Genomic DNA, 144,179 nt, shown 5'->3' on the forward strand with positions numbered 1-144,179 from the left:
TAAGTATTCTGGCTACGGGTTCTCTTCCCTATATATATGGGTTGCGTCTTTTTTCCCTTTTGTTTATATGCTTTTTTTTGTAGAAGACTTCTAATGAGCTATCCTCTAAAACCAAAATGGAGCCTGAATATCCGTAAATGTGCAATTTGTGGGAAAAAATTATCTTCTGCTAGCAAAAAATCTCTGTTAGCATTACACAGAGAAGATCATAAGAGTGGAACAACCAACATTAATTGAAGAGATTAGAGGAATTGTTAAGCAGGAATTTCAAACCTCCTTCGCATCCTTTTCCTAAACATTTGTGCCCTTTGTACCATCACCTGCACCAAAAAAAGAGACCGCTTACTGTGGAAATAGATTCCGATGAGAGCGATTCCTATATTCCCTCTATATCTGAAGGATATTTAGAAGAAGGAGAATGGTCAACCCCCCAGATGGAGGAGGTTAAACAATACTTCTTGTCTTCTGAATTTACTAACAAATTAATATCTGCAGTAAGATCAACGATGAACATTGAAGAGGTTCAGGGGTCTCGCTCTGTACAGGAGATGTTTGCAGGGTTTAGGCCCAGAAGAGGATTTGTTTTTCCCATCCATGAAAACCTAAAAGTCGTTATAGAGGAGGAATGGACACCCCCTGAGAAAAGGTTATTCCTTCCACAAGAAATGAGACAGATTCCATCTTGATGAAGAGGACACCAATGGATGGTCAGGGTCAGAGTTGCCCAAGATAGACGTATAGGTGGCTAAAGTGGGTACAAAATACACTTTACCCTTTGAGGACTCCTCCCAACTCATGGATCCCCTGGATAGGAAGGCTGGCAACTTGTTGGGAAAAACCTGGGAAGCCTCAGCAGCTCTTCAACAAATTAATATCGGTGCTACATGTGTAGCAAGAGCAATGTATAGGCGGCTCAACCAACTAGAAGACCGCTTAACTCCTTAATGACCAGCCATCGTCGCGTTCAAAGAGCTATAACTTCTTTATTTTGCATCTACATAGCAGGGTCTTGTTTTTTTGCGGCACAAGTTGAATTTTTAAAAGCACCAATTTGGGGTACAAATAATTTATTGATTAACTTTTATTAACTTTTTTTGGGGGGGGGCGGGAGTAGAAAAAACCCAGCAATTTCGCCACACTTTTTTTCATCCTAAATTTACGCTGTTTACCGCGTTGTATAAATAACATAACTTTATTCAGCGGTTTGTTACGATTGCGGCAATACCAAATGTATATAGATTTTGTATGTTTTACTACTTTTACACAGTAAAAACCTTTTTTTTCCAAAATTATTTGTTTCTGTATCGCCATATTTTAGTAGCCATAACTTTTTTATTTTACTGCCGATGCAGCTGTATGAGGGCTTTTTTTTGTGGAACGACTTGTAGTTTTTATTGGTACCATTTTGGAGTACACGCGACTTTTTGTTCACTTTTTATCAATTTTTTTTTTAAGGCAGGATGAACAGAAAACAGCAATTCTGGCAATGTGTTTTATTTTTATGGTGTTCACTGTTCTGGCTAAATAAATGTAATAGCTTTATAGGTAGGGTTGTTACAGACACAGCGATACCAAATATGTGTAATTTTTGTACTCTTAATTTTTTTTTTATAATAAAGCATTTTGGAAGGGGAAACGGTGGGTTTTTAATTTTTTTTTTACTTCCGATTTTTATTTATTTATTATAAACTTTTTTTTTTACTTTTTTTTAGTCCCACTAGGGGACTTTTCTGTGCGATTTTCCGATCGCTTTTATAATACACTGCAATACTTCTGTATTGCAGTGTATTACTGCCTGTCAGTATAAAACTTACAGGCACCTGTTAAGAAATGCCTCTGGCATGGACTAACAGGCATCAACTAGAGGCAGACATGGGGGCCTTTGTTAGGCCCATGGTTGCCACAGAAGCCACCGGCACCCTGCGATTGCATTGCGGGGTGCCGTTGGGGTGGTAGAGGGAGCCTCCGCCCTCTAAAACCACTCAGATGCGGCGCTCGCTATTGAGCGCCGCATCAGAGGGGTTAAACAAGCGGGATCGATACAGATATCGATTCCAGCCACTCGAGCAGGTCTGCTCCTGGCCCTCAGCTACCTGCGGAAGCTGAGAGCAGGGAGATTTACCTGCGCCCGGTGGTGTTTTTTTTATTCCAATGCAGAGCTGTAAAAAGGCTACTGCATCAGAATAAAGCCCTTAGTGGCCGCCGTAAAAACACCTATGGGCGGTCACTAACAGGTTAAAAGAAGGAACCCCCCAGATAGGATAGCATAGCCTCCTTACCACTCCTACAGAAAGCTACTGGATTTCTAGCCGACACGCCAAAATAATCAGTTAAGGTGGCAGCCAGAAGTGGCATTCTATCAAACACCAACAGAGGCTCTCTATGGCTTAAAATGTGAACCGGTGATCCACACTCCAAACAAAAATTATGTGCTTTGCCCTTCCAGGGGGAATATGTCTTTGGTCCTGTCCTGGACGCTATATTAGGGAAAGCTGCTGACAAGAAGAAATACTTGCCAGAGCTAAAGATAAGAAAAAAACAAATTTTCGTCCCTTTCGTAACTACAGTCAAGACTATAGAGGAAAGGGAAAAACAGGTCGCTGGAGTTCTGCAAAGGGGGGGTAGAGAAAGAAATATTTTCTTCAACCAAAATAGACAACAAGATAGACAATCTGACCTAACTCCTTCCCACTGGAAAATCTTTCTGGCAATTAGTTTGGACTCGCATCAACAGATGTCATTCCTCCCTCCAGAGGAAAAAAATCTATGCTAATCACAAAGATATCTGCATTCCAGAAAAGATCACAGGTATCTATAAGACAAGCAATGTCTATACGGGGTTCCATGACTTTGTGCATCGAAGTAATTTCATAGGCGCAAGCACACTCAAGGATTCTACAGACGTTAGTCCTTTCAAAATGGGACAAATCCCCCTCATCTTTACACAAGAAAATCAATTTGTCCATTGAAGTGAAACACTCACTAAATTGGTGGAGACCTCACAAAAAATGTAATCAGGGAGTAGTTTGGCATTCCTTTCCTGTGACTGCCATCACCACAGATGCCAGCAGAAGAGGCTGGGGAGCAGTTGTCTCTCAGTTATCGTTTCGGGGAATCAGGCCTCAACACATGAAACATCATTCATCCAACTTTCTGAAACGAAGAGCGGTTCTGGAAGTATTAAGAGCATCAGAACAACTCATAAGTGGCTCAAATATAAAAATGTATTCCAACAACATGTCCACTGTAGCCTACTTGAGTCATCAAGGAGGAACAAGGAAGAAAAACCTCCAACTATTGTCAGCTCAGAACTTCAGCTGGGCAGACTGACATGTCAAATCCATCTCTGCCCTTCACCTAAAAGGGTCCCTAAACATACAGGCAGAGTCGAAGTCCACAAGAATTGTGTCTAAATAATAAAATATTCTATCAGATCACACAGTTGTGGGGTAGCTCAGAAGTGGACCTATTTGCAGATCAACAAATCTCCAATACGCAGCAATTTCTCTCTAAATACAAGGGATTCCAGTTTGGGAGTAGACGCCCTGGCCCACAACTGACATTTCTCCCTAGCCTATGCCTTTCCGCAGAGAGAGACTCACAGTAATCCCGGTAGCTCCTCTACGGCCCAAGAGGGCTTGGTATGGTCTTCTCCACAGCCCAACAATAGCAGAACCCTTGAACCTACCACCTTTCCTGGATCTTCTGTACCAGGGACCTGTATCACGAGAACACTCAAAAACTCCAACTAGCAGCCTGGCTTCTGAGGCGCAGTCTTAAAAGCTAGAGGTCTATCTGAGGCAGTGGTTAGAACTCTTCTGACGTTATACACTACCGTACAAAAGTTTAGGGTCACTTAGAAATGTCCTTATTTTTGAAAGAAAAGCACAGTTTTTTTCAATGAAGATAGCATTAAATTAATCAGAAATACACTCTATACATTGTTAATGTTCTAAATGACTATTCTAGCTGCAAACGTCTGGTTTTTAATGCAATATCTACATAGGTGTATAGAGGCCCATTTCCAGCAACCATCACTCCAGTGTTCTAATGGTACATTGTGTTTGCTAACTGTGTTAGAAGGCTAATTGATGAATAGAAAACACTTAAACGCTTGTGCAATTATGTTAGTATCGCTGTAAACAGTTTTGCTGTTTAGAGGAGCTATAAAACTGACCTTCCTTTGAGCTAGTTGAGAATCTGGATCATTACTTTTGTGGGTTCGATTAAACTCTCCAAATGGCTAGAAAAAGAGAGCTTTCATGTGAAACTCGACAGTCTATTCTTGTTCCTAGAAATTAAAATTATTCCATGCGAGAAATTGCCAAGAAACTGAAGATTTCATACAACGGTGTGTACTACTCCCTTCAGAGGACAGCACACACAGGCTCTAACCAGAGTAGAAAGAGAAGTGGGAGGCCCCGCTGCACAATTGAGCAACAAGACAAGTACATTAGAGTCTCTAGTTTGAGAAATAGACGCCTCACAGGTCCTCAACTGGCAGCTTCATTAAATAGTACCCGCAAAACGCCAGTGTCAACGTCTATAGTGAAGAGACGACTCCGGGATGGCAACGAAAAAGCCATATCTGAGACTGGCTAATAAAAGGAAAGGATTAATATGGGCAAAAGCACACAGACATTGGACAGAGGAAGATTGGAAAAAAGTGTTATGGACAGACTAAAGGAAGTTTGAGGTGTTTGGATCACACAGAAGAACATTTGTGAGACGCAGAACTGAAAAGATGCTGGAAGAGTGCCTGACGCCATATGTCAAGCATGGTGGAGGTAATGTGATGGTCTGGGGCTGCTTTGGTGCTGGTAAAGTGGGAGATTTGTACAAGGTAAAAGGGATTTTGAATAAGGAAGGCTATCACTCCATTTTGCAACGCCATGCCATACCCTGTGGACAGCGCTTGATTGGAGACAATTTCATCCTACAACAGGACAATGACCCAAAGCACACCTCCAAATTATGCAAGAACTATTTAGGGAAGAAGCAGGCAGCTGGTATTCTATCTGTAATGGAGTGGCCAGCGCAGTCACCAGATCTCAACCCCATAGAGCTGTTGTGGGAGCAGCTTGACCGTATGGTATGCAATAAGTGCCCATCAAGCCAATCCAACTTGTGGGAGGGCCTTCTGGAAGCATGGGGTGAAATTTCTCCCGATTACCTCAGCAAATTAACAGCTAGAATGCCAAAGGTCTGCAATGCTGTAATTGCTGCAAATGGAGCATTCTTTGACGAAAGCAAAGTTTGAAGGAGAAAATTATTATTTCAAACAAAAATCATTATTTCTAACCTTGTCAATGTCTTGACTATATTTTCTAGTCATTTTGCAACTCATTTGATAAATATAAGTGTGAGTTTTCATGGAAAACACAAAATTGTCTGGGTGACCCCAAACTTTTGAACGGTAGTGTATGTGACAAGATATCATACTTCCATCCTTATTCCAGGACCCAAAGAATAGAGAGGAAGAGAGTTTCCATACATTAGATGTTAGGAGAACCATACTTGCCTACAAAAGACTGGAGGACAGATCATAACTTATTTATCCAGTTTTTTGGAGCATATAAGGGGAAAAAGGCCTCAAACATGACTCTTTCCAACTGGATAAACAAAGCCATCCATTAAGCCTACCAAAATCAAAATGTATCCCCTCCAGATAGCTCATTCAACTAGAGCCATGTCAACATCTTGGGCTGAAAAATCAAATGCCTCAATAGAATAGATTTGTAAAGCAGCTTCTTGGTCCTCTGTCCATACCTTTGTGAGACATTATAGACTAGATCTTTCTCACGGCAGTGATCTTTCCTTTGGAAGGAAAGTCCTGCAAACTGTAGTCCCTCCCTAATAATATTTATTTGGTACTCTCCTGTGTTCTGTCATAGAGGGTGTAATTCAGAAAATAGAATTAGTACTTACTGGTAATTCGGTTTCTAGTAAACCCTCCATGACAGCACCGTTATTACCCTCCCAATGTGTATATTTACCTTACCAATATGTTTATGATGTAATAAATACATTGGATACTATGCCATTCGGTTATTTGAAATATACTGAGGTGGGGTGGGGACGGACTATTTAAATTTTTGTGTGTACCTGACTCTGTTAGGGGTGGAGATTCAACCTCCTGGGCGCTGTCATGGAGGGTTTACTAGAAACCGAATTACCGGTAAGTACTAATTCTATTTTTTTTGCGCAGATGATGAACACTAACTAAACTCGTTCAGGGCATGTGCAGATACAGACAGCAGAATCTCCTGTATCTGCACATACACAGGACGCATGGGCATTATGGAAATCCTCGCCATCTCTGAAGGCAGCGACCAACGGCCGCCTCACCTGGCATACCTTGTGGATATGCCATAAATGCATAAAATGGGAATACCCATTAGATAAGGAAGCAGCATAAACCGCCGAAACACTTCAAGATGGACCTACGCTCTCTACACTGTAGTTCTCATTTTAAGATGTATTTTATTTTATTCAATTTTATGTATATTTGTAGGTTATTAATATTATACTTTATTATTGTATCTCTGCTTTGATAATTCTATATCTTTTTTTTTACATCATGCTTTCATAGTTCTTGCCTCAGAAAGTTGTTTTCTACTTTCAGCCTAATAAGACAATTTGGAAACCTTGAGAACCTTATTAAAAAGTTTCAAGAGCATAAAAATATTCTTTTGTCAGGGGTTGGAGGCCGGAAGAGCAATATGTTGAAAGTGTTTGGAACGGCATGCCTTTTTATCTTTGGTATAAAAATATATTGATCTATCCTTGGTGTACCTTCCAGCTCATAGCTTTTGCTAATTTGGACCTATATTTTACATGCTTTGTGCGTTGAACTTTTAAGTCGCTGGTTCTTTTAGAGGGAAAAACAGGCTTCTCAGTTGTTTTTTTGCAATTTGCACATATTAGGAGAAGGCTGTTTCCCAGGTAACTATTAGCTTCATGGAAAAGCTTTTACTTCATTTGTTAAGATGAATTATCTGTGTTATTCCAAAACACCAAAAGTTCCCAGAATACACTTTTACATCAATATCGCAAATGAAGAGATATTTGTTTTGCAAAACGGTTATGAAGGTATAATATATATATATATATATATATATATACGACCTCCACCAGAACTATGAAAAAAGTTGATTCAAGATACATTAGTGGCATACATCAAGTACGTGGGGACCCATACCAAAATATAAGTTAGCCTCCTGGTCATGGTACATTGCCCCAATTGGCAAAACCAACACCACCCATCATGACCTCCCCGATGCATGTCATCGATCATTTTCCCAAATTATACCCTCCCAGTATTGAAGAGGGCATGGTTCCACACCAGGTCGTGGCATCTTCCGAGCCCATAGCAGTGGTTTGGTCAGTTTCTATGGTAAGTACACACTTCGGGTCCATGCACATAGCAGTGCTGCATGTATGGATCCTGTACAGCAGTACACAGAGTCCCTATGGGTCTTAAGTGTAAATCCAAACACATTTTGTCTGCCGCCCTTTAGTATAAATTATATTATAAATATAAAATTAAAATTGGAAGCACACTGTGATTTAGTATTGGCCCATAGCAGGCAGCTGGCTCTGTAATATGGATCTATACAGATCCATAACATTGTAGAATTCTGGACCAAGGAATATGTGAGTTACTGAGTTACCTTAAAACTCTTCAAAGGCATAATGCTTCAAAAACAAGATAATATAATTATGCTGAGCATTAGATTACTTTACTTATCTTCCACTAGTCCTGAGTTATATCGTGCATTGTAGTTCAGAGCTGCATTCACAATTCTGCAAGTTGTTATTGGAAACCATCAACAGACTTGTATGATGCATCGATAAACGCTTAACTGAGCACCCATAATGCACTGGGACAGTTATGTTTATCTACACCAGATAATTGTACAGTGACTTCTGTAAAAATGTCAATCCCCAGAATGCAAATCGCTGGAGCAAACTCTGGCAAACCTTGAGGTAGCGGGAAAAAAAGCTGGAAGATGTTAGGAGAATTACTCAACATTTTTTATGATTAATTCTCATGTTTTCACAATCTAAACTGTAAAAAGACCATAGACCATATGTGATAATACTATTATTTATATTATAATTACTAAGCATAAGGATCGTGACCAATCATAAATATCTTCCATCAAATAAAGTTTAACTCCTGGCGACCATATGAACATAGAAACTCCAGAATGTCCTGTCTTCTGTTTAGGTCTTCAGGGTCCTTCATGACATGTTCTTCATTTTCTTTTTGCTTACTTTCCACTTTTTGTTTCAATATTTCCAGTTAACAGGATCTCATAATATGTCCAAAATAAGATTTGCTCTACAAGATCATGCATCCGATTAGTTTTACTAAGGGTGAAACCAAACTGCTCAATCCACCCAAGTCACAGCCTGCTCCAGCCAGACCGCTATTTACACTTTCTCTCTTAGATGGGCTCTCCCTTTTGGGGTCATTGAGACTATCTCATCAAAATGTGAAAAGTTGGGAGAGGTCCAGGTAGACCACCAACATATTTTAAATATCTAAATAAGCATAGCCTAGAACATAGCTGGGGTTGGCACCAGGAACAAGAGTAGCATCAGGCTGGAATTGGCAGAAGTCATATTATACTGGCCAAAACTGGGTCTAATAGGGATTGAGTTCTCATGTGTCTTTACAATACGCCCATTAATTGCAGGGAGTTAAGTTAATAGTAGTGAGGTGATCTCAGCCTAATGAGAGCAGCGGTTCACCATTAGACGGTTGCAGACCTGTAAGCTAAACTTAGGTTACAAGTGGTACGTGTCACGTTGGGTTCGTGGATCCACTGGGCCGTACCGCCTTGGCGGTATGGCAGCTGGCCAACAGGGCGCAGGTAATAGTCTATAGTTCGTATAGGGTACCTGTGGCAGCTCTGACAGTAGTAAGACAGGCTCAGCTGGGATTAGGCAGCAGACAGACGTCAAGGGTGGAGTAGTAGGACAGCACAGTGAGACTACTGCACATCACGGAATACAGGAACAGGGAACACTGGGAACTGGAGGACACTAGGAGACCATTTGCTTAGACAAACTAGGATACGACAAACAACGCTCAGGCACGGAAGCAAGGGGCTGGGCCCTTCTTATAGTCCAGGGCACTCATGGGCTGATTACACATTAAAGTCCGGTGCACGTGCTGCCCCTTTAAGAGCGGGCACAAGCGTACATGCGCACCCTACGGGAACCGACCGAGGAGAGTGCTGGCATCTCCTGAGGAGGAGACTGGGGCCAGCGCTCGCAGACACATGGCTGCGGCAGTCAGGAGGTGAGTGAACGGGCATGGACATGACTATTCATTTTGGATGCCAGACAACATAGGAAAATGAGGTGAACCATGACTGGAGGCATCCGGCACATAACTGGATTTGGTACCAGGAACAAGAGTAATGGCAGACAGGGCATGATAAAATTAACAATATAAAAGATCTGAATCTAGAAACTGAACCCGAAACAAGAGTCAGACTTGCACCAAGACAAGGGAATGAGGTATATAGTCTGCGCTGTTTGCCATGGCGTTGTGACCACACTGAAGACCAGACTAAAGCTGAAGTTATGCGAAACGAGTAATGCATTGTCTGATGAGGTCATGAGGAGGCATCAAAAACAGGTGGCAGGTGGTTACAGTAATTTAGGCTAATTGCCATAGAAGCAACTGCTGCAGACCCCGTGGAAAGGGGAGAACAATCTCAAGTTGACTTATCTGCCTCCTATACGGATGCTGGCAACATGTGCTTTTCCTCTCCACAGGCACTGCCAGATAGCCAAGAAAAAAAGGTAAATTAGCCCGATGGTCATGCCACCCTTCTGTTTCATGTTTAACATGGAATACAGAGATTAAATATTTTCGATTAAAGTAAAACTATGAATAGAAAGTCTAGGAATCCTTTATACCGCTCGCTCGGCTTGTCGAGGAGAACCGATCAGAAACAAAGCGGCACAGCACTCAATCGAGTTTCTTTAAGTTTAGTTATCCTTTAAATAATTGTAAGATTTAATGAGAGAGACAGAGAGAGACAGACAGAGAGAGACAGCTCCTGCGGACGGCTATTCCACAGATTCACGGTTCTTATGGTTAGGAAGGCTTGTCTCCTACGGAGATAAAATATTTTTTCTTGTCTTTTGAAGGAATTTTACATGGCACAGGTTTTCATCCTATTTTTGTACGGGTCATTTATATATTTATACAAGTTAATCATGTCGCCCCTAAGGCCCAATGTACACGACCATATATTTCATCTGTAATTACGGACCGTAATTACGGACCCATTCATTTTGTTTGGCCACAGACAACTTTTCGTATTTTTACTGAGGTGTCCATGCTGAAAAAAATTATAGAACCTGTCCTATTCTTGTCCGTAATTACGGCACGGACTCTCCTATAGAAGCCTATGGGCGCTTCTGTAAATATGGACGGCTACGGATGTGCATCCGTAAACTGTCCGCATTTACGGAAACGTTGCTACGCAACATGTTGGTGACATAATTTTCAACCTCCCTCTTTTTTTACGGACAGTATTTACGGATGGATGAAAATATGGTTGCGTGCATGGGGCCAAAGGCCTCATGCATACGATTGCGCCCATAATTACGACGCATAATTACTGGCACAGACGGCTGCGGACAGCTGGACGTATTTACTTTTCAGTGCTCCCTTTATAAAGTATGCGAGTACGGTCCGTAAAATAACCAGTACATGTCCTAATTTTTTCGGCAAGTTTGTACGACACAGACACCTTCCCGTAAATATACGGGAAGGGGTCAGTCGGCCATAGAAATGAATGGGTCCGTAATTACGGATCGTAATTACAGGCGATTTTACGGTCGTGACAATGGGGCTTTAGTCGGCTCTTTTCAAAACGAATTAAATGTAATTCTTTTAATCTTTTCTCATAAAATCCGCCATGCCCTTTATAAGTTTAGTGGATCTAATTTCTATTTTTTCCAACTCCTGAGCATCCTTTCTATGAACTAGAGCCCAGAACCGAACTGCCTATTCTAGATGAAGCTGAAGAAAGGCTTTGTAAAGTGGTAATATTGTGTCCTGCCCCACGAGTTCATGCCGCTTTTAATACATGATAATATCCTGCTGACCTTAAGGTCCTATTACACGGCCCAATATGGGCAGTGAAAACAAGCGCCGAGCAACGAGACAGCTCTTTGTTCAACGCTTGTTTGCTCCTTTCACAAGGAGCAATGGTTGGTTATGTATGGGGACGAGTGATCGTTACTATGATCGTTCGCCCCCATACATTTACATAATGTCGGCAGCACATCTTCCTGTTTACACAAGGAGATATGCTGCCAATAATAACAATATTTAATGCTGCATTAAATAGCAAATCAGGCGATGATCGAGCGTTTGGACAATGACCGGGAACAAGAGTTTATATAAACGATCGTTTGCCCGATCATTGGCCCATGTAAAAGTTCCTTTAGAAGCAGCTGATTGACACTGCATGCTGTTATTTAGTCTATGATCTACAAGTACATTTAGATCAGATAGAAAGTTAGAACAGCAGTACACCTAAACCGGAAGTTGATTGTCTAAGGCCCCACATGTGACCGTTTTACTGACCCATTCGGTTCTATTGGTTGCGGACACCTTTCCGTAGCGCTACGGATGGGTGTCTATGCCGTAGGACCGTGACGGGAATTATGGAGGATGTCCTATTTTTCATATTTTTTACGGGCCGTGCTCCTATACTTTATGGGCTGTGATTACGGGCACGGTCGTGTGCATGGGGCCTTAAAGATATTTTATTATGTATTATACAACACATTTGAAAGATAAACTAAACTCTTCATCAGGAATATACACGTCTTACCTGCATACCGCACTCTGCTGGCTCCCCCAGCTGTTGGTAATCCCTGCTAACATTTGTGGCTCTACGGGTCCGTCTGACTGGGGTGCTGCCAAACAGCTGGTGTCCCCCGCACTCATGAGCAACCCTGCCATCTTACAATAAACATATACTAACTGAGATAACAAGAATTTAGGGCGGAGATTGCTCCACCCTATAAGTGAGTGAACATAACCGCTGTTAACCTCTACTTATGAACCCCATGAAGTATGCCCCCCTCCAATGTTAATGCTTTCATTTCCTGCCATTCTGCTGACTACATACACAATACAAAATTCCTTCAGACAGCCAGTGATTTACCAACCATGTGGTCAGCGCCATTTTCCTAATGATTCGTGCTCCGCTTCATTCCTCTACCCATAATCTGACCTGTTCCTCCCTCCCCCTATGTCTCCTTGCTGGCATTGTAGTATTATCACACTAAATCCTTTCAATAACTACATGAAGTATCTATGTTGAAGGGATACCAATAATTATTAGTTAAGGGGCATGAGGTGGCTATCCAGGTTCAGTAATCACTACCGTGTAGATTCCTTAATCGTCAATATTATCCTGTCTCTCAGAAGTAATGGAGCATTTTCTGTGTCCTTGTTATACCTTTTCTTTTCAGACTCCACTTTTTAGTGTTGTTTTTGTCTCTTAATTGAACCTGTTGCAGATCATTTCTGTAAAATTTATATTACAATCTGTTTGCTAGCATGATGTTCTTTTTCTAAATTGCCATTTGTTTTATTCTATTGTTAGCGTCAACCTGTAGGTAACAGCATCGGATATATCTCAGAATGATAACTATGATATTATGAGCAATGTACGTTCCAATTAAGGGAAATATAGGTAGACATTGCTAAATAAACTGTTATTTAATGTACTCTTACTTGTACATGAGAAGAAAGCCGATCCGTTACTATATTATTTTATATGGGAAACTAAACTAAACTAATACAGTGGATATACAGTGGCGGATTAAGTAGACCATAGGCCCTGGGCTGTTCCACAAACTTGGGCCCCCCTTTCGCACCGCCATGTCTATAGTGAACACCACTTTTTGTGCGAGTATTGACAAATGGATGTTATGATTCCTCTTGTCAAAGGGCTGTGTCCCTACATACTGACAGTCTCCAACCACCGCTGACAGTATAACACTGTGTAGGGACACACCCTCCTGACAATGGGAATGGTAACACGAATTTGTCTATTAGTCCTGGGTGCACAAAGACTTCATGTGGAAAACAAGGATTTCCTACAACAAACATGTCAGGAGAGGGCACATATCCTCTATAGATCCAGTGACTCACAAGTGACGTCTTCTCTGATGGGAGTCGTTCTCTTTTCTTCTCTGTCTGACACAGACCGGTATGGCTTTTCTCCTCGCTTCTGCAACCATTTCCAGCCTCTATAGAAACACAAAAATTCAGACGCCAAGGCTCAGGACCATACATTAAAGGGGTTGTCCTGGCACGGACCGCTTTTTCATACTGATGACCTATCAATGTGCCCGGACTACCCCTTTTACTCAGACTACTAAATTAGAATGCATACAGACCCCAGACCTTCTAAACTATTGCCGTCCCCAGACAAGACCCCCCTAAGCAAGTACAGACCCCAGAATGAGCACCCTAAATACAGACCTCTGACCACACCTCTAAATACAGACCCCAGACCTGACCCCATAAACTAATAATAACCCCATACCTGACTCCCTAAACTAATACAGACCCCAGACCAGGCCCCCTAAATACAGACCCCATAAACTAATGCAGACCCCATACCTGACTCTCTAAACTAATACAGAACCCAACCCCCTAAATACAGACCCCCATAAACTAATAGAGCCCAGACCAGACGCCCTAAATATACAGACCCCTTAAACTAAACAGACCCCTTAAACTAATAAACCCCATAAATACAGACCCCAGAAATCCTAAATACAGACCCCAGAACAGACCCCCTAAACCCAGACCCCTTAAACTAATGCAGACCACAGACCAGACCGCCTAATACGGATGACAATCCAGACCCACTAAACTAATAGACCCCCTAATTACAGACCCAATTAATCCAGACGCCAGACATCCTAAACAGACCCCAAACCAGACCCCCAGACCCCTTAAACTAATGCAGACCACACCCCTAAATACAGACCCCCAGACCCCTTAAACTAACAGACCCATAAATATAGACCCCTTAAAATACAGACACCATAAATACAGACCCCAGACCAGACCCCTTATACTTACCTCGCACCTCACCTCACTGTCTTCTCTCTTGCTTCTGTTCTAGGAGCTGCGGTCAGGTGACCAGCAGGTCTCAAATTATTAACAATCGCAGACATAGGGTCATGCGATCCGCGGCAAAACCGCATTGTACTTGGGGAGGCCATGGGCCCCCGGGAGTCTTGGGCCCCGGGCAGCCGCCCAATAATGATCCGCCATTGTGGATATAAAGCATGTGATTTCTTTAGGCTTGATCCAATAAAAAACATATTCCATGGGTAGTAGGTAAGGGCCTGTTCACATCAGCGTTGGCTTTCCATTGAGGGGTTCCGTCTGAGGTTTCCATAGGGAGAACCCCTCAATGGAAAGGCAAACTGAAATCTTAGCTTCCGTTTGCATCACCAGTGATATCAATGACGGAAACCTCAGACGGAACCCCTCAACGGAAAGCCAATGCTGATGTGAACAGGCCCAAAGATAACAAAAATGTACTTTTTTTTCCGGGACAACTAGCAAAGTTTATTTTATTGATTTGGCTGTATACAGGGAAGATACGAGCCCTCTTGGTTGAGCCCCCCTTCCACAGTGCCACTCTTGTCCATGGGCTTTTCCAGAAAAGAGAAATGGAATCTGTGTTTTTATAAACCAAAACTTTTACCATTATTCCTCCTTAAAAATGTGTTACAAAACACTAACAGACATACAAAAAGTAGATGTGATCATTTTCTTGCAGGGTATTACATAATACAGTTTGTCATCCAAACTGGTTGGATGTGCAATCTAGAACCCAATTTTTGGTGATTTTACAGATTCACACATTTTTAAATGAAAGCTCCACTTATTCATATAGACACATGTCCCTCTTATCTCCTTGCAAAGAGAAGCGTAATTATAGAGACCTGTGGTCAGCTCACCCCTACCCGTTCTGTAATCAGGTGCAGTCAGCTCCTCAAGATCAAGGGGACCAGGAAATCTCTTTTTAAATACATTTCATCCTCCCGACGCGTTTCTTCATGGCCCAAAAAATCATCAGGAGAGATTGGCCATACAGCCGTTACTTTTGTTCCATAGGGGCTGTGCCTGGTATTGCAGCTTAGTCCCATTCACTAAACCTGGAAAACCCTCCAGCCATGGGTTCCCTAGAGGTTTGCCCTACATGGTTTTTCCTCTCCTCAGTGCTGGAGGATGACTATTCATGAGTCGTGGCTGTGCCATTTTTAGATAAAGCTTTGGTGTGTATTTATTGTACGTTCCTTGGTTTAATTTCCTTTGTTTCGGTTCATCACATATCACAAATAGACAGATATCTACTTCTCTGTGGTTGTATTTTTCCCCTAATAATTGCCCCTCTGATATACAGAATAGACAAATGTTAGTACACACTTACAATAGGTGTGCACACGTCCTTGGGTTAACCCACATGTACCAAAATTGGCGTCATTTTATCCAATAGCTAAGTAAACACTACTAATTTATATACATGTCACAAATTTATGATTATAGGCGTGTCCCAAAAGGTAAATCTGTCACAACCTACATCACTGACTAAATTTCACACTGGCTTAAATGACGACACTATTTCTACAATAATTCTGCCCATATAATAATTCTGGTCATGGTGCCCATGTAATGCCTGCCACAGGGTACATTTAACAGTGCCATCCACACTGCCCATAATATAGTGCCTGCCATCAGGAAGACCAATATCAGAAATCTCTGAGCCCCATACAGAAATAGTGAAGCCCCCCTAGGCTCATCTCCTTGAATGGACTGGGGATGTAATATGATCATTATCCAACATAAGTCTATGCTCACAAAAGGCAGATATATTGCGTAAAAGTACACAGTGTATTCTTCCTGGTTTCTGCAGGGAATTCTGGCCGAAAAAAAAAGGCATTCAATTTTGGTGTCGTTTTTTAGCCGGAATGTCCACTGCGAAAAACAGCAGGTATAATAAAAAAAAGCCTGTACTTGGCCGTAGTTATGGCGACTTGTCCCTCTGACATCCTGCAGCCCGGCCTCCTGGGACGACGTTTCATCACATTTATCCGCTACAGCCTGTGATTGGCTGCAGCAGTCACATGGGATGAAACGTCATCTCTGGAGGCCGGGCTGGACGCATAAGCAGAAAGATTTGGGTAAGTATAATTTCTTATTTCTTTTTTTTTTTTAGTTGCAATTTTGGTGGCAGAATCGCAACGTGTGCTATTTGTTGCGTGTTTTACCTCCCCATTGAATAAAATGTCCTTTATATGATATATAATAGACCGTTATGTTTGCTCGGGGTGGCTTCTGCACGGAGGTGGGGAGCTTGCTTGATGTACCACGATATACGTGGACAGGATGGCAATGACCCGGTCTTAATTATCGTTGGACTTGAATAAATGGAAAAAACAAATAAATTGTGTTATTTGTCTCTATTGGAGGTTTGCGCACTTTGCGTATACAACACAGTGTTTTGACAGCGTTGCCTAGGCACCGGCTCACGCTAAGCGAGCATTGGCTGAGTAACATGGATGCCATGACAATAGTTGATGCCTTGATTCCATTGGTTAGCGCTGCTGCCTCTGATAGATGCCTTTCAATTAGTCTGTGAATAGGGATATTATTCCCAATATGTGTCCAGGATTACGCGATTGGTGAGTGGCTCCCGTTTCCTCCTCCTTATGAATATTCATGAGCTTTTCTGACAATTGATGATTTTTTTACGTTTTATATGATGTATTTTCACTGTGCACTTTATTTGATACATGTACGATATATGTATGTAACATATGCACAATTTCAATGTACTTTAAATGCATTTTTTTGCATGCGGTTTACAACTCTGATGTAATGATCACTAATGATGTATTCACAAGTGGAGAGTATAAAACCCTGATTGACACATATCACCATTGCTTGACAAAGGTCCTGCTGAGAGGACTGAAACGTAGCGATTTCTGTACATGGGTGAATAAACCACTATCTTTGCAACTACTTTTGGAGTGCTGCGTCTATTACCTTGTTTGTGTATCCAATTCAGGACCGTGTGGATGACGGTCAAGGACGCATAGCACCGTGATACTTGAATTCTCTGAAGTGAAGTTTTTTTCTTTTTTTTTCTATAATGTAGATTACATTTTATAAACCTTGTCTGGGGATGGCCAAATTTGAAATGCACATTTCCTTCTTGTTTGGTCTCTATAAGATGCAAACTCAGGCCGTATTCACATGAACGGGTGTCAAATCGGCTGTGAAAAACTGTTTTTCACAGCCGATTTGCATCGGTGTGGGACCCATTTTCATGGCTGCCTCATAGACTTGTCGATTGACACATCCGGGAAAACAGGCAAAAATAGGACGTTTTCTGTTTCTTCAAGGGCTGTTAACAGTCCATTAAAAAAAAAAAACACCAAAAAAACGGCTGTGAATTGCCCCATAGGCGTGCATTGATTTTAATGCAGTCGTGTGACAGTCATTAAAAAAACAGCCGTCACATGGGCGATTATTTAAAATGAAGCATTAAAGAGAACCTGTTACCTCGTCTGACAGGTCTGTTTTTAGTAAATAATTGGATTTCCCATGAAATGACAATTCTGGAGAATCTTTTGTTAGAACTCTCTGTTACGCCGTTCCTGTTAATCCTCCTAGAAACGTATGAATAAATTGACCACTGAGTGTTACCAATAGTGGGGTGTCCCTACAAAGACTACTAATATCCAATCAGTGCTTACAGCTGTCAGTTTATTTACAAATTTCTAGGAGGAATAACAGAAGAATGGCACTATGCAGATTTCTTAGAAAATATGTTCTAGAATTGCTATGTCAATTTTAATAAATTCTTGTATTCCCTGTGAAATGTCAGTTGAGGTGACCGGTCCTTCTTAGTGCGAATTACATGTTTACCTGGATAGGAAGAGTCACATATTTATACACAACAGAACATAGAAATAATGTGGTAAATTGGCGAAGTGATCTCAAGCAGATTTTGTACAAAGATTCTCAATTTTTATCTCTGTAAATTCTTTTAACCTCTTCTGGACATTCGCCGTATATGTATGATGGAAGTTGGAAGGGGTGGTGTGGAACGGGCTCACGGACAGAGCTTGTCTTCACACTTATAATTTAAGAAGTTATTAAAGACTAAAATGACCCGCCTGTTCTAGCTAAAAAATGTAACACTTGCTGGGGAATACAGACGTTACCTAACTGGTGCCCTTTGTTCAGCTTGCTGTGGTGCCGATACCTGGGCCCCCCCCCCTTCTGTCATCCAAGATGGCCACAGGGCTTCTTAGACTCCCGGAAGCACAGTGTGCATCGGAAGTCCCAGGCACCGCTCACGTGAATTACATTTTACAACGAGGTGGTCTGAATGGGAATAAGTTTTAAATTGTATTTCTGCTATAATTGTTTTTTGTTTTTAATTGAAAATGTTAAATAAAAAATTGGCAATTTTTTGTCCATATTCAGAATCTAAATGTGAATATAAAATTATGTAATAATTTGTTGTAAGTTTTACAAGCGAATTAATCACATCTTAGAAGAAATAAAACCCCAAAAGGATTAAAGGACGGGTGTCGCGAAAAAAAAATTGCTTTTAGTGTTTTATTAAAATACATTTTATTTATTTATGTGTTTGTGTTTTACTTTTTTTTTTTTTCTAACCTTTACTTCACTATGGGGGCTGGCATTTTTTTTTCCCCATCTCTGTATGTGTCGATTAACGACACATACAGAGATGGAATACGGCACATGCATCCCCATAGAGAATGCGAACGGGAGCCGTTCCATTCACTATGGTGTACACTGTCTGTGTGGGAACGGTGCATGCGCCGCTCCCACACAGTCCAAATGGAAGGTCTTCGGCCGAGCGACATCCGGCGCCATTTTCTTGTGGACCGGAAGCCGCAGCCAGACAGTAAGATGACTACTTCCGGTCGTGGCTTTCAGACATGTGTTCAGAAGCAAGCACTGGGAGCGGACGGACCGGCGGCGGCGGCAGGAGCAGGTAAGTTATTTCTGTGTATGTACGTGTTTTAGTGTGTGATTACCACTGTATGTAAGCCTACTACACTTTGCATTCGCTCAAAAAATGGTGGCACACAGTGTAGGAGGTTTGAACATGCAATCCCCTCCTTTCTACTGGCACTAGCCAGGATAAGGGAGGGGGGATTCTGTGAGCTCACTAGAGCGAGTGTGTCTTCTCAAATTTTGCAGCATAAAGCAATGTGGTTGCTTTACCACATGACAATGCTGCAATTTTGGGAATTGCTCCCTCTAGTGACCAGCAAAGGGAAATGTTATTAGAATCTAATTTATAATATTTCCTGACTTGTGAAAAAATTTTAAAAATTAGAACAATGTTTATTCATTTATACACTAACGGTTTAACGGGAAAAAAATAAAAACATTTTCTAGCGACACATTACCTTTAAGTGGAATTATGTTTCGACTGCATTTTGTAATGCCGGAAGACAAGCCAGCAACACTTATATGCGGTCTAAATAAGGATCTGGATTTCTCAATATGCAAGGACACATTTCTTTATTTTGCAACAACTGGGAAAAGTAGATTCTTCTGCACTATTAGCAATAATTACGGTCTGCCAAAATGCTGGGTACTGCTGAATTCTATCATGACCTTACCTTGACAAGGAAGCCAATGTACTGGAGCCACCTTTAGGGTGACAAGCAGAACGCCAAATGAATGTTATCCTACATTTATAAAGCAGCACATTAAAAAAAAAAAAGGTTCATATCAGGTGAGCAATTAAAAAATTGGAAGGGAGATGTATTAAAAAAGGGGTTTTCCCGAGATCCCTATCCCCAAAAATTATATCAATCCATTTTCCTTACCGTAAACCTGCTGACACTATTCCTCCACAAAAACAAAGAACAACCACTTACCGTTACTCATGTTACATAGGTTGAAAAGAAAAAAAGACCGGTCAATCAAGTTCAACCCTTCTCAACAAATTACCAGTCCTTCATTGCTTGATTAATTATAACCCTCAATGCCATTCGTAAATAAATAATCTAGCCTTTTATTTTTAAACGTCGACATAGTATCTGCCATCACTACCTCTTAGGGGAAGGGCATTCCATAGCTTGACAACTAACTGTAAAGAACCCTTTTCTATATTGATGTCTGAAACGTCTTTCTTCCACGCGCAATGAATGTCCCCTTGTCCTTTGTGGAGCCCTTGGGAGGAACAGATCATGTGCTAGTTCCCTGTATTGACCAAACATATACTTATTAATATGTAGAAGATCAGCTTGGAAAAAAAAAAGACATCTTAGAGGAGAACAAGCCCAATTTTTCTACCCTTTCATTGTAAGCGACACCTCCCATCCCATTTAGTAATCTCGTTGCCCGCCTTTGAACCCCCTCCAGTTCTCCTATGTCCTTTTTACAATGTGGAGCCCAAACATGAATTCCATATTCTAGATGTGGCCTTACAAGGGATTTCTAAAGTGGTAATATTACATTTGAATCACAGGTTTTTCATCTCTTTATCTACACCCTAAAATCCTATTTGCTTTTGCAGCTGCTGCCTGACATTTAGTGCTGCTACTTAGCTTATTCATTACCAGAATCCCCAGGTCCTTCTCTTGTTCCGTTATCACCAGTTTTATTCCATTTAATGTATATGAATTAATGCTATTAATGCATCCTAAGTGCATGCCTTTACATTTATCAACATTAAATTTCATCTGCCATGTTTTTGCCCAGGCTGCCAGCTTATCTAGGTCTTTCTGTAATATTTTAAACTCAAGCGGGAGTTTTAAGTATCCTACAAAGTTCTGTATCGTCAGCAAAAACTGACACCTTGCTATCAATCCCATCCACAAGGTCATTAAAAAAAAAAAAAAAAAAGAGATTAAAAAGAATTGGGCCTAACACCGATCCTTGTGGTCCCCTGCAGACTTCAACCCATTTTGAGTAAGTTCCATTTATAACAACTTTGTTTTCTGTCCCTTAACCAATTCTTCACCCACTTTCATACATGGCCCCACAGTCCCTGCGCCTGTAGCTTCAGAACAAGACACTTGTGTGGAACAGCATCAAATGCGTTTACAAAATCCAAATAAATCACATCAGCCGCATGACCAACATCCAGATTTGCACTTAGCGCCTCATAGAAACAGAGCATGTTGGTTAGGCAAGATCTGTTTTTCATGAATTCATGCTGGTTCTCAGTTATTCGACTTTTCTCTGCTATATACTTTTGTAGTTCATCTCTTAGAATACCCTCAAATACTTTACATACCACAGATGTCAAACTTACAGGATGGTGGTCACTCGGTTCCACCTTTTTACCCTTCTTAAATATTGGTACAACATCAGCCGTCCTCCAATCCTATGGCACTGATCCTATTATAAGAGAGTCTAGGAAGATGAGATACAATGGTCTGTCCATTACTGAGCTCAATTCCCTTAATACCCGTGGATGAATGCCGTCTGGGCCAGGGACTTTATCAATATTTAATTTGCACAGCCGCAGCTGTACTTCCACCTGTGTTAAGCAGGTAATATTGGGTGGAGAATCTTTATCACCGTCCCCCTGAATGTCTGGTACTGGCAGCTCACCAAGGAAAAGCAAGTGTTTAATATCTCAGCCCTCCCTTTGTCATCTACAATTATAGTCCCATGGACATCTCGCATGCCGTTGTAAACGGAAGCCATAATTTTGATTATACTTAAAGGGGGTTGTCTAGGATTAGAGAAACATGGCTGCTTTCTTCTAGAAACAGTGCCACACCTGTCCATGGGTTGCCTGTGGTATTGCAGCAAAGCTTAATTTAAGTGCATGGTGGGTGAGTAGCAATACCACACAACCAGTGAACAGCTATGGCAAGGTTTCTGCCGGAAAGCAGCCATTTTTTTCTATTCCTGGACAAGCATGTATTGCAGCAAATGAGAGGGGCTCAATGTGTGGAAGGATAGCAGGCGGAGTAGTTCCCTTATGCCCAAAACTTACACATTAGAGCATTAAAAAATCCAATTCAAAACACAAAGTAAAATAAGATTGGCCTCATGCACACGACCGTGCCCGTAGTCACAGCCAGTCACCACTGGCCGCAGTTTCAGCCCCTTCTATAAAAAGTACAGGAGCACAGCCCGTAAAACGCAAAAGATAGGACATGTTTTATCTTTTGCAGTGTAGTTCTATGGCACTGACACCTATCCATAGCGATACGGAAAAGGTGTCCACGGCCAATAGAACTGAAAGGGTCCACAATTGCATACCGTATTACAGTCCGCAATTACGGAGATTTTTTCAGTCGCGTGCATGGATCCTTCAAGGGGTTGATTAGAAAAAGTGCCACTCTTCCCCACTGGCAGAATCTGGTATTGCAGCTCAACCACATTCACTTGAATGGGGACTAGGTGCACTACCAGGCCCAGCCCATATACAAGAGTGGCGCAGTATCTGCAAAAATCAAATTAATTTTTGTTTTCAGTTTGGTAGCTTTCCATGCGAACGTTTACAGAGGCATAATGGATGGTTCTGCTATGTGGTGTTATTCACGTGTCACTTACTGTGTTCATTTATCTGCAGTATTGTTTTTTTTTTTTACCTTTGTAAGAGCTATTACAACTATGTTTTGTTTTTTTCTTACTGGAAAAAAAACCCCAAAAACACGATTTAATGATCTGTCAAGCTTTACGCCAATAAAAGGAACAATCCAGGAAAAATACATAAAAATCAATCACAACACAGCCTTTTGCCTAAGTGTTAATTCATAGTATACCAGTCTCTCTAGGAGCTTCCTTCTTGGTCTATATTACTGTAAGTTGTGTAAAAGGATGAAAGTTATAATTATGTTTAAGTGTATATATGGGACGCCAATGACTACTTTAAAGAAGGTAATAGTTGATGCAATACAATAGCAACATACGTTTTTTGCATGATTGGTCCAGAGCGCATGTACATATTTATATACAATAGATTTTTTTTAACCCTATTACTACGTACAAAGTCATGTCCCATTATTATGACCCCCAGCAAATATCCAGAATAATCGCCATGTGCAGCGTTGACAGCAGATAGACGGGCGGAGAGTGACTCAATAAAGGTGCTGGTCGGTTGTCTCCGGTATCTGGAGCCATGCTGACTGCAGTGCATCCCATATTTGCTGGAGGGTGCATGGGGGAGCATCCATAGAGCGAACAAGACGATCAAGGGGGTCCCACAGATGCTCAATTGGGTTCAAGTCTGGCAAATTAGGGGGCCAGGAAGGTACTTGGAAGTCTTGGTCGGGCTCTTCCAATCACTGTCGGACATTTCTAGCCGTGTGACATGTCGCATTGTCTTGCTGTGAGATTCCATCTGCCTCAGGAAAGACAAACAGCAAAACAGCATGTATGGGTGGACGTGATCTGCAACGATGGATTCATACACAAATTGGTTCAGTGCCTTCCACATGTATAAGTGGGCCCAGGGAATGCCATGAAAAAATACCCACGATATAACTCTGCCACCAGCAGCTTGTGTTTTTCCAGCAATTGTTGCAGGGTGTTTGTTCTCGGATGTTTCTCGCCTGAAACAAAAACATCCATTCGTTCGATGAAGCAGAAAACGTGACTCATCGGTGAAGGCAACATTTTGTCAATCGGTGGTCCAATTCCGATACTGCCGTGCAAATTGAAGCCTTTTTTCTGATCCACCTTTTTTACATAGGAGCAGTGACATCCGTCTGCTTCGGAGCCCATACGCAGTAGCATTCGCTGAACTGTTTTAGACACACGGTAGCCCCCTGGTTGATTTTCACGGTGAGCTTCTCCACTGTAGCGTGTCGGTCAGCCCTCACGCACCTTTGTAGCCGACGTTCAGCTCTCACGTCAATGACACGTGGTGCTGTGCAGTTTCTATGTCAGTTATTCCCAATAGTGCCATTTGTCCACTTACGATACACTTACACCACAGAACGCGAACCGTTCACAAACTGCGCTGTTTGAGATATACGGTCACCCTTGTCCAAAAGCCAATAATCATCCCTTTTTGCAACTCTGACAAATCGCCCCTTTTACCCATGGCAACAACGAGTGATGTGTGTTCAGACAGCCCATCGCACGCCTTATATACCCACCAAGCAAGCCCACGACACATCACTTCCTTAATGGGCTACGCGTTGCCAACCTCAAAAAGTAGGTGGTCGTCATAATGTCACTCGTCTGTATCTCTGCCACTACGCTTTTTATTGTGGCGCAATCTAAATATAAAGTAACATACATTTCAGCATTGTTGTGGTGTAGGGTAAACCAGCATCAACATTGTTGCTACTCTTATCACATTCAGCTGATATAGAGACAATGCAATCCAAAATGGCTGATCCTTACCCCCACCCCCCTTTCCATCAGAGAAACATCAGCCTGTCCCATAACCATTACATTTTCAGGCCATTCCTCTGAAATGAGGTTTAGCCACCACTAGAGGGAGCTTACTACATATCCCTCCGTGTGTACCTTGAATTCAATAATCAACCAATATCCAGTAAGCTCCCTCTAGTGGTGACTGTAGGTAGCTAGAATGCCATCTTTTAAAATCTGTCAATAGCGGTTAGACCTCCAAATCCCCTGCATAAAGATATAAGGAATCAGCTCAGAATTTGAGCCAAATACTTCATGATGTTTTAAAGTAGAAGTCTTACAAATAAGGTTACCCTTTGAATCCAAATACCACAAGTCCAAACATTTCGGGTTTTTTGGGCTACATATGTTGCGGTCTTGCAGCTGCTTTGGCATCTTTAAAAAATAAAACTAAAAAACTAAAAAAAGAAAAAAAATATTAATTTAGTGACACAGGCAGTTGAAATTTTTTTCATATATAATATTCTTATTTAATACAGCAAATTAAAAAAAAACTAATTTAGTCTTCAAACATTCTATTTAATTTATACAAATAACTACTAAATACAAAAAGTAGATTAAAACAAAATAGTTATTTTATGGCAAAGTTTACAATGCAACATTATATAGCTTAAAAGGAAGGCCTCTCCTCGCAATCCCCTCCCCCATTCCTACCCACAGAATTTTGCTACGGAAATGTAAACATAACATTGTTTTATTTCCTAGGTCAGTAAAATACGAGCGGGAAAAAGAGAGCGACGGCAGATTATCAACAGTTCTAAACTCAAGACCAGACACTTCTCAGGATGGCGAAATAAGAATAAAGTGAAATTGCAATGTGATCATACAGAAAACAAAGTCTATTCCTCATCATCACGTGATACAAAAGGAGATGTGAAGAGCTGGAACAAAAAAATAAAATAAAAATAGAGCGCTAGCCATGTGCACCGTTCACTGTTTTCTGGAAACTTAAGTGCACAAACAATAAATAAATGTGATTTTTTTTTTTATAGATTACAAAAAAAAAATTCTTATGTTCAGCATCATTGTAAACATCAGTACACGTGTAAAATCCAGCTAATGCTGACAACTTGTATTTCCGGCTTTATAGATCATACCCCAGAACTGAATTGATGGAATTCATTACACAGATCCGTATGCAGCCAACCATATATTTGGCATCTGTCATTAAATTAAACCGTTACAGTGCAAGCAAGGAATGCAAAGAATTTCTAGTGCAATAGAACGGAGATGCACACGAAATATTGCTGATAAAAATCCACTAAGATCCTCGTGAATTCCTTAAGAACGGCTGGGGGGGGGGGGGGGGGGGTCATGATAAAAACAGTTTTCCTCCACTTCCAAAAATCCCACCTTTAATGCCCGATCAGTCCGAAAATTCTCTCCCCCCTCCATGCTCTTTTGCATGGGTCTAAATCTTTGCAAGTGTTCAGTAAACTTTCAGAATAGTCATTAACTCGAAAGACAGGATTCTGCCAGGTCACCGCTAGAGGAATTTTAGACCGAATCCCAGGGTCCCATAGCAGGATTGTCTTCAAGAGGCGGGTTTGTATTAAGAAGTTCGGCTTTGGAAAAAGAAAAAACAGGCAGGCAGGCAGGCAAGCACGCACGCACTGTGTCTGAATCCATTTTTACTTTCCTTTATGAAATACGCACGGATATATTTTGATGTTCAGCAGTCCGATTTCAGTTTATCTAGGGAATTGTCAATTTTGGTTAAAGTTTTTTTGATGCGCAAGGCTGTGAGCCTTGCCGATGGATTGTGATACCAGCATTCCTTCATCAATTTAGCGAGCGATGATAGAGTCTAAAAAAAATAAAAAATAAAAAAGTAAGAATAATTGATAAGTGTTAGTGGAGATAACCCCTTTTTATTTTTGTTTATTATTCACAAGATAGATGCTAAAAGTTAGATTGCTGGTAGAACTAGTACAGGGGACCATAATGTCCTGAGTGAGAAGGTTCTGGCGTATGAAGAGATGGTCAAACATGTGAACTGCCGCTCTATAAAACTCTGCAGGAGATATGGAAACAGCCGAGTGCCATAACTTTGCTGTTTCCATATCTCCCATATAGTTGTATAGAGCAGAGCATACTTCCCACCATTCCATACAATCCCTCCGCACCGTGCCCATGCTGTTGACGAGGAACATGGGACTCTGGTTGATAAATGTGACTCTAGTGCAGGGTACCAGCCTGTAGATAGAAGATATAAATATTGTTGGTGGGGAAAACCCCCTTTAAAATCAGAAAGATGAGTTTACAATCCTACCGGAATGAATTGCGCAGTAGACTACGGTATTGATTGTCAAAACGACAGAACCCTTGCACAACGGCGACAAACTGAAACCATTTGCACCGGATCCGTCACCATTAAAATCAATGGTGATTCAAACTGAAATCTATTGTTTCCGTTTGGATTCCGTTCATGGGTTCACCTGACGGAAAGCTCCGATGGAACCCATGAACGGAATCCCGACGCAGATGTGAACGATGCCTAACCTAGTCAATACTTCGCCTTACTTTGTCCTTCAATTATGTTACAATATGTCTAAGGTCCAAGTTCAAACTTTGCATTTGGATGCAGGATATTTTTTTATTCTTCAGCCAAAACTGGGTAAAAAAAACCTGAAAGGTTTTATATATTTCTATTATAATTCTCCCTCCGTGCACCACTTCTGATTTTGGCTTAGAAAAATTCATTTAAAATCTAGAAATTTATTGAAAATACTGCTGGTTGTTACTTGGAATCCGTCAGCACTGCGTTGACAGACGGAGGTCCTTATATGCACATACTCTGATGCACTGGAAGATGCGTTCTATTCTATATTAGACTGCCGAAAAATGCCTGCAGTAAGACGCCCATACCAAAAAGTAAAACCATGTTCTACACAGAACATGGTTTTACTACCAGCAGGTCGGAAACAAGCAGAAACATAAAAATGTACTAAAGTAGGTAGATGTAAATTTGAATATGAACCTATGCTTTATATGGGTAATATACATAACCCATTGTACATGAGCACTAACGGAGGTAGGATAAATATGTAAAAACGCTGAGAAACTAAAAAAAACTCCTTTAGGCAAGGTTAACATTGCGTCGCCCACAATTCTTGGTAACAGGCAGCATTACCGCAACTCATGGGGAAAAAAAACCAGTTGCAACTATCGACCTTGTAACTTTCTTTCCCATAGTGAAACATTGAAGTTGCCCACAAGTCATAAATCTTGGGTGACTCAATGTGACTGTGGAGCCCTGGTCTATAATACCAAATTAGATTTGTATATGCCAAAATCAGCTAAAATGGTTTTATTCATAAAACGGTGATTTTGAAATGGCAATAAAACGGTGCAAATACTTACTGGGTCTGAAAACCATCTATTGGGAATGTTTGGTCTTTGTTGATCCACACAGACAACTTTCTTCATATCCTCAAAACTAGGATCATTAGGAACAACGTCATAAAATGGAGGCTTATAATCCTCAACGATACCTGGAAACAAAGACATTTTCAATTAGTAAAAGTATTACAGGCGGTTTTTCTGTGGTAAAGAACGTTCAGGTTAAAGAAACACTCCAGTAGAGGAACAGTCCAGTCCCCCCCCCCCCCCCCCCGATGGTGACCCACTAGCCTTTTCTTCATAGGGGGGTGGTCGACGACAACAAAAAAACTAAACAAACCACAGCATGCTCCGACTTTGTATCCCGGCTATGCTCCTGTTATCCCTGAAAGTTGGTATCAGAAGCGCTGGTGGAACATACTACTGTATCAGCACTTTAATTCGTCGTCAGTGACTACTCCAGACCTCAAAAAAAGCATCGAGCACCTGCATGGTCGCCCACTAGTCGCATCTCCGGAGCATATTCAGTCAATTGCTAATCTGGAAAATTGTTCTGAATGTCAAGAGATTTACGAGAGTTCCTTTGAAGAACAGCTCCGGTGCGGGTTCCACGGTGACGTGGAGGCCTCTTGCCCACAATTTAGAATTGATGTTGGAAAACATTGCAGGGCTGTGAGGACAGTGCAGCTGAAAAGGCAGCTCCTGTGCAGGTGAGGCTTTGGCGCCAAACAGTAGCCTCAGCAACTGGCTTTACCTGCAGCGGCTCCTAAATAGAGGAGGACCTGTCACATCTTCTCATGGTGCCCACTGAAATCAATGCGCCGTCTGTATAACGAAGTACTTAAAGGCCATGTAAACATTTGAAAGCGATTCTTTTTTTATTTTAAACAAAAGGTCTGTTATGTGCAACTTTATAATTAGTTTAGTTTATATTAAAAATAATTTTTACTTTGAGATACAGCTGCTTTGTATTCTGTATACAGAGCAGCTGTATCTTATTCTGAATCCTGTACCACAGGACTGACGGCTTAAGCGTCAGCGGGTCCTGCGTGTCCCAGATGATGGATAAAATGGTTGATCCTACATGTCAAAGTTTATAACTTAAATGTGACCGCTAACATGTGGATTTTAAACCCATCAGTCCCGTAGACCTGACTGATTCGGGTCTGAGAGCACGATACAGCTGCTCTATGTACAGATCTATGCAGATTACTGGGGGTTCCAGCAGTGAAACAGTATTTTGGGGGACCCATTAAACAAAAACACTGTGTAAAAGCAGATCACTTCTTTAAAAAAAAAAAAAAAAGTGTTCAACAATACTCTTGCCCGATCTGACATCTGACATGGAAAGCTGCAATTGCATGCTGGGGCAGGGGGAGGGGGGGCAGGGTACAGTTGCGGCTTTTCACGCCCAATGTCAGATTGGGCAGGGGTATCATTGGAGGCACACTAAGAATATAAAAATACTAAGAGCTAGAATTACTACTTACCAAATTAAAATGTGCTTAAACTTAAATGCTAATTTACATCCATTTCAGAGCAGGGTATAAAGTTAATGGGACTTATTATGGTGACTTCTAGATGGATGCAAATTATTTCATCTACCTAGGATATGTACTATGCAGGTACATCCAAAGGGTAGAAAACGATCACGTTCAACAAGTGCGGCTCCAACCACTTTGCAGGCAAGATGTGATAACATCACAGAATTATTTACTTCAGCTGCCACCTTGAATGACCTCGAACTCTGATGTAAAAAATGGACTTCCCAAGGACACGCACAACATGAGAGAGAAGTATGATAACTCCGTGATATGGACGATTCTCATTAAGACGACAGTCCAGGGATTACACGTTGGCTAATAAGTAACAAGTTCACAGAGTCCTTTGAAGTTTCTGGAAATTATACACTTCTAAATAAAATACATGGTGGTTTCACACTGTAAACTTTACAGTAAAAAAAATACCCTATTAGGGAACTTTAATTTAATAGAGGGAGGGATTTCCCATTCAGGACCCTCATCTATTACCCAGAACAGAGAGCAGCTACAAAGAGAGTCTCACACTCTGGAGGACCCAATAAGCACATGCATTACATGAACAGTACATTGATTTCAATGGAAACTGTGTAATGCTTCATGTCCCCTTTGGTGGTGCTGCAGAGAAATTGAGCACTTTCTTCTGGATTCTCCCCTAGATTACTGCTGATTGAAGGAGATTCCAGCAGCAGGGCACCCTGTGAATTTTTTTGGGTGACCCTTCTAACCAAAAAGATATTGTCCAAACAGGACAACATGACCACAAACAGATTGTGCCGATAGACCCTGCTGACAACCTACCATAACAGTGGGGACTGCTAGGGGGCCCCTGACAACCCTCTTAGGAGGGGAGCAAGTATCCAATTGTCTGACCTTTTGTTTGCCACAGAGATAAGCTGTGCCAGTGGTCAAGTAGACCATTGTCCCCACTGCTCTATTAAAATAGGATATGTGGCTGATGTTCGACTGATTGACTAACAGCGATCGGATGTCTATGACCGCCTGTAAAGATATTCTGGTAAAAATAAGGCCCCATGCTGGGGGCTGTACCCAGACACTACTCCCTGCAGTTTTCATACTACAGAGCGGCAGGCCGCCGGATTACAGGGATTTTTTTCCCCAGCCTAGAAGCATTGCTACGGAAAAACTAATACGGCGTGTGATGGAGCACGGCACAACTTTTTGCAGGAAATCAGTGGCATAGGGAGGTACAGTGGACCCTATAGAAGTCTGTGGGTGTCCTACCACTGGGTGTCCCACTACTGAGTGTCCCGACCCAGATACTCTAAATCAGTCGCAAACATTCATCTCCGGTAGGAAAAAGGGGACAAATAGTGCAACACTTTTGGGACAATTTCAATCCACGCTTTTCATCTTTGGGCTAGAGAGTTTGGCATGCTGAACAATTTTACATCATGATATGCCTTTCATATTAGTTTATCCCGCGAGTATGGAATAAAAGCGTAGATTGAAGTTGTCCCAAAGGAGATATAGGTTTGGAGTATCTGGGTCGGGACACCGCTATATCTTGTGGAACTACAAGGTGAAAAATAACTGACAGCAAACCAGCGGGACTTGGAATTATCTATCTGCATACAGGCTGGGGGGAAAGTGAACCCTCCGAAAATATTCTAGACTGCCTTCCGTTTTGCAGGCAGAAAATGGACTCAAAATTCCGTCAGATTTTGGCCTGCCGGCAGAACATTTGCCCTGTATTTTGCTGCATTTTCGCACACGGCCATAGAGCGCCACCGGCAAAAGTCACCGCAAAAGCAGCTTTCTTGGTCTCCCATTCAGGTCAATGGGAGGTCAGAGACAGAAACGGCCAAAGAAAGGGCATGATTTATTATTTTAGAGCGCGCGCCTGGGGATGGGGGAAGAGTATTTTTTGTGCACTTTTTTGCTCTAAGATGTTCATTTTAATTATGTTTTTTCTTCATCTATATATTACATATGTTTTACTTAAAATTATTTTTTTATTCAACCCGAATTTTTTTTTTGCCAAGCAAATTATGCAACTTTTTAATAGGTCTGATTAAAAATTTGCTATCGTTTTGTTTCTACTGTTCTTGTGCCGACAGATTAAAGAGTTAATAAATCAGCCATCTTTCAGTAAAGTACATTCTTACTCGAAGGCCCTGTTCACATCTATCTGTGACGGAGGCTTCGTTGTGAACAGTCTGTGCATGCAGCGCTATTTTGTCTGGCAAAGTGACGGGAAACTTAACAGAACACATTCAAGTCAATGGGTTCTAACAGGCATGGTTGTTTCCGTCATGTGTTGGATAAGGTGCTTCCGTTTTTCTGTTCCTATGGCGGTGCAGAAAACCAGAAAAGTGTGCAGATGTGAACTGGAAAAATCAGTCGTCCAAAAGAAAGGAAAAAAATAAAAAGAAAAAAAAATATCTGCATAAAGTTAAGAAAATATATTTTTCTATGTACACATTTATAGTACATGCCAGATACATCTTTATTATTAAGCACCCGGGCAGGATCAACGCGCCAGACAAGAACTAGACAAAACAAAAACACAATACTGAAAACTGGGCGATAGTTCGACCCCAAATAAAATACAAGGAACATTTTATAAATTCAAAATAGCCGTCTGAGCCAACGCTTCTGAGAATGTCTGCGCCAGCAGAGGGAGGCAGGAAAAAAAAAAAAGTTAACACGTGGTACGAGGCTGAAAACACAAACATCTTACCGTTGCTAACCATGCGTCTGGCAACTTCCCAGAGGACCAGGCCAAAGGCATAAATATCCACTCTTTTGTAAGAGTCAAAACAATCCACTTGGATCGTCTCATCTAGGACTTCAGGAGCCATGTACCTCTTGGTTCCTACACGTGGGTTATTCCCGACATCGAGCTGATTGGTTGATTGTGAGTGCATCACAGCCAATCCTGAAACAGAAAGTCCGGGCGTTAGAGCAGTGAAACTACAAAAGAGCGAATCGTGCGTCTTAGGGGTATGCAAAACAAGCACAGGTAAATTCTTTTAGTGTGGCATCAATGGGCCCTGAGCAGTGCTGGATTAAAAATAACGTGGAGTATTGGATGATCATAGGAAAGTATGTAAGGTTCACATGTAAGAGTAGAGAATATTCAGGGAAAAATAAAATAAAATTATTATTTTTTTTCCTGGAGATTTTACTGATTTTGTTCCAATGCTTTAAAAATGAAAAGTGAAGCAACTTTACAATAGGTCTTAATTAGAAATGTCCTATTGTTTCGTTTCTACAGCTCCAATACAGAAATGCGTCTCCATGGTAACCGACAACAAACACCACGCAGTCTCATTTTGCAGTCATATTGCCTTCAATCAGTTCTCTACTAACATATATTCACAAGACGTAGGCGATAGACGGAAAACTGCGAGACTGCAGAATCAGACTACAAAGTGTTTGATGTTGTCTGTCACCATGGAGATGGTTGCACATGAGCTGTAGAAACCGAACGAATTGAAACTGCAGTAAGTCTTCGTTAGAAAAGTTAATTCATTTTTCATGCAATAAAAATTTGGTTGTGAAGGTGGACAAAGCCTTTAAGTTTTGTGAAATATGAAATGTCACATTGTAACGTATCTCTGAACTGCAGACAAGTGCCAGATTAGAACATCTTCTGGATTAGTATTTGCCAGATCATGAATTAATTGACAAAAGGAATGGTAACACCCAGATGTCACTCGGGCGTGTCCTTACATACTGACACTGTCCAAATCAGTGCTGACCATGTCAGACTGTGCAGGGACACGGCCCATTGACCAGAGGAATAGTAACATCCAGTTGTCGATTTAGTCATACATTTCCAGGAGGAATAGAAGAGGAAAAGCACAACAGTTCTTCGTAAACTTCCTCCTGCTTAAAATTACAATTCTGGAGCATCTTTTCCAAGATACATTTTTCAATTAGTCTTTAGGCTGGATTCACACATACTTTTTTTTTTTTTTTTTCCCCTTTTGTATCCAGTCCTAGATTTGGCTTAAAAAGGAGTCTTCCAGGACCAATACCGATGACCTTATCCGATCCCAACCAAATGTAAAGAATGAATGAGACTGCTAGCTGGAGCGCCCTCCCCCCCATGCAGTTGATCGATAGGAGTGTTGAGTCAGATCCCCATCATTTAGAAATTGATGGCCTATCGATATTATAGCCCCAGAAAACCCCTTTAAATAACTGCATACAAACTGAATGTGTCAATCTACCCGTACTGCATCATCCAATAGTAGGGCTTGGAAGTGCGAGGTATTTCATGACCCAAAAAATCATTAGAAGAAGAAAAACAGTAATAACCAATTAGGCGGCTTGTCAGATTTAAAAAAACAAAAACAAAAACACAAACAAAAAAAAACAGTAATGATTAGCATATCAACAAGGAGTACCACTGTGGTGATGGATTCCTGTTGATTCAACAACCTCACAAGTTTTCTATACTTTATGGTTGTCAAAAGATTCAGAAAAAAAAATAATTTTTTTTTACGAAGCATACAAATGGCAACAAACACTGCCATCTACTGCCCATTTGTGGTAATAGAAGGCAAAGTAAGAAAGTAGATGTTATAAGTAGCCCTGTGCAGTGCTTTCCTGAGGTGCAGGTACGCATAAGTGTACAGAAACACAGATACAACCTCTCCAGGAATGTGGGTGAAATATACTTCACTGTACTTGAACTAGTAAATGTGATGGAGAACATTACCTAGATCAGCTATGCAGCACTGTCCGTTCTTCTTCACTAGAATGTTCTTGCTCTTCAGATCCCGGTGAGCGATGGCAGGTTTCCCCTGCGTACCGAATATCTCAACATGTATATGTGCTAATCCGCTGGCTATGGAAAGGACAATTCTGAGACAGCTCACCGTGTCCAATGTGGTTACTTGCAAGTAATCATACAGGGATCCCATTTCATGGTAGTGCGTAATAAGCCACAACTGTGTGCTGGAGTTTCTGGAAGTCATATCAGAGGCGATGAAACCTGGTAAGAAAAAAAACACAAACAGTTTTGTAAGCAGCGAGAAATCAGATTATCCAGTATGATCGTATAAAACTATATGCTCATCATCAATGGGGTTACCAAGATCTTAAATAAAAAAAAGTGGGTACATTAGTTAACAAAAAAATAAATAAAAAAAAGTCTTGTTAGTGTAGTTAGGAGATGAAAAAGGTCACTATTTATAAAGCATCCGGCTGCTATTTTTGCACTCTATCCTTATGGCCAGTTTGGGGCAACATTTCACACGCCAGATGACTTTTGGCCGTCCCATATAGGGCCAAACCAATTGTACACAATAGAAGGGTTTCTTAAAAAAGCCACACATTTTTGTGATACATGTCCTATACAAACACTGCAATTGTTGCTCATAAATAGTTCTTGACAAGATCACTTACTGCGTACAGTGTTGGTATTGGAGTTGAACTTCGTAACAGTATGCAGTAAGCTCCCATGCTCCATCTAGTGGTGTCTGGAGGTAGCCAATGTGTTATATTTTACCTCTGACTACAAAGCGGATATGGAGCGCTATAGCCGAAAAATTCAGCTCCGACCACAATAAAGATATTAAAAAATTATTCAGCACAGAAATTGAACCCAATTATAAAAAAAAAAAGTGCCCAATAGTGGATACTTTAACGCTAAGTTTATGGTTTCATTTAATTGCATTTTAGTTGATCAAGGCACAAAATATCAGATGCATTGTTAGGTTTAGTAGATTTCCCCTTTATTAAAGGAGCTGTCTAATTTTTGACCACTTCGTTTCAAACGCTGTATCCAATAGGGTATTGAACAGGGAACGAGGGTGGTTACTGCTCATGAAATTACACTATAGCTAAAACTATACTCAAGAATGACATTCAATAAACACTGGAGAGAAGGTGGGACGTTCAATGAAAACAATAGACATCACATACATCGAGAAATTCCAAATAGGCTTATGGGATCCACTTTGTTTTCTTGCAGCTCCCCTGCCACAAACTAGTGGGGCTTCCAGCCGTGACACCTCTCAATCGACAATACAAAACACAGATAAAATGTCTAAACTGGATCTATTCAGCAATCGCAAGCTGCACAAGAGAAGTAGAGTTGGGTCCCTCTCCACAAGGCATAATTTGCACTGGCAGAAAGAGATATTTTCATGATCTGATCCCAGGCCAGGTACACAGAGTAGCAATAGATCCCCTTTGAATACTGCATAAATTCTTACATTGCTTCCATAGGGAGTTCACAGTTCATGTATCGGATCTGTGTCAGAGGGAGGGGAAAATACATACAAGTGCACATAAAACTTGAAAACCCAAAAAGAAGAGTAGGACGGAGATCCTATAGGCAATGTCCCAAATATAAAAATACAATATTACAAGAAAAATGTATCAAGTCGTGGAAGGAAAAAAAAAAAAGACAAAGCATTTTATTCCATAGACAGCTAATCCCAGAGCTAATCTCTGTAACCAAGTGTGGCATATTTCAGAGTCTTGTGTGATGTATCTCAAGTAGAGACTCATTCTGCACCTCGCCTTCTGTTTACTGGTACGCTTGGTGTTAAAAACTAATCCCACTATTAAAAAGCGAGAACCAGCAGCGATAGATGAGCTCGCTCAGACAGTAAGAACCGGCTTGTAAAACAGGCCAACTAAGCGTCGCGGAGATCATACTGAACGCTAGAACTAAGCCCAGGGCACTGGGGATCCACACACAATTGAACATATTTTCTAGGGGAATGTTGGGCATCTGGGGCCTAAGTGCCGGCAATTTCTTGCTTTGCTGCACTGCTGTCTCAACATGCCAGGATATTTATGAAGAAAAGGCAAATCTAATGAGAAGAAAAAAACCCAAAATGTCTGGAATGTAGGGTCTTAAACAAAAGGTTGATGGAAAGTAGAAAAAACTCTGGGAGCGAGATGGTTCAGTACACAGAGCTCAAGCAGAAACCTAACGACGGCAGAGCTGTCAACAGAATATCGGTTATAAAGAACTGCTTCTCTGTTTTTATTAGGCTTTCAAATGGAAATGTTAGAACTGGTATTATTAAAGACTATGTATGTCCACCAAAGAAAACCAAATTTTACTTTGTCCAAACGGAAAGTGAAAAAAATTAAGCAACTTTTCGGTCTTGATTAAAAATTTTCTACCGTTTTGTGTCTACGGCTCGTATACAAACCGGTGTCTCCATGGTTTAAAAAAAATAAATAAAAATAAAAACTCAGGCTGATTCTGCAGTCATACTCTCTTCCATCCGTCCTCTACTGTTTGCTTACATACATTCAGTGGAGTGCAAATGCGGATCAGACTACGCAGGGTTTAACTGTAGTCAGACAATAGAGACACATAGGTCTGCATAGGAGCTATATCCCCAAAAATAGAAAAATTTGTAATTAAACCTACTGCAAAGTTACTTCATTTTTCATTTTAGATGCATTGAAACACACAAAAAAAATAATTTGCAAAAAGGTGTCGGCATTAACCCCTTAAGGACGCAGCCTAGTTTTGGCCTTAAGGCTCAGAGCCCATTTTTCAAATCTGACATATTTCACTTTATGTGGTAATAACGTCGGAATGCTTAAACCTACCCAAGCGATTCTGAGACTGTTTTCTCGTGACACATTGGGCTTCATGTTCGTGGTAAAATTTGGTCGATATATTCAGTGTTTATTGGTGAAAAATTGCAAAATTTAGAGAAAATTTTGAAAAAATTGCATTTTTCAGAATTTAAATGCATCTGCTTGTAAAACAGACGGTTATACCACCCAAAATAGTTACTAGTTCACATTTCCCATATGTCTACTTTAGATTGGCATCGTTTTTTGAACATTCTTTTATTTTTCTTGGACGTTACAAGGCTTAGAACATAAACAGCAATTTCTCATATTTTTAAGAAAATTTCAAAAGCCTTTTTTTTAAGGTACCTCTTGAGTTCTGAAGTGGCTTTGTGGGGCCTATGTATTAGAAACCCTGATAAAACACCCCATTTTAAAAACTAGACCCCTCAAAGTATTCAAAACAGCAGTTATAAAGTTTTTTAACTCTTCAGGCATTTCACAGGAATTAAAGCAAAGTGGAGGTGAAATTTGCAAATTTCATTTTTCTTGCTGAATTTCAATTTTATTCATTTTTTTTTCTGTAACAAAGAAGGTTTTACCAGAGAAACACTACTATATATGTATTGTCCAGATTCTGCCGTTTTTAGAAATGTCCCACATGTGGCCCTACTGCGCTCGTGGACTAAAAGACAAGCCCTAGAAGCGAAGAAGCACCTAGTGCATTTTGAGTCCTCTTTTTTATTAGAATATATTTTAGGCAGCATGCCAGGTTTGAAGAGGTGTTGAGGTGCCAAAACAGTAGGAATCCCCCAATAGTGACCCCATTTTGTAAACTACACCCCTCAAGGAATTCATTTAGGGTTGTTGTTACCATTTTGACCGCACATTTTTTTCACAGCACGTATTTGAATTGGGCTCTGAAATGAAAAAAATGTCATTTTTTCCAATAAAATGTCATTTGTGATCAAAATTTCTTATTTTCACAGGGAACAAAATACCCCATTTTGTTGCCCAATTTGTCCTTAGTGTGGCAGTACCCCATTTGTGGTGATAAACTGCCGTTTGGGCCCATGGGAGGGCTCAGAAGGAAAGGAGCGCTATATGTTTGTTGGAGTCCAGATTTTGTTGGATTGGTTTTCGGGTGCCATGTCGCATTTGCAGAGCCTCAGAGGTATCAAAGCAATGGAAACCCACCAAAAGTGACCCCATTTTGGAAACTACACCCCTCAAGGAATTCATTTATGGTTGTTGTTAGCATTTTGACCGCACAGTTTTTTCACAGCACCTATTTCAATTGGGCTGTGACATTAAAAAAATGTCATTTTTTCCAATAAGATGTAATTTTTTACCTAAATTTCTTATTTTCACAGGGAACAAAATACTCAATTTTGTTGCCCAATTTCTCCTGAGTGCATCAATAGCCCATTTGTGGCAATAAACTGCCGTTTGGGCCCATGGGAGGCCTCAGAAGGGAAGGAGCGCTGTGTGTTCTTTGGAGTACAGATTTTGCTGGTTTGGTTTTCGGGTGCCATGTCGCATTTGCAGAGCCCCAGAGGTATCAAAGCAATGGAAACCCACCAGAAGTGACCCCATTTTGGAAACTACACCCCTCAAGGAATTCATTTATTGGTAATGTGACCATTTAGACCCCATACTTTCTTCACAGAACTTATTTGAATTGGGCTGGGAATGAAAACAAAATTATTTTTGTCAAATAATATGTAGTTTTGGCTGAAAATTTCTTATTTTCACAAGAAACAAAATACCCCATTCTGTTGCACAATTTGTTCTGAGTGCCGCAATACCCCATTTGTTGTGATAAACTGCCGTTTGGGCCCATGGGAGGGCTCAGAAGGAAAGGACCACCATTTGGCCTACTCGGGATTTTCTAGTGCGAAGTCATGTATGCAGAAGCCCCTGAGGTACCAGTACAGTTGAAACCCGCAAGAAGTGACCCCGTTTTAAAAACTACACCCTTAAGGCATTCATCTAGAGGTGTAGTGACCATTTTGACCGGAGACCTACACCCCATAAACTGTAATGTGGGTTCTCCCGGGTATGGCAATACCCTACATGTGGCTGTTATCAGCTGCCTGGACACACAGCAGGGCCCAGAGGGGAAAGATGAGGGGGATAAGCTGTGCGGAGTGCATCAGGGTAAGTAAAATTGGGGTAAATTATAAACCAAGGGATGTATGATAAATTTTAAAACACTTTCATACAGAGCTCTGGTTATTCGGGACACGTGTCACATTGATATATTGTGTCCTCCCTTATCCCCCTCTTATAGCAGACTTTGCACCTCTTTTGACTTTTTCCCTTCTTGCCAGTTTGGGGAACTTCCCCTGGAAAGTGTTGCCCTGGTACGATGCGTGTGGCCCCGCTTCCAGAAGTACTGGGTGCCCCCCCTTCTTGGTCCCTAAAGATTAGGTTCTTGATAATCACCTCTTGAAATTCCAGGAAAGTTCCCGTCTGGCCTGCACATCGACGTAGCACGTACGCATTGTACAAAGCCATCTGTATGATGTGCCCGGCCAGCTTCTTATACCACACCGCATGGCGCTGTAGGGCTTCAGAGCTTGATCTTACAAGTCCATCACTCCCATGTACCTATTGTAGTCCAGGATGCAGTCTGGTTTGGGGGTGGCCTTTCCTTCATATATCCTAAACCTGTAGGTATACCCTGATGCACTCTCACAGCTTATACATCTTCACGCCATACCTTGCCCTCTTACCCGGCAGGTACTCGCGGAATTGAACCCTCCCTTTAAAATGTACCAGGGACTCATCAATGGAAATACACTTCTCGGGGGTGTATGCTTGGGAAAACCGGGCACTGGAACGGTCTAATAGGGGTCTCCGTTTAGACAAACGGTCAAAACTGGGGTAATCTCGGGGTGGGCACGGCTCATTATCAGTATAATGTAAGAAGCGAAGTATTGCCTCATTTATTAATTTTTTTAGGTTCCAGTTCAGTTCTGAAGTTGCTTTGAGGGGCCCATATATTAGAAACTCCTATCAAATACCCCATTTTAGAAACTAGACCCCTCAAAGTATTCACAACAGCATGTAGAAAGTTTATGAACCCTTTAGGTGTTTCACAAAAATTTAGAGCAAAGTAGGAGGTGAAATTTACATTTTTTTTTTGTCAGAAAATCCTCTTTATACCATTTTTTTTATAACACAAAAGGATTTATCAGAGAAACGCAACTCAATACTTATTGCCCAGATTCTGCAGTTTAGAGAAATATCCCACATGTGGCCCTTGGGCGGTAATGGACTGAAGCACCGGCCTCCGAAGCAAAGGAGCACCCAGTGGATTTTGAGGCCTCTTTTTTATTAGGCACTATGTCCGGTTTGAAGAGGTCTTGTGGTGCCAAAACATTGGGAACCCCCCAAAAGTGACCCCAATTTGGAAACTAGACCCCTTGAGGAATCCATTGTAGTTTTCTTGGGGTGCATGCGGCTTTTTGATCAGTTTTTATTCTATTTTTAGGTGGCGTGGTGACTAAAAAACAGCAATTCTACTATTGTTTTTGTATACTTTTTTTTTTTACAGCGTTCACCGTGCGCTATAAATGACATATTCACTTTATTCTGCGGGGCGATACGATTACGGCGATACCCTATGTTTATTGGTTTTTTTTATGTCTTATGGCGTTTGCACAATAAAATACGTTTTGTAAACAATCATTCACTTTTTGTGTTACCTTATTCTAAGAGCCAGAACGTTTTTATTTTTCAATCAATAAAGCCGTGCGAGGACTTATTTTTTGCGTAACGAACTGTAGTTTTGATCAGTACCATTTTTAGGTGCATGCGACTTTTTGATCTCTTTTTATTCCATTTTTTGGGAGGTGAAGTGACCAAAGAATTGTGATTGTGGTTCGGTTTATTATTATTTTATTTTACGGCGTTCACCGTGCGGGATAAATAATGAAATAATTTTGTAGTTCAGGCCGTTACGGACGCGGCGATACCAATTATGTATAGTTTATTTGTTTGTTTATATATTTTTATTAATAATAAAGGACTGATAAGGGATAAGGGGGATTTTTACTTTTATTACTTTTAAATCTTTTATTTTCTAATTTTTACACATCTTTTTTTAACTTTTTTTTCACTTTATTACTTTGTCCCACTAGGGGACATGAGGGCAGGAGGTCCTGATCGCAATTCTAATACACTGCACTACATGCGTAGTGCAGTGTATTAGAACTGTCAGCTACTCACTGACAGCAAGCATAGTGGGTCCTGACGTTGTCAGGACCCACTAGGCTTCCGTCTATGGCATAGCCGGACGCCATTGTTTGGTGTCCGGTTGCCATAGTCACCATCGCCGGCCGCTATCGCGTAGCAGGCCGGCGATGGCAGCTTAACCCCTAAAAAGCCGCGATCTCTATAGAACGCGGCTTTTAAGGGGTTAATCAGCGGGGACACAGCGATCGGTCCCCGCTGTAGGAGCTGTGACAGCTGCTGAACAAGACAGCAGCGTCACAGCTCCTGTATGTGTCGGGAGGACGGCCGAAACGGCCGTTACTCCCGAGACGTACTATTACGGCATGGAGCGCGAACGATACAGCTGCCATGACGTAATAGTACGTCAAGGAGCGGGAAGGGGTTAAAATGCGATCGGTCACACGCTCATATAACAATAAAGTCTGGTAGCTCAGATTTGGGTGCCACTGCTCACATTCTACCTACTGGGTGGATTCAAGGTGACAAAACTTGGATATTTTTGTGGCCTACATGCCAATCATGTCACTACTATAAAGTTGTCAGCATCTGCACTACTGCTGGAGTAGGATATAGGTGTTGTCAGGTTTCCCTCTCATGCGGTCTGCCCCTGCTGTATGTAGAAAGACCAAGATATTCACAGTGTCGTAACTTGCATGTAGCCCACAAAAAAAAACAAAAAAACGATTGTTTATACAGAGTTTTAGGGTATGTGCACACGATAGCAGGCATTTACGTCTGAAAAGACAGACTGTTTTCAGGAGAAAACAGCTGCCTCGTTTCAGACGTAAATGCTCCTCCTCGCGTTTTGCGAGGCTTCTCAGACGGCCGTAAATTTTGAGCTGCTCTTCATTGACTTCAATGAAGAACGGCTCAAATTACGTCTGAAAGAAGTGTCCCGCATATAATGTATATAAGTGTCCTGCATATAATGTATATAAGTGTCCTCCATATAATGTATATAAGTGTCCTGCATATAATGTATATAAGTGTCCTGCATATAATGTATATAAGTGTCCTGCACTTCTTTTGACGAGGCTGTATTTTTACGCGCCGTCGTTTGACAGCTGTCAAACGACGACGTGTAAATGACAGGTCGTCTGCACAGTACGTTGGCAAACCCATTCAAATGAATGGGCAGATGTTTGCCGACGTATTGTAGCCCTATTTTCAGACGTAAAACGAGGCATAATACGCCTCGTTTACGTCTGAAAATAGGTCGTGTGAACCCAGCCTTAGGAAAATGGTACTGCAGTTCTTGTATGATGGTTTTCAGGCTTGTTTGAGAATTACTTCGAAAAGACCAGAGAAACTCCAGGGAAACTGGATGTGTGACAGTCCGGGGGCTGTAGATTTGTACTTTTTCATTAACAGTAGTTGCTATTAAACAGTTACTAAAACAAGTAGCCGCCTCGCATTCCCATCAGCTATAACCATATGGTGAGAATGCAGGACGGACTTCTGCTAATTAAATCCTCACTCTCCTAAACTGAACGTTCGACCGCGGTCCCAAAGGGCAGGCCAAGAATTCTGTGACACTCGCAATAACCCAGCTACAGTCACTGGTAGGATATGGCCAAAATTCCAGATGTCGTGGACTTAAAGGACCAGTGTCACGAAAAAAAAATTTTTTTAGACGAATTTGATTTTAGTGTTTTATTAAACATTTTTTTATTTATTTGTGTGTTTGTGTTTTACTTTTTTTTATTTTTTCACTTTTTCTTGTCCATGGGGGCTGCCATTGTTTTTTTCCATCTCTGTATGTGTCGATTAACGACACATACAGACATGGAATACGGCACATACAGTCCCATAGTGAATGCGAACGGGGCCCGTTCCATCCACTATGCTGTACGCCGTCTGTGTGGGAATGGCGCATGCGCCGCTCCCACACAGTCCAAATAGAACTGTGCGACGTCCGGCGCCATTTTCTTGTGGACCGGAAGTCGCGGCCGGACAGTAAGATTACTACTTCCGGTCGCGGCTTCCGGACTTGTGCACTTGGAGCGGAGGTAGCAGACCGGAGGGAGCGACGGCGGCGGCAGGAGCAGGTAAGTTAGGTCTGTGTATGTACGTGTTTTACTGTGTTTACACTACTGTATGTTAACCTACTACACTGTGTGTTCGCTCAAAAAATGGCGACACACAGTGTAGGAGGTTTGACCGTTCAATCCCCTCGTTTCTCCCGGCACTAGCCAGGATAAAGGAGGGGGGGATTCTGAGAGCTCACTAGAGCGAGTGAGTTCTCAAATTTTGCAGCATAAAGCAAAGTGGTTGCTTTACCACATGCAATGCTGCAATTTTGGGAATTGCTCCATCTAGTGACCAGCACTGGGAAATATTATAAATTAGAATCTAATTTATAATATTTCCTGACTCGTGAAAAAAATAAAAAAAAATTAGAACAATGTTTAATAACCTACACACTAATTGTTTAACTAAAAAAAAAAAAAAAATTTTTCTAGCGACACATTCCCTTTAATGCAGCAAAGCCTTTAGTCTGCAGCAGACGGAGCTGGTGCACAAGAATGTACGCTGCCGCCCCGGGAGTTGCCTACCTAGAACGTTTTCATGTCTTAACAGCACCGTGTTGTATAACTCAGTCTCCCTGAACCAGGACTTCTCATCTCGTGATGAAAAGATCTTTACAGCAACGCTTTCTCCTTGCCAGTGGCCGCGCCATACTTCTCCATAACGACCCTTACCTATCAAATAAAATAAAAAAAGTTAGAATATAAAAATTACACCATTTTTTTATTTCGATTCTTAGATTACATTAGGTTTTTTTTTTTTTTATAAAAAAAATAAATAAATGATTTGTGAACCACAAAGGCATACTGAAATTCATATTTTATACTAAATTAAAAATCGGTTCTGTTTGCTGCTGTGCATTTTTAATATTAAGTATCTATTTTTACCACTTAACCTTTCAAAAAGGAGCAATTACCGCATATAAAGCAATTTCAATAAAAACATTTAATGAAGTGTCAATCATCTCATCAGTCACTTGAGATGCTGCGGATGGTGAGAGTGAGTGTGTCCCAGCACAAATGGTTACAGAATGAAGCCTCATTCAGAAGGGGCGTATTGTTCCAATGTTTGACAGTCCATATTTCAGGTGCCCTATGGTATTTTTCGCTCTGCTCAGTAGAAGCATCATAGGGGGTTGTAGGGTTTCATTTGGAACACGAACGGTTAAACAAGGGTGCAACACGCTTGTCTGAACAGGGCCTTGGTCAGCGCATGCCTAGCTGGCTCTTTACTGAACTTAATGTGTATCACTAAAAACTACAAGTGCTCCAGCCAGCTCTCCATAAAAATCAGCAACGGGACCTGCACTGAACCCCCCAATGAAATTAATCTGACAATTCTGATTGACATATTAAAGGTAAAAGCGGACTTTTCAGTTCTTGCCCAGAGTACATCTGCTCAAGAGCCAGCAGGGGGAGCATTTTCTATGCAGATCCTATCCCAGGCGGCTCAGGAGCGATGGCCTGTCAGCGGCTTTACTGGTGGCCTAGAAGAGAACTGTTAAGGGATTTTGAAATGTCAGCTTTCAAAACTATGCGGGTGGGGGGGGGGGTGCAGAACGTCCAAACACCTGTCAAAAGCTGGATTTGATATTTGTGCCCAGAGTTATACTTTAAAGTAATAAAACGATAGAAGATTTTTTTACTTAACGGTTTTCAAAGTTGCTTGATTTTAGATGCATTAGAACAAGATACAATCTATTGTATATAAACCAGGTTATAATCATTAACAGTAAAAAGGGGTTATGCAGGGACCCAAAATTATTAGCAGTGTAGTCACTGTAGTATGTGAGTACACCCGCTAATATACATTCCGGTCCCCCTTTACGCTGATTGAGATTTTTATAGCGCTGCCAGGGAACGGAAGTTTAGTTGCAGTCTTCTTTGATGACGATACAACGGTCATGTAACCGGCCCCGCTGTATTTTATATACAAGCAGGAGCGGTAATACATGGAGTATAGCGCACCGGAATGTATATAGCGGGTGTACTCACATACTGCATCAACTACACTGCTAATACTTTTTGGTCCCCACATAACCCCTTTAACAATTTGTTACGATTAGGTCTATGCTCAGTGCTCAGCAATTTCAGTCAGTGCTATAGACTTTGATTGATGCGGAACAGTCCGTGTTCAACAGCCGATCCAGTCATACTCCTATCTGCAGTTGTGCGGTTAGTGCGAAGGGGAGACCAGGATCCTCCGTTTTTACACTCTGGAGGTGCCAGTGGTCAGACCTCCACCGATTTAACATTTATCACCTATGAAAAGGATAAGAATACCCCTTTAAGCACAGGGAAGTTAATGGCCGTGTACAGGGGGGGATGGTGTTTAGGAATGGGCCATTGAATGACTGTAATGGAGACTAAGTCGTTTATATTAGGGATAAGTCACAAAATAGGTATATAGTATAGAGAGAGGGATTAGCATTGGGCCAATGGATGGAAGTACAGTGGCGATTGGAGAGGATAGGGGCACTAAGTAGTTGTATAGTGTAGAAGGTGATGATGGGGTTAAGGAGGGCAGCACTAGACAGCTGCATAGTCTACCAGGGGGAGGATGGGGGCGTTAAATGGCCGTACAGCAGACAGGGGAGAGGACGGTGTTAAGAATGTGGCACTAAATGGCCGTACAGTGGCAATAGATGAGGATGGGGTGAAGGGCACAGCCATTTAGTCTCCTTTTATTGAAATAGGCGATACCACAATAACGTGTGTATCTGCCTTGATCCGAAGAGGACACATGAAATAAAAACTCAGCTTAATATGAACAGTTGAAACAAAATCTCCACTAATGGGGCTCCAGCATTGTAATCTGAATCTCTTGGCACTGCCCCAGATTTCTAAAGGCACTGAATGGTAATACGTCTTATATTATCACTCCATGTCAGTAAACTGCGAAACCTTCTGCCAAGAATTTTATAAACTGACACTCATTAAAATGTGGGAGCTTTGCACAATAGGAAAATCCTTGCAGGTATACAGTAGTGAAAGAAACCCGGACCATGCCAGTGCTTTGTTACAGGACTTGGCTGCTGAGCGTGTCCTTCATAAAGCAGTGGAATATAATGCCGCTTTTGTATCAGCGCTTGTTCAGACTTTCACAGTCTAGCAGATAAAAGCACATTAGATCGGCTAAATTTATCTACTTACAACTAGGACCTGCATCATTAATTTTTAGGTGTTGCGTGCAAAAACTCAGCATACGCAAAGTCTTACTTTATTATTAGGTTTCACTTTATTACGATTACGTTTCTTTGTTTTAAAAAAGGCCAAATACTATTTAGATAAATGACCCTTCTATATGTCCCTTGGAAATAGCACCATCTACAGGCAAGAAAGTCAGTAAAATTGTGGTAGAAACGGTGGATATAGTTCTACAACGATTATTATTTTTTTGTATTATATTATATTTCTTGTACATTGTATCCAGTATGAAGATATTCAATGGCCTGGGGGTACTCCGTATTTACAGACATGCTTTTTATAATAAACTATGTCCGCCAAGGGTAACTGCTAGAAAAAGAAAAAGACAGCTATACCTGCTATGACAAAGTACTGGCTTTTAAAGGGGTCTGGTTTAAAATAAAGAGGGGATTCCATTCTATTACCAGAACAGAGCGCGGCCAGAAAGAGCAAGTCTCTCTCTCTCTCTCTCTCTCTCTCCCTCAAAGAGGATCCGCCTGGTCTGCAAAACCCACGGATAGCCAGTTGTTTTTTATGGGCAATGTGTAACACTTCATTTCACCTGTAGAGGCGCTGCAGAGGAATTTAACACTTGTTGCTGGTTTCCCCAGCAGATTATAGAAGATCGCTGGGGTCTCCAGTAACGGGACACACTGATCATATTAATCGCAGGGAAACGCTTCAAGCAAAAACAGTTAGTCAACGGCGGAAAACCCCTATAAAAGGCTTTAATATTTTTTTTATTGGCTACCAATAAACTAATAGTAGTGTACCTTAAGTCCCTTTTACACTGGCCAATTATCAGTCAAACGGGCGTTCACAGAACCCTCGTTCCCAATAATTGCCACGTGTAAACAGGGAGATGCGCTGCTGAAATGATAATGTATGGGGACGAGCGATCAGAGTAATGAGTGACATCCCCATACTAGCTCCTTGTGAAAGAAGCAAACGAGCGCCGATCTGTCTCGTTGATGGGCGCTCGTATAGGCCTCGTGCACACTTCCAACACCGTTTCCACGGCCGTTTATGTCGGATCCGTGTGCCCGTTTTAGCGGCCGTGTGCACTCCGGGTTTGAGCGCCAAGCATGGTACTGTCCAGGGTGCTGAAAGTACCATGCTCGGCGCTCGGAAAATACACTTTTAATGAAACAAAAAAATAAAATAAAAAAGTTCATACTTACTTTCCTCCTGTCCGGCCTCCAGGGATGACGTTTCATCCCATGTCACTGCTGCAGCCAATCACAGGCTGTAGTGGCGGTCACGCACGTCAGAAGGCAGGCCTCCAGGGATGACGCTTCACCCCACGTGACCGCCTCTGCAGCCAATCACAGGCTGCCGCGTCAGAAAGGAAGGTCGGACTGGAGGAAGAAGAGGGACTCGTCACCAAGACAACGATCGGGTACGTATGAACTGCTTTTTATTTTATTTTTAATCAGCAGCCTCTTTTCTCTATCAGTGATTGATAGAGACAAGTGGCTGCCGATTAGTGTAATATATCTGTAATGTACTTCTGCCCGCCCGGCCGTTGCTAGGCAACGGCTCCGTCACACACGGACGGCACACTGATGCCTTCCGCGTGCCTTCAGTTTTTTGACGGCCCCATTGACTTGCATGGGCCTCACGGTCACGGAATCTCGGACCAAAGTAGGACATGCTCTACTTTGGATAGCAACGGAACCGTCAAAAAAACGGAAGTGTGCATGGCCCCATTGAAATGAATGGGTCAGGGTGCTAGCCGTCAGAAAAACGGCTAGCACCCTGAAGAAAAAGACTGAAGTTGGCATGACGCCTTACACGGCCCATTAGCCATGCTTATTATGCAGCACTGCGTACAAACAAAAATATACATCAATACTAACCAACACATTCTGCAAGGGTAATCTGGCGAGCCACTGTTCTCTGCACTAGGAAAGGAAGCCCAGATCCACTGCCAGACGTACACGAGTGATCCAGCAAATCCTGAAAAAAAATGAAGACCAATTTCACTTTCTCCATTCTATTAAACACATACTGTATCAAAATCGGAAAGACACCAATGTACGAAATTAAAAATAATCAGTCTTGCCACTAGGTAGCAGCATTGTACATTCTACAAAAAAAAATTATAAATATAGAAGATTATAAAATATGCTATTTCATTTATTTTATTTTTTTCAACGAAAAGGTTTAAAAAAAAATAAAAAAAATTAAAAAATTAAAAAAAAATTAAAAAACAATGTATGGAACAGACGACTGATTACTCAGTGAAACCAAGCATCCATCTGTTTTTAGTGTGGTTTTTAGGCAGCCGAAATTAAACTTTGAGGAACGGGTGTGTGTGTGCATTAAAAGAAGTTATTTTGCTATGCTCTAAATCAGTAGCATACAATAGAGGAAACCTTAAAGGGGTTTTCCACCTTCCGACAACTGATGACCTACCCACCGGATTACATGATCTGTGGGGGTCTGACAACTGAACCCCGCACAGATCAGCTGGTCCGGTGCCTCAGTGAACCAGACGTACAAGCCGGAAGCACTTAGCTCCGGCCATGGCTGCAGCTCTGCTCCTATTGAACTGCAGCACGGCCGCTATGCTATGTACAGAGTCAACTGCTTCCAGGCTGCGTACATAGCATTATGTGCCATAACATCCGGTGCACGCAGGCCACTGGAGCAGCTTATCGGTGCGGGGTCCGGGAGTTGGACCCGCACCGATGATATACTGATAACCTATCCGGTGGATAGGTCATCAGTTGTCAGACAGTGGACAACCCCTTCTAATTACTTACCACGCATGTTTATAGAGAGGATGTAACTCTTGTTTAACAAGCAAGCCCAGCAGGATACAGATATATTGATACTTATTCAGGCACATAGTTCTGTCCATAGGGGCAGTATTACATCAGTTAGTGCATAGTAAAAATATTGTACTGAAAGGGGATGTCCAGTAGTATAAAAAGCGGCTGCTTCTCCCCCTCTAGAGACAGCGCCTCTTTTGTCCATGGGCTGCGTCTGGTATTGCAACTGGACAAACTCTTATTTTCCAGGCAAATGGCTGAATGAACTTGGAAAGTGACAACTACTTTTTCTAAGCCAGAAATGTGCTCAGAACAGTTTTCACTTCCAATACCCCAGCAGCTTTCTGGATTACCCAGCCGGGGGGACAATAATAAGCACAGAACGCTTATACACACACGCGCACACACACACAATATATACTCACGGCAAGTGTGCTGTCCCCCACGTTGGATGCGATCAGCCCGTCTATAGTTCCATACTCTGCGTCTCGTGTGCTCAATCGTTCCATGTGCCGCTGCTGAATTTTTCGGAAGACCAGCAGGGCCACAACAGAAAGAACTATTAGAACAATCACTGGAGCTAGGACAAAAATGGCTAGAGTTTCCACACTGTAACTTAACGCCTCGCCATGCGTTGAGATCCCTAGAGGAAAGAAGATAGAATATTCAATACCTGTGCATAAAGCCATGCGGCAGCAAGTACAATAACTTATTACATCACACATCTCTATATAGCAGCAACGAGCCCTTGAAAGAGCGCGCTGTCACCTCTGTTCACTATACGTTAAATTGCTGTGACATTGACTTCTGGTCAAATCAAAATCTTCACTGTTCCGCAATTACAGCTAATTCTGCAAAAACAGTCCAGTGCCCCTACCTCAATTTTACCAATACTCAACCCCACAAAAGGAGGGAAACAAACAATTTAAAAAAAAAAAAAGAAAAAAGGAAGTGGTCAAAAGGTCTTTGTTCACATCTGCGTTGGAGGATCAGTTAGGGGCCTCAGTCGCAGATCTGGCAGGGACTACTGGAGACAATAGCGCAGCATGCTGTGCTATTGTGTCTGGTAAAATCACGGACACCCCGATGGAACTCATTGAACCCTGCAGAAAGGGTAGAAGAGACAACCTGTACCGTAGGTCTGCAGTGCTGGTAAAGGGATATTGGAATTAGGCTCCGTTCACATCTGCGTTCGAGGCGCCATCACAGGTCCCGTTGTTTTTGACTGACAATAGCGCAGCATGCAGCGCTATTTCGTTCCACGGAAGGACACCATGACGGACACCTGATAGAGCCCATTAAAGTCAATGGGTTCTGATGAGCGCCCTTGATGGCACAGAATAACGGAAGACCTAGTGCAGGTGTGAACAAAGCCTCACCTATAGATCGGTAGGTTATTACCAAAAATTGCTAAGCAATCAAAAGAAGAGACTGAATTGTTAATAATATGGGAGGAATTACTATTTATGCATTTCCCCCTTTTATTTTATATATTGGGGAATTACTATTCATACTATCCCCCTTATAATGACCTATTACAGCAACAAAACAAAAATCAGACAAAAGACAGGCCGCTACGGAAGAGGGGAAGACTGGCCCATTAATGCGTTCTTACTGATGTGCTGAAGCCGTCCTTTATGAACTGAAATAATATTCTACAGCTACAAGTGAGGTTATCAGAGTATTTATAGGATTATTTTTTCTACTTTGTAGCACATTATAATCGAAGTAACAAGAACTGACAGTTTTATATTGAAGAGTAATTGAAAAAGGTTTTATTCCTCGGAGTAGATTATATATTTGTGCCACCTCCCGGGATGACAAGTCAGACAGCAAATCGTGGAAATATTTTCTTACCGAAGAACGCAAATAGCTATAATCATCATACTAACAAAATATGTAACTGGTGCATTGTAATAGATGACTGACCAACTGCATGGTAATCACAAAAATGACACCATGTGTTATACTGAAAGAAAACCACCATTTGGGACATGGTACGATTAATAGGAGGCTGTCAAATAAAAAGTAAGAGTACTGGAAACATAAACTTCCTAATATAAGTAGAGAACATTATCTTTTAATTATGTATGCTGCATCAGAAAATGTATGATACAAATTTACCGAGAGCACTTTGGCCTCATGCACACTATCGTATAGTCTTAATGTTACACAAAACCATGGGTTTGTTGTGGTCCGTCCCTAGTTGTGCGGCAGTGTCAGTTGGAATCACGGATCCACAATAATTCACCAGTATTTGCAAATCCGGATTGTAAAATGACACATGCGGAGTTTCTGCCTTGTGGAATTGCAGCCCCCGCACAGATCCATGTAAGTTACGGTCGTGTGAACGGAGCCATAGGAAAAAGAGTGGGTCCGCAATATATCCACAAAAATGCAGATAAATTGCGGCCACAAAAATACGGGTCGTGTGCACGAGGCCTTTAGGTTTTATTGCGATAACTTTTACAAAATATATACAATCCTATGAGGTTTTCACAAACTCCACTTTCGGGAAAGGACTCCACGGCCACTAGTTGTGGTAAAATCATGGCTTTTCACATTTCCATATGGGGACAATCACTAGAGTTCTGCTGGGGCTCTCTCTCCAATGGGGTAACACGGAGGTTGAGCGACGGCCACGGTAACTGCGATATTGCCTTGGCCAAAAGGCGCCAAAGAGCACTAGCCACATCCTTAAGACTAGAATGGGACTCCCCAGTCTGCATGTCTTGGTGGCTCATGCATGATTAAGGTAAAACAGATTCCCTTACCACCCAAATGGACAAATTCGGCTCATAAGCTAAGCAGCGTGCAGCCCCCCATTAGACAGCAGCACCCTTTTTTGCAGAAGTTTATGCACAAAACCCAATGCCTAAATAAATCTAATACGTATGGGGGGCAGTGACTGACCCTGGCATCTGTGGTCCGATAAAATGAAGAATCGGTACGTTGGATTTTAACCTGCCTGATCCTCTGCTTTAGTGGGAGATAAGCGGTGCCAGAGAAACCTCGCCGATGCTTACGGTCCGCACAGCAGGTCTGAGCATAAATGTTTATGAGGGAACAGGGCAAGCACTATTTATCAGATAGCCATTTATATTGTATGACAAGCTTAATACATAATATCCATATAGTGAAGAGGAAATATAACCTTTACTTGGCAAGTATGCTGTAATATTCATGTTACAGAGGTCACTCTGACAACACTCCACGGCCTGGTCAGGAGATGGAGGGGTCTTGCAGGTCATTCTACCCTGCTCGTAGACTTGGAAGCAGCCTTTCTGATAAACTAGGAGGCCATCGTTCACACTGAGGGAGGCGAAGCATTGCTGTCCGTAACAGTGGTCTCCCGTGCCGCAGGAGATCCCCTCGCACACACATTTATACTGGCCGGAATTCACTTTTACCTCTTCATCTGTAGACAGAGACCAGTATTAGTACAAGGTATTGTCATACATGATATGGTTATACAGAACACTGAATCCGACCAACAGGATAGTCTTCAGTCACATTTAAAAAAAAAAAAAAAAAAAAAAACAGATTTGAAAGCGCTAGAGCTACAGTCCATAACTTATTATAGGGTGCACAAATATAAAAGAGACGGTAATATTCCCATAACTGGGGAGATACAAGAGATAAAATCGTGACCATAGGTGCAAGGATTTTTCTGGGTCATCTCATTGTAGGACATTGCAGTCAACCTCTCCCCAGACTAAAATAGCGGATAACAGAAAAATAGATTAAGGCAGATTTACTACTGTCTAGAATGTGTTAAAAATGTTAGACAAATTAAGAACAGGATGTTTTCTAGATACTTATAAAAAATTAATTATACATTTTTTTTTTGTTTTTAAAAAGGCTTAAAGGGAACCTGTCACCAGCATTTCACTTGTTGAACTTTACTTATCCCTCACTGGCCGCTGCTATCAAAAGTTCATTGCCGTTATCCCCTCTCCTAAACTCCTCCTCCTCCTGTAAATAACGGACTGCAAACATTTCGCGCCTTTTATCGTAATAATCCGGTGTCCTGTTGTACGTACATACTAGAAGAGGACATCAATGCACAAGCGTGGGATTTTGTGTGCTGGGAGAAGGCGAGGAGCTGTCAATCAAAAGTAAGGAGGCGGAGTAAACTCGGAAAGGCTTGAGGAATGAAGATCTGACTCTTTTCAAACGAAGATTTGATTCTTTTCTGCTCATTTGCATACGGTGCGGGAACACTAAAAAGCGGAATACTAAAGCTACAGAGCCGACTAAGAAGATAATTATAGGTTATATAGAAATGATTTTTCACCCACTACCACCAGGTATTGCTGGTTTAATAGGTGAAATGCTGGTGACAGGTTCCCTTTAAATTGCACCAGACCAAAACAAAGCCTAACAAAAAGGTGGAAGAGAGAAGTATCCAGTAAGATGTGCCAAATTTATCATACAAAACATCCTGGTGTAAAAGCCTTTTTACACGGCCAATGATCGCAGTGAACGAGCGTTTGTAGGAAGCGATCAGACGACGAACAAGCAAACGCTTTTATGTAGTTTGTCGGCAACACATTTCCCTGTGCGAACAGGGGGATGTGCGGTTGATAAGATGCAAATGTATAGGGACGAAAGATCGTATTAATGATAGTTCGTCCCCATACTTGCGATGATTGCTTTGTTTGACTGCAGAAAACTAGCACCGATTGGCAAGCTGTATTATCGATTGGTGCTGGTTTTAGAGGGCAGAACATCTGCCCAGGTAAAACCACGTTTAGTCTGGTTAGAAAGTCTGCCCATTGTATTCAACTGAACAGCATAAGGAGAGACAAGAGACTGATGTTCCTTTAAGAACCGTATAAATATATACCCTGCTGTGCCATAGCGGACATTGAAGGTCCAGAGCCCGAATTGGGAAGATAACAGTAATAAAAATCAGATTTTGAAATCCCTCATTTCTAAGCTGTCAGCAATATTTTATTTTCAATTTTATTTTCCGAGCCGCATTCTGATGCGCATAACAGCAGGAGACCGACTACATCCATCTGGAGAATATTTACAAGGATTTATGAATTATGATTCATCCCTGTGTTCCCCTTGTTTGCAGTGATAATATTAGCAGCCTATAATTTTATTTCTTCTATCCATTTATGCCAGGATATCTATTGCACCTGAGCTACAGTTCTGTAGATCATTGCTATTATACGCACTTTATATTAGTCTTTTTTTCATCCAGAACAATGAACAGATTGATTTCAAGTAAGTGTCGTGTTCGAGACGGAAATTTCAAAGCAGCGCCAAGAGGGTCTGAGGACTAGGCCGAGCACTGCTTTTTTATTTAAGGAAAAGGGAGTTCCAACTTAAAAAGAGGTTGTCCTGGACTACAGAAAAAAAAAAAAACACACAAAAACCGTCTGTTGTGTTTACAGAAACAGCGCCACATCTGCCCTTTGACTGGGTCTGGTATTGCAGTTCAACTCTATTCACTTGTGAGCTGCATCCCCTTCCATTGGACTGCTCATTATGGGCCAGTTATCAGAGCGGTGTCTTATATTCTATATGAAATATCAGTTTGTGTAATTCTCCTTTAAACTCTCACCAAGTGTTAATTATTAAAGACAATAAAAGGGAAACTTACAAGACGTGTTTAAAGAGACTGTCACCACATTATAAGTGGCCTATATTGTACATGATGTGATCGGCGCTGTAATGTAGATTACAACAGTGTTTTTTATTTAGAAAATGAGTTTCTCAATGGACAACTGGGCGTGTTTTACTTTTTGGCCAAGTGGGCGTTGTACAGAGGAGTGTATGACGCTGACCAATCAGTGTCATCATACACTTCTCTCCATTCATTTATACAGCACATAGCGATACAGCTATATCGCTATGTGCAGCCACATAAACACACTAACGTTACTGCAGGTGTCCTGACAATGAATATACATTACCTCCAGCCAGGACGTGATGTGTATTCAGAATCCTGTCACTTCTCTGCGAGTTACAGCATAGCAGGCGTAGTCTCGCGAGATAACCCTGTAAACTGTCAATTACAGCGAGATCTCGCTGTGCTGTGCATCTCAGTGCCGCTACAGTAGCGTCAGGATTCTGAACACACATCACGTCCTGGCTGGAAGTAATGTATATTCATTGTCAGGACACTGCAGTAATGTTATAGTGTGTTTATGTTGCTGCAGATAGTGATATAGCTATATCGCTATCTGCAGAGTAAATGAATGGAGAGAAGTGCATGACGCTGATTGGTCACTGATTGGTCAGCGTCACACACTCCTCTGTACAACGCCCACTTGGTCATATAGTAAAACACGCCCAGTTGTCCATTGAGAAACTCATTAGCATAAAGCTAATATAGGTCATAACTCCGTCAAAAATGAGTTTTTCAAAATGAAAAACCACTGCTGTAATCTACATTACAGCGCCGATCACATCATGTACAAGATAGGCCACTTATAATGTGGTGACAGAGACTCTTTAAGTTCTTATTCACAGTTGATCCAACTGGTGCAGAGGCACCCAAAGAATGGCTACCCGTGAAGTATAAATAAGGGAACCGAAAAAAAACAGCTCGGCACATATGCCTCATATCCTTCACACCCATTTAGCAGACCCTAAAGGAGGCAAGTGGCATTCTTCGCAGCTTAGGAGCAATGCTCTATTTCTAGTTGTCAAGGAGAAAGAGGGAGGGGTCTATTTTATTCCGGGAAATTGTTTGCATGCAATCTTGCAATGGTTCAGAACGGATATGGACTTAAATTATCTTCTTCAATAAACCTTTTTCTCCTGTTCTCACCACAACTTTAGATTGTACTTTGAGAGAAAATGCTTTCAATATACATCACCAAAAATATATTTCCATCAGTTTAAACGGCCCTTATTTTCCCCAGGCAAGTTAGGCCAGACACAACAGTGGCAGCAGAGCGAGCAGTGCGTAACATGCCTCAGGGGAAGGCGGGCGGAGATCTCACACTGCAGATTCCTCACCTTATTATCAATCCTTATTTATAAAAACACCAGCGCGCTCCACCGTCTTGTGCACGGCATTGAAACCTTTAGAACATGGAATTCAAAATATGCAACGCACCAAGAAGAGGCCCAGCGCTTACCAGTCATCAACTGTCTGGGAGGGAGTTCTTAAAAGACAAACGCTTTCAGATGTGCGTTTTTATGAGCTGCAGACGTGTATTAGGGGTTGGCAAAACGCGGTCGTATAACGAGGGTGTGCAAAGTCTTTAGATGTTCAGACTAGTTTCTGGACAAAATGAATGACGTATGAATGATTAAAACGTTGCTTGACAAAAACGGATTAGGAAGCGGACAGAATGTAAGACGTGGCGGCACGCAGGTCGGCAGTGCATATTTGCAGAGCGGAGGCTCCATTTCTGTTTTAATGTCAGGTGATTTGTCTGCATAAACCCTGCTCACAATTACAAACCACATCCTCATAACGACAGCTATTGTGCCTCCATTATCAGTGTCAGCAGAGGGCTCCGACCCATAAACCATGCGAACAAAAGGCATCCAATGATAAACAGCACCAGCAGAGTGCCCCCACAAAACAAGAGTGCCAGCAAAGGGTCACACATAAAACAGCGTCGGCAGGGTGGACCCTGATAACCAGAGCCGGCATAGGGCATCCCTTCACACTGCCATAGAACCAAATAACTCATTGATGAGGGTCCTAAGCTACCAAGCATTTCATGCTTACAGGTTCCGAAGGTAAAAATCTGGTGCTGTATATAGCACTGGTAAGAAAACCCACACCTCTGGATCTAGGCCTTTTTTACCCCAGGAGGAAGCGGGAGTTCCTGAATCGGCACAGGTTGGAACACTTCATTATTAGGTGTAGGTTCCTTTTAGGACAGTTCACCTTAAGGGTACAGTCACATGTGGTAGACGGTTGCAGAAATTCATCTGCATGGGGTTGTTTCTGCAGCAGGTGTATGGATTTCTGTGAGTTCTATTCAGATGAATGGAATGAATTTTCAATTGCAAAAATTTCTGCAACAGAGTCTGCCATATGTGACTGCACCCTAAGGGTATGTCCACACTGGGCAGATTTACGGTGTTAAAGTATGCAGCACATGCGACCTAGAACCCGCAGGGAATTCCGGCCAAAAAACCGCACCAAACTGTAGTGCAGATTTTTGGCCGGAATCTCTGCTGCGGACAGAGTTGGAAAAAGCCTATACTTACCCCCTGGACGTTGCCATAGTGACGTGTCCCACTGTTCTCTGCGCACCCCGACCTCATGTGATGGCGCTGCAGCCCACATGACTGCTACAGCCTCGGGTAGTCTGCAGCAGGCCAATGGCATGAAACATCACCCCAGGAGGCAGGGATGCACAGAAACCAAAAGGGACGCGCCGCAATGGCAATGTCCAGGGGGTAACTAAAGATTTTTTTCATAAACAAAAAATGCGCCAAGTGTGAGCATACCCTAATGCTGAAAATTACCAGCGCAATGAACATGGCTAGACAAACACAGATTCAACCCCAGTTCCAGGGAGAGACATACCATTGGTGCAACATGTGCAGCTGCACAGGGGCCCACTGTCACCTTAAAGCAGCCTCCTTCTGTCTATTAGAGTGCATGTAAATGCCTGAGGTAATACATTTTATGACTAACAACTACTGATGGATTGTTAGGGAGACATAAGGAGGGGATCTATGATAAGATATTGGAAAACAAGGGTATATACTGTTCTTGCACAGGGGCCCCATGCTGTCTGTGTCCACTACTGGCCAGATCAGTGAGTGAGTGAGTGAGTGAGTGAGTGAGTGAGTGAGTGAGTGAGTGAGTGAGTGAGTGAGTGAGTGAGTGAGTGAGTGAGTGAGTGAGTAACTGTCCCCTCTTTAACACCATGTCCTTTTGGATCCAACATCCTGTGCCAATCTTTATAGGGGGTCAAATCCTAATCCATTGCTTAGACTTGGTGCCAGTAGCCACCACTAGAGGGAGCGTATGGCATGCTGTTTTATTATGGAGTTAAATGTATAAACAGTATGCAAACGCCCCCCTATTGGTGGCTACAGGGGGTCAGAATTAACCTCTGTATCTGCAGGGAAATTGGAGCTCTGTATCCGAAAAACAGAACGTCAACAAATATAAATATGTATTAAGACCCCATGCGTGCGACCGTAAAATTCGTCCATAATTACGGGCCCATTAATTTCTATGGCCGACGGGCACCTTCCCCTATGTCTACGAGAGGGTGTCCGTATCTTAGAAACCTGCCGAATAAATAGGACATGTCTTTTTTCTTTTACGGACTGTACTCCTATACTTTATAAATGGGAGCATGGCCAGTAAAACCGTCCGGCTGTCCGCGGCCAGCCGTGCCCCTAATTACAGTCATTAAGCCGAAATAATTAAGCAGAGCAGAATACTTTTACCGACAGCAAAGCTCTTTGTAAGAATACCAGTTGTTATACTCACCTTCCATGCTAGGAGACGAAAAGGCCACCATTATAAGTATGGGAATAATTATACCACCATCCACCATTGTACAGCTCTAGAAAAAATAAAAGAAATGAATATATGTAAGAAACGCTGTGAAAGACTTTACAGCTGCAAAACAAAAAAAATACAAAACCTTATATTCATGCGTAGAAATGTTGGACATAATGAAGCTGAAGCTTCCAGACTTACAAAAGCGAAGCGACTTCTCTTTAAAACAAAATTATTGCAAAAATCAAAAAACAGATCTTGGTTTCTCATGAATATTTCAAGTCTTTTAAAACTCGTTGGCATCACGTTACATATTTTTTTTTATAGATTCTATACCCGATTGTTACAATAGTTTTTAGATCAATTCTTCGAAAAATGAGGAATTACACAATGTCAAAATAAACTTTACCCTTCCCACTCTCCTAGGATATATTACACCCCATATGCTGTATAATGTTATTGTAACCGAAGCATCAACTGGGAAAAGCAGGGGCCCAGTCCTTCACATTACAGAATGTAAGCCAAGATTCTTGAAAACTGAACAAGCATTCATGCAAAAGCTTAAAAACTCTAAATCGTAGTGGAGAAGAGCATAAAGATCTCATGTGCGGATCAGGAAAGCTTCAAACGTTCAAAACCACCTACTTTACAGCATACGCCAAGTAATAGAAACAGTTTGCTTAGTAAAAAAAAAAAAAAGGGCATATGCCGCACCAAGGATAAATCCCCTAAAAAAAGATTTTGGGTGTGAATTAAAAGGGGTTATCCATCTTGGACCTCCAGCGTTTAACTGTAAACTGCAGAACCAGTGCCACCACAGGGGAAATAAAGAATTACATGGTGCCAACTAAAATCAATCGACCATCTGTGTAACTCGTGAACATGGAGACAGACACGTTCTTCCATCTTTCCTTTGTTCTATACTCTTATGGTCATCTCCTAGGCATCAGGGCCGACCTTTGGTGTGTTCGACCTGTGCCATTTCACAGGGCACATCACTCCAGCAAGTGGAAGAGGGCGCTGCACTGACTCCCCCTCCCCGTCTTTCTGGACCACCCAGGCAACACTGCAGCTGCCTTTCCGAGTGCTCCTTCTCTGCTCTTGCACAAACGATGCACCGTTACGGGCATGACGTGTCACGTAACAATGCAACTTGTGTGTCACAGTGCAGCTCCAGAGCATAGAAGGACTCTGGAGCGCCCGGATGCCACGAGTGGTGAGAAAAATCAAACAACGCTCAGTTCCCCAACCTCCAGGCAGCCATTATTTATACACAGCAATTCCAAACATTAAGGCCCCATGCACACAAACTTATTTTTTTCCTCCCGTAAATAAGGGTCCTTTGTCACACGTATTCGACCTGTATTACCCCAGTATTTACGGACCCGTACGTAAATACGGGTCTGTTGTCACCAGTATTCCACCCGTATTTACAGACCCATTTTCTCTGGACTAAATCGGCAGCCCCTTCTCTCCATCAGTGCTGGATGGAGAGTAGGGGCAGCCCTTTCGGGCAGAGTTTCCGCAGCGATTGAAAAGTAAAAGTTCATATGTACCCCGGCAGTTGTCTTGGTGACGCATCCCTCTTTTGACATCCAGTCCGACCTCCCTGGATGATGCGGCAGTCCACGTGACCGCTGCAGCCAGCCAATCAAAAGCTGCAGCGGTCACATGGACGTCATCCCGGGAGGTCAAACTGGAGGAAGAAGCAGGGAGTTCGGGGTAAGTTAACTTATAATACTATTAACTCCAGCGGTAGTCACTGTCCCGGGTGATGAGAGAGTTACTGCCGATCAGTTAACTCTTTCAGCACCCTGGACAGTGACTATCCCGACGTCGCCTAGCAACGCTCCCGTAGTTACGGGTGCACACACGTAGCCACCCGTAATTACGGGTGCCCCATAGACTTCTATGGGTCTGCCCGTGCGGTAACTACGGCCTGAAATAGGACGTTACATATTTTGCGACGGCCCGGGCACCTTCCCATAAGCAAACGGGAAGGTACCAGTGGCCAATAGAAGTCTACGGGCCCGTAATTACGGGCGTTTTTTACGTTCGTGTGCATGAGGCCTAATAATGTAAAAATAATAATGTGGCACAGTGGGGGGCATTAGGGGGCTGTATACTGTGTGGGGTGGCACAAAGGGAGCACCATACTGTGTGGGGACCCTAAAGGGGATCTTATACCGTGGAGAAGGGAAATAAGGGGCATTACACTGTGTGGGGGCAGTAAAGGAGGCATTATACTTTATGGGGCATTTTTTTGTTTGATGGGCGTAGGGCACCGAAAGAAAATTGCTATCTATCCCAAGGCCGTCCCTGCCAGGCATAGTACATGACCAATTCAATCACCCTTTTTTTTTTATTTGTGTCTGACTGCAAGCTCTGCTGCCTACAGTTTAGTTTCCCCCTACTCTACACACAAAACAGTGTGTACCGTTTCCAGAAATCTCCCTCCCCTGGTATCATTTTCCCAATACCACCCGTCTCCTCCACGATTGCCTATCTCATTGAAAAACACAAGACAAGCAAAGCGCCAACATCCTTCCCCTATAGAGCCTCCAATAAAGAGGACATTGCTAAGTAACGCTCCTACACAAACCGACTTCTGAAAACTCATCTGAGTAAGAGCTCAATAAAACACCAGGTGCTCAGCAATAGCACAACACAACCACAAAAAAGCAGTGCCAAAAGACCGCAACGTCACAAGAAGTTGTGAAGAAACCGATAATATTCAGGAAAGCAGCAACTTACAGATGCCAGCTCATCCCATGATATAATATATAGAGAAAGATTTATTTAGAATATGCAAAAAGGAAAACAAATAGAGGATGTATTTGTAATAGAAACCTACAGTGCTGGTATGTTAAAAAATACATTAAAAAAATTACACTATATGGACAGTTTAGGACATCTCATTCTAAATCCATAGGCATTAATATGGAGTTGGTCCCTCTATTGCAGCTAAGACAGTTCCCCACGCTTCTGGGAAGCCTTTCTACAAGATTTGAGTGTGTCTGATTTTTTGCCCATTCATCGAGAAGAGCATTTGCGAGGTCAGACACCGATGTTGGAAGAGAGGCGCTGGGCCCGCAATCTCAGTTGTGGTTCATCCCAAAGGTGTTGGATGGGGTTGAGGTCAGAGCTCTGTGCGGGCCAGACAAGTTCTTCCACACCAAACTGGCCCAACCATGTCTTTATGGACCTTATGCACTGGGGTACAGTCATGCTGGAAGGGAGCCCTCTTCAAACGGTTCCCACAAATTTGGAAGCTACAATTGTCGAAAATGTCTTGGTATGTTGAAGTATTAAAGAGTAACTGCTTTTTCGCAAACTGGATATGTCACAGTGACAAATCAAAAGTTTTGATCAGTGAGGTTCGGGGTGCCGAGACTCCCAGTGATTCGAAAACGAAGGTGAAAAAGTGCTCAGCTGAGCGCTCTGCACCTTTGGCTCTGGTCGGCACTCTGTCAGCCTTTAGACTGGATCAGACATTCTATTCGAGTGCGTCGTTAGCATAACGAGGGGCGCTGACCAGGGCCGAAGGGACAGAATACTCAGCTGATCACTTCTGCCCTTTCGTATCAGCGATGGTGGGGGTTTCAGCAACTTGACCGGCACCGATCCAAACGTTTGATGTGTTTCTATGACAACAAAAGTTTTGCAAAAGTGCGGTTACTTTAGGTTTCCCTTCAATGAAACTAAGGGGCCTAGGCCACCCCTGAAAAACAACCCCATAGCATTATCCCTCCTCCAAACTTTACAGTTGGCACAACGTAGTCAGGCAGGTAACATTCTCCTGGCATTCACCAAACCCAGACTCGTCCATCAGACTGCCAGAGAGGGAAGCGTGATTCAGTCCAGTGGCGGCGTGCTTTACACCACTCCATTGGATGCTTGGCATGGTGCTGTAATGCTTGCATGCAGCTGCTTGGCCATAGAAACACATGCCATGAAGTTCCGGCACAGTTTTGGATTATGTTAATGCAAGATGAGGCTTATACTCTGCAGTTATTGAGTCAGCAGAGCGTTGGTGGCTTTTATGCACTATGCGCCTCAGCACTCGGCAACCCAGCTCTGTAATTGTACATGGTCCCCACTTTGTGGCGGAGTTGCTGTGGTTCCTAAATGCTTCCACTTTGCAATAATATCACTCACAGTTGATCATAGAATAACTAGGAGGGAAGACATTTCATGGTGGACTTGTTGCAACTGTGACATCCTATTACAGGACCACGCTGGAATTTAGTTCGCTCTTTAGAATGACTCGATCTTTCACACGTTTGTAAAGACTACTGAATGGCTAGTGCTGGATTTTATACACCTGTGGCAATGGGGCTGAGTGAGACACCTGAATTCAGTGATTAAGACATGTGTCCCAATACCCTAGTCCATATAGCATATCATGGCGGCTTTGGCACCAGCTCTTATTTTACAAACTCCAATGTGAAAGTGAAAGGTGCACTCTGATTGGCTGCTATGCCTCGGGCAACAAGGCACTTAAGGAACTCATATTGGCCATAACAAATTACAATTCAGCTTTTATTTCGATGCTGCCCGTATACTTAACACATTTTTGGGCATGGAGCTTGTACAGGTGAAACACACCGAAACCATATGCTTCACCTGTACATGCCAGGCGGCCAAAAACCGCAACTTCCATGGTACGCAGTTTTACAGCGCAGCACACTACCATCGTGTACGGGCACCCTTAAAGTGCACTTTAGCAAACAAGCAAATTAATTACATAATGAGGTCAAGGCAAAGGCCTCTCCTCCAGATCCAGAAGAAGTGCATGCTGGGCGTCATGGGAAAGGCAGTAAAAATGTGTTAAGCAAAACACAAAAATATTATTTCCCCAATGTTCCCGTCGTGCTCATATCCTGCCCTTCTCATTCAGGAATCGGCTAACCTGGTCAGAGACACTGAATAAATGAACCGTTTGTTTGTGGTTTCCCTTTGAAGGAAGCTTGGCACACGTTACAAAGGGGCCCTTTTTTTGTGCAGCAGACGCAAACACTCACAGACAGACCACACTTCCAGTGAAGATGACAAAGGCTCAGGCTGTACTTAATCTCATGGCACTAAAGTATGCTCCATAGACAAAACATAACATCCCTCGTCTGCATAATATAAAGGATCTCTCTCTCTCGCACTGTCCTGCAGGCTTCTCCAGTTACAAAACCGTCCAACATGTCTTGGCTTTCATAAATACTGAGAAATACCATCCTGGAGTTCTCGTACATTGAAAGCAAAGATGCTAGTGCCTAATGTAAAGGAGGAAATGTGCATATGGGGAACGGTTTTTGGGGGGGGGGGTTCTCAACATTGCTCTGTCACAGACAGCCATAACGATAGCTAAAGAAACTTTCCAAACACTGGTCAAAAGGAGACTTTCTTGCCCTAATAAAATAGCAGCTCTGCGGGTTTGAAGAAGCGCTACCGCCAAATTTTTTTTATCTGTAGCCCGTTTATAATGAGCATCGGGTCCATAATCGTTCCACTAAAAATCCTACCGATCACTTTGTTCCCAATTTATCAGCCTCCATTCTGGTTCTTCTGTTGCTCCATGTGACTGTACTGACCCTCTCCATCAAACAGGCTCTTATGTGTGGACTGGATGTCTGTATCTCTATGTAAGCCTAGGAGACTCCGATCAAGGCTGTTATAGGATTGCATAGAGAGATGGACATTCGGTCCACATAGAAGAGCTTGTATGATTTAGAGAATCGGTGAGGTCACGTGGTGCAAGTCAAGGACCAAAACGGAGGCTAATAAATTGGGAACAGAGTTTAGTAGAATTTTTAACTCAACTATGTACCCAATGCCCATTACAAACAGGGCGAAAAAAAAAAAAAAGTTTCTTTAAGCTGCGAATACACATAAAATAGCTTGTTCATTCGGCTGACAGACATTTCACCCGAATAGGTTTATTTCAATGGGTAGAGGGGGGTAAGCCCCTCTGGCAGCAGGTTATCCCCAAGGGTACAAAGGGTCAAGTATGTTGGATTACCTCCTTTCCCTCAACTTCTGCCACGGGGGGGGGGGGGGTTAGATCTAAGGTGCATGGCCGACTTTAGGTAAAGAGAACCACCAGTGACCACAGTATTTCCCTGCAAGCACTTTATAGGTTTTGGGCAGAGTGATGCTTTAACCAACATAAAGAAGCCACTGACAACATACAGATGTGCTCCTTCCTAGAACTACGCTGTGATTCCGGGAGGAAACAATTATCCTTCCCAAGTGTACTATCCGCCCCTAGTTCAAAGGTCATTGGCTCATAAATACTACATGTAGGTACTCCGTACGTTTGAATTTCTTGAAGGCATGGTGGAGCTTTGGAATTTTGGATAGGCTGCTTTCCTAAAATGTAAAGCGTGACATTCAGTGATAGTGAAGATTTGTATGATACCACATTAAAATAAAAATTCATACATATGTAAGAAAAGGTTTCTAGAGGTCCTCAAATCTGCAGAAACCAGAGACCAATGGGGTGATCACCGTGTCAAGGATTTTTTTTGGGAAAAACCTTCAGTAATCCCATTAAGAAACAAAACTCGAATACAGAAAGAATCCCCTCTAGCCGGAAAACGACTGATAACAGCGAACAAGATATCGTATTCATGGCACAGCAAATGGCTATAAAGATCAAAGGATTTATTGGAAAAATACCCAACATGGTTGTACGGTCAGTCGGAACAGCCAATATACGTTAAAACGGTTGTCTGATCCCACCCAAAAAAATACAGAACTTTTGTAAGGATGGGCAGCTCCAATCCAGAATCAAACACTTAATTTGTAAAGAATGACTGAATCCCAGAATCAAATTATTAGCTATTATGTATTGGAAAATTGTGAAGTACAAGGCTGCATCTGCTTTTCTGGTGAACATAATAAATCAAATTTTATCAAGGTCGCTATGAATAGATTAAAAAAATTTTCACAGCTTTCCCTATTGACCCCAACAAAAGACCAGAGAGACGTCGACCAAACTACTACTCCATTCTGAGACCATCATCCATTGAGGTTATTAGTCAAACAAATGCCGTCTGAATGTTATGAAATGGTTTCAACTCACGGCATCTCTGCAAATACAGGGTACATACAACCACCGAGAGATGCGTTAGGGCCTGTAGATGTAGTAATGTGTTAATAATGACATAGATTCAAAGCTAAAGGTAGTTTAACATCAATCAAAACAAATATACATTAATGGAGATAAGGAAATTAAGTTGTGTAAGCGTGTGCGATATTATATGAGAGAATTAGGTTTAAAGAAGGACTCTAAGAACAATTGGTGTAGAAAAAAAACCATTATTCTTTCCAAGTAGTTACACTCCTATAGTCCAGAATCTACATTCCCAATCTTTTCCATACAATATAAAACTACCTTATAGCACAGAATATCCTCTGGTTCCCAAATACTGGACTCTTACCATATCCCTTCTTTATGAATATATATATATAAAAAAGGAAGAACACCCTTCACCCCCTACTGCTCACTATTTCAAGAAGTCATGTGGATGAATGTTGGATTTTGCAGCAGATAAAAGGTCTATACAAGCCAATGGCACTATTTGACCAAACATATTCTACCTCGGTTTTGTACGGAGTCGTAACAGGACTGCCGTATTGGCGCATATTGCCCTTCTGTACCTCCATACATGTGTCAGCTTTCATAGGAAGACATACAAAAGGTCCATGCTCCATTGCATGCTGTATTACGTAGCTATTCTTCTCTAGAAACATTGCTTCTAGGGGAGAATACCTCCTACATAAGGCACCCAACAGAGCATGGTACAGTGGCACATGGAGTCCAAGTGGCTCTGTAGTATAAAGCTGCAGGGGACTGTATGTGGCCCTACAGCCCCCTGAACATGGCTCTGCCACTGACCATCTAGATTAGATTAATGTTGGCCAAACTATTTCAGAGGGATTCTGTCGGATTAAGGGTAGTGGTGGCACCTAAGAAAAAACTTCGGCGGGGCTCCCATTTCACCTCTGGAACCTAGACAACTGGAACGGGGGATGGAAACCCTAGTAACCCATTTAGTGGAGGCCCAGGGCACAAGTCACAATCCGGTGACGGTGAAGTCGGCCAATGGGTTCGTGACTCATTCACTCATGTTTGTGGTCAGGGAGAAAAGTAGTATTGGGTGGGTATTCTTGAATTCCACATTTCTGATAATTTGTTCCCCTGATCATGTGTTCAGAGCTGTCTTGCAGCTGCTTTTCTCACAATCTAATAAAATGTTGGGAGACATAGCGGTTGGCCGAAGAGCATGTCCAATGAACTTGCCGTGCCCTATCACTCTTTGGCATTTCTACCAATGCTGTAGCCTCCTGCACCAAAACCACCCTGGGTGACCCTGCCCTTAGTATTCCTTTAAGGAGTTCATTTAAACCTGTTAAGTAGAGAAGCCAAATATTGCTTGAGACAATAAAATGGCTGCCTCCGGTGTGTGCAAGAAACAGATCAACTTTATTTGTTAGGATTAATCATCATGTATAGCAGCGCTGTCATCTGGCCAAACTGTCCTGGAGATAAGTAGTCTGGGTAGAATCCAGACACTGGTATTTTTGCCTATAATAAATTATGTATGTAGATAAAAGAATCACAAAGGGGATACACATACATACATACATACATAACCTTATATTGACTTAAACTCCAGAGAATCACAAGACCTGCTCTAAATCTTTTTATTTACGTGCAGGAAATACCGGCATTAATCAGTCACCCCCACCTAAAAAAAACAAAAAAACAGAAAAAAACAAAAACGAGTAAAAAAAATTAAAAAAAAAATAATTTAGTAAACGTAAGCTCAACGTTTATACCTTCATCCTGTATTGCAAGAAAGAAAACAAGAACATACAAAGCTATTTCTCCCTCCAGCTCTGCGGTTCTAGGCGTATACCAAACGGCTCAGATCACTGAATCCCTGCCAAGAAAGCTCTAAGTGATGTCTGCCGTCGCAGACGGACTCCATTTTCCCCCAAGCCTCTGCTGTAATTCAAGAGGTAAAAATAAACCTTAATCATTTTAGTGTGCAAATAACCGTAGTCCACAAAACGCCGCTGTCTACTGCGATAACGGACATCCCACTTATCAGCTTAGTACAATCCTGACAGTTCAGAGAAGCATTTCTGATGAGGTTTTTGATTAGTCAGAATTAACAAAAATTATCCCTTTGCAGTGTTTTTGCAGTCATTGCCTTGTGCTATGGGATGAATTTACAGCGTCAGAGGTGGATTGCCATCTTAAAATTTGATTATATGTTTGACGTATATCCTGGAGTCTTCAGGAAAAAAAAATCTCATGTTCTGGGAAACTCATTCTATATTGATATATGGAAGGTAGATTATTGCGAATGTATCCCAAAAAAAAAAAATCCTGAATATTCGGGCTGTGAAGTCCCGGGAGATCAGTATTATGCACCCGCAGGCACTCCATGAGGCATCAGATTCTCCTCTAGAAGAATACCTCCTCATTACACCATGCAATGGGGCACGCTACATTTTTATTTTGTAGGTTCTCACAAAATGTGCGAGAAGAAAAAAAAAAAAAAAGTTACAAAAAAATTGGTCGCTTCATATAACATCGGGGGCACACAGATATAGTATGTGTCCATAGAATTCTATAGGAACCCTAAAGATTGCAAGCAGTCCAGCAAAGCATAGCGGCCATCTAACATCATTTTAACTTATAATTTACGTTTCTTGCGACACCAACTTAAAAAGCCCCGGCATGCCGTCATTCTTTTAACAGCTGCAGGACACGTGCAGGCAGGTCTATGAGGGACAGGTGCTAGACTATCACAACAGTAGACAAGTCAGAATAGCGAGAATTGTCTAAATCTATTAATACCAGGTGGGGCCATTCAGACATGGTGTTTTTTTCACGCAGCGTGTTTCTGTTGCGTGAAACTCACTGCAGGTCTTATTCTTGTGCGTTTATTTGCGCATCACGCACCCATTGAAGTCAATGGGTGCGTGAAAATCACGGACAGCGCGCTGACACATCAGTGTGCGGTCTGTGATTCACGCACACGGATGCCATACAGAACTGCAACGCATGACAAAACGTGTACGTTTTTTTTGCAGACGCTAAATGGACACGTTCGTGTGACTCAGGCCCAAGGTTGAGTTCCCCCCAGTGTAGATTTTGCATGTGTTTTTTTACCCAAAACCAGAATTAAATCTAGGAGAGCAGACATATAAAGCCTTAGGCCCTGTTCACACTGAGTTTTTTGCAGGCACGCCGTTTGCCGCATTTTTCGCTCATGCCTATTGAGCGCCATGGGCAAAAACACAGCGAAATACGCTTGCTCTCTGAAATCAATGGGCGGCATTTTCTGACTTTTTTGGCGCGTTTTCTGATGCGGTTTCCGCGTCCAAAAAAACTCAGCGTGAACCTTAAGCCTCATGCCCACTTCAGGTTTTTTTCTCGTCAGGGTGCGATACGTTTTTTTTAACGGATAGCACCCTGACACATTAATTTCAATGGGGCTATACACACTTCTGTTTTAACAGAACTGTGCAGCCGTTGGTCAAAAATTGGACAGACCGGACCTTCCCCCACCCGACTATGTTGCTAAATGGGAGTTGGATCTAGGCATCTCCTTTACCGCGAGCCAACGCTCTCTCATCCTCACTTTAGCTCATAAAACATCGATTAGCTCGCGCTATTAGGAAGCCAGTTTTAAATTGCTCTCCCGGTGGTATAGGACCCCGGTCCGCCTACACCGTATTTTCCCGACAGTATCTCCCCTTTGTTGGAGTTGCGGTTTGGATAATGGTACCCTCCTCCATACCTTCTGGTCCTGTCCGCTTCTCGCAGAATTCTGGGAAGGGGTTAAGAGGGTGATCTGTGAGGTAACAGATACCAGTCTTGACATGGATGCGGCCTTCTTCCTCCTTCATCACTGCGACATTCCAGCAAATAGGTACAAACGCTACTTGCTTCACTTTTTAGTGATGGCCGCTCGACATTGCATTCCGCTACGATGGAAAAGTTCCTCCCCTCCCACTTTGTCCCTTTGGGTTTCACGGGTTAACAACATCATGCACATGGAGGACCTGACCTCTTGCATTCATGACTCCCACGCTAGGTTCTGCCTCACGTGGTCCCCGTGGATTGGTTTCCAGGACTTGGACTCCTACAAAGACCTTCTTGGAGGGATGGACACTGGTCAGTAGCCCGTGGTGGCCTCTCTCTGGAGATGCAGGGGATCTCCTCGGTGGGAAGGGACGTCCTTCCCCCTCCCTCCATCCTTCTTTTCTCTATCTTTTACTGCTGTCTTCTTTCCCTTCACATATCGGGGAGTGTTAATCAGTCAATATGGCTTTGAACGATAATGTCCTACTATTGCATTGGTTCACAAAGCACTGTTCAATGCCATCCATCTACATATCTGTATATTTGTTACTCCTGCCCTTATGTACTTGCTGAATTTGTTTCTTCTTTCTCGGTTATCATGTGAAAATGTGGCTGTTGGCCACGAAAATAAAGAATTAAAAAAAAAAAAAAAATTGGACAGGTCCTACCGCTGCCCGTTTTGATGGAACAGTCTCTGCCTTTTCATTAATTAAATTGGTCCGTGAAACAACAGACTGCAATCAGTGTGCGGGCCGTGTTTCACAGAACCGTCATTAGCAGCCATACAACGGCCGACGGATGTGTGCATGAGGCCTTACATTACATAGTTCTTCTGTTTAGGTTCAATTCCTGGTTTTGGCTTAAAAAAAAAAAACACAAGCCAAAACACCATGCAAGAAAAACCTGCACTGTCGGAACCCAGCCTTACAGTTAATTTCTCGGGAAGCTAAAAACAATCTCGGCTTGACCCTGGCGAGAGAAGACAACACCATCATTGCTTGACTTAAAATTGCACCAACGCTAACGCACACAAGCACACACATTCCCATTTAGAAATGCATTAGGCTCTGCAATTATTATTTCATTTTTTTTCAATTCTTAATAGGTTGGGTTCATAAAGAGCAACACTAGTGCAGTTTTATAGGAGCTACAGCCCCTTGAGTGTATTTTCAAATTGCAATCTAGAAAAGGAAAAAACAAGTTTGGGTTTTTTTGAGAGCTTGAAGTAACAGACCTCATGCTTCTCTACCCGTTGAAACCCAACAAGTTCAATCCCTCTTTTGTCCGACATCTGCAGTCAGAAAATAGTGGAGAGGACCAGAGGAGTAACTTGAAGCTCCTAGGCCCCACCCACATGCAAAATCTATAAGACACGGCCCATGTTATGTTTCATGTCTGTTGGTTCCTTATGTAGCAGAGGAACCTCTTGGCCCCCACCAAAGGCACCAGGGCCACACGGTTAGCAATCCCACCAAAATCTGTGGGTGTTCCATCTAATATGTAATTCATATGGCCAGCTTAAGGAAAAATTAAAAAAAATTGTAGACGTATATAAAAAACACATGCACTTGGTTGCACATACTGCCCCCCCCCCCTAAAACATTCATGGTCTACAGACATCCATGCACAATTTCCAGAAACTTGCACATAAATCTGCGTCATCGCCAAAATTATATTAATCTAAAAATAATTAAAAACCCTTGGATTGCATAAGTTTTCTCTGCGCCCGATACTTAACGCATTATCAGAGTTGCTCGTGAACTGCTGCACTGAAATGAGCGCCTCTTCCAGGGCAGGAGTCAGACTTGTAAATGCCGGACATTCTGCCCAGGAATGAAAATGTGCGTGTAAATATTTCAGATGACCGTAGTGTCTTTTCATCTAACAACTTAAAGTTTTGGTGTAATTTCCTGTGTCTTCAGGTAATAAAATGTAGAGACAAACCTTTGGTTACATAAGTGACTGGAACGTTCAAAGCATGTTCCGAATTCCTTACATTTATTTTCCAGACACAAAACAACAAAGATAACCATTGTAAAAATTACAACCGTTCAGGAATGGACAGGTTGTAGGACAGATGTGGACAACATAGGCCTCGCTAAGCCCTGTTCACACAGTTACTTGACACACATTAACCTGCGTCGGTAGGAACGCCAAAAACTGCCGAAATCGCCCCCACCCATTGACTTCAAAGGGAGGTAGGGCAGTTTATTTTCCACGGTAGTCTTTAGCCTCTGTCGGAGAAAAAAAGTGGCTTGTCCTTTCTTGCATCTCTCTGACCTCCCATTGAAGTCAATGGGAGGCAGAAAAAAAACCTGTGGCACTCGTTTGGGCGTTTTTTTGCAGTGTCTTTCACCCGCTCAGTTTTATTGAAGTGAATGTGGCTTTGCTGCAATACCATACACAAACTGTGGACAGGTGTGGCACTATTTCTGGAAGAAAGCACTTTTATTCTAACCATAGACTATTCCGGAACCACAAGCCCCATCGTATCCTCTCAGACATGCCGGCCTCCGCGACAGCTTGTATATATTGGCTCACTAGTTAAGAGCAACATGGGGCACAGTTCCAAAAATGAGGCCAAGCAAAAGTTAGCCCCTTGTAATTTTCCATTGAAATGATCTTTGACGTCAGGCCTATTGACTGATAAGCACCTCTTGCAGGCCGCTGTCTATTCTTCACTAAAGTTTCCAAGTGACGTCTTTCTCCTGGAGATTACACATCGCCTGCTGCTAGATAGCGGTCACAAAAACACCGCTGTTTAAAGTTAGCAAGTATCTGGCACCACAAGAGGGAAAGCATACGGGGAGGGGGGGGGCGCAGCAGAAGCACTTTAGTTTTCTCACCTGGAAGGATTAGACATTTTTGTGGTTTAACTCCACATCTGCGGTTCTAGCTAACACAACTACACCCTCCAAATGAATGAATCACAGCTCAATCCCACGGCTGTACATCTGCAGAGGGATTACATGTCAACCTATTGTCTTTTTTTGTATGTACGGTAAATACAAACAGAGGACCATTCAAAACATGTCTAGGACGTGGCGTCAATGCCGCCCAAGCGTCACATGAAAGAAAAATAAAAAGAAAGAAAGAAAGAAAGAAAGAAAGAGAAAAAGAAAAGAAAGAAAAAGGAGAAAAGAGAAGGAGAAAAAAAGAGAAAAAAAAGAAAAAAAAAAAAGAGAAAAAGAAAAACGCTGCCACAATCTGAAAAGGTACAGAACTAGCTAAAAATATTTCTGCAACAAGTAGGAGGCTTAGCTCCGAAAATTTCATATAAGAAAAAAAAAAAATGTATTCGGAAAACTCTGCAGTCCTGTTAAACTCATTGTTAAAAAGATACTCCAATAGGGAGACAACATATCCCCTCTGCACCCCACATCAGAAAAAAAACAAAACAGGAAAATTGAATTTGTCCCCAAACATAGCTCCTTGTGAAAGGAGCATCAATCAACGAGCGGTCATTGATCGGCCCTTGTTTACATGGCCACGTCGGCCTGTGTAAGAGGACCCTTACTGCCAAGTGCCCCAACAGATTACAGCCAATCACTGTGGGGGAGGGGGTCCCAGCAGGGGGGACACTTTGTGATTGGCTTATTGTCAAGGGACCCATCTAACAAGTAGGAATTATCCAAAGCGGAAATCCCCTTTAAAGCCTCATTCAAAACGCAAGTTCCAGCCTCACCGCTAGTCTAATGGCCCAAACTCTCATAAAATCCTATGATGCTCCTCAATCGGGTCGGCACTTCTGCCCAGAACGTGGATGTTAAATTCACTGAATGAAGCCCAAGGCAGATTAACGTACTCTAAATGTTCCTCATCTTGGTTTTGATTTACATTTTGGACTAAAACTGGTATATATTCATTAATCCTGTGTAGATTTCCAATCCAGACTGGGAGAACGTGATTACTATCCTGAGTCACTGCTGTGTAGAAAATGGAAGTGGCGACTACTCTGTAAAATTTTAGTCCCATGTGTACCATAAAACACAACATCTGAGCCACACTGCAACTGCATTAAGCAACATATTACAAAGCGGTAAACAGAGTCACCATCACGTCCCTTTCCCCAATGGGGCTCACAATTAGGGAGGATTACAAGGTTTTGTTTACCAATAGAATATGCCACTCTCTGCACAAGTCTATGGGGTGAAATCTATTGTAGATTCACCAAGATCACAACGCAAAACTTACCAAAAAATGTCACAGAATGGCAATATTTGACTATTTATAAACAATTTGTGCAAAAACATTATATTTTGATAACAAATCTTAACGGAACTGGGCAACTGATTTCTTACACTTTCTTTCCATTTATTAAAGTGCTTTCTCCAAAAGGCAGAGGAGGAGGTAGTCATCTCTTAAACTTACAGCAAAGGTAATTTATTATTAGGCTCCAAGACAATTTTTAGTCTGTCCTAGCAAGATCTGTAAAGTCACGGGACAAGTTCTCATGGGCTGTTCATCTGCCTAGATCAGGAGGAGTTTGATGCTTTTATAAAAAATAAATAAAGTTCCAGTGGTAGTCACAAAGTGTGGAGGTGAAACAAGATTGCAAAAAAGGAACAGTAAAGATTTACACCGCATTGTTTTCGTAGCTGCAAGGATCGGGAATGGAAGGTCTTGACATTTTTGGTGTCCTGATATGGAGGAGTCATCACAAAAATGTTTCTTTTCCCCATGAATCCACTTTGTGGACAAATAATAGTATTAAACTTTAGTCAAACACATGGTCTGCTTTCCTGACCAAATACTTAACTTGGATCTGGCTTCTGAATCAATATTTTAACTTCCCCCCTGACACAAACAGGCATCTTTAAAATCAACGGAAGAGAAATTAAGACAAATTTGCGTAATTCTGGTTATAATTAGAACCAGGGAGGACAGAGGGTTTTATCCTAAAAATATACAAATAGGTTATTAATATTCATTATACTCAACTTTACTTGGTTGAAGACAGCTACCTTTTTTTGAGTATTTTTTTTTTCTTTTGTCGAGGGATTTTACCAGGACCTTTGTTTATAAAAACAGGAACAATATTTCTCCACCCCAAAAATTTTTCAAGCAAAACATACAATTGCTTGGTAGTACTCTATAGTCAGCTGGATCCGAACTATTATATAATTTGGGAAGAACAGGACTAGTGTAAATATCTGGGCTTGGGGCCATGGTGATCTGGATAAACATGCTCTACTCTTGTTAAGCCAGTGGGGATTTAGACTGGTGGGCCCTCTGTGACTACAGTGTATAATAAAACTATATATATAGTACTTCTATATTCATATTAGTTCATGCTCAATACAAGACCTACAATTAACCTACCAGCAGAACTCTTCTCTTGGTGACAGTTCCTATAAACATTCGACTACTACAGTTTACAGATAGTAGGTTTACAAGTGGCAGCCAATTACCTCTAAACTTAAATGCGATTAACAAGAGCCTGTCGAAGAACCGCTCATATCAAGCCTGCCTATATCTAGTATCGCTCGTCTATTCCTCCTTCCCTTTGAAATGAGCTTGGATCAATGTGTCTAGTCATGCATAGCACCTGAGTTGTCATGAAACTATTTCCTAGCGACTAGATATGTGTTGTCCTGTTTCACAATCTGCAGACACACCAACGACAACACAAGAGTTATGGTCAGGTCTAAATTAGAAGATGTCGCGGTCTATTTATAGAATGGAGATTTTCAGCTTGCTCGTTGCAGTCATAGACCGGGAGACAGCAAGAACTATGAATGTCTCCTCAGACATAGTGTTACCATCACAATACGGGGCTTAACTGTTACACCGTGGCAATAAACCGTGTTGGGCCTCCAAACTTTATTCTGTACAAATATTTTAAATCTTTCATGGGAATATATCGACATCCGTGGACAAGTGCGGGGGACGTTACAAAAAAAAAAAAATACTAAAAAAATTCACATAAAAGAAATTAAATCTCAAACTTCTCGTCATTCAGACCAGTCCATCAGGGCTTTGGCCAGAGATTCAGCTCCTAGTGGCAGCTACAGTGGCGCGATCTACAAGGAAGTGGGGGGGGGTTGCGATCTACAAGGGCACTGCGGCACTATACGTTGGCGCTGTGGCACTATACAGAAACATTGCGGCACTTGAAATATTTTTTTATTTATTTTTTTTTATTTATTTTTTTGAAGGCCATGAAAAAGGACAGATGGACTGGAAATGGATGAGAATTTGGAGACTGATGCAAAATGGACATGAAAGACGGACAATTGATCAGTTTTTAATGGCCATCTTTTTTCAGTGTCGTGTGACTGCAGCCTAAATAACTGATGCTAGGAGTCCCGTTCACACGTACACACGGATCGTTAATTACGACCCTGTGAATCGAGCCTTAATGTCATTTAAAACCCCATGGTGGGGCCGATACAGCACAGGGTCCTGCTCGGACTTCAGACCCTATAATGTAATCTCGCCCCAGAGCGCCCGCTCAGCGCTATCTGCCTGGCCCTGCTGCAATTTACACGGCTCTCGTCTGCAATGTCGGAGACCGGCTGAGGGGCAGAGGTTGGCTGTTCGTGCATACAGAAAAAAAAAAAAAAAAAAAATGGAGATTCAAATCGAAAATCGTCCAAAGTGTCGAAAAAAAAATAAAATATCTAGATTGTTTTTTTTGGGCAAAGTCGCCCAGCCCTAGCTGAACCCCGACACTTACATGGTTTTCTAGTACTATAGAAAGCAGAATTCTATCAGGCTCCGTGTGTGCCTCTCTCCCCTGATATCTTGAATCCATTCAATTGGAAAGAACTATTACTCAGCTTAAAACATGTTTTTCTTGTGTGTTTTGTTGAAGCAGAATCAAAAAGTAATCACGCCTTGGCGAAGAAACAAATGCACAGCTGCTCATTTAAATAAAATCGGGCCAAAAAACATTGATACAAGAGGCTGAGGCACCCAGCACCAGAAGCCAATGCAACTCTGCGAGTCTAAAATTGGGGATATTTGTAGCAACACAAACGTTTGAGACATAGATAGCTTTTTTACCCTCTGTGGTTTATATACTCTGATTAACTTTCCAATTCCTGGGGACAGCTGTGATGGACTTCAAAATAGGAACTTGTTCGGTCACTACATTTAATAATTCAAGACAGAAAAATAAATCTTAATATGGCAACAAATATTATTCTGAGCGGAGCAGATTTAAACGTAGCCGCAAATAAACTGTTTATTTGTTTGTTACCATTGCGCCAGCCAGGATTCACCAAATTTAAGGGCCCATGCGCAGGACCCATACAGCCCATAAGGGCACAAGGAGTTTTTTTTCCCACAATCAATGAGGGGGGAGGAAAAAAAAAAAAAAAAAATGGTGCCAATTTTCAACATTTGCTGTATTAAAGTGGTATCCTCCACTAGAAGGGGGTATGCTCCACACAGCTCTGTAGGGACTCCATATGCCAAGGCTTTGTCTTGTGCATGAGGTCTAAAGGTCCATTTACACAGGCAGATTTCCTGCCCGTAAGGAGTGCCGCTCAACGATATAGCACGTCAACCGACGCTTGTTTAGCTCACTTTACAGGGAGCCATCATGGATACTGTATGTGACCGAACAATATTTCGGACACATGCAGTTTCATTATGGTTAGCCGGACATATCTGTTTGCAAAGGAAGATGTGCAGCAAACAGAGGATACTCCGTCCCACATAAAAGATGCGAGCAGCAGACAAATTAGCATTTGCCCGTTTGTCTGCTTAGAATGTCTACACAGAGGAATGATCGGGAGCAAGCGTTCGAAAGTGAACTCATTCGTCCGATCGGCCTGTGTAAAAGGGCATTGAAATCACTTAGTACAAATAGAAATAGTGCTATTAGTTAGTAAATTACCGGTTATCAAAGAGTAATTATTACCGGGGGAGCTGAGGCTGTGGTTTACCCCCAGCCTTGGGCCCAAAAGGTCTCTGACTGATTTGAGACCAGTACTGTAAAAGTGGAATAGTAATTGGGGGGCATTTTACAGACTTTACTAAAGGTGACATCAGACTCATAACTTGAAGCTTCTGCTCCCAAAAGCAAACATTGGAAGGCAAAGATCTGATTTGCTGCCTCTTTTTTAAACGGATTCTAGGGTTACACAGAATTAGCCCCATTGTTGCTCCAAAGGAGGACAGACTGTCATTGCTTGAGAAAGATGCATCTGTGTGATCCCACAGGTTCTCCCTTGTCCACACTACACTATTCTGGGATAGCTATAGGATAAGGGTATGTTCACATGCTAGACTAAAAACGTCTGAAAATCAGGAGCTCTTTTCCCTTGAAAACAGCTCTGTATTTTCAGACGTTTTTTTAAGCCACTCGCGTTTTTGGAGCGGTTTTCAATAGAGTCTATGAAATACGGCTCCAAAAACATCCCAAGAAGTGACCTGCACGTCTTTTCGCGGCCGTTTTTCAAAACGGCCACGTAAACAAACGGCCCGTCGGAACAGAACGCCGTTTTTCTCATTGCAATCAATGAGCAGATGTTCTGCTTCCGGTTTTTCGGGCGTTTACGGCCCGAAAAATGTCCGAAAATAGGCCATGTGAACATACCCTTACAGTCTTGGCTATTGCAGGCACCAATGCAAAAACATCAGTTCATGTTGCGGACCAAACAGTGTTCAGGCCGCCCAATAAACATAATTTCGCTTTCGAGAATCATATCTGAATGAAAATTTACTAAATTTAGAAATGACTTTATCATCTTTCTTATTTTGTACCAATTCTGAGTTCTAGTCTTAAAGGCCATTCTCATCCTGAGCAGAGTAATTCTATAGGATGTATTTTATGAGCTTAGCCGTTAGGGGTGTCTGTCAACAAGTTGTTAACGGTCTCCAACAGCAACCAGCAGATAAAGAAATCCATCTCTAGGCCACAATAGAGGCTCAAAATGTATTAAAGATTTAGATATAAACCGATGATCGAGGGCAAACGTTAAACGATTCTAAAAACAGTCACGTCCCACTTTTCAACTACTATTCAGTATTTCTACCGTACGTGTTTCTTGGAAGAAAACCATAACAAATTATTGTAGCGAAGGACAAAATACTGTGGACTTTAGAAACCAGTTTGACCACTCCAAGGAGCCGAGTTCTCTTTTTTTAGTACCTAAATCAGTAAAAGTTTCATAGACAAACATAAAAAAAATAAAAGAAATAAAAACACACAAATTTTTTGCTTTAGTTGTGTGTTTTTTGGGAGTGTGACATTTTTTCAAAATTGCAGCAAGGCTGGCTTTAGACTGGGTTCCCACAGTGCAGATTTTGCATGGTTTTTTTAAAACCAAAACCAGGAACAGAACCTAAACAGAAGAAATATATTTAGTAAGGCTCTATAGGTCTGCTCTCCTGGATCCAAATCTCGTTTTGGCAAAAAAAATAAAAAAAAAAAAATAAAAAAAAAATGAAAAAGGCAATTTCAGACTTTTTTTTTGGCATGGTTTCCATGTCAAAACCAGCGCCAGAAAACTGAACTAGCCTTTACAGGTTTTTTTTAAAGAATTTTGTGGCCTTTCTACTATAGAGCTCCATAGCTTTTTTCTTTTGTTACTTATTCTTTAAAATACAAAAACGTGAACGTGTGTTTCGTTTCTTTATGGCGTTCACATTCTCAGAATGTGTCATGTGTTGCAAAGAGGAATCTTTGGATCACAAGATCTATAAACCACCTAATTACCAATTTGAAAAACACCAGGTAGGTAAAAAAAAATAATGCAGGCAGTAAAAACACTCCATGAGGTCTAATTCACACACACCACGATTTGTCAGTATTTTGGATTTGTAAGTCAAAACCAGGAGTGGAATCTAAACAGTTAAAGAGTATAATGGAAAGATTTGCACCTATTTTGGACCTACTCCTATTTCTGGTTTACAAATACTGATGCAAAATAGTGTCGCGTGAAAGTGGCCTTAGCCAAAAAGTGCCACATGTATCATTTTCCCAGTTCTGCACTATCGTTTCTACCCAAAAAAAAACAGAAGCCTTACGGACTGGAGACAAACGGAAACCATTAGCAACGGAAGAATTACCATAAATGGTAATGTAAAGGGAAGCTATGTTTTCCGTTTGCCTTTCCGTTGATGGGTTCCTTCGACGGAAAGGTCTGACGGAATCGAACGCCGAGGTGAACACACCCTTAAAAGCTGAATTTACATACCTATGTTGTTGTGATCATAGATTGGGGAGTGGGAGAAAACCCACAACTGTAAAGACATAATGACAACTTAAAGAGGCTCATACATTTACACCATATTGTATCGCAAGTAGCGTTTTTGGGGACACTACATAACTGGGGAATAATACAAACTTCTGGGCACCATAGCAAACTTTCTGATGGGCACCCCCCACCCCCGAGTATTTAGCAGATCCATGTGAAAGGGTATGGGCATACTTGCCAGCCGAGTCTCGGTAAAAATCAATTCCCAGCAAGACCTGATAAATGATAGGAGAATGCTGGGACAATGGTTCGACGCACACCCCTTAAAGAGACTCTGTCACCACATTATACGTGCCCTGTCTCCTACATAAGAGATGGGCGCTGTAATGTAGGTGACAGCAGTGCTTTTTATTTAAAAAAACGATTTTTTTTTTCACAACGTTAGGAGCGATTTAAGTTTATGCTAATGAGCTTTCTTAATGCCCAAGTGGGCGTACTTTTACTTTCGACCAAGTGGGTGTTGTACAGAGGAGTGCATGACGCTGACCAATCGGCATCATGCACTCCTCTCCATTCATTTACACTGCACTAGCGATATAGTTATATCACTATGTGCAGCCTCATACACAAGCCCTAATATTACTACAGTGTCCTGATAATGAATACACATGAAATCCAGCCTGGACGTCATGTGTACTCAGAATCCTGACACTTCTGACTCTTTTTTGTGAGATTCCAGCAACGGATACGAAATCTCGCGAGATCTCGGAGCTAAACGAGATTTGGTTTCACTTGCCGGAATCTCACAAAAAAAAAAAAAAAAAAAGGAGTTAGAAGTGTCAGGATTCTGAGTACACATGACGTCCAGGCTGGATTTCATGTGTATTCATTATCAGGACACTAGTAATGTTAGGGCTTGTGTATGAGGCTGCACATAGTGATATATCTATATCGCTAGTGCAGTGTAAATGAATGGAGGAGTGCATGATGCCGATTGGTCAGCGTCATGCACTCCTCTGTACAACGCCCACTTGGTCGAAAGTAAAAGTACGCCCACTTGGGCATTAAGAAAGCTCATTAGCATAAACTTAAAGAGGCTCTGTCACCAGATTTTGCAACCCCTATCTGCTATTGCAGCAGATAGGCGCTGCAATTTAGATTACAGTAACGTTTTTATTTTTAAAAAAACGAGCATTTTTGGCCAAGTTATGGCCATTTTTGTATTTATGCAAATGAGGCTTGCAAAAGTACAACTGGGCGTGTATTATGTGCGTACATCGGGGCGTGTTTACTACTTTTACTAGCTGGGCGTTCTGATGAGAAGTATCATCCACTTCTCTTCACAACGCCCAGCTTCTGGCAGTGCAGATCTGTGACGTCACTCACAGGTCCTGCATCGTGTCGGCCACATCGGCACCAGAGGCTACAGTTGATTCTCCAGCAGCATCAGCGTTTGCAGGTAAGTAGCTACATCGATTTACCTGCAAACGCCAATGCTGCTGCAGAATCATCTGTAGCCTCTGGTGCCGATGTGTCCTCGCTCGTCTGACACGATGCAGGAGCTGTGAGTGACGTCACAGCATGATCTCTGGAGAACACGGCTGTGTCTGCACTGCCAGAAGCTGGGCGTTCTGAAGAGAAGTGGATGATACTTCTATACACAACGCCCAGCTAGTAAAAGTAGTAAAAACGCCCCGATGTACGCACATAATACACGCCCAGTTGTACTTTTGCAAGCCTCATTTGCATAAATACAAAAATGGTCATAACTTGGCCAAAAATGCTCGTTTTTTTAAAATAAAAACGTTACTGTAATCTACATTGCAGCGCCGATCTGCTGCAATAGCAGATAGGGGTTGCAAAATCTGGTGACAGAGCCTCTTTAAATCGCTCCTAACTTTGTGAAAAAAGATCGTTTTTTTAAATAAAAAGCATTACTGTCACCTACATTACAGCGCCCATCTCCTTATGTAGGAGACAGGGCACTTATAATGTGGTGACAGAGTCTCTTTAAGTAGGAAATGTAGGATGAGGGCTTGGGAGGCATCAGACCCCAACATTAATTCAGACATCAGAAGCAATAAAGACCCCCAAACTGGACCCCTAATTTATTTAAAGAGGCTCTGTCACCAGATGATAAGTGCCCTATATTGTACATAATGTGATTGGCACTGTAATGTAGATAAAAGTGGTTTTTATTTAGAAAAACTATAAATTTTGACCAAGTTATGACCTATTTTAGATTTATGCTAAGGACTTTAATAGACAACTGGGCGTTTAGCTTTTGACCAAGTGGGTGTTGTAAAGAGGAGTGTATGACGCTGACCAATCAGCGTCATACACTTCTCTCCATTCATGTACTCAGCACATAGTGATCTTCCTAGATCATTATGTGCAGTCACATACTCACACATTAACGTTACTGAAGTGTCTTGAGAGTGAATAGACATCGCTTCCAGCCAGGACGCGATGTCTATTCACAATCCCGACACTTCGGTAACGTTTGTTTGGGACTTAATGACAGCAAGCATGATCTCGCGAGATCACGCTGTAAATGACAGCACAGCCTGCTCTCGATGTGCTGTAAGTCCCACACAAACGTGACCGAAGTGTTGGGATTGTGAATAGACATCGCGTCCTGGCTGTAGGTGGTCTATTCACTCAAGGGAGAAAAAAAAAACAAAAAAAAAAAAAACACTGTTGCGCTCATTGGAGCGTTTTTCGCTTGCGGTCCTTGCATTAGATTCAATAGGCGCGGGCCAAAAAAAAAAAAAAAAATTTAAAAAAAAAAACCGAAGGCAGTTCAAAATCTTCCTCAAAATTCTGGAATGAATTCTGAAGCAATCTTTTTCTGACTGCAAAAACGCTGCGTGGACAGGGCCTAAGGCTCCGTGCACAGGGCCGTGTGCAAAGTATGGCAGCACAGCCCGTAAAAAGCATAAGATAGAACATGTCCTATCTTTTGCGGTACACTTCTACGGCTTGGATACCTTCCCGTAAATAAAGGGTAAGGTGTCCGTGGACAATAGAAGGGAATGGGTCTGTAATTGCGGTCCGCAATTAGGGCCAATTTTTACGGTCGTGTGCATGGGGCCTTTGAGACACTTCGGCCTAAACTGCTTAAAACAGCAATGAGCGGAACTACGCGTCAGTGGCGGCTCCCCATAGGTTCGCTTAGGGCAGCCGACCAGGGTCCAAACCACATTGCTGCGATTTGCTGCAAAAATGTGACAAAAGGGCAAAACACAGCAAGAAAATTGCTTTGAGTAAGGCCCTGGACTCCAATATATACACGTCGTTTGGACGCGAATACAATTCGCAGTGCTGGCAAGGGAAACATCTGTTCCTTTCCCCGCCATTCAGCGTTTTTTGTCTGACAAACTAGAACATATCTAATGTACACTGCATTGTTATACGGAGTGTCAATAACAATCTTTATCTCCTCGCTAAGAAAAGCAGTCAGTCTGTCAGACTCTACCCTTATCTTCAGGGAGGCTACAGTTTCCATACACTAAAAGTCTTCAGCCTGGATAAAAATAAATTAGCCAAATTAAAGTCAGATTGAAAAAAACAACAAAAATAAAAAATCATCCGACAGTAGGTTTAGCAAAAGGGGGGGGGGGGCATATGTAAAACAAAAATCGGTGTAAAGGGGGAAAAAAAAAAAAAAAATCTATATCATATCTATAGTGGGTATACAAGTACCAAAAAAATAAAAATTAAAAATAAAAGGAAGGGCCAAAATGCACATAGGGAGGGGAAAGCCACTACAAGGGAAAGGTCGTCAATTCATTATTCTTAGCCACATAGGGTGCTCCACAAGTCTCCATACACACTTGATCATCGATATCTATGCGCAGCTTATCTTCATCATAAGGGTATGTTCACACGCTTACTATAAAACGTCTGAAAATACGGAGCTGTTTTCAAGGGAAAACAGCTCCTGATTATCAGATGTTTTTTGAGCCACTTGCAATTTTCACTGCGTTTTTGGAGCTTTTTTCAATAGAGTCTATGGAAACCGGCTCCAAAAACATCCCAAGAAGTGTCCAGTTTTCGCGGCCATTTTTTTACGCGTAACAAAACGCAGTGAAAAACGCTCCGTCGGATTTAAATCAATGGGCAGATGTTTGGAGGCGTTCTGCTTCTGCTTTGTCGGACGTTTTTCAGGCGTTTACAGCCGTGTGAACATACCCCTAGATTACGTTCACACGCAGTGACCAAAAATGTCTGAAAATACAGAGCAGCTTTCAGGCGAACAGCTCCTGATTTTCAGACGTTTTTGTAGCAACTCGCGTTTTTTGCAACTTTTTTACGGACGTTATTGGAGCAGTTTTTCAATGTGGTCAATGAAAAACGGCTCCAAAAACGTCCCAAGAAGTGACTTTTTATACGCCGTATTTTGACAGCGACGCGTAAAGTTACACCTCGTGGGAACAGAACACCGTAAAACCCATTGAAAGCAATGGGCAGAGGTTTGTAGGCATTCAGCTTCAGATTTTTCAGTCGTTTTTAAGGACGTTTACGCCCCAAAATACGCCTGAAAACACTGTGATCATACCCTAAACCTGAAGATTCAGGTTTGTCTGCACTTAACCCAAGTCTCCCCCTCAGCTCAGCCTCCAACCCAGAAAGCCAATATATGGGGAGTTGGCTATGGTTCTGACAGTGGAGAGCTTGGGGGGGGGGGGGTCTACATTATTTTCTTTTTCTGACCAAGGAATCAAAAGCCGTGTGTGCAGAACTTGTATAGTGGCGCACTATATCCCGTATCATAAACCCATATAATCACTGTGTGTTACCATAGCGTGGCCTCTGTATGGCACAGTATTCTTCCCTAGAAGATATGAAATCAGAGGAACAGTATGGAAACAGAACATTTTTATGGGTGGTGTATTATGGACACACACACACACACACACACACTAAGGCGAATGTTACAGGGCAGACTTGGTCAGTTCACACTGCATGTTTTGGAGCGGATTTGGATGCAGAAACCACATCAGAATTAAACGCCCAAAAAAATAAATAAAAACACCTCCCTAAAAAACGCCCCTATTGATTTCAATGGGAGGGAGAGGCGTTTTTTCCCCCCACCCCCAGACGGCATGCTCATTCTTTGAGTGGTTTCTGCCTTTGACTTCCCATTGAAATCAACGGAAAGCAGAAGAAACCTGTGGTGCTTGATTTTAGCCTTTTTTTGACCACAGTTTTTGCATCAATGCCACTGGCAATTCAAAATCTGCCTCAAAATTCATGAAGGAATTTGAGGCAGATCTGCCTACAAAAATAAAAAGTAGGCCAAGAATTGTGGCAAAAAAATTGGAATTACAATGTACAACAGTGAGAATTTTTGCAATAGTCAAAGTGCTTTGCAGCTTTCTTTTTTCCCCACAAGGAATTATTGGAGTTGCATTGCGGCTGTGATTTTCCACGGTTACATGTTGCCATGTAGCCCCAGGCTTGAAAATAATCTAACAATAGACGGAATGATTTTACTTGCTGCACCACCCATAGGAAGTTCTAAATTGCATCTTAAAATTGCAAATGAAAAGAAAGATTCGGACTCCAGCTGCAAGACAATAGAATTTATAGGGATAAATTGCCCTTTATTGATTTCCTGTAACACAGATTAGTATTGAGGATGTATGGGGGAGGGAGAAGGATCCTGGCACCATTAACCAGGCACAGATATGTTCTGGCGCGATACACAGCCGTCTCCGGTGTCATTTAAGTAAGCTTTTTATCATACGCCACAGATCATGAGAATCAATAGGAGGAAAAGCTCACCCCAGACATCCAGATAAAGACCACGGCTTTCTAATAGTCCACCTCCCATATGAGCAAATAATTACACTGTACAATTCACCTGAACAAACACTGCATGCGCTTAATCACCGACGACTACTTCTGTCTAGACCGCTCCATCCGCGGCCATCGTCCTGAATGCCATGCAAATTAAAACCAATTTCATATTGACCGTGCGCATGTCCAATCACAAACTGAAATATACTTTAACTCAAGCCACATTAAACAATTGCTTTAAAAATATATATAGTAGAGAAGGTTATAAAAAAAGGTACAGTTCATTTTTTTTTTCTGCCAACAATCTATGCAGCATCAGACCAATGTCTATGAGCGCAGGCAGATCCTTAAAACGGGTAGTCCACAGGATAGGTAGTCAGTACATGATCGGCGAGAGTCCGACAGCTGTTACAGTTTCAACCAGGCCCCGATAGTTATGCAGTGGACGGTGCTGGGAGCAGAAGGCGCCGTACACTGTATAGTGGCCATGCTGCAGTACTGCAACTCTGCCGCTATACAGTTTACGGAGCTAAATGCTTCCAGTACCAAACCTGCAGAAAAAGTCATATTAAAAGGGTAAGCCGAAAGTCACTGGAGGGAGAGTAGTGTTGGGTTTACAAGCTACAATTTTGCAAAGATGAAACCTGCAATTCGTAGCGTTACTGATACATTTCATATGTGATAAAAATAAATATTGTCAATTGAAAAATGGTTACTTCTGGTGGATGAGTCAGATAATTGCTACATGCAGTTGGAGGTACTCTGATCACAGTGAAAATTTCAAAACGCGTAAACCAAGCCGTATACATAATCGTTACTGGCATACAATACGCAATGACCTCTGTGCTACTACAATTCCTGCAGATCTATGAACTACTGCAATTTGCAAGAAAGTAATTAAAATATGCAAATTTATCAAAGTATAAAATTACAATAAACTTTCATGGAAAAGTTACGTTCCCAAAAAAACAAAAAAAAAAACAATGGAATGAAATGGAAACTGCATTTATTTTAATCAGCCTTTCCTGCCATTCGATTTGGAATCTATTTTCATATAATGACAATCCAGACATTCTAAGAAACCACTGAAGATATTATAGCATCTAATTCCACTTTCCAGTGGGAGATTTTCTTGCCTTCCAAGCATCATATGACAGCAATTACTGCCATCCCCCCACAGAGTTTAGGGTGGAAAAAAAGGCATAAAATAAATATTTGCGTAAAGCAATTTTGATACAAATAAACACGACCTCGGCACACAAGTTATGAATGTCGCGTTCATGGAAGTTGACCAACCCAGATGGATTCCTGGATCTCAAGAAAATGTAATTTTTGGCTTTCTTATTGCCTAGTTTACATACAGCACTATTTACATTATTTCACGATCAGTACTACGTGCACAATAAGGGTCTGTGCACACGAGAAGTGGCTTTTAGGTCTGAAATGACAGCCTGTTTTCAGGAGAAACCAACTGCGTCGTTTCAGACGTAAAAGCTCCTCCTCGCATTATGCGAGAGGCGTCTTTGATGCCCGTAATCTTGAGCTGCTCTTCATTGACTTCAATGAAGAACGGCTCAAATTACGTTGCAAAGAAGTGTCCTGCACTTCTTTGCCGAGGCAGTCAATTTACGCGTCATCATTTGACAGCTGTCAAATGACGACGCGTAAATGACAGGTCGTCGGCAAACCCATTCAAATGAATGGGCAGATGTTTGCCGACGTATTGTAGCCGTATTTTCAGACGTAAAACGAGGCATAATACGCCTCATTTACGTCTGAAAATAGGTTGTGTGAACCCAGCCTTAGGCCTCATGCACACGACCGTAAAAACACCCGTTATTGCGGGTCGTTATTACGACCCGCAATAACGGGCTCATAGGCTTCTGTTAGCCACGGGTACCTTCCCGTTTGCTCACGGGAAGGTACCCGTGCCGTTAAAAAAGATAGAACATGCCCTATTTCATGCTGTAATAACGGCACGGGCATCCCATAGAAGTCTATGGGGCTCCCGTAATCATGGGTGGCTGCGTGTGTTCACCCGTGATTACGGGAGCGTTGCGAGGTGAGGCGAGGTCAGGGGACTACCCGGTCTGCAGGCCACAGCCCAGTGGCGTAACTACCGCCGGGACTACAATGAAAACTATGGCAGAGCGGGGAGGTATCTCCCCGCTCTGCCATAAACAAGACATGTATCCCCTATCCTGTAAAAAATAAAAATAAAAGACGTTCATACTTACCGACAACTTCCTGCTTCCTCCAGTCCGGTCTCCCGCCCGTTGCCTTGGTGACGCGTCCCTCTCGACATCCGGGCCGACGTCCTGGATGACGTTTCAGGCCCTGTGACCGCTGCAGCCAATCACAGGTCAATCACAGGCTGCAGCGGTCACATGGACTGCCGCGTCATCCAGGGATGTCGGGCTGGATGTGAAGAGAGGGACGCGTCACCAAGACAACGGACGGGTAAGTATGAATTTCTTTAACTTTTATTACCGAAAAGGCTGTCCCTTCTCTCTATCCTGCACTGATAGAGAGAAGGGGCTGCCGATTAGTGCAGTGCTATTTTGCCGCCAAAAACGTGCTCGTAAATACGGGTGGAATACGTGTGACACCGGACCCATATTTACGAGCACGGGATCGTAAATACTGGTGCAAAACGGGTGGAATACGTGTGACACCGGACCCGTATTTACGCCAGTATTTACGGGTGGGAAAAAATACGGTCGTGTGCATGAGGCCTAAGGGTATGTTCACACGCTTACTAAAAAACTTCTGAAAATACGGCGCTGCTTTAAAGGGAAAGCAACTCCTGATTTCCAGCCATTTTTTAAGCAAACTCGCGTTTTTCGCTGCGAATTTGGAGTGTTTTTTTTTATAGAGACAATGAAAAACAGCTCTAGAAGTGACATGCACTTTTTACGCGCCGTTTTTTCAAAACTGCTGCGTAAAAAAAAAATGCCCCATCGGAACAGAAGGCCGTTTTTCCCATTCAGATCAATGGGCAGATGTTTGAAGGTGTTCTACTTCCGATTTTTCGGCCCAAAAATAAGCCATGTGAACAAACCCTAATTCTGCATTCAAAAATCACACCCATACCAATGGGAATGGCCAGTGGTCAAGTTTATGTCCACAATTTCAACATTAGCAGGACACTTATAAAAATTATATTACCTCAAACCTATGTCAGTCCATATAATGTTCTACACATTTTTGAAACCAGTAGAAATTTGTAAAAACATCAGGGGGTCTATTAGCTCCTAATTCCCTGCATTTAAGCAGGGTACTAAAAAGGGACAGGGCTTACCTGAATGGATGTGGCTGAACTAATTTGTTACTGTAAAATTTACTGTAAAACCTGTTGGCCCGTAAAGCTGAAGTTGGGAAAAAAAAAAAAAGTAGAAACATTTTACCATTCCCACCTTTAAAAGGGGGTTATAGAGGGAGTGCCACGATAAAGACCCTCAGATTTCAAATCTCCGTTTTAGTTATCCAGCATTGCTCTCAACTCTGTACCTACCCTTACATTCCCTGGTCCACGCTTTGAGGGTACGGTCACACGGCCTATTTCCGGAAGCAGAACGCCTCCAAACATCTGCCCATTGATTGCAATGGAAAAAACGGCGCTCTGTTCTGATGGGCCGTTTTTGTTTACACAGCCGTTTTGAAAAACGGCCGCGAGAAAGAAGTGCAGGTCACTTCTTGGGACGTTTTTCATTGACTATTGAAAAAAGCTCCAAAAACGCCCGTAAAAAAAAAACAAAAAAACGTAGTGAAAATCGCGAGTGGCTTTAACAAAAAAGTCTGAAAATCAGGAGCTGTTTTCCCTTGAAAACAACTCCCGATTTTCAGCAGTTTTGTAATCAAACTCGCGTTTTTTTACGGCCGTTTTTGGAGCGGTTTTTCTATAGAGTCAATGAAAAACTGCTCCAAAAACAGTTCAAGAAGTTACATCACTCTTTTTTTGTGGGCGTTTTTTAATGTGGCCGTTTTTCAAAAGGGCTGCGTAAAAAAAAAAAAAAAAAAAAAAAAAAACGCCTCGTCTGATCAGAATGCCGTTTTTCCCATTGAAATCAACGGGCAGATGTTTGGAGGCGTTCGGCTTCCGATTTTTCGCCCGTCTACGGCCCGAAAATAAGCCGTGTGAACATACCGTAACGCTTTTAGCCTGAAAAGAAAGCAGTGGTACATAGGCTCCAATGTTAGATTATTGTGGGGACTCCCAGCAGTATCCTGGGTTCAAACCCAACAAAGGACATCTGCATGGAGTTTGTACTCCAAAAATATATAGATTGGGCATCTAGATTGTGAGCCCTACTGAGGCTAGTGAGTGAAGACAACTTCTGTACAGTTCTGAAGAATATGTTGGCGCAATATAAAAGGGGTTAAGACATGGATCCATGAAATGCAGACAATAGAAGCAGCCATTTATTACTTCACGACAATTACAACTGGAGTATATTCTTAAGAGTACATTGTGCCCAGGCAATGGACATGCTTGAGTCGGTCTTCTCTGGGTGAACCTTAACCTCTTTCCTTACTAGAAATCCTTTATGTGCTGCCTTTCTCCACTTTCTATGTAACAACTTTAATATCTCGGCCAAGACAAAGAAATCGAAAAATCATCCGGTTTACCTCTTCGTACACCAGACTTTCTAAGCCAACAAATTAATACGAGAATGTTGCACTTCAAACACCTCCAGCTCCTCTCCTACCCTAGAAACGGAGGAGAAGGGGGACACAAAACTCCATTTGTAATACTTTCCAGGCACTTTTCCAAAATGCTGACATGTTCGGATATAGAAATCCTGGAGCTTTCTATGCACTTTTATGAGCGGAGAGGGTTCACACATCTTTTCCTGTTGCGGAATGAACCCATTTCTTACTGCCTTTTTTTTCAGAGTGCTAAAAGGTATTTCGTAGATGAAGTGCCACAAAGGGTAATAAAGAAAACATAACATCACTCCAACCAGGACTGGTGAACGAAGCTCTCATATGAGGCAAGTCAGAAACACAGCGCTATCACAGCAGTGCCGACCATGACCAAGTCATGAAATAAATTGATAGAGTATGTGAAACAAGAAGTCAAGTGCATTTCTACCCAAAAACGGGCAGGCAGCAGTTTGTTGTTGACTGCTAAAGCATGCCGATACAATGACAGCGGAGACCAAAAGTTCCTCAGAGGTGGTATTTATACCCACCCACAGTTAAGCTGGTCGTACACATTAGAGCCAATTTGGCCGTACTCATGCAATCTAAATGATCTAATGTATATGGAGGCCTCCCAGCTGTTCCCTGGTGGCAGATGTCGGGAGAAAGATAGATTAGGCATGTTGGATTTCAACACACCCGATAATTTAATGTGCAGGAGAGATGCTGCTGCTTGTAGTGTGCAGCAGCGGCTTATTCTCCTCTCTATGCAAATCCGAGGGTATGCGTTTATGGGTTACGAGTCCGGAGCGACAGCTGACTGACGAGAACATAGCTGTCAATGTGTATGGCCAGCCTTCGATCACCTCCAGAGGCCTATTTGGAAATATTTCCATAGACATCAATGTTAAGATCAACACATGCACAAGTGGGAATTTGATATGAACAAAAAAAATTCTCTATTGACCAACGTTGTAAGGTGTTGATTTGGTCAGCTTGTACTTCACGCCGTGTCAACCATTAAGAACAAATCCAAAATATGCATGAGGTGGTATCTCACTCCTGATCGGCTCTCTCGCACATTTATTCTGATCATTCTCCGCTCTGTTGGGGAGGCGGTGGAGAAAGAGGCACTATTAGGGCTGGGTAATTAATCGAAAACGAATCAAAATTCAGTGCAATTACGTTTAGGTCATTTTGCGAATTTTGGTTTTATCAATTATCTTCTCCTGGTTTAAACTTGACAGAGATACAGATGAATCCAGTGGTAGAGCAGGGGACCATAAGGTTCCTGCTCTACCATTCACTACGTATGGCTGGATGTGAGGCAGTGACGTCATCACGCCTGTCTGCGCCGAGCTGCACAGACCAGAGGGATCTCCTCCACTTGTCATTGGAACGGAGTATCTATATTATTATTTATATCAGGCACTATTGGGGGCAGCTGTGGGAGCATTATACTGTGTGAGGGCAGCTATAGGGGTATTATACTGCGTGGAAGTCAGTTACGGGGGCATTATACCATGTAGAGGCAGCTAGGGGATATTTATTCAATGGCGTAGCATGAAAAAGGGGGTGTGGCCTAAATAATCGAGGTTACATGATCAATTAATCTGGATTTTGATTTAGGTCATAACTGCCCAGACCTAGACTATAAGGGCCTGTTCACATCAGCGTTGGCTTTCCGTTCCGGGGTTCCGTCGGAGGTTTCTGTTCGCTGACCTATTAGTGACATATGTCTGTTCGGGCACGTTCACACTACGGGTATGTTCACATGCAAATTCAAAAACATCTGAAAATATGGAGCTGTTTTAAAGGGAAAGCCGCTCCAGATTTTCAGACTTCTCTAACCCCTTAATGACCAAGCCATTTTTTACGTTTTTCCATCGTCGCATTCCAAGAGCTATAACCTTTTTATTTTTGTGTCGACATAGCTGTATAAGGTCTTGTTTTTTGCGGGACAAGTTGTATTTAATAGTACTATTTCGGGGGACATATTTATTGATTAACTTTTATTAATTTTTTTTTGGGGGGGGTGGAAATAGAAAAAACCCTGAAATTTCGCCACTTTTTCGCGTCTTAAATCTACGCCATTTACCGTGTGATATAAATAACACAATAACTTTATTCAGCAGGTTGTTACGATTGCAACGATACCAAATTTGTATAGTTTTTGTATGTTTTACTACTTTTACACAGTAAAAACGCTTTTTTTTCAAAATTATTTGTTTTTGTGTCTCCATATTTGAAGAGCCGTAACTTTTTTATTTTTTTGCCGATGCGGTTGTGTGAGGGCTTTTTTTTGCGGGGAGACTTGTAGTTTTTATTGGTACCATTTTGGAGTAGATACGACTTTTTGATCACTTTTTATCAAATTTTTTTTAAGTCAGGATTCACAGAAAACAGCAATTTTTCCATAGTTTATTACATTTTTTACGGCGTTCACCGTGCGGGTTAAATAATGTAATAGCTTTATAGTCGGGGTTGTTACGGACGCGGCGATACCAAATGTGTAACTTTTTTACTTTAGTTTTTTTAATAGTAAAGCATTTTTTAAGGGGAAAGGCTGTGTTTTTCATTTTTTTCACATTTTTTTTTAAATTAACTTTATTAAACTTTTTTTTTACTTTACTAGTCCCACTAGGGGACTTTAATATGCGATTCTCCGATCGCTATTATAATACACTGCAATACTTTTGGATTGCAGTGTATTACTGCCTGTCCGTTTAAAACGGACAGGCATCTGCTAGGTCATGCCTCCGGCATGATCTAGCAGGCATTCGCTCCAGGCATTAGAGACACAGACACTCGGCGATCTTATCGCCGGGTGTCGGTGGGGGAGAGAGGGAGCTCGCTCCCTCTCTCCAAAACCACTCAGATGCGGTGCTCGCTATTGTGCACCGCATCGGAGGGGTTAAACGGGTGAGATCGATACTAATATCGATCTCACCCGGCAGAGCAGGGACGCTCCCAGCCCTCAGCTGCCTCTAGCAGCTGAGAGCAGGGAGATTTGACGCTCCCTGCTCTGTTTACTTTATCCAGATGCAGCGCCGTAAAAAGGCATATGCATCAGAATAAAGCCCGTTAGTGGCCGCCGTTAAAAAGGCGTATTAGCGGTCACTAACGGGTTAAGCCACTCGTGATTTTCGCTGTGTTTTTTACGGCCGTTTTTGGAGATGTTTTCAATAGAGTCTACGAAAAACTTCTCAAAAACTTCTCCAAAAACGGCACTTTTTTCGCGGCCGTTTTTTTACACGACCGTTTTGAAAAACAGCCGCGCAAAATGACGGCCCGTTGGAACAGAACGCCGTTTTCCCATTGAAATCAATGGGCAGATGTTTGGAGGCGTTCTGCTTGCGATTTTTCGGTCCGAAAATATTTTCAGCCGTGTGAAAATACCCTTACTGGGAATAGTGGGGCAAGAAGGCCAGAACAAACAATAAAACCATGGTCAAAATGTGTTGAATAGTTCCACTTCCATGGAAAACCAATGTAAAAATGGAATAGAGGTTCTACATGCTGCAGTTTCCCCCATTAAGGTCAACAGCACAAAAATGCAACTGATGGTGTATTCATGTCCGTGCCACTGGGGAACTTGGCCAGGCATTGAAATCACGGAGTATTTAGTGTGGGACTATACTGCACAAGTTTCATATCAGGCATATAAAGGACCAGACATAGGGATCAATGCTCCCAATGCCTGTGCATTACTACCTTGTGTAGCACTGTCAGGAATATGGCGCATTACCGCTTTACTTTGCAGGCAGCAGAACTTTCCGACTACAAACAGAAGGAATCGAACATAGAAAAAAGTAGATGCGGAGAATTTGAATATTCTGCAGTGCGTTTTTTACCTGTCAGCAGACACAGGATGTTCTAGCACAATCTGCTTCCTGCTATAAATAGACGTCCTGGCTGTCCGGCAGTAATTTCAGGTCACTCCAGGAGCAATTCCATTGATAACATCAAAATTAGGTTGTTGCAAGGGCTAAATCCATAAAAAGTCACCCCCACCCCACATGGTAAATAGAACACAGGATCGCACCTGCACAATACGGCCATAATCCTGAATCAGTACATTCTGTACCATTTCTTGGTGTGAAGGATCTGAGGAGAACTTCATCCGTCTTTATCCTGTCCATACAGGATCTAGGCTGTCCACATCATGGAGTAAGGAGGTCACCACAATCCACCCATTGTGAGTTGTTCTAGTAGCAAAATCACAATCAAAACTAAAAATTCACTTCAATCCAAAATAAGCCACAATGCCGCTAACTGCGGCCAAGCTTGCTGTAAACGAACAGGAGGAGGTAGAACACACGCGCATAGATATATATATATATATATATATTTATTTTTAAACGGACACCTCCCCTACAATAAAGAGGAGACTAAATCAGCAACAAATTTTCCTCAAGTTATTTTTCAGTTATTAAAAATGTATTCTTGAAGGGGAATTCTCTGTACAGTATTATAATGTTGCAATGTCTCATTTCTCCAGTTGGGGCGCTGCAGAGGAATTAAACATTTAAAAAAAGAGGACCCGTCACCTCCCCGGACATCTCTTTTATAGTAAATACTTGTATTCCCCATGAAAGAAATCCTTATTTTCTTAGAACTTTGCGCTGTGCCGTTTCTCGGTTATTCCTCCTAGAAACCTATAAAATAGACAAACGAGTGTTTCCATTCCCCTTGTCAAAGGGACGCATTCCTACAAAGTCAGCAATGATTGGAAATAGTCAGTCTGTGTAGGGACAAACCCCCAACTGCTAACACCCAGTAGTCAAAACTTTCGCTAGGATATGTCATCACTTTATGAACGGTGGAAACCTGACTGTCAAGACCCAAACGCAATCCTAAGCTGTTTCAGTGCTGCATACGGTCTTTCCCTGCACAGCAGCGCTTCCTGCCACCGGCAGTGCAGGGAAAACTGAGGAGGGCACAGCACTAAGGCAGCGATGCTGCCACTTTAAATCTCAGGATCTCTGGAATCCAGGCAGGATCTGTGTGTGGGGGGGGGGGGGGTGGTGTTATGTTGTGAATCCACGGTTCGTTGTACTGGGACCGCTTGACGCGTGGCACCAGGGTATATTTTATGAAATGTGCTGCCACTTTAGTCTATTGGATTAAAAGAAAAGATGAGCATTTTCACTATAATCGACAATTCTTATTTCCCATCCTCCTCTTCTCAGTGGCTTTCCTCATGCGTGCTAAGACTGGAATTTATTTATTTTCTTCACTAAATATATTTAATGTTTCTTCCACTATTAATAATAAGCACCAAAAAACTAGAGATACATGACCGAGCAACGGAGGCCGCCATTACAGGGGTCAAATACTCAATTTTTTGTTCTTTTTAGCTCCTGGGCCCGATGAAACATCTTGGGGGGGGGGGATCTTTAAGCTTATGGTCACTGTCATTTCAAAAAAACATTGCGGAATAAGTGGACGCAAAATTTAATTTGTACAATTTTTTTCTTCATTATTAATAAGGAGGCGACGGCAGAGCGAAATTAAATACGTCTGCAAAAACAATAAAAGTTGTCTGTGCTGTGACCTTCCAATGGCTGCGTTCTCAACTTCACAATGCAAAGCGCGAGCCAAAACTTTATCTGAAATCAATTAATGCCCTGGTTTCAGACCAGTTAGCGGTGGGTTACTTCAAAGGGGGAGTGAAGAGCCCCAGACACACTGTCTATTGTACCGCGCTTATCTCCAAGCATGTCTGAGCTCAAATCAACAGGAAAGTGCAAGTCACGTTCACAGCCCATTCTGCATGACAAAGATGTTTCGCACACTGAGCACCTCCGCGCGGAGCACCCCTCAGACACCTTTCATGGGAAACCAATCTGCTTCGGAAAGGATAGGCTTAGCCACATGAAATGGCTGCAAGAGTAATTAAAATGTAAATGTCTAATGCTCATCATCAGAGGATATGGGGGGGCTCTGTCAGACAGCAAGCTGCTGAGTACTCTTCCCATCCCTATTAGTATGTACATTAATTGATTTAACCCCTTTGTGTCTTATGGATAACAAACCAAGACATCTGCAAGGTAATCAAGTCTACAGAAGCCGGCTGTAAACTTGCCAGTTATGTGCCTCTTAAAGTGCCAGCAGACAAAGGCAATGCCCAAAATACAGCTCTGCAAGTGGATGCGGACACCTCCTGCAGCGACTTATCTCAAGCCAGAACAACGGACTGGGTATGTGGAAATACAACAGGACCGATCCTTCAAATTTTGACGGGTTCAACCGACTCACCTACAGCTTATAGGTACCTTAAAGGACTATAGGAAATTATTGATAATGCCATTGCACTACCAAATTTGCCCATGAGCAAGAAAGAAATCAATCTATGCGACACATGCGATCGCGGATCAGTTTGGAGCATTGTGCTACTTTAGGGTAAGGCCCCAGGGAGCAGCATCGAGGCAGACGACGCCGTTCGGCGCAGTTATCAAAATGCTTGATAATGGGCACACGTTTTTGCGGGTAATACCGTTATTTACCTGCAAACTTGAGCAGCCATTAATACTATTACTGAATTCATTCATGAATAATGAATTAATGACTAAGTATGGCCACATGATTTTGCAGGTAAACAGCGGTTATACCCACAGCAGCGTGCCACCAGTAACCAAAAACAATTCACAACCACGTCAATGCCGCTCCACAGGGTCTTACCCTAATGGTTTCAGTGGTTTCCCACAGATTAGAATTAGGTTCGTGGAGCCTGTACATTGGCACACTGTCCTTACAGGACCTACTACAAAGCAGTAGGCACTCCATGTGCGACCGTATAGTGCCTCCGTGTTGTACTATATTTTCTCATACAACGCTTCAAGGGCAGAATATCTCCCTAATTGGGCATTAAATATAATTCTCACCAGAGGGCATGCGACTGAACGGCAATTTTTTTTTTTTTTATAGGTGTATTATAGATTTCAGCAGAAGTTCGATGCTTTATACAAAAAGAGTGAATTTGTGGTTCGGTAGTTTCAGTGGAACTTCAAATCCCAGCAGGCTTTACTAGAACTCGTAGTTGCACAAATGAGACCCTAAAAGTTCCCAGCGTCTGATGAGGACAGGCCTACTGCCCTGCGAAGAGAAGAGTCACATTCCTGTCTTATTGGAGTAGACTGACATTTGAAGAGTAGAATATACGAGGTCTGGGAAGCATCACATTTCATGGATGTTTGTCTCCAGTGTTTCCACCCTCCATCACATCTCCCCAGCTCTTTAAATAAAAAGACAGCAACAGAAATATATTTGCCTAGTAGTTCATAGACCTCCATCCACCCACACAGATAAACATAGCAAGCAGCAGACGAAGAAATTCCCGGGAGGAACGCTGGCCCTCTTCCCACAATATGTTTGTATAGTATTCCAGCTAGCTGGGGCTTTTGCTGTGCTGCAAGATACCATGTGCAGAGTCTTGCTCTGTCCCTAGCACTGTAAGACAGTCCCTTAACCTGAAAAGACCCCCCCCCCCCCCCCCTACACTACACATAAAACAGGAGGCTATTAGGGTCTAACTTCTTACCAGGCTCCACATTGTGGTCTAACCTCCTGGAAAGACCCCCAAACAAGATGTAAGAGACTATGTGCAATGTCAGTTTCTGCCCCAGGCCCCATAGACTCCATGTCACCACCACCTGAGGGTCCTAAAGATGTCACAGGGTCCAGCATGCTGTAAGAGACAAGATATAATGTCTAGAAAGGTCCTAGAGAAAGCATTTACGTGATCCACCACCAGGAGAGAAGACCTAGAGATCTCAGGAGGCCACTCAGAGAAGCTGTGCAATAACGCCCTAGGCCTCATAGACAACACATATGACCCCACCACTTAGAAAGCCCCCTATTGTACACCAGCCCATATATAAACCAACTATATTAAATATCATATACAGAAATACATATCTCTGACCAGAAGACCATTACAGTGAGGTAGGAGACCATCTTTAATGTTAGCTCAGACCCAGGCCCATAAACACTTAAAAGCCCCCCACCACTGGGAAAGACCTCCTAAACATGTAACAAGAGACACGCAGTAATTGGGGAAACCCTCCTAAGAGGTCTTTTAAAGGTCCACCCTATCTACACGCCATAGAGCTCAGTGCATATAGTGCAATGCCTCCCTCAGCTGCTGCAGAACCTCAGTGCACAGCACTACAGAAGATTCTTCCAGGAGGGCAGGACTCCCAGCTATGTCTAACCCCTCCTATTGCGTATACACACTGGATACAATGTTGCAGCCGGCGCTTATCGCTTACCTCGGATTGCAACAATGTTGCGTCCTTCGTGTCGATGCCGATTCTGCAGATGATAAACCGCACTGTCCTCCTAGAAATCCCATAGACTGGCCATGGATGGTGCTGAGCAATCACAGCGGATAGGAAGGAGGTTTTCCCCCTGCAGCAATCCTCATCTTCCAGGCAGGACACCTCCCCCTGCACCCAGGACAAGGAGAAGACCTCCCGCCCCCAACCCCAGCACTCACCGGGGCGCAGATACAATCACACGGGAATACAAGGACTGTGCAAAAGTTGTGCGCAAACAGTCCGAGCCCGGGACACCGTGTCTGGGAGAGGAGGAAGTGGCTGGCTGCTCCAATGGGTGTCTGGAGCTGTAATTAACCAGGCATTACACATCATTTCCTCCACAGAGGAGAGGGAGGGACAAGGCAGGGGGGAGGGAATTGGCTCCATGAATGAGGGAGGGCAGGTGAGAGGAGGGAAGGGGGACAGGTTCAGTCATCCTCACTGGACATTCATTATAATACTAATAGGGGTGTTGATTGGGTGTTGTGGTGTAATGGGATAAAGTCATGTTAATGGGGAACATTTCCCCTCAATGTAAAAAAAAAAGTCTAAATAAGTCATTAAAACTGGTGCAAAGGAAAAGTGGAGTAATTACCTCTGGCAACCAATTAGGTTGCTGATTTAATTTTTCAAAAGGACTCTGAAAAATAAAAGGTGGAATCTGATTGGTTGCTATTGTCCACTACTCCACTTTTCTTTCTGTTCTGCTGTTTTTTATGACTATCATTTACCACAGGAATTGGCACCCAGCGTTCCCTGGGTCCTAGTTAGGCTTGTCCACACATAATGTAATTGATAAAAAAAAAAATTTGCAGCAATCACGCAGAAACTAGCAGAAATTCCGCTGCAGAAAAAAAACCGCACCACTTCCTACGTTTTTTTACTGCTGAAAATGTGCATATTTTGCGCCGTTTTTCTCAATGCTGAGAGATGGTGATATCGCCTCTGAAAAACGCAGCAATTCAGTCACTTTCCGCAGCAGGAATTGACATGCGGTACAACAAATATGCCCCGCAGGTGAATTTCTGCTCGGAATTTTACAGCGTGTGGATGATATTTGTTAAATCTCACCCACATTGCTGCTACTGTATTCTACATATTTTCCGTCTGCAATTCCGGATGGAAAATACGCAGCAATTCCGTTACGTCTGGACAAGCCCTTATACAGCAATATGTTCCTAAAAATGATGCATAACTAGGCAAATTTTTCTTTCAGGACTCTGGGAAAGCTGGGTGAGTTGTAAACGGGGTTATATTGGTTGTCTCCTAACTTTATGGCATTCACACAATCGTTCGTTCTCTGTCCATTTTAATGACCCTGACTGACTCATACAAGTAATTTCGGGGAAATTTTTGAAGCTCTCTACTCCAGTTTTCTAGCGTAAAAAAAAACGCAATTTGCCCGAAACTACAAATAAACAAATTTTTGCGCAAAAATGTTGAGACTCTTCTATTTTTACATCACCTGCAACACTTTTTAAAGAAGTAAGTGGGGCTTAGCAATAGGGTGGGGGCCACCACAGTCCGATAAACTTACTATAATTTACACCAAAAAACTCGAATAAAATATAGCGCAAATCTAGATTTGTTTTACTTATGCAAAGGACGGCTTGAGATGCACCTTATTTTTTAAGAGACTCGCGTCTCTTAATAAATTGGGTCAGGTGCATCTTACTCGAACTTTCTTAAGATTAAGCCCCCATGTACACGGCCGTGCCTGTAATCACGGCCCGTGATTGCGAGCACGGCCGGCCACCTATGGCGGAGGGCCGCATTTTTGTGCCGTGCTCCCGTACAAATTATGGGAGCACGGCCCGTAAAAATAAAAAAGTAGGACATGCTCCATAATTCCCGTCACGGTTCTACGGCACGGACACCTATCCGTAGCGGCCAATAGAACCGAGTGGGTCCGTAATTGCTAACCATATTGCGGTTCGCAATTACGGAGTTTTTTACGGTCATGTGCATCGGGCCTAAGGCCTCATGCACAAGAACATGTTTTTGCGGCCGCAATTCACCCGCAAATCTGCGGGTGAATTGCGGCCCCTTTCATTTCAAAGGGCCTATGCACACGACCGTGGTTTCCGCGGTCCGTTCATTGTCCAGGAGCCCGGACCGCAAAAAGATAGGACGTCTTATTACGGCCATATTTTGCAGTTCAGGCTCATAGAAATGAATGTACGTGGCGAGATTTGCGGGTGGCTCGCGTGTCACACTCCGCGGCCGTCCGAGCCGCAAATTACGGCCGTGCACACGCGTTTTTCGCTGCGTTTTCGCAGCATTTTTTACGTCCGTTTTTGGAGCTGTTTTCATTGGAGTCTATGAGAAAACGGCTCCAAAAACATCCAAAGAAGTGTCCTGCACTTCTTTGACGAGGCAGTGATTTTACGCGTCGTCGTTTGACAGCTGTCAAACGACGACGCGTAAATTACAGGTCGTCGGCACAGTACGTCTGCAAACCCATTCAAATGAATGGGCAGATGTTTGCCGACGTATTGGAGCCGTATTTTCAGGCGTAAATCGAGGCATAATACGCCTCGTTTACGCCTGAAATAGGTCGTGTGAACCCAGCCTAAGTGTATGTTCACACGGCAGCGTCCGTAACGGCTGAAATTACAGGGCTGTTTTCAGGAGAAAACAGCTCCGTAATTTCAGCCGTAATGGCATGTTGAGGCGCTTTTTGCTGCGTCCATTACAGACGTTAAATGGAGCTGTTTTTCCATGGAGTCCATGGAAAACAGCTCTATTTACGTCTGAAGAAGTGACAGGCACTTCTTTGACGCGGGCGTCTTTTTTACGCCCCGCCTTTTGACAGCGGGGCATAAAAAATTGACCGTGTGCACAGAACATCGTAAGACCGATTATAATGAATGGGCAGATGTTTGCCAACGCTATCGAGCCGCATTTTCGGACGTAAATCGAGGCGTAAAACGCCCGAATTACGTCCGTAAATAAGCCGTGTGAACATACCCTAAGACTGTCGACCTGAACTAGTCTAAATTCCCCCAAATGGGGCTATTTACATATCCTATTTTTTTTCATGAAGAGTGTGTATCTGTTGCGAAAAACTCCCAGAATACCTTAGGCTGGATTCACACGCTAGGAGTTCCTGCCTCCTGCGGGAAAACTGTCCCATACTGAAAACATGATTAAAGTACGGGACAGTTGTCCCGCAGCGAGGAAGTGACTCCCAGCATCATAGATCACTATGACGCTAGGATTCCATCTCCCTGCAGTGTGTTCGGTCCGGGAAATACTGCCAACATACGGTCCGTATATCACAGACCGAACACGCTCCTGTGAATCCGGCCTTATTCTGGTCCATTTTTGCAAACCAGACAGGTGTGTGAAATAAAAACAGACAGCACACTGACGACATTCGTGTGCTGTTCGTTTTTCACCGATCGCTTGTAAGATAGAAATAGGTCTCTGTTCACATAACAGAAGCCATGACAGGTATGCCGAATCGTTTTTTTTACAGATCCCATCCCGGTTTCCATTGATCTATAATGGGATTCATTTGGTTTCCTTCGGGGCTCAGGTATTTTTGATGGCAAGGAAAGTTCTGCAGACTACGCTTCAACCAAAAATACCGGAGCCCCTAAGCAAACCTAATTATGCAAATGTAGACAAAAGATACTGAAGAACTTTTCTCCTGGATATATCCCCTGCTCTGGATTTGCCGTTTAGGGTTATGGTAAAGCTGGGTAACAACCTTGCAGATGCTACAACGTTGTCTATATTAGTTGTCATATAGGTTTTAAAGAAACAGATAAAAATGGTTAAGACTTGATAGAAGAGCAGAAATCTATGGGCCATATTGTACCTCTGTACCCCTGTGATTACATACAGAGACTTCTGGAGGTGATTGTATGGAATATCTATGTTGTTTTTTGGACATTTCTTATTCCTAAGGCCTTATTTACACGAGCGTGTTAAACGTTCGTGTGACGGACATTGAAACAACGGCCGTCCCACGGACCTTTGTAATTCAATGTGGCCGTTCACACAGCCGTTGTTTCAACGGACCGTGTGAAGGGTCCGTGAGAAAATAGGACATGTCCTATTTTTTCACGCTTCACGCGTCCCTCGATAGACTCTCATCTAAGTAGGATTCGAGACATCGCGTTCTGCATTGCAGAGCACGGATGCACCTCGGAGGTGAAAAACGACCGTTTTTCACGTCCGAGATGCGCAGCGCTCGTGTAAATAATGCCTAATTCACACGACCCTGTGTACCGCCCGAGTCCTGTCTGAGATCCGTGGAAAGAAAGGACATGTTCTATTTTCCCACGGATCGGAGAGTTGGGTCCCTTTTCACGGACCCGATTCATCCGCTAAAGTGAATAGAACCGTGAAAACTATCAGGTTCCACTTGGATGCTGTGAAAAACGGCCCGAGTGGCACTCGGTCATGTCCAAATAGCGTAAGTTATATCTGTTTACTGGGAAAGTTATGTGACAACTAATATGGCCACCATTATGATTACAGCTTCCACAGAGATTGTTATCCAGTTTTCCTAGAGTGCTGAATGGAAAATCTGCCAAGTTAAGTAGTATTTTTGGCGATATATTGCTATATAACAAGATCTTCCGTAAATTACTGTGGGATTGCTGGGTGACAACTACTGAGAGCGCTGTGATAATAGCCATACTGGTATATTTGTGTGTATATATTTATTGTCACCCAGCTTTCCGAGACTGATAAATATAATTTTAGCTTGTCAGATAAGGAAAAATCAATTACTTATATTTACTAATTACTTTGTTTTTTGTAGAGGGAAATACTACGGCTATTTATGGCATTTGATGTCTTACAATGTGATCCCGAAATTAAATGTAAGTGGCATACAGTTTCCTGTGATTTATAAAATCAAATATGTAAATAAAGTCCTGTACTGTCCTATCTATCCCCCATTACAATTCTGTCCGCACTTTCCGCTGTCCATCCGGTGTAAATATGAGCCAGATAGCCATGTCATTTCATTGTCCTTTGCTCAGCGGATTGTTCACACCGCCATTTGGAACACCCTTCAGTCTTGACAGAAAAAATAGCGCACGCTCGTTCTCAATTATTGGCACGTGATCTGTATAGCCGGGGGATGGGCCCCTATAATCATTTCCTCTTGTGGGCCCCAGGAACCCCAGTCCGACGCTAAGTGTAGGGTGAGCAATCTTTTAATTTGACAAAGAGTAAATCTCAATGTCAGTCAGAAAACTTGCCTTACATTGTAGAGATTCTGAAATCATACACTCCAGTTATATATAACTTTAGAAGTTATCATGGTGATATTTTCCCATCAAGTTTTGATAGCTGGTGAAACCTTTTATATACAGAAGGATATAAAAAACTGTCAGTTGATCTATTGTATGCCATAAATCATCCATAAATCCCGCTTGTCTTCTGCATAGGTTATTAAATGATATCTGGTGAACATTGTCATATTTTAGTCATATGATATTTGAAATGCCTGAAAACCTAAACCAATGAACTGCACCCTAAAACTCCCCAGCAGCATTCCATGATCGACCCATAAATAATCCATAATAATCCATGAATATATTTCTCAAGATTCACTACTATCCTAATAGGTTTATAAAATTTCAATTTCTGTTAGTTGAGGGTTACTAGGAAGCTACTAATGCTTTCTCACTGAATCTTTTACTCTTAGGGATAATTTATTTTGTTACAATGTAACCATGGATATTTGATTCGTTTAATGTATTAGCATAAACGAAATTGTGATACCAATGTATCACTTATGATTTTACTAGTGCCTTCGAACTTTACATTGACACTTATTATTTGAAGTAGTTAGGTAGACCAACCAGTGTGTTACAAACCAGAAATTATTACATTTCCATATATATTGCTTATTTTAATTGTTTGTTATTTTTATAATTTATGTTTATGTTTTATTATTGCTTTTTATATTTTAATATTTGTATATATATTTTTTATATTTTAAAACGATATTAGCACAGATGGGGACCGGTAACCTCACTTGTAAAAACGTCTGCACTGGGCTATCCCTGTATGTGATCCTGTCCTAATCACGTACACCAGGTTCAGAAGGTCTGGCTCCAGTGCTATTTGAACACACTTGCAATATGGCTACCAACTTCTAGCCCTACGTGTTTCTTTGCTATGTTGTTCATCTTCCGTAAATATTCAGGGACCTGCAGAGTTAATATAGTAGATCTTGTAGCATTCTAGAAGTCTACAATGTACTAGTATCGGCTCTGCTCCGAGACTCTGGAATTCCCTGACATCGCTGTCCACATATGAATAGCGATGTCTGGGGCTTCCCTAGAGCGGAGTCCCGTGCAGAGCGCTAGTACAGGCTCTGCTCCGGGACTCTGTGAAATTCCCTGACATCGCTGTCCATATATGGACAGTGTGTCAGGGTCTTCCCCAGAGCGAAGTCCCGGGCAGAGCGCTAGTATCGGCTCTGCTCCGGGACTCTGTGGAATTCCCTGACATCGGTGTCCATGTTTGGACACACGATGTCTGGAGTTTCCCCAGAGCCGGAGTCCCGGGCAGAGCGCTAGTATAGGCTCTGCTCTGGGGAAGCCTCTGACATCGCTGTCCATACATCGACAATGATGTCAGAGGCTTCCCCTGAGCAGAAGTCCCAGTGATGTCAGGAGCACAGCTGGAGTACCAGGAAGAGCCTACTAGCGCTCTGCCCGGGACTCCAGCTCTGGGGTTGCCCCTAACATCTCTGTCCATATATGGACAGTGATGTCAGGAGCAGAGCTGGAATCCCAGGCAGAGTGCTAGAAGCGGCTCTGCTCCGGGACTCCAGCTCTGGGCAAGCCCCTGACATCACTGTGACAGCATCTGCGAAGGGCACTGTGGCAGCATCTGCGGAGGGCACTGTGGCAGCATCTGCGGAGGGCACTGTGGCAGCATCTGCGAAGGGCACTGTGGCAGCATCTGCAGAGGGCACTGTGGCAGCATCTACAGAGGGCACTGTGGCAGTATGTACAGAGGACACTGTGGCATTATCTAGGGGTGTGCTGCATTATCTACAGAGGGCACTGTGGCATTATCTAGGGGTGTGTTGCATTATCTACAGAGGGCACTGTGGCATTATCTACAGAGGGCACTGTGGCATTATCTAGGGGTGTGTTGCATTATCTACAGAGGACTCTGCGGCAGCATCCACAGAGGGCACTGCGGCAACATCCACAGAGGGCACAGCGGCAGCATCCACAGAAGGCACAGCGGCAGCATCCACAGAAGGCACAGCGGCAGCATCCACAGAGGGCACTGCGGCAGCATCCACAGAGGGCACTGCGGCAGCATCCACCAGGGGCACTGTGGCACTATCTAAAAAGGGGCTGCCCAATCTTGACACGTGTGTCTGCCAAACGCTGCTAACTGAGCTGGTTAAACTGGAAAACTTGATTGTTGAAATAAGCATGTGGAGAAAACGCGCAAATTTGAAACCTAGCGGTATTATTATAGTAATGTAGTATTATTATTATAGTAATATAGTGTTATAGTAGTTCAAATAACTAATTGATTAACAATAATTTTGGATTGTATCAAATTTGAAAGTAATGCGGCCCGTCAACTTCCCATTTTTTCTATATGTGGCCCACTTACCTGGCCGACTTTGAGACCCCTGTACTAGAGCATAGATTCATGCATGGCGTGGATATAAATGGTAGCCTCTGTTAGCGTCAAGAAGCTCCGTCTTGTTAAACTTTATTTAATTTTTTTTTTACATTTTTTTTAATCCCACTAGGGGACTTTACTGTGCGATCTTTTGATCGCTTTTATAATACACTGCAATACTTCTATATTGCAGTTTATTATGCCTGTCAGTGTATTATGCCTCTGGCATAGCCTAACAGGCAATCACTAAAGGCAGTCCTGGGGGCCTTTGTTAGGGGCCCAGGCTGCCATAGAAACCATCGGCACCCCACGATGCATGCGGGGTGCCAGTGGGGTGAGAGAGGGAGCCCCCTCCCTCTAAAACCACTCAGATGCGGCGCTCGCTATTGAGCGCCGCATCTGAGGGGTTAAATATGATTGGAGACCACTGCTAGTTTTACTTTTTGCTATATATTTACATGCTTTGCAGGATCAACATCTAAATGTTTCCGTTGGTATGTCGGGGAGCCATGGCACTCGGTAAAGTGGCTATGGACTAAGCGATCCTGGAGGGTCTTTCCCCTTCTAAAGGTGATCAATGGGTTTGGAGCAACTGCTTTGTTAAGGTCTTTGTCAGCAGTTAAAATCCCTTAAAACGTATGAAAAATATTTCTGATTTCACTATATCTGGTATCATTGGTTCCCACTATTCTTATCGGGGCAGATGTCTCCGTAGTCATAATTTTTTTGGGGACCAATAAACTGGTTCTATCTTTAGAATGTTTTAAATTTTTTATCTGGATAACCTCTTGTTTCTAATCTTTGGCGCAATTACTTAGATTTATCCATAAATTCCCCCAGGTTCGACCAATTTCTTCTCAATCTGAGATATTGCCCTTTGGGGATCCCCATTTTTAAACTAGCTGGATAATGACTATCCCATGCTAGGAGGCTGTTTGGTTGCTGTCGTTTTGCGAAATAGGGTTGTTGTCAAATTACCCCTTTCCGTTTTGGTAATAGTTATGTCCAAAAAGTTAATTGATGTCTCATGTATCTCCAAGGTAAAGAATAAACCTAGTCCATTTATATTTAATATGTTGACAAATTGATTAAATCTGTCAACAGAGTCATCCCATACAATAAAAATTTCATCTATATATCTCGCCCATAAAATTATAAGCGAGGTATGTGATGCACAGCTGTCCGAGAAGACCACCAGCCCAGATAGAGGTTGGCATAACTGGGGGCACAGGGACTGCCCATGGCAGTTCCTCTGAGCTGATGAAAAAGTTGTCCCCCAAATAGAAAGATGTTTTTGGTAAGAATGAAATTCAACAATGTTAGGACTAGCTCATTGTGTACCTTAAATTGTGTGCCCCGTGTTTCAAGAAAGCTCCGCACCGCCTCACATCCTTGGTCATGGGGTATGGAGCTATATAGAGCCTCCACGTCCAGGCTTGTCAACAATGTTCCAGGGGAATCTCTATCCCCTCTAATCACTTTAGGATGTCTGTAGTATCTCTTAAGGGGGTTTTACACAGGACGATTATCGGGCAGATGAGCGTTAATATAACACTCATTGCAGATAATTGCCATGTGTAAATGGGAACGATCAGCAGATGAACGAGCAAACGCTCGATTATCTGCTGGTCGTATCGTTTAAAAAAAGTAAAATATTATCGTTGTCGGCAGCACATCTCCCTGTGTAAACAGGAAGATGCGCTGCCAACATGATAATATTGGATGGGGACGAGCGATCAGAGTAACGACCGCTCGTCCCCATCCATAGCTCCGTCCAACAGGAGCAAACAAGCGCCAATCAACGATATCTCGTTTATCAGAGTTCGCTGCACCGGCCGCTTATCGGCCGGTATAAAAGGGCCTTTACATAGCAGGGGAGAGCATGAACAAAGTCCCATAAGATATTATCTACATAGACACTGATGTTCTGTGATAGGCCATCTATACCAGACACTATTGGCCGAACTTTCAAGGAGTTTTTGCCCTTGTGTATTTTGGGTACACTATAGAAAGTGGGAATCTGAAGATATTTTGGATACATGAACTCAAATTCATGTGTACTAATAAGTCTCCCTTTCAAGGTTTAACATAGGATGGGTTTAATCTCATCTGTGTCATCATGTATAGGATTATTTGAAAGTTTTTAATAGTTGTCTCTATCATGTAATATACGTTGGCACATCATCTTATATTTTGATATGTCCATGACTACTAGATTCCCCCCCCCCCCTTGTCAGCCGGCTTTATAACGATAGATGTATTATTTTCTAACTTCAGTAATGTAGCAATCTCCTGTGATGTGAGGTTGCTTTGATACTGGTGTGGACACTTAGCCCTAAGTTGTTCTATCTCCTTCGTTACCAGTTCCACGGACTGATCAATATTGTACGTTTCTCCAAGTGGTGCAGATTTTGTACTTTTATTCTTAGATTTAGTAAAAGGGCCTTCCCCCAAAACTCCCTCATTTTCTTTCAAGCGGTCCATCAGGTTTAGAAAATCTGGGTAATCTGTCTCCTCTATTCCCAGTTCCCTGCAATGTTTAAGGTCATGATTCTTATAGAACTTAACCCACTTTCATTTTCGCACATTGCCTTTGTCAATGGCATGATGTCTGCTTCTGTTAGGATTTTTTGGGAAATATTAATGAATATTAATCATTTGCATCTTGTCGGTATTGCTTTCTTGTTCCCATTTATTCTCTAAGTAAGTACCTGTTTGATTCACATGATGTGTTCTCTTATTGATATGCTGTTTCTTCATTATTGTGTGGACCTGGTCTGTAGTGTGTAACTGGTTATTGGTCCCTAAAAAATCCCTATTGCTAATATTCCCTTTAATTGGGCGGCTACCCCTTCCACGTTGTGGTCCCCTACAGGAAGACCCAATTCTAGGGTTGTTGTAACTAGGACCTGGATGTTGTTTAACATTGCCTTTCGAAGCTACTAATGCTTTGTTAACATTTGCTTCATGGTTTCCATTTATAACGGACACCAAGAAGCAATGCCGGATCTGTCTTATAATGGATAAAATTGGTGCCCGATAACCCCATTGACTTATTATAGGACCTGTCAGGTTCTGTCGTGATGTCTATCGTTTTTATGGGAAGAATAGCTCCGCATGCAGTGCTATTCTTCTCGTCAAATCTTACTTAATCTGTAACGCAGGCTCCGAAAAAAGCCTCCGACGCAGAGGTGAACTGAGCCTAATAAAGCATAATGATCCTTTGTGTTTTACCATTAGATCACAATCCTGCTCGTTGTCCCGTGTGAATGCCATACAGACAGGATCTTGCATAAGTTTTCTGTTCCAAAGTCACAAAAAGTTCTATGAAAGGCTCATATACTATTAAATAACATAGCGATATTTATACAGGACACTCCCTCACCCCTACAAAAAGTAATTTCCTTTATTACCAGACAAGGAAACACAGCAAAGGTATGAACACTCAAAATTGGGAGGTTGTTTCTTCTGTAGTTTCAAACAGTATGTTGCATTTTTCCATACATGGCCAGATGTCTCTTGGTCAAGGAGACATCTGCCCATTGCCAGATCCTCTATTTACCACCAGTGGGGGTCCAATTCTTCCATTTACTATAAGAAAAGAAAATAACTTGATATATTGGATGTCTTTTTAAGAACGTATCATGTATTCAATTAATTTTCAATAACTAAAAGTAAATACGTAGAAGGGGATTTTTAGGGGAGATTTATCAATTACTGCATTGTCTGTATAGACAGTACAGCAGGTTGTTTGTGCTTTATGGCCGCTGCGATGAATGGAAGTTAATGGACAGGAACTTGTCCATAGACATATACAGTCTCCAGAAAGAGATGAAGGGAACCTGCATATAGAGCCTTAGCTGTGTGTATATAATGTATATTGTTAGTTTCCAGCTTTATCTAGGCTAGAGCTGTAATCTGTAATTAAATCCCACTCTGCCTAAAATAAAAAATGCAGCGTTCTAAGGATTTGTGCGGTAGAGGTCGTACCCCCACCGATCATAAAGCGATGGCATATCCTAGATATATGGCATCACTTCAAAAGATAGAAATAACCCTTTAATGTCTTGTGTATGGTATTGGACTAATCATGGTCCACATATTCTTAAAGCACTAGACCTACATGGCAATATCTGATGAAACGACTTGATGAACATCATGAAATGACTTTGCATTGCACTATTGCATATAGTAGCAACCGCCGGTATAGGAACTCACCTATCTGTCTGTCATGCTACTCAATGTACATGTGACACTGTAGCCACAATGCAATGGGTCCCCCCCCCTCAAAAAATACCTTTCTAACAAGTGATTACAATGACATCAATGGGAATCCAGCCGCTGCGACCCCTATCATCCTGAGAACAGGCCGGTTTTGTACCTATTTTCAGGGGAGAAGTGACCTCATATATGCGGTTCCTCTTCATTGAAGTGAATTGGAGTTATGGAAGGTACACGTGCTCCCACCTTCCCATAACTCCCATTGCTATCAATGAAGAGTATGCACCAGCACATGTCCACTGAAAACAGTGACCTGGTCACAACCGGGACTGGTTTGTTCTTGGGATAAGGAGGGGTTTGAACAGTTTTTTTTTTTTTTTTACTTAAAGAGGCTCTGTCACCAGATTTTGCAACCCCTATCTGCTATTGCAGCAGATAGGCGCTGCAATGTAGATTACAGTAACGTTTTTATTTTTAAAAAACGAGCATTTTTGGCCAAGTTATGACCATTTTCGTATTTATGCAAATGAGGCTTGCAAAAGTACAACTGGGCGTGTTTAAAAGTAAAAGTCCAAGTGGGCGTGTATTATGTGCGTACATCGGGGCGTGTTTACTACTTTTACTAGCTGGGCTTTCTGATGAGAAGTATCATCCACTTCTCTTCAGAACGCCCAGCTTCTGGCAGTGCAGATCTGTGACGTCACTCACAGGTCCTGCATCGTGTCGGCACCAGAGGCTACAGTTGATTCTGCAGCAGCATCAGCATTTGCAGGTAAGTAGCTACATCGACTTACCTGCAAACGCCGATGCTGCTGCAGAATCATCTGTAGCCTCTGGTGCCGATGTGTCCTCGCTCGTCTGACACGATGCAGGACCTGTGAGTGACGTCACAGCGTGATCTCTCGAGAACACGCTGTGTCTGCACTGCCAGAAGCTGGGCGTTGTGAAGAGAAGTGGATGATACTTCTCATCAGAATGCCCAGCTAGTAAAAGTAGTAAACACGCCCCGATGTACTCACATAATACACGCCCAGTTGTACTTTTCCACAGGATATGTCATAAATGTCAGATAGATGCGAGGTCCCACATCTGGGACCCGCACCTATCTCTAGAACGGGGTCCCCTAAACCCCGTTCTACCTTTTTCTACTATCGCTGCCTCCTGGCCACTTCCTGGTTGCATGATCAGGAGTTACGAAAACAGCGTAACTCCCATAGTAGTGAATGGCAGTTACGGAAGTAGCGTAGCATGCGAGCTACGCTGTTTCCATAACTACTATTCTGTTATATAGGACTTACGGAAACAGCGTAGCTCAGCGAGCTACGCTGCTTCCTAATTCGTGGTCGAAATTCACCTGCTTCTGCCACAACACAGAGCGGTAGAACAGGGGGACCCCGTTCTAGAGAAGGGTGCGAGTCCCAGAGTTGGGACCCGCATCTATTTGACATTTATGACATATCCTGTGAAAACCCTTTTAATCTTTAAAGGCAGGGTGCGACATTATAAACCTGTGTATTGTTGAAATGCAAATCAACTGAGTCAAAAACCAAATAAAATAAGAAAAAGTATTTGCACTGCCTTTCTATTTGCACTTAGTAAATGAGAACCTATGAGTTTGGGTGGTTTAGCTCCGATATGTAATCAGCAGCAGCAAGAGATGGCAATCCCTTTAGCCTTCTTTCTTGAAGACTTTTAAAATACAACCGCATAATGCAAAGCTGCATATATAAATTGTATTTGCATAAAAAGCAATGATTCATGTTTCAGCAGCAGACATGAAATGAAGTAGAAGTGGAATTTATATGACATCTAATGGATTAAAGTTTTTGGAGAACTATCAAGTCATAAGTCAATTGAGTTTGTTCTTACTGCAATTAATGTATCTTTGCTTTATAGGTCACAAATCATTGTTATTTCCAGGAAGGGGTCAATGAACGTTAAGGTTTTTTTTGTGTGTCCTTTTGTCTTCAATATATCTGTAGGGATTCAGGGGCAGGAAGTTAAAGTAACAGACTGAAGTCAGTTAAACCAAGCCAACAATCCTAATTCTTGCCAGAATAAACAAATAACATCCTTTATATACAACTCTGGTGTGCATAAAATAAAAAGGCACCAAGGGAATTGAGTCCTGTAAACCTCGTCTTGATTCAATACAATCTATGCCTATGTATCCACATGTATAATGGTTTGGATACTTTTCTTCAAAATTGGTAATTGATTTTAGAACATGAGGACTCTTTAAACAATCCTTTTTGTTAGAAGAGTCACCCAAAACTAAGATGATCAAGGCCGTCCCACTGCAATCAGCTGTAGTGTGTTTGGGAACTGGACAGCAAGTGTTCATTTCCTCTGCAGCTCCACCAGAGGCAAAATTAAGTATTACACAGTTCCCATTGAAATGAATAGGCAGACTGTGTAATGCATGTACATGCCGGGTCCTCCAGACCTGGAGAAACTTTTTGTCGCTCTCAACTTAGGTTAGTAGATAAGAGTCCTGAACAGGGGACTCAGAATTCCCTAATACTGTATTTGAAAACAGGTTTCCTAAACCAGACAACCCCTTTAAATGCTACCTTCCCAGAGAAAAAGATGGTGTGATCCTAGATTTCTTGTTTAATAATGCTGCCGAGCCTGGGAAGACACAAACTCTGAGCAGGCTCCCTAGTAAAAAAAAGCCAACCTTAGAAAGGGCCAGTGGTATAGCAGTAGGGGATTCAAAGGTTGCAATTGGGTCTCTACTGCAGGGGGACTCATAGGCCTCAAATGCTACATAAGCAGCGCTATTCTTACTGTCAACACAACGGAAACCATGTTGGAAACCCAACGGATCTATTGCAAGTCAATCATATCTAGCAGAGCGTTATAAATGGAAGCCAGCTTACAGATATGACCAGAGGATAACATTTTGTTTTTTTCTTTTTATAAATCTAAATAGATCTAAAGTGAAATAGAGTATAAATAGAGTTGAATGGTAAATTACTGTGTGCACTACTATGAATGGTACATAAAACTCAATAATAAGCAGTAAGCTCCTAAGCTCCCCCTAGTGGTGGCTGTATACAGTCAAAATGTTATCATGTAACTCTAATGCCTATGCAGGGGATTTGGAGATGTAATCAGAAAAATGGATCTCTGACTGTTATAAAGATATATTAAGAAATATTCAGCACCGAAGGTTAAACTAAAATGTTAATAAGCAGACATTCACTTTAAGTGAAACTGCATGTGAAACAATGTGTCCGCAAGGGGCATTTAGGTTACTTTAATTCATTTATGATGCTTGTCCCAAGGCTGGTACCCAGGTGGTGCTTTTAGTGAACATATACAGGACCCCAGAGGCAAAGACAGTTGTGCTGTACCTTACCGGGCTTGCAGCAGTTTTTGTCAAATCCAGTACCCCCCTTTCTAGTAATGCCTTCACTTTGCCCAGTGTGCAACTGGTTCCCTGCACCCACTGGAACCATACTGTTAATATACTTGCTCCATTTACCCTTTCCCGACCGCCCATTGTCTTTTGACGGCAGGCGGTGCAGATCCCCAGTCTACAGCGAGGTCTTTTGGTGTAGTTGTAGAAGAAGCTGATGAGCGCTCAAGTGAGTTCTCTTCCTCGAAGCAGGAAGCCTTTTGAGTACAGCTGGGATAATAAAAAAAACATTACAAACCCAGCTGTTTAACCCTTTGATCGCCGCAGTCCATGACCGGAGCATGATCCTCGGGGACTCCCGTCTTTGATCGCGTCACTAGAAACCCAATTGGAGACTGGGGGAACCCTCTTCTGTCAACCTTGTGTCCCTAGAAAGGACCCCAGGGATGTCTGTTCAGTTTGCCTGCTGTTAGGGCAAACTATTTGTTGCCCTAACAGCAGCCTGTGTCAAATTGACACAGTGTAAGGTATTAGTATACAGGAGTATACTAATACATTATAAGTAAAAAAATAAAGTTGTAAATAAAGTTATCCGTTCATGGGATAAAAAAAAATTATGTATGAATTATGTTGTGTAAATCTCACACAAACGTTACCGAAGTGTCAGGATTCTGAATAGACATCACGTCCTGTCTGGAAGTGATGCCTATTCATTGTCAGGACACTTCAGTAACGTTAATGTGTGTGTGTATGTGGCTGCACATGGTGATCTAGCAAGATTACTATGTATTGTGTAAATAAATGGAGAGAAGTGTATGACGCTGATTGGTCACTGATTGGTCAGCGTCATACACTTCTCTCCACAACGCCCACTTGGTCAAAAAGTAAAAACTCGCCCAGTTGTCCATTAACCTCTTCCCGCGCTGCGCCGCAATAGTACGTCCTGCAGCGGGGTTAGTTCCCGCATCCAGACGTACTATTGCAGAGTAGTTCCCGGCGCACACTGTCCTAACGGACATGTCCGGGAACCGGGAGGTCAGCTGTCCCTGATAGCTGACACTCCAGCCTTGACGGTCAGTGGACCATCGCCGCTGATTTCGGCAATTAACCCCATAAATGCGGCGACGGATTGCCGTCGCCGCATTTAAGGGGTTTGAAGCACATCGGCAGCCCCCACAAAGTGATCGTGGGGGCTACCGATGCTTGTCACGGCAATCGGAGGTCAGACAATGACCTCCGGGTTGCCATGTACGGAAGCCTCGGAGGAGCAGCCTCCACCGGTCCTCCGAGGCTTCCTGTCAGTGTGACTGTCACGTCACAATGACAGTTGGAGTACATTACACTACGTGTGTAGTGTAATGTACTCTAGCAGCGATCAAAGCTGCAAGTCTAAGTGTCCCCTAGTGGGACAAGTGAAAAAAGTAAAAAAAAGAATAAAAATGTTTTAAAAAAAGTGTAAAAATAAAAGTTATAAGTTATATAAACAAGCACTGCATTTTTTTCCTATAATAAGTCTTTCATTCTAGGAAAAAAATGAACACGTTAAAAAAAAGTACACATATTTGGTATCCCCGCGTTCGTAACGACCCCAACTATAATGTTATTTTTCCCGCACGATGAACACCCCAAAAAAAATCAATAAAAAACTACACCAGAATCGCTATTTTTTGGTCACCACCCCTCCCAAAATAGAGAATAAAAAGTGATCAAAAAGTCGCATGTACCCGAAAATAATACCGATAAAAACTACAACCCGTCCCGCAAAAAACAAGCTCTTACACAGCTTTTTTGACTGAAAAATAAAAAAGTTACGGCTCTCAGAATATGGTGACAGAAAATAAATTATTTTATAAAAAAGAGATTTTATTGCGCAAACGCTGCCAAACTTAAAAAAACCCTATATACATATGGTATCGCCGTAATCGTACCGACCCGCAGAATAAAATATAATGGTCATTTATAGTGCACGATGAACGCCGCAAAAAAATAAACTAAAAAACATTGTCAGAATTGCTTGTTTTTGGTCACCCGGCTTGCACCCGGTGGTGAAAAAATAAAGACGTTCTGGCTCCCAGGAATATGGCGATGCAAAATGTGCAGTGTTTTCTAAAAGCGGGTAACATCCGACACCATTTATCAGTGCGACACCAGCCACACATCTATGAATTATTATTTATTTACCGCATTTTTATACCCTCTTCTTATGCCCTGATGTACTCCGCACAGATTACATATGCCCCCACATTATAAACTGAAATACCAGCAAAACCCCAAACAGAAAAACTACCAAGCAAAATCTGCGCTCCAAAAGCAAAATGGCGTCCCTCCCTTCTAAGGCCTGCAGCGTGCCCAAACAGCTGTTTGCGTCCACATATATGGCATCGCCATACCCGGGAGAACCCGCTTAAAGCTTTATGAGGTATTTGTCTTCAGGGGCACAAACTGGGCACGACATATGCACTAAAATGGCATATCAGTGGAAGATTGCAATATTCACACCATCCGCTGTGCATTAACCCCTTTGAGCACTATGACTTAATAGCACGTCATGGTGCGGGGGTTGATGTATGGAGCGGGCTCACGTGCTGAGCCCGCTCCATACGCTGCGGGTGTCGGCTGTGTATTACAGCTGACACCCGGGACTAACGGACAGGAACAGCGATCGCGCTGTTACAGGAGTCTGTAAAAATAACAATATACTGCAATACATTAGTATTGCAGCATATTGTACCCGCGGATCCAATGATCGCTGGTACAAGTCCCCTAAAGGGACTAAAAAAATGTGTAGAAGAATTAAAGTTATTAGTAGTGAGAAAGAAAAAAGTTTAGTTAAAAAAAAAACCTTTTCCCATTTTTCTTCAAAAGTAATGTAAAAAAATAAACAGAATTGTTATCGCTACGTCCGTAAAAGGCCGAACTATTACAATATACCATTATTTAACTCGCACAGTGAACACCGTAAAAAACGTAAATAATTTAAACCACCAAAATCGCTGTAGTTTTCGTTTTTACCGCTCGGCGAAAGCTTTAAAAACGAAAACCCCAAAAAATGGAATCAGATTTTCTTCCTATATTCCTATATTTTCCTATTTTTTTTCCGTTTCCCAGTACTTTTTATGGCACTTTAAATGGTACCAATAGAAACTACAATTCCTCCCGCAAGAAATAAGCCCTCACATCACTCTACTGATGGAAAAAGAAAAAAGTTATGGCTCTTGGAAGGCGGGTAGTGAAAAACGAAAATAAGAAAGCAAAAAATGGATCAGTCCTGAAAGGGTTAATTCATTTCTAATGAAAAAAATGTATGACCCCATGTGGGGTATTTCCGTACCCGGGAGAAATAGCTTTACAAAAATTGGTTGTTTATTTCTCCTTTATCCCTTGTGAAAATTAGAAAATGCAACATTTTAGTGGAAAAAAATTGTGATATTAATTCTCTCCGCCTAATTCTAATAAATTCTGCAAAAGACCCGTGGAGTCTAAATGCTCACTATACCCCTAGAAAAATTCCTTGAGGGGTGTTTCCAAAATGGGGAAACTTGGGGGGCTTCCACTATTTTGGTCCCTCCAGGGCGTTGCAAAGGCGGCATGGCACCGAAAGACAATCCAGCAAAATCCGTGCTCCAAAATCCAAATGGCGCTACTTCCCTTCTGAGCGCTGCCGTGGGTCCAATCAGCAGTTTATTACCACATATGGGGTATTGCCGTAATCAGGAGAAAATGCTTTACAAATGTTGTGGTTCTTTTTTCCTTTATTCCTTGTAAAAATTTAACATTTCTATGCTTTATCAGAAAAAAAGTTGATTTTCATTTTCACTGCCTAATTCCACTAAATTCTGCAAAAAACCTGTGCGGTCAAAATGCTAACTATACCCCTAGATAAATTCCTTGATAGGTGTAGTTTCCAAAATGGGGTCACTTTTGGAGGGTTTCCCCTGTTTTGGTCTCTCCAGGGTGTTGTAAACGCGACATGGAACCGAAAACCAATCCAGCAAAATCTGTGCTCCAAAATCCAAGTGGCGCTCCTTCCCTTCTGAGCCTTGCTGTGGGTCCAATCAGCAGTTTATTACCACATATGGGATATTGCCGTAATTGGGAGACATTGCTTTACATATGTTGGGGTGTATTTTCTATATTATCTCTTGTAAATATTAAAAATTTCTATGTTTTTTCAGTATTTTCATTTTTACAGACTAATTCTGATAAATTGAGCGAAAAACCTGTGCGGTCAAAATGCTAACTATACACCTAGATAAATTCCTTGAGGGGTGTAGTTTCCAAAATGGGGTAACTTTTGGGGTGTTTCCACTGTTTTGGCACCACAAGACCTCTTAAAACCTGACAAGGTGCCTAAAATATATTCTAAAAAAAAGGAGGCCCAAAATCCACTGGGTGCTCCTTTGCTTCTGAGGCTGGTGCTTCAGTCCATTATCACACTAAGGCCACATGTGGGATATTTCTAAAAACTGCAGAATCTGGGCAATAAAATATTGAGTTGCATTTCTCTGGTAAAACCTTCTGTGTTACAAATTTTTTTTTATTAGAAATGAATTTCGGCAAAAAAAATTTAATTTGTAAATTTCACCTCTACTTTGCTTTAATTCCTGTGAAACGCCTAAAGGGTTAAAACACTTTGTGAATGCTGATTCGAATACCTTGAAGGGTGCAGTTTTCAAAATGGGGTGACTTCTGGCGATTTTCTTATATATAAGGCCCTCAAAGCCACATCAGAACTGGTCCCTGAAAAAATAGCCTTTTCAAATTTTCTTGAAAATATGAGAAATTGCTGCTAAAGTTCTAAGCCTTGTAACGTCCTAGAAAAATAAAAGGATGTTCAAAAAACAATGCAAACATAAAGTGGACATATGGGAAATGTTAACTAGTAACTATTTTGTGTGGTATTACTATCTGTTTTACAAGCAGATACGTTTAAATGTAGAAAAATGCAAATTTTTGAAAAAATTTTCTAAATTGTGGTGTTTTTCAGAAATAAATACCAAAATTATCGACAACATTTTTTCACTAACATAAAGTACAACATGTCACGAGAAAACATTCTCAGAATCACTTGGATAGGTAAAAGCATTCCAACGTTATTACCACATAAAGTAACACATGTCAGATTTGAAAAAAGGCCAAAACAGGCTGGGTCTTGAAGGGGTTAAGAAACTCATTAGCATAAAGCTAAAATAGGTCATTACTCCGTCAAAAATGATCGTTTTTCTAAATAAAAAAACACTGCTGTGATCTACATTACAGCGCCGATCACATTATGTACAAGATAGGCCACTTATAATGTGGTGACAGAGACGCTTTAAGGATTTAAGTTTCTTCTAGCATTGGTCAGTATTATAGTACTATTTGTATCAAAGTAGTCACACTCACATTGGTTTTTTCCTCTAGATATAGGTTTTGGCAAAAGTAAAATAAAGATTACATAGACATTTAAACAAATAAAATGTTTCCATAAGAAGATAAGGGGTATATGAGATGACTGGGTTAGCCACAACATAAGGCTCCTTCCTCAGACGAAGACACAACTAAGACAAGACTGAAAATATTAATCAAGTTAAGAGTTTTATCAGAAACAGAAGGGAGATGTCGTAATGCAGTTGGCAGAGAGGATTAGAAAAGGATGGAGCTTATCTTCCAGGAGGCATTATATTTCAATAATTGTTAGTCACCCAAAATATTCAGCTTTCCTGTACTGATAATTGTCTGGGGTAGTAGTCTTTAGCTGCTGGAAAACTACAACTCCCAGCATGCCTGGACAGCCAAAGGCTGTTCAAGCATATTAGGAGTTACAGTTCCCCCAACAGCTGCGGAGCCACAGCTTAAAGACCACTGGTCCAAGTTGAGTCGAGGGGTGCACAACATTTTTTGGTCCATGTCCACATTGTCACATTATATTACTTAAAGGGACATCAATAAATAGAACCTTATATTAATACGACTTTAAGGGGATTTCAAGTCTTATGTGGTGGCCATGTGACATCAGTATGGAGGAGATGCCATTGCAGTCTGGGCAAATGTTAGTATTTAGGAGACCTTCACAGGATTGTACAATTGTCACTGCATTGCAAAGGTTATTCACCTGGAAGTGTAAAAAACTCACTAATAATTAATTACAGTCCCTTTGGTTTCCACTAGAGTTTTCATTTAAACGGGTTGTCTCACCAATGCAAAAACCTTTCATATGCACTATGGATATCATAGAGTGAGGTTCCCTTTCTTCTCTATTAACCAGAAGCAAGAGGCTCTGCAAACTACGTCTCTTGCGCTGGTGGACACATGGATTACGTGGACGGCAATTCATTTGAATGACGGCCATGTAATCAGAGGTATAGCAATAGGGGGTGCAGAGGTAGCAGTCACACCCGGGCCACGAGGGGTCCCTCAGCCACAAAGAAGACACCAGCATTGTAAATGACACATGGTAGGTGGGGCCCGACTTTGAATGTTGCATTGGGGCCCAAGAGCTTTAAAGGGGTTTTCCCACAAACCACATATATCCCCTATCCATATTCCATAGGGAATATATGTGTGGTCGCTGGGGGTCTGACCGCTGGGACCCTGATTAATGGGGAGAAAGGGAAATCGAACATCCCCCAAAGTACACCGTGAGAATGGAGCATGCTCGACCAGCGCTCCATTCATTTATATGGGACTTCTAGAACCGCTGTCTCGAGCACACACACCAGAGCTTCATACTCATGGAGCACTTTGGGGCATTTTCAATCCGCCGTTTTCCTCATCGATGGGGTTCCCAGCAGTCAGAACCCCAGCTATCACACATGTTTTTTTCCCTTTCCTGTGGATGGGGGACATGTGTTTGTGGGATAACTCCTTTAAGATACATCTAATAATAATGTAATACAACATTTCCCCTGCAGTGGCCTTTGCAGGGAAAATGTATGGGCAGCTGAAGTTTCTCATGGCGATCAGCTGATCCGGGTTCAGACTATAAAGCGGTTGTCATGATGAGACAACCCAGTTTATCATTTTATATTTCTATTTGATAATATTATCAGTATTTCTTTACTCTTTGTTTCTCATTTTGGACATACTTAGACTTATAAGAAAACATGTCTAGAAAAGAAAAGGAATATTTAAAAACGTCTTTAGAATAATCATATTTTATGTAGACGACTACTGTATGCCTTAACTTGAAAGGAAAAAACATTGGTGACAACATGTTTGTGCGTGTCGAAGCAAAGTTTCTATAACATTATGACTTGGAGACATTAGGCGCCCATAAAAACATTAACATAAAATACCAGAGGTTGTAGCATTGCACAACATGGCTAAAAGTGTGAGAAAAACAAGTGAGACATACAATAAAATACTAAAATTGTGTCTCTCAGCACATTTTATGCGCCTTTCGTAATCACATTGTACATCCTGAAGTTAAAACGCAGTCCTAAAATTAAAGAATTATACCAGGAGGCCCACACTTATTACATCCAAAATTGCATCATTGCTTACCTATGATTATTATATACATACCGCCCAACATTTTCATCCCTATTCACAGGACACTTTTAAGCCCCACCCCCCAAACTACCCAGAATGCCCACTTAACATCCCAGGAATGCTTTTATGCAAATTTACATAAGCTCTTATTACTTTATAACACGTTCGCGGGGCAATCCCGTGAAAAACGGGACGTTAAGAGGTTATATGTGTTATTTGAAATAAATAAAAATAAGGGTATGTTCACACGCAGTGACCAAAAACATCTGAAAATACTGAGCTGTTTTCAGGCGAAAACAGCTCCTGATTTTCAGACGTTTTTGTAGCAATCCGCATTTTTCACTGCGTATTTTACGTCCGTTATTGGAGCTGTTTTTCAATGGAGTCAATGAAAAACGCCACCAAAAACGTCCTAAGAAGTGACATGCACTTCTTTTTTGCGGGCGTCTTTTTACGCGCCGTATTTTGACAGCAACGCATAAAATTAAACCTCGTGGGAACAGAACACCGTAAATCCTATTGCAAGCAATGGGCGGATGTTTGTAGGCGTATTAGGGGCGTTTTTTCAGGCATAATTCGAGGTGTAAAACGCCCGAATTACGTCTGAAACCACTGCGTGTGAACATACCCTAAGGGTGGACCTATCTGTCTGTTCATCCAGATCTTTTTAGTTGAATAATAGAATGCCAAAATTAAAGGGCTTGCCTGCTTTGGAAAATCACTTTTTGTTTGAAGAGCCCCCAAAAAATAGGATGATCACAGGGTGTTTCGTTGCTGTATGTGTTGTACAGTGTGTAACGGCCATGGCCGCGGACCGTCGTTCCTACTCACTCCTCGACGGCCGCGGCCATGACTCTGTGAGTGCTGGCCGGCATCTCCTTCCTAGGAGACGCCAGCACTCACTTCCACCTTGCTTTACTGGGTCCGGTAGGGTGCGCGTGTGCCCGTACCGGGCCTTAAAGGGCCAGTGCGTGCACATGAAACGAATCTCTAATTAGCCCATGATCACAATAAAATGATAGTCCTGCCCTGCCCTTTCACTCATTGCCTGAGCATTGTTGTGTTTACCCGTGTTAATCTTGCAAGTGGTCCCTTAGTGTTCCCGTACCTGCTACCTGTATCCTGTATCCCGTGCTACCTTGTTCCTGTGCCTTGGAAAGTTGGAGTCGTGTTGTGCCACCGGTCACGCCTGCTATGTTACACCACGCCTGGTGTCTGCCCCATCTGAGCCTAGTATGTAACAGCCAACACTTTAGTGTAACGAGCGGGATCCTGCTGGAATAACCCCTTAGATGTTGTTGTCAATAGCGACCGTGGCATCTAAGCCATTAGCATGAGGGGGCGGCCCCCTCTGACATGCCATCGCCCCCCCCCCCTCCACGATCAAGCTGTTACCAATCAAATCTAAGTTCACAACTTCGATGTGATCGATAACAGGTAGATCCTGTGTGTAAGAGACACGCAGGACCCGCTGACACTAAACCCGTCAGTCCCGCTGACCTGACAGATTCAGGTCTCAGCGCAAGATCCAGCTGCTCTGTATACAGAGTACAAAACAGCCGTCTCTCAAAAAGTAAAAAAAAAAAGAATCGCCAGAATCGCTGATTTTTGGTCACCTCATCTCCCGCAAAAAAAATTAAAAAAAAGTTGGCAAAAAGACTAATTTACCCCAAAATGGTACCAATGAAAACTACAGCTCGCTCTGCAAAAAATAAGCCCTCATACCGCTCAATCAACGGAAAAATAAAACAGTTCTCTCAGGCCCTCACAATATGGCGGCACAAAACTGATTTTATTTTTAACAATTCGATTTTCCTTGTAAAAGTAGTAAAACATAAAAAAAAACATATAAATTTGGTATCGCCTTAATAGTACTGACCTGTAGAATAAAGGTAACATGTCATTTTTACCGCACGGTGAACGCTGTAAAAACATAACCCACAAAAAATGAAGGAATTGCTGTTTTTTTGCTCATTCCACCGCACAAATAATTTTTTCCCAGTTTCCTAGTATATTATGTGGTACAATAAATGATGCCATGAAAAACGGCAACTCGTCCCTCAAAAATCAAGCCGTCATACTCCTTTATTGACGGAAAAAATAAAAAGTTATGGCTTTTGGAACATGGGGAGGAACATGGAACGAAAATTAAAATCTGAAAACGGCGGGAAGGAGTCAAGGCCAAAACTGTCTGCGTTCTTAAGGGTTTAAGAGTAGAGGAACATTCATGGGCGCACGTACATTTTATTATTGTACTGAGATTAGCTTTTACTTTATCGGAAAATAAATCAAGCCAGATTGTTCTTTTTCCAACTTCATTATTTCTAGGAACCTATGTTTATCGTCTTGTCTGATCCTATGATGCTGAAGAACACCGCGCTCGGCCGGGACATTCTCTTTGTTCCCCTCATTAAAGATCTTGGCCCATTCATCCTTATTCCCGCACAAAGTTAATTAAATGGATGCTTTCTTTGGACACTGAGTCCATCACCTGGCATTTCATAAAACAGAATTCCTCAATAGGGGTATTTATAATAGGGCAAAAGCTTTGATGTCGAGGCCATTGACTTAATCTATCATTCAGCTATCACTGAGCTGCTGTGACAGATTCACTCGTGTTCCATTTGTGTATAAGATCTTGTCAGCGGAAACTCGCCCCACCTAATAGTCCTCGCCTGAGTCCCTTCTGTGTCTATCTGCATTCTTCTATTCATATTTAGAAAATAATGGAAGATTTGGGTGTGTTCAAAATGCAGTCAATCATCTCTGTTCTGAAGATAGGGATTTACAGTGTTAACCAGAGCTGCAAACAGAGCCGAGTGGAGGGTTTCCAGCCAACGACTAAATATACATATTATTTCTGTAACTCAGTCCATTTAGTCACCGCAAAACAATGTCTACTTTCAGGGCCACTTGTGTCTCTTTTTATACATTGTGTTTATAAAGGATTGAAGGTAATACCAAGTTTATACTCTTAAAGGAAACCTATCATCGATATAATTACTGTGTGTACTTTACATATACTGGGGCACTGTAATGTATTTCATCCATATATTGCATTTTGCTTCATTTATAGAAAAAGCTAATCTGTTTATTTTAGTATTTTTGTCTGATCGGACCGGTTTTTAACTAAACAGTTTTCATTTATCATTTTTTTTAAATTGTGCATTGATTTTTTTTTATGTATCGTACATGTAATCTTAAAGCTAAGGATATGCCACTGTTGCAACCATGTTATATTTGCTCCACTGAATGTAAAATAAATGAAGCAACTTTAAAATTTCCTACTGTTTAGTGTATACAGCTACTATACCAGGGGTACTCAACCAGTGTACTGCAGTCTGAACTCGAACCATGAACGCCAGTTGTCCAGCACAGGAGGGACGTTTCTACTCTATAAGTAAAAGTGAGATCTGGCCAGTTCTCCATAGGATGCGGATACAAGTGAACAGTCTCACTTAGCACTGGCATCATTACCCTGCCCCACCATTTAATTAGGCTATGTTCACACGGAGTATTTTGGGGGAGGAATATCTGCCTCAAAATTCTGTTTGGAACTTTGAGGCAGATATTCCTCTCCCTGCACGCCGATTTTCGCGGCGATTATCGCGCCGTTTTTCGCCTGCGGGCATAAAACAGCGAGAAATACGCTTTCTCCTGCCTCCCATTGAAGTCAATGGGAGGTCAGAGGCGGAAGCGCCCGAAGATAGGGCATGTCGCTTCTTTTTCCCGCGAGGCAGTTTTACTGCTCGCGGGAAAAAGACGCCGACGCCTCCCATTGAAATCAATGGGAGGCGTTCTCGGGCCGTTTTTGCCGAGTTTTGCGACGCGGTTTCCCCGTCAAAAAACTCGGCAAAATACCCCGTGTGAACATAGCCTAAGGGTCAGTTCAGCCTAAGGCTTTTCCTGTGATTCCCGCGTCGTTCCGCTAGAGCAGGCATGGTCAGAAAAATCCAGGCCCGCATTGCTGGATGACAACGTGGGAATGGGGACAGGTGATTATATTTCTGGGTGTGTGACACTTTCTACAGGGAATACAGTGTGGCACTATCTACTGGTGTCACTGGGTAGCACTATCTACAGGGGAAACTGGCACTATATACAGGAAGCACTATGGCCCTATTTACAGGGGGCAGTATGTGGCACTATCTACAGGGGATCCTGAGTGTGACACTATCTACTCTTGTTTTTACGATACGAGTAGTGTTCAGCACATATCCACTAGCCAAGCCCTTTATTAGAGCTTGTAATATAAAGGGCTAGGCTGGTGGGATACTTCAGGAGCTCGTAAAAGCGAAGGCCGTAGTAAAGACAGTGTTTGATTGCCAGAAGTTTTCTTTAATGCCCCTTGAAACTGGATGACAAGTCTTCTTTCTATATCCATTCTTTGTCTTTGGAGAACAACTAATCAAATAATGAATCATTATAGGAGACGAATTCCTATTCCTACTGACTTCCAACAATCCACTTCATCATCCTAAAATACAAGGAATATTAGGTGTTACCTCTAACACAGTCTAACCCTCCAGGGATATTATGTAATAACTCAGAATAACTATAGAGCACCACACATTTTACCATTAATCCCCTTCACTAACCTAGAGTGCCAAAGATACTAGGTCATAACCTACGAACCACTCTAGCCCACTAGGAATATTACCAGTAATAGTATTACAAACCCCTAAACCACCCTATGTAAGACTATGTGATGTAGCACATGTAGGATGTTTGCAAAGGTAATATAATGGAGGGGTGCATCATGTCTTCTCTGTCACGGGCCCCAACAAATTCGGACCCTCCCCCTATAAAAACACTGTGGTCACTTTGCTGTCTCGCTCCACTAGCGGGGTTCTGGGGGTTCTTGTGCATATGATCTGATATATGACACCACTATCCATCCATCCTTTGGTTGCTAATCATATACAAGAATTTATATTTCTGTTTGCAGTTCAGTTTGCTGTTAACAAAGTGGTGGGACCCATTCTTCAATTTTCTTTGCGGTCCCATGACTTCTTGTAGTTCCCCTACCTATGTTGTACAAATAACACTATTGATACATGACCACAGAGACTATGTCGTAACTAGGTTTTTCTTCACCTGGGCAAAGATTCAGTTTGTTGTCCTAGCCCTGTATCTAAATAACTGATTACAAGCACACAGGCCAAATGCCCTGCCGGCCCACACCCTAGCTAGACCCCTGCACAGGGATGTTTTAAATTACTCATATAGTGTTCAAGAGATAAGAGAAAATTAAAGGGAATGTGTTGCGAATTAAAGCTTTTTTTTTTCAGTAAGTTACTTATTTCTATTATATTTTTAAGTTTTTTGCTGTATTTTTTTTTTCTTCCACATGGTGGAAAGTATTAAAAATTAAATAATAATTTGACATGTTTTCCTATGTTGGCCACCAAAGGGAATTCTTCCCAGAATTACAGCAAGGTAACTAAGGCAAAGCAACCTGACTCACAGCTGCCGTAAATGTGGGAGGGAATCTCACCCCCCTCCTACAAGCCAGCTGTCCGGCTGCCATTTTGGGTTTGATTCTGCAGCTGGCAGAAGCTATAGGACACACCAAAAGGCTAAGGGTATGTTCACACGCTTACTAAACAAAGGGAAAACAGCTCCTGATTTTCAGCCATTTTTTAATCAAATTCGCGTTTTTGGCGTCGTTATTTACGGCCGTTTTTGGAGCTGTTTTTCTATAGAGTCAATGAAAAACGGCTCAAAAAACATCCCAAGAAGTGGTATGCACTTATTTTTGGTGGGAGTCTTTTTACGTGCTGTTTTTGGAAAACGGGTGCGTAAAAAACGCCCCGTCGGAACAGAACGCCGTATCTCCCAATGAAACCAATGGGCAGATGTTTGTAGGCATTCTGCTTCCGATTTTTCAGCCATTTTTCGGGACATTTACGGCCCGAAAAACGGTTGAAAACACTGCGTGTGAACATACCCTTAGAACGATGAAAGTGAAGTGAACTACACAGACACACACTCAGCTCTACTACACAGACACACACACTCAGCTCTGCTACATCTGACACACAGTCAGCACTGCTACATACATACACAGTCAGCACTACTACATACACACACTCAGCGTTACTACACAGACACACACTCAGCTCTACTACATCTGACACACAGTCAGCGCTGCTACATACACACACTCAGCTCTACTACACAGACACACACACAAACTCAGCTCTACTACATCTGACACAGTCAGCACTGCTACATACATACACAGTCAGCACTGCTACATACACACACTCAGCTCTACTACACAGACACACACACACACACACACACACTCAGCTCTACTACATCTGACACACAGTCAGCACTGCTACATACACACACTCAGCTCTACTACACAGACACACACACTCAGCTCTACTACACAGACACAGACACTCAGCTCTACTACATCTGACACACAGTCAGCACTGCTACATACATACACAGTCAGCACTGCTACATACACACTCAGCTCTACTACACAGACACACACACTCAGCTCTACTACACAGACACCCATAGTCAGCACTGTTACATACAGACACTGGCAGAGATTTTACAAGGAACACAAAGAAGCAACAGCCCTTAGAAGATCAGAATAAGCACGATATGCTATCAGCAGAAGCTGCACTGATAACAAACCGGCAGGGGATGACAGACTCCACGGCTGCACTGCAGGTATCGTCAGCAGAATACATGGGCCGTTTATGTCAGCTTGTAGTCTGCAATGCAATGCATGGGCGGCCCGTCGTGGGTCACGTGAGCGGGGGTCTGTGAGAGAGAGAGAGGGACAGACAGAGACACACACCTTACCTGCAGTGCAGCTGGTCTTCATAATGGCGCCTGCTATCTCCCTACAAACCGGCTTCTCTGCTGTGTGACTCTGACCTGCGTCTGCGCAGTACATAGCCAGATAGCACAGGCAATGGACGGCTGCCGTTCATTGTGCCCTATGCATTGTAGCTGCCGTATTCCATCTCTGTATGTGTTTTTAATCGACACATACAGAGATGAAAAAAAAATGGCAACCCCCCTAGAGAAGTAAAATTATGGATGCACTAAAAAGTAGAAAGTGACAACACAAATAAATACAATTTTTGTTTACATTATATTAAAAGCAATATAATAAAAAAAAATAGAGAAATCATGACACCTTACCTTTAAATGAAAAGAATAAGAACAGGACTGTACATGTTTCCTTAGGCCTCATGCACACTTCCTTCGGCCATTGAACGGCCGTTATTGATTGTCCCGTCACACACGGGCTGCACACGGATGGCTTCCGTGTGCAGCCCGTTGTTTCACGGACCAAATTCAATGAGAAGGCCGAGACTGTTCTGTCAAAAATGGACAGGAGTAGGACCTGCCCTACTTTTGATAGAACGGCCGCACGGTTCCGTTAAAACAACAGAAGTGTGCATGGCTCCATTGAAATCAATGGGTTCAGGGTGCTATCCGTGACAACAACGGATAGCTCCCTGATGGAAAAAACTGAAGTGGGTATGGGGCCTTTAGTTGTGACTTTTTTATTCTGATGAATTTTTTTCTTCCTTTAGTTCCTTTATTGTTTTCTATTTCTCTCGCTCTATATGTATCTGACTATTTGGAAGTTATACTGCACTTACTGTAGCTATTCATACAAAGTATACGGAATAAATGGGGATCCGACGCATATTAACCAAGTTGTAATATCTCCTTATAGGCTGCAGAGCTAATTTTGTTGTTTTAGTTATCCACCAGTAGATGTCAGACTTTCAGTAGGTATCTGTCTAGGGGTCAGCAACCTGCAGCTATTGTGAAACTACAACCCCCAGCATGCTTTGACCAAAGGCTTTATTATTCCAGCCAACGCCTGTCAGGGCATCCTGGGAATTGTTGTTTCCTAACAGCTGGAATGCCGAAGGCTGGTGATCCAGATGTCAAGTGACGGACTACTGCAGCTGTAAAGCAATGTTTGCCAAGCAATAGGTTGTACAAATAGAACAAAAAGCGTTCCATAGTGCAGTATGAAAAGAAGAACAATAAATAATCCACTGCACGGACCGAGCAGCACTCACCAGAGTTGTGCAAACCGGCAAGCACAACTCTGGGATGCGTGTGTGGGTGTACGCTCAGCCATCCGATCAGTGTGGCTGCTTCGCCTGCAGGTTTCATATCGTGACCAATAGAAATATACCAACAAAGCAAGAAAAGAAAATGCAGGATCCACCGAGTCCCACCAAGTCAGGAGAGGATAAAATCAATCACTAAAAAGGATGATTTATTTGATGTACTACGCGTTTCAAGTTCGTTCTGACCTCAGGTACATACAGGTGTTCACATAAACTCAGTATTTAACCACCATCCCCTCCCACAAACAGAAGTGACGTGACGATGTTTAACCAAAAAAAAAGAAAACATCATTAAATAAAAGGAATTAAAAATATCACAAAATTTAAAAATATCTATACAATGATGATTTGGTCCACAGACCATCACGTGAATAATGCAGACAAACATTGAAGACAGAATGTAATAAAAAAACGTGTGTGTATATTCATGTAAGCACATGCACACACGCATATATACCTAAAATAATCAAAAGTGATCTAGGTGACCATGATCTCCAATGTAATATTTACAAATATATGTTCATTATTTTTATGCTCTGAAGTCACGTCACTTCCGTTTGGGGGGGGGGGGGCTTAAATACTGAGTTTATGTGGACAACTGTATTTACATGATCAAGGGGTTGGATCGATCTCAAAACGCGTAGTACGACAAATGTATCATCCTTTTTAGAGATTGATTTTATCCTCCCTTGTATTGGTGGCACCCGGTAGATCCTGCATTTTCTTTTCTCGCTTTGTTGGCATTTTGAGCAATAAGTTGTCACATTGTTTAATGTCTACATTGCATCCCTCTGAAGCGCATAGCCAACGCATCATATCACAAGATCTTTGCTAAAACAATGTAATATAATGATGCATCGTCCCAATACTGAAGCAATGTTGCATGATGACAACTAGCAGGACAAGCCTAAGGCCCTGTTCACACAGAGTTTTTTGCAGGCGGAAAAATCTGCCTAAAAAATTTTGACCTGCATGGGGCATGTCGCTTTTTTCTCCCACGTTTTTTACCACTCGCAGGAGAAAAGCGCCTTTGATTTCAATGGGAGGCGATCTGTGGCATTCTTTGGCGCTGTTTCCGACGCGGTTTCCGCATCAAAAACCGCCAAAATACTCAGTGTGAACTACCCTTTAGAACGATTTCTAGCCTCATTTATTACAGGGCATAGAAATCATAAAGCCGCATAGCAAAACTCAGATTTGTACCCAATTCTTCTCTGAGAACTCCACTGAATGAATTACGCCTGTATTAAAGTTAGTTCATTTCTATGTCCAACATTTTGTGCTGATCAATTTCATAATATATTTATAGGGGAGCTCTGTTTTTTTTTAAATAGATAAATTATATGATTCTGTCGTGCAGTGATAAGTAGGGGATGTTAAATGTATATGGATTTGTAGAGCTAGTATTGAACTCTATGGGCACTGTATAACTCTATATACAATGAGCTCCCCCTAGTGGAGACTGCATGCAGACAGAGCTCTATCATTTATCACTTCACTGCCATTGTGTGATACTACCGCTATAGAAATGTCACAGAAAACAGTTCAGTGACTGGCAAAATTCCCCCATTGGCCCCGTAGCAGTTGCGTGCCGTTCCTCTATCATAAGTACATGGTTGGTGTTTCAATTTTGGCAATTTAGTATATTTTATTCACTCTGGAAGTTATATATGTTTTGTATTTATTCAGTGTTAGTGTAAAGGATCTGCCAGGCACTACGTCTGTGGATACTCCCAGGATTAATCAGTCGACACCTGAGGCCAGACCTCTTAGACTGACACCGGCTCCCACCAATCAGGGTGGCAGGCTCAGGAGTGGGAGAGCCTATCGCGGCCTGGTCAGTCGGAGTTAGCTCCGCCCCCTGTCCATTTATACCTGCCGTTTTCTCTTCCTCATTGCTTGTGATTCTTCTTGGTTTCCTGGCCCCACTGCTGCCTTGCTCCAGCCTGCTTCTGCCGTGCTTCTGCCTTGCTTCAGTTCCCGCTTATCCTGCTTCGCTCTGCCCCTGGCTTGCTTCCTGCTCCGTGCTCTGCGTTTGTATACTCCATTACATCCTGATCCTGACTGGCTCGTTCACCACTCCGTTTCCTCACGGTGTTCCGTGGGCTACTGCCCCTTCCCTTGCTTGTTCCCTGTTTGTATCCCCTTGCACTTAGTCAGCGTAGGGACCGCCGCCAAGTTGTACCCCGTCACCGAGGGTGGGTCGTTGCAAGTAGGCAGGTGGGTAGATTAGGGCTCACTTGTTCCCTTCACCTCCTTCCTGCCATAACAGTTAGAATGTTGTAGGGTGTTATTGAAATTCAAGAAATGTACAAATGGACCTGACAACTCGAACACTGTTTTATATATACAAGGAGAAGGAAAGGGGCTGGCACAGTCAATTCAGACACATAAAATTGAATAGACTTCCAAACCGGCAGTCTTAATGACTGTGGATTCTCGGCAGTATGCATGCCCACAGGGTGCGAATCGACCAGCACAGCACAACAAAACTTGATTCAAGTATAGAAGAAATCGAGGCACTCAGTGACTTGGAAAAAAAAGTTTTCTTTTTATTCGATCTTACGGGCTGTTAGATGTGGAGTAAACCTACGGCCGTTTCACGTACACACACGCTTTTTTAAGGCCCTGACATCACTTCCTTCTCTGCTTATTTTATATCCATCTCGCAGTGAGTGTTTATATAACAAGCAATTGTATCAAAAAGCAGAAAGTGCACAACATGTAATATCAACTTGTACAAAATAGTCAATACATAACATACAATAACAATATAATAGTTCTTTTAAAAACAATGTCTATGTTAGAAAGGCACTTAGATTGTTCTGGTCGTTAAGACCGAGCGGCCCCAGTGCCTCCGTCTTCAGGATAATATCAGCTTCTTATATGTAAAGTTCATGTTCATATTGTTATCATCACACAAACTCAATTCATCTGATGCCCCAGACGACGCACAATAAATATGTCGTCAATGTAACGTAAAACTAACTGTAAATGTCCAATATAAGGGTACATAAAATCGTCTTTTCCTCCAAATCGGCTAGGAATAAATTGGCGAAAGTTGGTCCATTTTTCTGATACAGTACTCCAAATCCCCTGTAGAGACAGATCATAAAAATCTGCCTACCTGTAGCCACCGCTAGGTGGAGTTTTGATAATTACTGCTTTATTATTGAGTTCAATGTATAAACAGAATGTAGTAAGATCCTACTCTCTATGCAGGTGATTCGGAGCTCTGTATTTTAAAAAAAAATTAAAAAAACTGAAATCGCCATAAAGATATATTAAGAAATTAATCATCAAAACATACTTTCCCCATTTTCCTTCAGGGCAGCATTCAAAATGCTGCCATATCAGTTGGAAACAGACCGCAGTTTGCAGTTTATCAATCGTTAACTGTCAGACATGCTTGGCTCTAATTTTGTAACTGTTCTGAGCTCCCCTATTGCATTGCTCCCTGATGACAGGAAACCAATAGAATTCATCATTGAACTCAAAATCAACAAAGCAAAATATTTGCAAAGTTACTGCACAACAGATCAACAACATGAAATGTAAAAATGCTGAGATTTTCTTTAAACCCTTCTGGACTTCTGCTGTGCACTTATGGCACTAGAAGCAAGTTGTAAGTGACCAGTGCCATAAATTTACATATAAACTGTGACTGACAGCCGACCATCTGCAACAGAGGAGGGGGAATTGGAGATAATTTAGGCATCCCTTTAACCCATACCTACCAAGTCCTGTTCTCAGCTGAGAGCTATATACAAATGTATCCAATCAAGTCAAAGCTCTGTGAGCTAAATAGCCTGGACTGATACATTGTAGCAGACTATCAGTGACATTTGTACAGCTCAAAGCGATTTGCATAGACTAAATACAAATCAATCCATTTCACAGGTAAGGACAGGACTAGGTATGTGTAGGTTTGCTGCCTCTAAATGTAAACAAGAGCTTTCTTATTCACTGAAAGCAAACAGATATCTTGAAAAGGGTGAGGAATTGAAACACAAAGTATATTAGAAAGTTGTAAAACTTTTAATTTATACAGTGAATACGCTTTATTTACATATAAACAGAAAATCCCTTTAAGGGGTTCAAGGTCACATTAAGAAGTATCATAAGTAAAATGATCAATCTTGTAGAATCACTGAACAGATGTAGGTGTTTTCGTATGTGACACGCTCAGCACTTTCTCTAATTGTGTTTTATCTGTGCTTAGTGGTCAGGGAATGTAAATAGCCGTAGGCTCCATACTGGGACAGATAACATTGTACATCCATTGCAGACATCTACTGAGTGATTTCTCCATGCTGCCTCTCTTTGTTCACCAATACAGAAATAGACTTGAGGTTTTATGAGCTTCACGCAGACAAAGCTTTTATTTCCTGTGCCCTTTTCAAGCAGTCTGCCATTATGTTGTTTAGGAATCATTATGTATAACATTTCAGCAGCGGAAAACATATTAAAGCTCATTTACATTAATGCTAAGAAAGTTTATTTCTCCTGGGAATTATAAAAGTTGCTCAATGGCACCCGTAGTATTTGGAAAGTGCGTGAATGTTTTGACAATTATAGCCGTATTTCCAGGTAGTAGAATGATGCTGCATCTCGTAATAAGAAGATTTCCTCAGTTCAGTCTTTCTTATTTTCTGTGGATAGACCAATTATCAGTTAAGTAAATACATATAGTGGAATAAGAACATCCATCCATTACTTTATAAATTGAATGTAGGATCACAAAGCAGAGATGGTACAAGAAATTCCATGGGGCATTATGATATTTATGGATGAAGTAGTGGGTTGTGGCCTATTGTGTTATTATATTAAAGGTTAGGATTACATGTGCGTATGCAGGCGTATATCACTTTAATCAAGGTGAAAAATACAAATAAAATGTAACCTATAAGAAAGACATTTGGATGTCTAAGGGTATGAGGTGTCTAATCTAGAATTGAAAAACAAGTGCTCTATGCTGTTTATTAGCTTTATTCTGTCTAATAATTCTCATAGCAGGAGGAGTACTTGAATTACTGCAGCCCTTTACTTTCTCCCTGCTGAGAGAGAGAATGATAAAAAGCAAGATAGAGAGACAAATAGATAGATAGATAGATAGATAGATAGATAGATAGATAGATAGATAGATAGATAGATAGATAGATAGATAGATAGATAGCGAGGTATAGTTAAAGAGGCTCTGTCACCAGATTATAAATGCCCTATCTCCTACATAATCTGATTGGCGCTGTAATGTAGAGAACAGCAGTGGTGTTTATTTTGAAAAACGATCATTTTTGAGCAAGTTATGAGCAATTTTGAACTTTATGCTAATAACTTTCTTAATAGACAACTGGGCGCATTTTTACTTTTGACCAAGTGGGTGTTGTACAGAGGAGTGTATGAGGCTGACCAATCAGTGACCAATCATCGTCATACACTTCTCATTGTTCCAGCCCAGTGTGATTGTGCAGTGAAAGAAGCTGGGCTGGAACAATGTGAAGTGTATGAGGCTGATTGGTCACTGATTGGTCAGCCTCATACACTCCTCTGTACAACGCCCACTTGGTCAAAAGTAAAAATACGCCCAGTTGTCTATTAAGAAAGTCATTAGCATAAAGCTAAAATTGCTCATAACTTGCTCAAAAATGATAGTTTTTCAAAATAAAAACCACTGTTGTTATCTACATTACAGTGCCGATCAGATTATGTAGGAGATAGGGCACTTATAATGTGGTGACAGAGCCTCTTTAAAATAACTTGAATATTTTAAGGCCCTTTGACACAGGCCAATAATCAGGGAACAAGTGTTTATACTGGTTCCCGATCATCGCTCTCTGTAAAAATGGCAGCAATCAGCCGACTGATCAGCTGATTTCATCTTCTTTGCTGCCCTGAAAATCATTGTAGTCAGCAGCACATCTCCCCATGTAAACAGCAAATGTGCTGCCGATAAATTGTAAACTGTATGTGGACCGAACGTTCGTATTAACAATTTCTCGTCCCCATACGGTTGATTGGCCTGTGTAAAGGGCCTTTAAATGATCAACCTGTAATTATCAGTGATCGGTGCTCGTTATGGGGACATATTTGCCCATATAAACCCACCTTTACCCAAAAATGAATTGCAAACTGTGTGTCTGTAAAGTCCTGTGATCACAGCAGCATCAGCACTGATCCGAGCAAGCTGTCCCCGCAGTGTGAGCATAAAAGGGAGAGGGCTGGAAAGTGTAATGTGATCTATCAGACTTGTAGCGGTAGTGACTGTACTTGAGGATCTAACAGCACTGGACAGGTCTGTTTTTTTTCACTGGAGGTACACTTTTATGTGACACTTTATTTTTTTTAATTACAAAAAGTTAAATGAGCAGTCTTGATCTTCAGGCTCATTCCTGGATAGATTATAAGTTTTCCGATTTAGGGCTCATGCACACAACAGCACATGGAGTCCCTAGGTGCCTGAATAGTGCCTCCATGAAGCAATGCTCTTTCCTGATGCTTCAGTGTTAATGTAGAGGAAACAGACAGCAACGTTCACCTTTGTCCGCAAGAACTTTTTACCCGATTTTTGCTAAATGTCTGGCGTCACCCACTATAGCATGCGGAAAAACTAATTATTTGCAAAGTTTGTGAAAGTGGTTGGACTTTGTGTGCATTCTGTCCATATTGGTTTTCTCCAGGAACATACTGTATGTACACGAGATAAGGTCCTACAGCAAAATTCCTAATACTCCCTCTATTTCTATGAAAAAGGGCTTACCACTTGTATTTGTTAATACACCTGACCATATCTTGTAGATCAGAAGTGTGACCCATAGGACGACCCCTTCATGCCTTGTGTTATAGAGAAGCTTATGAATCTGGAAAGGCCTGCACACCAATCATGGGTAAGGGACTTGGGCCCCACAGCAACTGCAGAGACTGACGTCCGCAACTTTCGTCTTTCCAATAAACATACAGAATATTATTGCCAAATCTAAATCTAAGCGTAAGCTCAGCCCTTCCACCCCCCCCCCAGCTTATTTATGTTATGGTAGATTTACAATGAAATGATATAATGACAGATTGGTAGCTATTAGATATTGTACCTGTCCCTCTGCAAGAATATCATGAAATCTTGATTTGTTGCTGACTTGCATAGACTTGCTTCTATCTTCAATGTGGGATGGGTGGTGGGTGCATGTTGTGGGTTGCACTTTGAATTTGTGTTCCTCCTGTATTTAAGATGCTGGCTGCCTCCCAAGTATCTTTCATTTGTCTTGTAATCCTATGTTAGGTCTTTCCTGATGATGATGATGGTGATGATGATGATGATGATGATGATGATGATGATGATGATGATGATGATGATGATGATGATGATGATGATGATGATGAAGAAAAGAAGGAGTCTTAAAAATTCACCTAGCAGAGCTGTGAAAATGCATACCAACAATTTGGAGCCTAAATGACTCATTATATTGCGTAGCGCTGAGTGACGGTAATTTCTAACTGAGTAAGTTATTACAATTCAAATGATGCAGAAATAATACTTATAATGCAGCCGACAAGCTTGAATGTTTATGTATTTGATAGGGAAAGAAAACACTCATAAAAGAAAGGATTAAACTCTTTAGGAGTCACTAAAAAGTCCCTGATGGAAGAACTTACAATTATAGAAAGGCACGGAGGACGGCAAATTGCCAGTCCAAGCCTAACGGAACAATGTAAAACTTGGGTCTGTATGGATACAAAAGCAGTTGCTGATGCTGAATTAAAAAAAAATTGGTTTACATTACAACCCATCGGAAGATATTGCTGGATCAGCAGACAATTGAATGTGTATGGGGTAAGCTGGCAGTCCATGACAGCAGATTTCGGGGGGAATAAGCATTTTGACTTTCAACTCCAATCCTTTCATTTGTTCCCACAGGAGATAAGCCACTGTCAGAGGCAGGATGTACAAGCTCTCTTGGTGCCAAATAGGGGTTTCAAAATATGCCCTCACCACCCTGGGGCCCTAAAATTAAAGAGGTTTTCTCATCATTATTACACTATCCATAAGATAAGTGATAAATATCTGATAGGTGGGGTCCGACCGCTGGGACCTCCACCGATCACGAGAACGGGCTTACCTTGTCGTTCCTAGGAACCCCATAGGAATAGAGCGATACTGCGCATGCTCGGCCACTGCTCCATTCATTTATAGGGGACAGAGGAGCTTTAGACTGTTCTGTATTGATGGGGGTCCCAGCAATCCGACCCCCACCAATCAGATGTTTTTCACGTATCCTGCGGATAGGTGATAAATATTGATTATGGGAAAGCCCCTTTAAACATAATGGCTGTCAATTAAGCCAAGACTATTATTTGGCACTATATAGCATTATTATGTGAGCACTATATAGCATTATTATGTGAGCACTATATAGCATTATTATGTGAGCACTATATAGCATTATTATGTGAGCACTATATAGCATTATTATGTGAGCACTATATAGCATTATTATGTGAGCACTATATAGCATTATTATGTGAGCACTATATAGCATTATTATGTGAGCACTATATAGCATTATTATGTGAGCACTATATAGCATTATTATGTGAGCACTATATAGCATTATTATGTGAGCACTATATAGCATTATTATGTGAGCACTATATAGCATTATTATGTGAGCACTATATAGCATTATTATGTGAGCACTATATAGCATTATTATGTGAGCACTATATAGCATTATTATGTGAGCACTATATAGCATTATTATGTGAGCACTATATAGCAATATTATGTGAGCACTATATGTTATTGCTACTTAGCACTGTATTGCGGCATTATTTAGGCACTAGAATGTTATTCAGGCAGTATAGTAGAAGTATTTCACACCATAATAATACTAACAATATATATAATACATTGTTATCAACCCCCAAGTGCTGATTGCGAATCTGCTCTTGCGTAAGATTTGTTTTGTTCCCTCCCCCACCTGACTACAAAGCTGGGCATGACCCGCCTCTGATATTCTAATAATTGGAAGGGAAACAATGTATTGGAAATAACCTGTGTAAATAAACGTCCAATTGTCCAGCAACTTTAATAATTAGGCAACTTGTCAGTGCCAATTCTGCCGGATTATTGGTGTTCTACCAAAATAAGCAGAAGCTGTGACTTTGAATTGGTATTGAACATAATAAGATCCCAGGGTTTGACAGTCTAAAGCAAGCATGGCTAAGGGCACGTGGAGGAAATCCTCCGCTGCGAATTTTTCCGCTAATTTGCGGCAATTACGCAATGAATCTGCTGCAAAATTTGCATATTTGAGAGTTCGCCCAGACATGGCGGATATCACCGCGGACTTGCTGCAGATTTAAGCCTTTGCGTTGGAAAGGCTGAAATCCACAGTGAAAATCGACTGCTCCTCCGTAACAGACTGAGCATGCTGCGGAATGTAAACTAATTTCCGCACCGTTGTTTTCTAAACTAAAAATTTATAGAACCAAAAGAAAAAAAAAAGAGTCTGCTGCTGCCTGTCCGCAGAAAATCCGCCGCGTGAACGTGCCTTGGAAAGTACCTTGTAACCCACCTGTATGTGCAGTCATACGCAGCAGATTTTGTTTCTGAAATTTTCTGGATGGGGTTGTTTCTGCCTCGGGTGCATGGATTTCTGTAAGTTCCTTTCAGATGAATGGAACTGACTTTCAGTCGCAGAAAATTTCTGCAACAAAATCTGCCGTGTGTGACTGCACCCTTAATATCCCATCACAGCAGGAGACATATTATTATGAAGTCTGACTAGGGCTTTTGTATGAACATCCTCGCAGCCATATGTGTCACATTCAGTGTCACGGTGACATGAGTCATCTGCATTAGAAAAGCTGTTCATGTATTACTACAGAGAAGGAGACAGGTGACATTAGTCTGTTGTGTATTATTATGTTTGCAGTATTTTCCCCTCTGGATGAATGCAGGTACAGCATGATTATCACACACAGGTTTTACATTCTCCACTAAAAAGTTTAGAGGGAAGCTCTACCTTAAAGGCTTCAAAAAGTTTTGTTTGTTTTTAATAAAAATGTGTATCAGTTTGTTTTGTGCAACTTTCTCATTACTTATTATTAAAACGTATTTTTACTTTTTGAGATACAGCTTCTTTATATCCTGTGTACAGAGCAGCTGTATCTAGCGCTCAGATCTGAATCCGTCACGTCAGCAGGACTGACTGGCTCAGTAACAGCGGGTTCTGCGTGTCACCTGTTATCAATCACATCTACGTTTTGAACTTAGATGTGATCGATAACAGCTCGATCCTGCATGTGAGTTAAACGCAGGACCCACTGACACTGAACCCGTCGGTTCCGCTGACATACATGACGGATTCAGGTCTGTATACAGGATATAAAGCAGCTGTATCTCAAAAAGTAAAATACATTTTTAATAAAAAGTAATTACAAAGTTGCACCAAACACACTGATACACACTTTTATTGGGGAAAAAAAATGCAACCCGTGCAGCTGCATGGGGGCCTAGTGGGCAAGGGGAACCACTGCCACCCAGAAAGCAGCTTTCTACTATCTATTAGATTGCACGTAAGCGACTGAACAAATTAATTTCATGGCTCCCAATTACTGATGGACTGGTAGAGAAACATAAGAAGATGCTCTATGATGAGCTACTCGATAATAAGGGTCCCATATACTGTTCTTGGCTCTGTCGTCTGTCCGCTTCTGATTGTATTGACTTCTCAGCTGAGAGCAAGACTAGGTATGTGCAGGTTTGCTGTCTCTGAATATAAACAACAGTGTTCTCATTCACTGACAGCAAGTAAAACTAGAAAACCTCTTCATTCCTTCATTCTCACTCCCTTTTTATAGGAGGTTACTGTAATCAACTGTTGTGTTTAGTAACCACCACCTCAGGACTCATCAGATAACATAAGTCCCACCATTTACTGATCCCTATCCAGCTGACTTCTGTTGTGGTCTGGGCTACTCAGGACCCTCACACAAGCTGCAGGCGGCCCATGAAACATCAGATGGGCACCATTGGTATAGGGTAAAAATTGCATAGAATTACTTTAATTTACATTGAGAACTCAGCCTACAATTGCACTGCACAGTATTCATAGGTTTGTTAGGGTTTGCACAAAGTGCGTCCTTTTTACATATCTCTGGCAGCTTTATTTCTGATAACTTATAAAATATATGTGCATTTATAATAGAAGTCAATGGCAGACATGCATATTTTCGGGGACTTTGTTGACATATTGAATTAAAATGTATACTGTTAGGTTTTGGGACCAAACGTAGTATGATTCTAGCCTTATAAGTTTTGCTTTACTTGGAAAACTTCATACATTGTCTAAAATTCTCCTTTACATTGCTGTGGAATCTCAAAGACTAGTAGCAGAGTGTGCCCTCTGGTGGCACATCAGTGTATTGCTGACACACTATTTCTATTATTTTTATATATTCCCCTTTTAGTGCCTAACTTGGCCCTAGGCCACCAGAATAAATCGAGGGTTTGTACTCCAGTTATACAGAATAAATCCATCTCGACTTAAAAGCGGTATGATCCATCTCCTCAGTAAGAACTGATTTGCAAAAAAGTGGGAAATAAATGAACTTCTCTTGCAGATGGCATTATCTGCCGTTGAACCTTAGGAGCCCCGTTGTGATTAAGAGGCTCTGTCACCAGATTTTGCAACCCCTATCTCCTATTGCAGTAGATCGGCGCTGCAATGTAGATAAGAGTAATGTTTTGTTTTTTTAAAAACTAGCATTTTTGGCCAAGTTATGACCATTTTTATATTTATGTAAATGAGGCTTGCAAAAGTACAACTGGGCGTGTTTAAAGTTATGTACAACTGGGCGTGTATTATGTGCGTACATCTGGGCGTTTTTACTTCTTTTACTAGCTGGGCGTTGTGAATGGAAGTGTATGATGCTGACGAATCAGCATCATCCACTTCTCTTCGTTACCACCCAGCTTCTGGCAGTGCACAGACACAGCGTGTTCTCGAGAGATCACGCTGTGACGTCACTTCCTGCCCCAGGTCCCAGGTCCAGCTAGTAAAAGAAGTAAAAACACCCAGATGTAACACACATAATACACGCCCAGTTGTACTTTAACTTTAAACACGCCCAGTTGTACTTTAGAAAGCCTCATTTGCATAAATATAAAAATGGTCATAACTTGGCCAAAAATGCTCGTTTAAAAAACAAAATAAAAACGTTACTGTAATCTACATTGCAGCGCCGATCTGCTGCAATAGGAGATAGGGGTTGCAAAATCTGGTGACAGAGCCTCTTTAGGTTAGTAGGCCAGCCCAAATTTGCATCCCTGTTTTAGCTGTAATGGTACAATAATAGTTGTCACTTCACTTTCCTCGGAACAGATATAATAATATAATATAATAGAATAATAGGCGAAATAGATTTTTTGACAATTTTTTATTTATAGTATCATTTTAGGTGGAAAGGCTTTTTCGATGATTATGAAAGCCTAAGAATTTTGCTACTAGTCACAAGAAATAATGTTTGTAGAGCACATTACAGCTTCATGCTTTGAAGTTTGGCGTCTTGACTTTTTACAGAAATGCTCCCTCCCTCCCAAGACGGCTCTCGACAGCCCCCACTGTAGAGATGCCAAAGCCCTTGTAGTTAAAATAGCCCATTGCACTTACTCAGGCGGAATAACTGACACTTGGCATATGCATCTATATAGCATTGATCATAAAAAACACCATTACATAAAACACCGCGCTGCTGTTTTGCTGTACTAAGATAGAAAGTCTGCCAAATTCTGCAGACGACCCTGTACCCGTGCTGCATCTTACTGACAAGGAGAGAGAAAAATATGACAAGTTTCAAAAAATAACATGAACATAAATCGAAAAATATATATTTTAACCTTCAGATTAGGAAACTTCTCTTGGTAATGGAGGTATAATTAGGAGGTTCTGTGCTGCTGTAATGAGAATAGTTCCCTGAGAGACTTGGCAACTGTGCATTATTCTATTATTCCATGCAAAATAACAAAATTGAGGGTGAGGGATGGTAATTCAACCACTTTTCATACAGACGTCCGTTCAGCTCTGCAGTGACTGAAAATGGCTTCGCTGGTGACATTATTCCAGGGAGACAAATATTTAGGGAACTCCTGTGATGTCATACATCGAATTCAGAAGCATATCTGGTATCTATTCATAGAGACTCATCTCTATTCAAGAGAATGGGACTTAACGGCAATATCAGACACAGCCTATAGACAAGAATGGCGCTGTTTCTAGAAAAATTGCAGACCCTTTGTCATAATCTTCAACAACCCATCACACATCACACTCACACACACAATTTCGATACAGTTTTTGTTGCAGTTCTTAGATCAGTTGTTGTTGTTTTTTAGCCAAACACAGTCTTTTCTTTATACATTTCCTATCTTTTGGATCCACTTCTGACTTTGGCTCAAAAAACTGAACCATCTGCTGAACTAAAACTGTATGTGTGATCTTAGCCTAAAAGGGTTGTCTGGTTTAGAAAACCTATTCTCAAATGCCCTATTAATACGTTCTGAGTAAATAGAGCAGAGTTCCCCATTCATAACCTCCATTAAAAGTCCAGAGTAGGGAGCGGCTACAAAGAGTGTCTCTCACTCTGATTTCAATGGTCCCCATGTAATGCATTATTTCACCTGTGGTGGCGCTGCAGGAAAATGAAACACTTGTTGCTGTGTGTTCCCGACTGATCGCTGTAGTAGGACATTCTGTGATCACCTTATTGTCAGGAGACCATTCTAGCACAGTGGGATTGTCCAAAATGAGTATCCCCTTTAACAAACTCTAAGGCCTCATGCACACGACCGTGGTGTTTTTCTGGTCCGCAAATTCCAGGACCGTGTTCCGTGGAATGTCATCCGCAGTTCATCCGTATGTAATCCGCAGTTCATCCGTATGTAATCCGCAAAATGCGGATGAAAAAAAAAAAGCCTAGGTAAAACAGGATGACGACAGAACTCATTCCCGCTCGTCGCCTAGCAACACTTCCGCAAATCCGCAAACTGCGGATGACATACGGAGGTGTATCCGCAATTTCCACGGGCCCATTGACTTCTATTGGCATGTCCGCACCGCATTTGCGGCCCATAATAAGACATGTCCGGAGTTTCTGCGGCACGGATGTGCGGACATGCGGAGAGCCGTGAAAACACGGATAGTGGGTATGGCCACATAGAAATGAATGGGTCCGCAATTAACCCGTGGATTTGCGGTTGAATTGCGGACGCAAAAACACGGTCGTGTGCATGAGGCCTAAATTTGCCTTGTTTTCGAATCTGCATAGATTACCGTTACTGTGGCATCTCAGCTGAAGGTACCAACTTGTACTCCCAGACATAAATAGTTTTTCATTCTTCCCTCTAAAAATTGATGTGAATTATGGGTCAGTCAGATCATTTTCCAGATTCTACAATGATGTCTCTGGCTGGGCAGTTGGATAGACCACAGTCTGGTTTCTCCCTGTAATCCAGTGTTCAGCGGCTCCCAAACGTCTGATGGTGTTTCTGAGATGATTGCAGATAGGGATTTCTTAATTACAATGCTCAGCAGAGTTTTAAAGTTGCAGTACGTTCAGTCTGCAGCAGCAGCAGATCAGATTTCCGATGACCAGAAAAGAAATAGACCACATTGATATAATCAATGACAATCCTGCTATTTAATTCTTCATTACTACCAGTCAGTATTTAGATGCATTTTTACCCAATTTGGCTAATTATCCATTTTAAATCACAATTTACTCTTCTGAATTAATGATGATGATGATGATAATTACAGTATTGCTATTTGCTGTTGTTGTTTGGGCAAAAATTGGATACAAATATGTGGTGAGACAGTGGAATAATATTCTTTATGCATGTGGGGCTGGGCCCTTACGAGACCGAAATTCAGGGCAGATAACTGTCGTCATCTTGTGCATTTAGTTTTTTTCGTTTTTTTTTTCGTTTTTCCCCGTTTTCTCAGGACGC

The 144,179-nt window shown here is 42.0% G+C and overlaps 1 protein-coding gene across 3 annotated transcripts; it reads right to left on the reverse strand.

Annotated features, from left to right (window-relative positions):
* Window positions 1-24,938: 24,938 nt before the first annotated feature.
* On the reverse strand, window positions 24,939-98,695 carry ACVR1 (activin A receptor type 1). 3 transcript variants are annotated; one of them, XM_075829307.1, is made up of 10 exons: window positions 98,542-98,695; window positions 58,551-58,626; window positions 52,269-52,532; window positions 49,540-49,757; window positions 48,197-48,296; window positions 43,680-43,826; window positions 34,052-34,327; window positions 32,063-32,260; window positions 27,842-27,972; window positions 24,939-26,285 (listed from the first exon to the last, which is right to left on the reverse strand). In XM_075829307.1, exons 2-10 carry the CDS (start codon window positions 58,615-58,617, stop codon window positions 26,151-26,153), a joined length of 1,536 nt encoding a protein of 511 aa, XP_075685422.1. In that variant the 5' UTR covers window positions 58,618-58,626; window positions 98,542-98,695; the 3' UTR covers window positions 24,939-26,150. The 3 variants fall into 3 exon arrangements, with proteins under 3 accessions (XP_075685422.1, XP_075685423.1, XP_075685420.1); XM_075829308.1 differs by lacking the exon at window positions 98,542-98,695 and adding an exon at window positions 98,315-98,398 and having other exon boundaries at window positions 52,275-52,532; XM_075829305.1 differs by lacking the exon at window positions 98,542-98,695 and adding an exon at window positions 98,315-98,398.
* Window positions 98,696-144,179: the final 45,484 nt, after the last annotated feature.

The sequence above is a fragment of the Rhinoderma darwinii genome, chromosome 6 (genome assembly GCF_050947455.1).
Source record: "Rhinoderma darwinii isolate aRhiDar2 chromosome 6, aRhiDar2.hap1, whole genome shotgun sequence".
Lineage (NCBI taxonomy): Eukaryota > Metazoa > Chordata > Amphibia > Anura > Rhinodermatidae > Rhinoderma > Rhinoderma darwinii.

Bases quoted from the DNA above. Each gene is read 5' to 3' on its own strand.
- ACVR1 (XM_075829307.1), bottom strand. From the start codon at position 58,617: ATGGTGGATGGTGGTATAATTATTCCCATACTTATAATGGTGGCCTTT. The intron at 52,533-58,550 runs GTGAGTATAACA...CTCTGTCTACAG, and splicing joins TTCGTCTCCTAGCATGGAAG to ATGAAGAGGTAAAAGTGAAT. The intron at 27,973-32,062 runs GTAAGATGTTTG...CTTTGTTTCCAG, and splicing joins CAGACGCATGGTTAGCAACG to GTATCGTTGAGGATTATAAG.